Raw genomic sequence first — 142,817 nt, 5'->3', positions numbered from 1 at the left:
TCGTTCAAATCTTCTAATACAGGCTTCTGTTGAATAGCTTCCTCCACGAGACTTTTGCACCGGATCAAATCCTCCGGGGTTTTGTTCTCCTTTGACTGCTCGTCGTTCACCTTCTTCTGGAAATGATCTATCCATCTTTTCATACTGTCCAACGCAGCCGTAAATTGAGACCAGCTGGAAATACAATTGGACAGAGTCTTCTGGGACTCGTGACACTGCGCCTGCAAGGATTTCCAATTCGCTTGTAGCTGTTTCTCATCCTGTTTGATAGCTTCTTGACCTTCAGGACCCGTGCTGGCAATCACCGCGTCGCTTAATTGAATAACATTTGAGATCAAGGTCTCCCCTTTGGGCAACGAGGCGATAATTTGATTCACTTTGTTCTCTCGTTCGATGATACGTTCTTTCTCGCCGTGGGTGTCGCAGTTTTGCTGAAGCTCCAATTTCGTGCGACGTACCCAGTCCGCGGCTTCGTTGTAAGCTTGTTGGAACTTCTCGTGATCGTTCACTTGCTCCTCCAAATTCTAGACGTGGAAATTTTTTAAAATATTAAAATATATATAGATACAGAGGTAATTCTTTCACATCGATTCAAGATAATTTTGTCTTCTTATAGAGGAAAGAAAAATATTACTTCTTACTCGGAAACAAAATAATAATAATAAAAGAAAACATTTTTCCTAGAATGTTAGAAATATTTGGTCCTAAAATAATTAATTAAAAGAATGATAGTAAAATACGTACTCGAATTTTTTCAGCAATCAGCTTGGTCAATTCATCGTATTTTGCAATGGTAGATTGATAAGGGCCGACGGGTATACTAGAATCCTCGGCTAGGCGAGCCTTCAATCGATCAACAGTCTCACCGTGGCCTTGGATATCCCTCTGAACCGTCCTGTACTTTTCCAACACCGCTCGTTTTTCACTGAGATCGTTCTTATACATTTCACCCGGCTGAATTTTGCCCTCGATCTCCTCGATCCAGTCTGTAGTGAGTCGATGAATTTTGTTCAATTCCTCCAACGCGCTTGCTCTCGCGGAAAGCTTCTGCCTTATGTCTTCGACATTGACCAACAATTTCTCGAATTCCGTCTTGAGGTTCTCCGTGTCCTCTTGAATTTTCGCGGCGCCATTCTGCTCCGTGTTCATAATTACCTTCTCCTTCAGCTCGAGAGCGTAGCGTAGCTTGTTTTGGCCTTGTTCCAAGGTTTGTCTAATAGCTTTGCAAGTATGCAGCTTGTTGTTCACCTCGGTCAGAGTGCTTGGGATCTCCTTGCACTCGCTCAGTTTGTCACGTGTTCGTTCTATCCAGTCCTGACACTCTTGATACAACGTATTGTGCTGCTGGTGTTCCTGAAGATGAATTTAAGTACTCGAGTTTCGTTTTTTATTAAAAAAAGTGAAATATTTTATTGATTAGCTTAAAAATCTATTGGATATCGAGGAATAAATGTCGATAAGTAATCCTGAATTTTTTCAGAATTTTTTAAACTCTGAAGAAAAAATTTTATTTTTATTTTATGTTCCCAAGCACGCTATGGGATCTGATATTAAAAATGATTTTTAAATACACAGTTCAAGACAAACTAGTATAATGTACCTGATAATGTAGTTCCAGACGTCTCATTATTTCTTTGGCCAGAGATAGAAGCGCGTTATACTTGGTTGTCAATTGGGTAATGGCGTTTGAGATTCTAGTGTCTGCACAAGTTTCCAACAGCATCTGAGCCTTCATGTTCAGTCGGTCGAGTTCTTTTTGCCAGTCGAACAACGTCTGCAAGTGGATTTGGAATTGTTCAAGAACATTCTTCTTTTCTTCTAAACTGTCTTGAAGTTTGTTGAATGATTGTACAAGCTGCTCGGTCTGTGTAAGCCATTCAGTAGCTTCTGAAAATTGGTCCTCGTACTCTGTCCATTTTACTATTCCTACTTCTAATAAACTCTTCGTATTGTTCAGTGAGTCCCTGTTAAAACATGCAGATTATCAGTATCTACTTCCAAATAATTAATCCTGCACTGAAGATATAATTAATAAAAATTTTCTATCTTTAATTTTTAATTATTATGCTTGTGTAAAACGCAATAAAAAATATACTAAGAAAACTAACAAAAAACAGTTAAAACGTACTGTTATAAAATTAAATATTATTCGAATTTTTGCGGCTCACTTCGAAAGTACAATATTTTATAAAAAAAAAAAAGAAAACTTACACATAGCTGTCGTACTCTTCCTGCAATAACGCCACTTCTTCCTCGATTATCTCCTTATCTTCCTCGTCGGCGATCTGACACGCAGCGTTCCCTTGTTCCAAAGCGTGTTGCAACTTCTTCTGCCCCTCTGGTAGCTCACTTTGCAGTACCTTCAACTGTGTAATCTTATTCGCCAGTGACTCCTTATCCCCAGTAGGCTCTGAACATTTTCCGAGTCTCTCCTTGGCTGCTCTTATCCACTGAATAAACTCATTGCCACTATCAATAAACGCTTGATGTTGCTCAACGGTCTCCTTTTGTTTCGCGTACAACTCCTGGGCCTGTTTGCTCAATGTTTCGTATTTTATCGAGATTTCGGTGGCCGGTGTGGCCTGTCGAAGATCCTCAGCCTTCGTGGTGACCGACTGAATCATCGGTTCGAACGCCACTATGTCTTGAACAATACTGTTCGTCTGTCTGAGGTTCGCCTTTCTTTCTCCGATAGCTAAAGAACTCAGGCCGGCCAGACCTTTCCTAGCTTTCGACACTTTCTGCTCGCAGACCTGTTGCAATTTAGCTTCTCTGTCGTTGATCCACTGTTGCAGTTGCAAGTAGGACGAACTGTAATCCGCCCATTGAAGGAGACTCGTCTCTAAATGGACTTTGGTCGTTGATATCTTCTTCACGAGTCGCTCCCAATCGTTCTGAATCTCCTTCAACTGAGCATTGATCTCTTCGCGGCCGTCTGATCGAGTATTTCTCATTACTTTCTCTCCACAGTTCACCGTCAGGTGTACCAGATTCTGACCTTCTTCGCGTTTTCTTAATAACTCTTGAATGTTGTCCAATCTGCTCTGTAACTCTTCTCGGCTGCTAGTGGACGCTGCTTCAGTCCCCTTGCGGATAATTTGCTTCGCGTTTTCGATCCAAGCACGGGTCTTGGCCAAGTTAGCTTCATACTCTTTGTGCTGAGCTAGATTAGTTTCAACTTTGTTCAAGACATCCTTGGCAAGGTTCACCTGTACCTGGTAACGCGAATTTAAGTGACGAAGTTGGTTGTTAATGTAAGTGTCCAGATGAGATGAAAGGAGGCCGGAGGCTGTTTTGTTGAATCTATCGATTTGTTCTTGTCCTTTTAGCAGGTTCTCCAGTATTTCTTTTACTTCTTGCACTTGTTTCTCTTTCTCCGCCACGTTCGGCAGAAGAGAATTCTTCTGTGCTTTTATCAGGATGTCGAACTGTTGTAACCAATCGCTCAGTCGTTCGTACTCATCCTTATAGTCACGCCATTGGCTCACCGTTTGCTCCAATTGATCTTTTTGTTGTTTAATTTCTGAAAATGAAATGAAAAAAAAATAAAGCAACAAATTACCTACGGTGAGAAAAACAGGTGTTTTCAGAATTCGGAATTCAGATATACGATAACTTTTTATACCTTGATCTCGCTTTATTTTCAATCAGACTTTATTTAATTTACAAGAAATTAATTTAATCAAATTAACTGAAAAGATTGTTACTTACCTCTAAACAGTTCCTCAAAGCTTTGTGTTAAAGCTTTCACCTCGTTCCTTATAATTTCCTGACCCTGAGGACTCGTGCTCGCGCAGACGACTTTCCCAGTATGCTGAAGATGTTCTACCAACAGTTCACCCTGAGCCTTCTTATTCAACAAACTCTCCAATGGGGCCACTGCATTTTCAATAGCCAATTTATCGCTCAGCGGTCTCTGTTTCATCGACGGGATCTTCTCGCGAGCTCGACTCAACCAATTAATAATATCATCATGCGCTTCTTTGTACAATCTATGATCTTTGTACTGTTCTTCGCGTTCGGTTAACAACGATTTAATCTTTTCGAACAACGTGTCGAATCTGTTCAAGATACTCTGTGCCTGCGATGCGGCCAAACCTTGAGGACCACTGGCGATCATTTCGGCGACCTTGATCTTCAGACTGTCAACTTCAATGTTCTCGCATCGAACCTTCTCTTCCAGGGCTTTGATACGTTCCAACTGGCATCTCTTCTCAGACATTGTCGTCCGGAATGGCAAGAACTCGTTCAAAGCCGACCGCATGTAATCAACAGTTTTATTTATCGATTGTATCTGTTCTAAAAGACCGGCCCATTTATTGATAGAATCGTCCAAATTGGTTTTAGTCTCCAACATCTTTGATGCCAGAGCGCTCCACTGTTCCTGTAGCTTACCAACAGCGTCGTTGATAGCCTTGTGTCCAGTGGGTGCTGTGTTTGCTAAGACAGCTTGGGCTAATTCTACGATTCCTTGAACCTTGGCGAATCCATCTTCCTTGTACAGTAATAGATCTTGAACTATCTCCATCTTGTTCTCCAGATCTTTCTGCGAAGACGCGCCTAGGTCAGAGCAATATGCCAGCTTCTTTCTAATGTCGTCCAACCATCTGGTACACTCTGCTACTTGATTGTCGAATTCTTGATGAGTGGTCACGTATTGATGCCAACGACCGTTAAGATCTTTCACTTTGTTCGATATCTGTTGATACTTGATGCTCAATTCCGATATATGCGTGGTGCGGGACGTGATGTTCTTGTGAAGCTGTTGAGCCTTCTCAGTCACAGCGTCGATTTCCAATTCTTTCGCGCGGACTTGCCCCTGGAGAGTTCGCAGAAGCTCCAACTGGTTTTTCTTCTCTTGCAACGTAGCCTTCAAGTCCACCGCGTGAAGCTTGGTATCGGTCTCTCTCATCCAGGCGAGGCACCGTTCCTTCGATGTTTCGAACTCGTTCCACTGTTGCAGCTTGTTCTCCAGAGTCTCGATGGTTGACTTGACCGCGGCGACCAAGCCTTCCCATTCTTGCTGAGACGAATCTATCTGGGAACGAATGTTAACCTGACCGGATTCCAAAGTTCCTGGAATCACCTTCTCTCCCAGAATCCTTATCTGCTGAACTCTTGGCTTGTCCTCTGGCAAACTCTGTAATAAATTCCTCAGTCGGTCCAGATTAGTGTGAAGGGACACTCGTTCCAATTCCGTGTCACCCCAAAGGATAACCGCATTGTGCGTCGCGTCTAACCACTCGTGAGTGTCGAGAACAGCCTTGCTGTACTGCTGATGGTCGCTGACTATACCCTCGTATCTCTCGACAAACGCGGCAGCACGTTTCAACACTGTAGCGTGTCTTTCGTTTAATCTCTTCAACGTCTGATGCACCTTGTCAGTGGAATCTGGCAAATTGTCAGCCTTGTCACGAAGATCGAGCAAATCTTGCTGATGAGATTGTATGTCGTGCAAGAACGAACGGTAGATCTGTAACTGAGCTCGTTTCTCATCCAATGTCGTTTTCAATTCAATTTCCGGCTTCAATTGACTCTCGACGGTCTTTAACCATCTGTCGAACAATTCGTTCGACTCGTCGAATCCGGACCAACGTGAAATCTTCGATTGTAACTCTCGTTCGGTCGATGCGATGCTATCGTAGAGTTCCTCGAAGGCTTGTTGAAGATCTAACAACTGTTGACGGACGATCTCTCTGCCCTCCGTGCCTGTGGTGGGGTACAAACGTTCTCCAGCTTCTACGGTGTTGTTTATTAAAAGGGTTGCCGAAGACTGACGAGCAAGAAGGTCTTTCAATGTTGCAACGTTCGAAGTTAACTCTTGACGAGTGCCACTGAGATCGTCTTTGATGGATTGGTAGGTAGTTCGGGTGTTTGCTAGCCATTCTGAGCACTGTTTGTAGCGCTCCAGATAGGCTACATGGTCTGCTACTGCTTGTTCGCATTTCTTTACCAATTCCTGTAATTGAATAAAAAAAAATGGCTAGCTTTAGTTTTAAATAATACACAATGTAGTAGATAACATAATTAAACAAATAATGATATTTTAAACTGTTGTAAGTTCGTGAAAGAAAAGATCATGTGACTCTAGAAAAGTTTTTTGATAGATTTTTAGAGACGTTTGAATTTTTGCAATTTTCGAAAATAAAAATATCCTCACTTTCCCACGTGCTGTATTATATAAAAATATTTTTAAAGAAAAACTATCATAGTAATTTTTTACACGGTTATAACGGTTTAAAATCGCTTTAAAGTCTTCGTTGTGATTGTCGTAGAAGTACCAAAATATTGATAAAAAGGTGAGAAGTTTGCAAACTTGTAATAAAATATTTTTGAAAAAAACTTATAAGAGACTTGGATTATTACGTTTAATATAATTTTCGATACTCACCTTAGCAGTCGCTTGAATAGATTGGAAACGCGAGGTGATCTGCTGAACATTGGCCGAAAACCTCGTTTCTCCGCTAATTTGCATCAACTCGGAAGATTCGTCGCTCATTTTATCGAACTCTGTCTCGTTTTGTCGAAGATTCACGATCAGCATCTACGAAACAGAAATCTCATTGAAGTACCAAGATATTTCGTATAGAAAGCTTTTGTATCTTTAAGTCTCGTTTATTTTATCATACGAAACTGAGATCAGAAGTACTGATTAAGTAGCTTTCCGTCGTTCTGAAGCTACCATAAATTCACAGACGTAACACGCATGTTCGTTTGTGTGTTTCGCGTGTGTTCTTGTACAAATGGTTAATGTGAATTCAATCAACTTGTCATGGATTTTTTCGCGTGCCATGACAACGCGACGTACGGGCTTGGTAACATGATTCTTCGATCAAGCGTGCTCGAAACAACACGTTCATGCATCGAAGTAAAACAAAAAGTAAAAAAAAAAAAAAAGAAAACAGAAGACACTCATACAAAATCTGTGTGTGTTAAAGTATTCGTAAAATGTTCAAGAAAGGACAAGTGTAAGTATCATAGTGTGAGCGGGTAGTGTATTGAGTTTTTCCAAACTTACCCCGACAATCTTAAAACAATTACTTTTCAATATGCACATACATATATGTATATATCATCGATCTAAATCACACTAAATCGTTGAGGAAAGAAGAGAAGAGAAGGAAAGAGAGAAAAAGAGCAGAAAAAAAGAACAAGTAGAATATAGAGACAAAGAAAAGAAAGTGAAGGAGATAGTAATGAGAGATCAATTGACAGAAAAGCGTTCACAACCCTGGTTGAACAAATTTTTTCGATGTTTCTCTTACTTGGTCCAGGTGGTCTCCTAGGGCCACCAGTTCCGTCACTTCCGTGTCCCACGATAAGGCGGTTTTTTGTAGTGCCTAAGAAAGTTTTCCAAAATACAATGCCTGATCTTGTATATACCACTTCTTATCTCTCTCGTATCTTTTCCTCTTCTTGATTAAAAATTAAAAAAAAAAAAAAGGAAAGTACTTCGCGTCGTTCGCGTCGTTACTCGTAAAAAAGAAAATAATCACGTTAGTAGCGTGACTTTGTTACGACAAGTTAATTTTTCAACGAAACGTCGAATTAATTTACCAATTAAAGGAACGTAACCTACACAGGTGTACACATAAATTGCAACGTTATGTCACGTTAGTCCTTTTTTTAAATAAATATTACCTGATACTTCTCCAGTTGTTCTTGTTTCTCTTCGAGAGTGTTCTTTAGGGAGTAATTTTTCAGAGATGACTCCGCATCAGCCAACCAAGCTAATAAACGTTCCAAAGAATTCTCGTACTCGCTCCATTGTTGGATTCTCTCCTCGATGCATCGAATAATATCATTTACTGCAGTGGCGAATTTCTTGTGCTCGAATCTGTAACATAAATCGAGTTTATTAAGAGAAAGTTTATCTAAGCTGGAATTCGAATAAAAGAAGTCTTACCTCAACGTAGCCAGGTCTCTTTCCATAGATTCTAGCGATCTGGGTGATAAATTATGTGCACTCTGAGCTACGTGTTCACTGAGGATATCTAATTTTAATTCTCCTTCTCTTTGGCCATCTTGAAGTTCCATAATCTTGGCCAACTGGGCTTGAAGGGCAGCTTTATTGCCCGTGTAGTCGCTGTAATTGGTCAATTGCTCCCATTGTTGCTTCTGGTAATCTTGATAGGATTTTTGAAGATCGTGAAACTGTTGGAACGTGTCGAGAAGTGTCTCCAAGTTGGCTATATTCTTCTGTGACATTTCGACCAAGTCCTCGTATCTTCCAGAAACCGAAGCAGCTTTCTGTCGAGCGTCCGATGGCGCTTGGACTGCATATGTTAATGCATTTGCCTTCTCTGAGACGCCCTCGATGATACGTTTGTATGCCAGAATTTCTTGGTGCATTCCCTATGAAAGACAGTAATATGTATTTTGATAAAAGATTTCCCATACTTTATAAAAAAATATAACATTTCCATTCAATTCCAAAATTAAGAAAAAAAATAAATAAATAAGAAAGAACTAAAACAAACAAAATAAATAAAATATGATAATGGAATAAATAAAAATAGAAAAGAACATTTCGTTATTAACAACAAAGTTTCTATTTCTCACTTCGACGAAAGAAGAAAATGTCTAAAAATACCTTGCTCTTCAGCAATTTGGACTTAATTTCCTGAAGAGAAGACCACGTGATCGTCGAATCCTGCTTTATAGATCTCTCCATAGTGTCCAACCAGGCCAAAATTTGTTGTAAAGTTTCCTGATAGTTGGTCCATTGCAAAGACTGAGCGTCTTGTTTCTTTTGCTGTTCGGCTATGCTTTCCACAAGTTTGTCCCATCGTTCTCGAGCCTGTCGTAACTCGTGACGAATCAGTTCCCTTCCTTGGGCAGATGTGTCAGCTAGAATTCTCTCTCCAAACGATATCAGACTTCCCAGTCGATGTTCACCCTGCTCTTTCTCAGCCAATAGTATCTGTAGACGAGAAACTTTTTCTTCCAAATTTCCACCAGTCTCGTCTTTCTTCAGACCGGCTAAACTTTGTTCCAACTGAGTCAACCAAGCGTCGATGACCTTTAGTTTCTCTTCATAAGCTCGATGGTCGTCTACGATACTCTGACACCTAGTCACTACTTCTTTGCTGAGCACGTGCAACAGTTGGTACCTGAGATTTTCATTTAAAGAATTTTATTTAAAACAAATGTAATATTTATATAGAGCAGACTCTTGTTTGAATTGATTTTACCTGTTGCTAATTTGAGAGATCATGGGTTTGATACGTTCAACACCACTCGCGTGAAGCAGACTATGAGACTTGTCAATGAACTCGTCTACATTCGATTCTTCCTTCAATATAGCGTCACGCTTCTCTTTCAACGCTTTCAAACGAGCCTCCTTATCCTGCAAAGTAGGCTGTAATTGTTGGTCCCTGAATGCGGCTTCCATCGTGGAGAACCATTTCGTGTGTGCTTCCAATTTGTCCTCGAAGTCTTGCCATTTCTGAAGAGCTGCCTTCTGCTTTTCTTCGACTGACTCTGCATGACGAGAAAAAGGACATAAAAAAAATTTCAATATTACATAAATTATAAAACTATATATGTTATAAATACAGGAAACGTAAGTTACACTTTTCGATGAAGCAATTTTTTTCTAAATATAGTAAAGTGAAACAATTAATTTTTTGTTGAATTTGTAAATACCTATTTCGGCTAAATATTGACGAAGATTGCCTTCCAAAACGGTGATCTCTTTATTAATGGCGTCCCATCCTTTCGGCGCGGTTCTTTTAATAACCGTGTCGCTAAGTTCCTTCAACTTTCCAAGCTGTTCCGCTCCCTGCATCTGATCGTCCCTCAACATCGCCAGAGTGGCTAATCTTCTGCAAATATCTGTTCTTTCTCCGGTAACGTCGTTACATTCCGCAAGCTTGTCTCTTTCACCGTTCAACCAGTCAGAGAAGCTCTTCACTTGCAAATTAAATCTATGATGTTTCTCTACGCAGTCTTCCAGATTTTCCAACAAATCTTTCGATTTTGCCACGATATTGTGGAACAGTTGTTTGATAGAGGGCAGGAAGACGTTCAGGGAAGTGTCCTTGGTCTGGTCCACCAATTGCTGAGCTTTGTCACAAACAGATTCTACCAAAGACTGATGAGACATGATCTCCTGATGCATGATCTTATGATTCTGCAATTGTGCTCGTTTCTCTTCCAATGTACACTTCAATTCCGTATGCTGATGCATAGCACGTTCCACGTCCCGAAGCCAGGCAGTCAGTTGCTCGTGGGACAAGGAGAATTCGGCGAATTGCATCAGACATTGGTCCAGCTTCTGCGTGGTATTCTGCAAATCTTCAGTAAATCCATCCCACAGAGTTCTCAAGTTTCTCAACTGTTGCCTGATAATCTCTCTACCGTCGGGAGATGTGTGAACGTATAATTTCTCTCCAAGATCTACGACCGACTCAAATCTAGCGTTCTCTTTCGTTCTAGTGTCAGCAAGATCGCGGATCAACTTCTGTCTGCTTTGCAGCACAGACAAATCGCCCACGATCTCGCTGTGCTTCTTCAGTTCCGACTGAATGTCCGTTATCCATTGCAGTAACTGATTATACTTCACATTGAAGGTGTTATGCTCCTTCACGAACTGCTCGTACCGCATCACGGCCTCCTTTATTTGATTTCTGATAGCTTGATACTTGGTGGTTTGTCTAGAAACTCTCGTAGCTAAGTCTGCTTCAGCCTCAATACTTTGACTCCTCTCGATGGTAGCGTTGAATTCCGCTCCTTTCGCGATGATGCTCTCTTCCAAGGACTTGAGCTTTTGTAAATGAGCCCTCTTCACTTCCTCGGTACTCTTCAAACTTTGATCTTTCAGTTGTGCCTCCATCTGTTTGATCCAGGCCTCCAACCCTTCCACGATCTTCTCGAACTCGGACCACTGATCGAACATGCGTTTCAACTTGTTTCTGGCAGCCTCGCATCGCTTCAGGAAGTCCTCCCATATCTTTTTCTGCTGTCCGAAGCTTGATACCAAAGCCGGATGGCCTTGCAGCGAGGTTTGTTCAAGAACGATGTTCAATTGCTCGTTACAGTCAGCCAGAGTTCGATCCCCTTCCGCCCTCTGTTGAAGAAGATTCTCGATAGCAGTGATTTTCGTCTGTGCGGTGTCACGTTCCACGGAAAAGTCTTCGATTATCGGTGTACCTTCGTTGATCACCGTGTTGATCCAGTCTCGAGTCTTCTCGAACGTCTGAAGATACGCTTCGTGGTTAGAGACGTGTTTCTCTGCTATGTTAATTCGCCCTTCGACCTCGTTAGACAGCTTCTCGTAAGCTTCGATCACGTTCGCCAGCATTTCGCTAGCATCGTCGTCCGGCGTTGTGCTTAGCCGATCTTGAAGCTGTTGAAGGATATTCTTGTGCACGCTGACGTCTTGCGCCACGGCCCTGTAGAGATGAAGAGTTAGCTTCTTCTCCTGTAACGTTGGCAACAACTCCTGTTTCTCTCCCAATTTATTCTGCGCGTCCACCAGCCACTGTTTCACTTGAGAGAACTTGTCTTCGAACGAGGATCTGTGCATCATGTCGCTCTCTATCCTCTTGTAAATCACGTTGGCATGGTCGGCCATCGCGTCCACGCGGTTACGGAAGTTTCTCAACTCGGTTCTGATTATCTCTCTCTGATCCGGTGTAATCCTGGCGAACAAAGCTTCGCCAGCCTCTGCAGTTTTGTTCAATATAGCCTGTCCGGTCTCTCGTTCCTCGGCAAAGGCCTTCAATTCCTTCAAACGCGACTGATAAAAGGTTATAGGCTTCGGTCCGGTGATCTCGTCGAACGCTTTCAACACTTTCTCAGCATTTTCGATCCAAGCTTCCAATTTCTTCTTATTAGCCACGTATTGATCCCTGTTCTCCTTTAATCCTTTCAGCCTGTCCAAATGCTGAGCAAGGAACTTCAACACGTAATCGTAACGCGTGTTCAGATGACCGATGTACTGGTTCACGCGTGATTCAGAGCTAACTCTGGTGATGTCTTCGGCGAGTGCGGTCAGCTCTTTCAATTCACCGTGATACTCCATCACTGTCTTCTGCACCTGACTCATCTCCGCGATTTTCTGCTCGATGTCGTTCGGATTAAGCAACGCGGACGCTTCAGCTCTGATTTTGTTCTCGTTTTCCTTCAACCAGGACAAAACATTCTCGGACGTAAGCTCGTAACGTTGCCACAGAGCGATATTTCTTTCGAGGTCGTTCTTGATCTTGTTGTAACTGTTTTTCAGGGATTCCAGGTCAACGTCGACCCTCTCGCACTCGGTTTTCAAAGCAGCCATCGTTTCGGCGCTTTCAACGGATGCCAGAAGCTTCAACGAGCTGTCTGTGTCTTCTTTCCTAGCGATGCAATCAGCGATTCCAGCCTCCACGTCCATCAAGGACGCCATTTTCACTTCTAGGTTGTAACGATCGCTGCTCTGCTCAGGTTCGCACCAAGCCACCTTCTCTTTGAGCGTCGCTACCATACGTTGAAGAGCTCCGAACTTCTCGTGGTACGATTTAGTCAAGAAGGCTATCAACGTCGCTATCACTTTGTTGGCGTGGCTGGCCACGCCGTCTCTTCGAAGCTGAAGAGCTTGCAATTCTTTTGGCAAACTGGACCTGGAGATGCTAGGATACTCCGTCGACATCTTCGTCAACGTCTCTTCGACTTTAGACAGAGCGTAGTCGCACTGTTCCAACTCTGTTTTCAATCCCTGACATTTATTGATCCGGCCAAGGATTTTGCTGTTCTCCCCGGTTAAATCGTCGCATTTAATAATGTCCTCGCGGATCTTCGATATCGCGTCGCCGCATCTCTTCATCTCCTGCCTGATTGTTCTTTCTCTCTCGTTCAACGTCGACGTTAGTGACTCTAATTTGTCCGCTGAACTTTTCACCACCGTGAATTGATCATCCAACAGCTTACGCAGAGAATTCAGCGTCGGGATGCTGGTGTCGCTGTTCAGTTTCGACAACTGCTCGATCTTCGTGACGATGTTCTGATACAATTGTTGATGACCAGGTAGCTCCTCTCTGTACCTAATTAATCTCGCTTGGCAATTCTCCGCGTCCATTAGACGCTCAAACGCACTGGTCAGAGCTTCGTTGGTGTTAGTCAGCCACTTGATAAGTTCAGATTTGGATTCTTCGATCTGTTTCCAAATGATTACTTGAGTCTCGTAAGCCTGCAGTTTTTCGCTGATGTCGTTGTAAGTGTCTTGATATCGTTGTTGAACTTCGATCAAATCGTTTTCAATCAGTTCGGAGTTGAATCTCGGCATTAAGGACGCTTCTTTCGTCAACTGTTGCGCCTTGGAGTCCATTTTCTCTAAGAAATGCCTACCCTTCTTCAGCACGTCCAGAGCTTTCTTATGTTTCTCCAGTGTGATATTCGCTTGAGTAACGTCGTAAGAAACTCCTTTCACCGACTGATACAAATCGGTCGCCTCTTTGATGGATTTCTCCACCTTTTGTCTAGCTTCTTCGTAACTTTTCCAATCAGTGTTCATGTCAGCGTATTTCTTCCTTTGCTCTCGAAGAAGCTCGTTAACCTTCTCCCAATTGGCGTCAACGGAAGATAGGACAACCTGAATGTTAGTCGTCGATCTTTGGTCCTCCTTCATCAGGGAACTTCCTTCGAAGTGAAGAATCTCTTTCTCCTGTTCCCTCTTCTGATGTTCCTCGATTAATTGGTCGATCTTGTCCACAGCGGGAGCCAACCGTTTACAAGAGTCAACGTTGTAAACTGTCTCCTGAAGAGCCGTTTGAGTGTTCAATATTTTCTCCGTGATGGTTTGCTGAAGCGTTCTGAAATTGTTCCATCTGGCCCCCAAACTTTCTAATCTGTCGCGTTTCGCGGATATTTCATTCTGCAGAGCTAAAGCCTTGTTCTCCAAATCGTTCAACAAACCCGACGCGGAGAGAGGTTTCCCCTGTTTGTCTCTAATCTGAATCCCAACCGCAGTATCGGGTAGGACGTGTTTCTTCCAGGTGTCTATCTTCTCATATATAGCCTGCAATTCCGAGGAGAATCTCTCCAAATCAGCGATAGTAGGTTTCCTAGCTTCAGCTTCGTATTTACAGTGACTCAACTGAGCATTGGCGTCGTTCAACCAGCTCAACATCTCTATCCATTTCTCTAATGCCTTCTTCTTCTGTTGCAGATCGTCGCCTAAAGCTTTGTACTTCTTCTCCAGACCAACGTAAGTGTCAACCAAGGCAACTTTGGCTGTCATCGAACCCTTGGGACATATGTTCTTCACCTCCTCGCAGATAGCTTCCAGACTGGGCTGTTTCTCGGAGTGTTCCTGAATGTACGCGTGCACAGCCTGAAGATTGGTGTCGACGCTGTCCACGCTCGCGTCGCTGATCTCAGCGATGTTCGATCTGAGTCGCGACATCCAGTTTTCCAAATCGGTGATCTTCATCTGGAATTCCTGGCGAGCTAACAGAGCATCGGAAACACGATTGATCTGTAATCTAACCGTATCAGCCAGCTTGCTGACTCTGGATTTAATGTCTGACACTCGAGCTTTCAAGTTAGTCGCCCCTTCCAACGACAACCCGTGACTGATATGATCAGACACTTGCGTCAGCGATATCAATTGAGCCTGATGGTCAGATATGGTTTTATTAAAGTCCTTCAATCGAGACTGCTCCTTTTCTAGGACCGATACTTCCGGTGTTTCAGTATTCGGTTCCACGAGAACAGTCCTCTCGGATTTCTCCAACCATTCGTGAAATTCTTTGATCTCAGATTCGAAGCTATTCCACGAAGTGACCAGTTTGTCCAATTTTGTAGTTGTTTGAACTGCTATGTCGTGCACCGCGTTCCAACGAGTGTGAACAGCGTCCACTTCGTCGGAGGCTGACGTCCTCCCTGATATTCGCTGACTGACCAGAGACAGATCTTGAATTTGCGGGAAGTGCTGTTGACATCGTACTTCGAACGCTTTGGCGGTTTCTAACATTTGAGCTGCCTGAGGTAGAGTGGTAGGTTTGCTGCCTATGGTGGCTGATTTCAACTCAGCTTCTTCGATCCAAGGTTTCAACTCTTGAATTCCTTTCTCGTACTCTTTCCAAGTTTGGAGGTTCTGTACAGCAGTTTGACGTTGAGTTACAATGCTCTTTTGAAGGGTTTCGATATTCTTCTCGAGATTGATGATGTCAGTGCGCAGCTGCTTTCCTGGAAGACTGTCAATTCCACCTGGAATTATGAATAAATTATTAATGATGACATCAAATAATTCTAGAAAGAAAATGTAGATAAAACGTTCCAGAAAATAATGATACAGATTTTGTTACTTTTATTCAATATATTTTATGAAGATTAACACTTTTACAAAATAGTTTGAAAGAAAAATTCATTCATACCTTTCACAAGTTTCTGCGACTCCTCTTCGAGGAACTTCAACGTTTTGTTTCTCTCCTGAATATCCTTTTGTAAGCTCTCAGTTCTGTAAACCATCTCTTCAGGAGTGGTTGCTAAATTTTCTGCATCTGCAATTGATTGAGGCGCACTCTGCTGAGTCCACAATTGCAGCTCGTTCAATTTCGCCTGGAACTTGTTCCATCTAGTACTATGCTCCTGTAGATACACGACCTTCTCTTGAACAGTCTTCAGAGTAGTCTCCATTCGTTTTTCAGTTTGAATGATCTCTTTCTTCAGTACTTCCTTCCTTTCAGGTGGTGCAACCTCCGTCAAATTACTGTAGGTCTCTTGCAGCTTTTTCAGTAGCTCCTCCGCAGATTTTCTCAATGTTGAACTAAAGTCCTGTTTACTCTGAAGATCGGATGACACCTGCGAAGCTTCATAATAGGTAGTCGATTCGATTCTCCTCAATTCCTCCTCAGCTTGTTCGATCAACTTTAAGATTTCTTCCTTTTGCTCCAAGTAAGTGTTCCACAGCTTTTGTGAGCTCTTCAGAGACTTCAGGGTCTCGACGCTTTGTCCATAAGTGTCGTTCCAGCTTGATTCTAATTGCTGAACCTCCGAAGATACGAATGGAGGCGCGTGTTGGTCTTTCAGAAGATCTTTACCACGTTGAAGCATGCTCACGATATTTGGTCTCTGTTGTTCCAACTGATTCAAACGGCTTTCCTGATGAGTAACCGCTGTCTGCAAGGTCTCCGGGGTTTCAGACACCACATCGACTTTCGACTGATCTTTAACTTTACGCAGAAGAGTGCACACTTCGCGAACTTCTTTCCTATAGGTGTAGCTTTTTGAGTAAATATCGGTTTTTGTCATAGTGATTTCTATCGTTGGTATGAGGTTCTTATAACGAGTGATCAACTGTTCTAGACGGTTTTGTTCTGAGAGAGCTTCGTGGTCTGAACGATTAGATGTCAGACTGTCCAGCGTCTGGACCAACCATTTCATCTCCTCCCGCTTGTTATCTGCTTCTCTGCATATTTTCTGTTGAATAATTTATTTTGGATATATTATAACGTAAAATATTGAATTTCCATGGTGAAATGTATATGTGAGTATATTTACCGTTAAAACTTGAACCTATAGCCGGTGTAAGCAATACAAGAAGAGAATGAAAAGAAGATATTTATATGCAATGTGCGTGATGAAGAGATAATTACATGCTAATTAACAATAGCTCTTAATGAACTCATTTAAATTTCTATTGTTATTCAAGGACTAAGAACAGGAATAGTCTATACCTGGAATATCGTTTTCTCCGCTTCGAATTCCTCCAACGTGTTCACCTCGTGCAGAATGGTCCTCAAGTTACCGTCCACATGGTCCATCCAACGTACCATCTCGTCAAATCTGAATTGACAATTCGTGTGAATTAACGAAGATATCGAAGAAGATATGTTCAAAGGGTGGAAATTCGTGAAAAAAGAATTCAGAAATTTAAAATTTGTCAAACGTGCTAGATCTCGACAACAGATAAAATATCAGATGGCCCAAAGTTATCGCAACTTTTTGCAATACTCACTTCTTCTTATAAGCAGCCCACTGCTCAGGCACTTGCTTCAATTGTTCCCTCAAACGTTCCACTTTCTGGGTGGAATCTTCCCATAGGCGTTCGGCGTGTTGTACAGATTCGGCCAAGCTATTGTCATTGGGTTTCAGTTGAGTATAAGCGTGGCTAATTTTCTTCAGAGTCTGCAGGGATTTCTCCACTTCCAGAACAGTGCCACGGTTCACGAAGAACTCTTTATTTCTTTGCAGTATACTCTCAACATTATCGTTTTTCATCAAAGCCTGCTGCTCCGAGTTCACCTCCACCTCGATCTCTTTCAGATACTGCAGGAACGTGGTTTCATCCAGACGGAACTCAAGTCTCATTAAATGAAGAGGAGCAAAGGTCAAGACCTCTTTCCAGCGTTTCTGAAGTGACTCAACTGCTTCTAAGATAGCAGCTTGCTTCTCCAGAGGTAGTATATTCTTCAAGTCCTGTCCAGCGTTCACAAAGTCTTGAATCCACTTCTCGTTCACATTGCTGAAGAAGTTCTTGTGATATTCTATGGATCGTCTATTATCGGTGTGTTTGTCATTCATCATGGTCTCAGCAACTGACAGCCATTCCCAGACTTGTCGTTCGCACTCTTTGAACTTGGTCCAACATCTAACAGCTTCCTGAAGTCGTTGCTCCAATGCCTGCGCCGCTTGAGACACTCTATTGAACCGCTCGTTCAATTCTCTCAACGTTCTGCCACCTTCTGCAGTAGCTACATCCGCGTGGCTGTCCACAGACTTCACTATACTAGTGAACACTTTGTTCTTCGATTCTAGCATGGATTTATAGTAAAGGGTTCTCGAAAAGAAGGCCTTGTGGCGCTCTAATTGGCCTAAAACGTACTCCCTACCACCTGACAAATCAACGTTAGTCAACATTCTCTCTGCTTCGTCCAGCCACGTGGCAATTTCCTTTTGGCCAGCTTCTAGAGACTCCTGCTGAACCAGGAGTTGATGGTACAGATGCAGCTGCATCGGTATCAAAGCTCGTACTTTAACCAAAGCTTCCTTCTCTTTCTTCAGGGTGTTCATCATTTTGTCCACTTCGTCCCGAGAGAGATCTTGAATCAACGACTGGAATTTCTTGCTGATAGTTTTGAACAGTTCTTCGATCTCTTCTACTTCAGTGTGGAAGACTTGCAACTTTTCACCGTAAGCCTGGATCTTCTCAGTTGTGGTTAGATCAGTGGCTGACAAGGCCGACTCGACTTTTCTCAGCCAGTTTTGTAAAGTTTCTACGCCCTGTCTGTAGTCCTTTCTATTTCGTATCACGTCACCGGCGTGCATGTACTGTTTAGCTTCCTGAAACAGAGCCTCCCATCTAGAAGTGAGATTCGTGTAACGTTGCTTCAGTTGTATAGCGACTGGTTCGTCAGAGGTGGCGATCAAGAACGTCACCGTGTCCGAAAGTTGTTGGTGTTTGTCTTTCCACACGCTTATATCTTGGAAGAATTCCATCTTGTCTTCCTCGGGAAGATGCAAGGCAGGCTCAGCACGATTCAACCAGGTCACAAATTCATCAGAGATGACGTTCCAGCGACGCCAATAGGCCACCACCTCCTCGAGCATGCTTTGCACGCAACGAAGGTCCATGGACACGCTCTTCCACTTGTCGCTGGTCTCTCGCATGAAACGATCGATGTTCGCGCTTTCTTCTGAGTCTGTGATATAGAAAAGCAGATATTTATACACAATAATGTTTATTTTTATTTCACTAAAAGTTAAATTAAGAATCCGTAAAATCTAAAATTTTATCATCCACAGCCTTGATAATGACGCTAAGTTTTCCAGCAATCGATCAAACCATTTTTCAAACCAGATTTCAAATACAAAAATTCAAAAAAAGGTAAATTTAAGAAAATTCCTAAATTTAAACATCCTACACTTTCCTCGACTAAGTCAAAGAAATTGCAGAAATTATTATACTCACCAACATCACCCTCACGTTTATAATCCTCGACAACTTGTTGCATGTCCAAATAGGCTTTTTGGAACTCCTGAAAGATTCTGTTTCGCGACACAAAGTTTCTATATTGCTCCAGCATCTGGTGCACGCTTTCCTCAGTGTCGTATTTCACGCTCCAACCCTTCAACTTCGTTTCAACCAGGAACAAGAAAGCAATAAGACAGCACTTGTGCTCCAGGAACTTTAATCGGATTCTGCGTTTGGCGACGCGATCTGGCAGGCTGTCCAATCGGGCCGCTATTTCGTTTAATTGTTGAGGATGCACTTTCAACGCGGCCTCGCTAGCTCTCGCCGCTTGAAATAGCTCCGTCATGGACGGAAGATCGAGGAAGAATTTTTTATGCTCCTCGAGCTTATTCGAGATTATGTTGGCTGTTTCGTCTGTCATTTCTTCCGGGATGTCGTTGTCGGATAGTAGAAGATCCTCCGCGCGATGCAACCATCTGCCTACCACTCCTAATTCTCCTGGCAGATAGGAATCTAGGAGCCAGAGCCAGCGTAACATCTAAAATATTGAAAGAAAAGTACTTTTATATATAAAATATTATTGCTTGATCGCTTACTACAGGCAAATATATTTTTAACAAGCGAATAATTTACGTTCAAATTTTATTGCTCACGTTATTTGACACCTAACTCTATGCATAATATTACTGTTCTAGATTCTCAGGAGAGTTTAAAAACGTTGTTCTGAAACATTTGGTTCATCGTAATATCACAATCTAAGATATCCATCAATTCTAGTATTATATTACACGATCATGCATCACACGCCAAATATTAAAATTCATTTCAAATATTAACAAATTCTTTCGAAGAATAGAAATCCAAGAGTGAAACTTTGCAAGTTCCGTCTACCGAGCAATAAATATTCATAGACGCATAAATTAAATTGACAATTTGCCAAAGAACATTAAACACGAACTTTGATAATCAAACACGCACTTCACAAAATTCATTATTCCATAAATTTTCAACTCACGAGCTTCTCCATAATTTTCCACAGATTCTGCACGTGCCTCCAAGACTCCCGCGTGATGCCGATCATGCTAGGCGTCTCGACGAAACGTTGCAGCTTATTGTACACGATCCTCTGCGGCTCGATTTCCGCTTTCAACGCGGCGTACTCCTTCAAATACAAAGTTCAAACAAAAAAAAAAAAAATGAATATCATTAAAACTACCGTTCACCTATTATTAAAACAATCGTACGGAACGTACATCGTAAAATGGTGAGCTGCCGACTTGTTTCAAATACTTCAGCCTCTCGTAGAGCCAACTGAGGAAGCTATCGTATTCCTGTTGGACAGCCGCGAAGGAATCGACAGCAGCGGATCCTGGCTCCGGGTATTTGTGCAAGAACTGAGCCACGTATGTCATGATAGATTTTTCATCGGGTTGGGGAACGTCGACGTCCTCGGGATCGAGAAGTCTGGCGATACCCAGCTCCGATTCCGCCACGTCGAACGCCGTTGCTAGACGGACTCTGTTCGTTGCTTCTCTCATTGCCGCGATGTTCACCAGGTTCGCCTTGATTGCGTCGATGATGGCCAGGAACGCGTTGCCGTCGCGCCAGCTTTCGCCAAAATCGCGTACCTGAATGTCCCTGTACGAAGAACAAATGAAAATTTAAGTGGACACTCGTGAATTAAGAAATTACTAGTAACGGTGGTTTCGAACGAGTATTATATATAAAATGATACTGACTTTGGCAGAGCATTGGTGACCCACTGGAGCAGAGTCTTCCTCGCTCCCTGCTTCCATTTCTCGCTGCTGATGCGTTTCCTCTCGCTGGTCGCGGACCCCTGAGTACTGAGACTCTCCAAGCTACTCTGACTACCCCACGTGTGTCCAAGATACTCCAAAGCTCTGGTGTTTTCCTCGATCTAGAAAAACGCGCGATTAGCGGACCGCGGTACACGGAGCACGAACAGCGATCTCAACAAGGTTGAGGGTCGGGGTTGGAGAACAGAAAAATTCACAAAGGGAAGGACTAGCGTGCGTAATTAGGGTGATGCATAAGATCAATGCGTGCTAACTTAACACATCCTCCTCTATAGCTCTTTACTGATCTTATTAACATCGTATTCAGATTATTCAATCTTTTATATCTTTTTTTTTTTAAGATTCATTCTTTTTTTCTTAAATAGCTACTCACCTTCCTTCGATCCTTCGATCGTAGCTTGTTTTTATGGAATAAATACGGTTAGCAGAATGGATTGTAATTTCTTACTTCGCTCTTAACGAGGATTAATTTCTTTTCATGAGACAACATAATCAAAATTTAAAACGAGAGAAACTTGTTAAATAAATGGGATGACTCGTTCAGAAAATTATTCATACGAGATTTCGCAAGGAGATTCTAGGAAGAAAAAAAAAAAGAAATAAGTGATCGAACAACTTCGTGACACGAGCAAATTAATCCCCGCTGCAAACGATCGTCGTAGTGCACGGATATCGTAACGCGTTTATATAATTCGATGTTACATGTGGAACGAGCGTTTTATTTAAGCAACTACCGCATTCTAGTAATAGTGTGCGATATTTCTTTACGTTAGCTTCGATTATATTCGACCGTGCGAACGGAAGAACGTCTACCTGGAAGTAAAGGATGATAGTCCATATCAGGCCTAACACTACAGGCGGTCGTCCGTCAACCAAGTCGGACGAATTGATGTTCACTAGTTTGATCTGCAACAATCGCAAACGTTACAAAGCTATCGTCTGTCAATTTTAAAATTGAATCTTCGAATCTTTAACCCTATAGAGTTTCAAACCTGGATTTGAAACTGGCTTAGACTTCGAGCGAAATTTTTATTCTTCCTCGAAAGTCTTCCAGAAGTTCGATCTGAAAACTGCGATCGTACGATAGAATAGAGAATTTATCAAGTAATCAAGTAAAATTTTTTCACATTTTTCGAAAGTCTAGACGAATAAAAAGAACACGAAGTTCTTGCGAGCAATGCGATGATACACTCGCTTGCCGGAGGGTTAAATCCGAATTTTTGAAATTTTAATTTCGAATGTTCTCAAGTGGTTACTCACTTTTTTGCTTTGCAGGAATTGAAGCGCGGTGTTTGCGTTACTAAGAAAATGCGGTCTCTTCAGGTTACGGCCTCTTTCCACCGGCTGCGAACAGAGAAACGCGTTTCGTACGGGTGTGTTCTATCGATCGAGAGTTAACGATACAACAGCTATTGTAACTTACCAGCTTCTCGCCGGAAAGAACTTCGAGCAACGCGAGTAGACGGGTGCCATCTTTAAGGTCCTCGATCAAATCCTCCACTCGAAGCGGAGGACTCCTCTGAAAGTGATTTCGATCATCGATACTCTCCTTTCTTTTATCTCAATACTGACAACGAAACTGATATAGATACTATCATCGTAATACATATTAAAGTGATTGATACTATGATTTCTAATACAATTTTTTAAATCGAGATCATATTTCTGAACTAACTTTCAAATTGTAATTAATAAAATTTTGTAATTAATATCAGATTATTGAATTTTTGTATTAAGTTACTAAAAATCAAGAGTAATAAAGTTATATTAATTTATAGTAAAATTGCTGAAAGTTTATTTTGTACTTTTCCTTCTTAGTTGAATTAAGTTAAAAATTCGAAAATTAAATAATTTAAAGTCCTAAATTATTACGACCTCCATACTGAACAATTAACCAGTTAAGAGTTAATTAAATTTAATTCCAAGTGAATCTTCCCTAAAATTTCTGGAATTGAGATCACGTTTCTGGATGAATTAAACGTAGTAGAAACATCGTGACGGGTGAATCTTCGGTAAAATTTCGAGCAGAGGACAGGATCGAACGCAATGTCGTGCCGGTTCTAGGGCATGCACATCCTCGGGTTCCGGGATTTCTAATTCAAGTTTCAAAGTATCCGGAAGTGCGGAAGTAGGGGAGCGGTATCGAGACTCGCGAGCCAGGTACGAGTTATTCCACCAAACTTCTGATATTCGTGATGAAGAGTAATTTCAACGATGCCTTATTACATAGAAGGGACGATGAAAAAAAAAAAAGGGAAAAACGCAAGAAGAGTTTGCGTAACATTCCGTGTATGGGAATTATCAAACAGGAAAAGGGAATATTCACGGAAGAGAAATCTCTGAAGGTTATTCACCCTGTCACTTGGTACCAGAAAATCGTTTTCACGAATTTCATATAAATTTTTATACGGTTTTTTTTTTTTTGTTCTGTCATTTTTACGAATTTCATCTAAATTTTCACATGTCCTTTCCATCCTATCAATTGGTACTAGAAAATTTTTTCTACGAATTTAATCTGAATTTTTACGTGTCGTTTTCATGTTCGAAAATTGTCTCCCCTAGTTTTGCCAAAAATCGTTTCTCCTTACCTTAGATAGATAAGAATTTATCCAGTTGACGAAGGTCTTCTTCTGTACGCGTTCTTGTTCATCTGAAAAAGAAACGAGCAAATTTTTAATAAATTGATGACATAATTATATAACTAGTTAAATTTGCGCTGTGTCAAAACGATTTTGAAATTTGTGTAACAGTCATCTGTGAAATACGATAAATTCAAAAAAATATATTTCGTGTATCAGTTTATTATTTGCCAGCAATGCTGATGATCTCGTATCTAAACGTACAGAAACTTTTCTGAACATTTTCTGAATAAAATTGACTTTTCATTCAATACGCGAGTTTATCACCAAGATACAAATTAAATTAGAACCATGATAAACGAGAATTAAGTTCAATGTTTTCAACTGTTATTTTACAAACTCGATCGATCAACTCTGTTCAATTGCAGGTACAAGCAAATCATGGAAAATGCTTTCGAAAAAATCATTAATCTTTCAATCTTTTGAAAAAAAATAGACTAAAAAATCGTCGTACAGTTGCGTCATTGATCTTTAAAACGAGTGCCAATATTCAAGATTCTTATTATCGTTCCACGAGATTTAACCTCCCGGTATCTTCCAAGATAAATAGAAATTCTTCGCACGATTACGTAAACGAATCGCATTTATTCTCGCAATAAGCGAGGACGTACATACTGATTTCATCGGCTTTGAAAAATAACTTTTTTTTACATCATTTCGAATCGCAAATCGAAACCGAGGAACGAACGATGTCGTTTCGAATATTTCGAAAAGAGTAGAGCCTCGTAAATAATATCGTGTCGCTAATTAATCGGCATCGACGTCCCGAGTTCAAGAATAATTATGACATATAACGTTTGACGAGATTGATCATGGATACGGCGAGAAAACGTCCGTAGAATATAATATTCGTACGTAGCGTTCGTGTAAATGGTACAGTCTTGAGTGTCATTACGTCATCGACAATTGCGCTGCCTCGTGATAGTTGCGCTGTGTGAACTCTAAATCGAGTTAGAGACCACGCTCTCGACGACTTGAAAATCGGGATCGACACATCGGGCATAAACTGATCGAATTAGCCGTCAACAGGCTAAGCGGCGAAGAAAAATTTGGCGAATCGAGTCGCACAGAGAAACGAAATAGCTGAAACCGGTTTCCCGCGTAGTAAATTTAGACAAACGCGCACGTAACGTCGAATCGACTGCTTTTACTATCAGCAAACGTTTCACGCTCTTACGTGAACCTCTAAAATATCACTTCGTGTGCCCAGAGTCATACACACCGGTAGAGTTTCATTCATTTCTTGCTGAAAGAGTCCACGTACCGTTCTATTTTTCGCCAACCGTTTACGTATACCTTTTTCCGTCGAATCTTTTTGCTATCAACAGAATGTACGTTCACTCTCAATCACGTTGATTTTCACGTTGTTGCATTCGTATTACTTTCATCGCGTGACTCGATTTCACTGATCCACGTCACTTTGACGATACAATGTTCTTACTGAAATTTACTTGTAAGTATCGCGTGATTGATTTCGTTGCTCTTTGGAATTACTATCGCAATATTGAAATTGAAGTGGAAATAAAAATAGAGAGTAGTAAGATCCAGATTAAAGAACAGACATCCGTATCTGCGTGACAATTCTCAATTCGCAAGAACGCATTTTCTTCCGCGAAACGTATGAAAAATTAAAGATCGAATAATTTCGTGTTACCTGGTGAAATTAAAACTTTTAAAGAATACTTTTAAAGAATAGCCGAAAAACAATTGGCCAGGCAATGATTAACAGGCAATATCTGATCCATTAAAATCCACGTGAATCATACGTGTAACTCTGCTCGAGCCGCTTGGAACGAGCAAAATTCGCGAATTCCCAGGGCTTCTAATTTTATGCACCCTTCGTCTCCGCACGAAAAATGTCCAACCAAGTCTAATTACGCTGTTCCCGCGAAAACACGAAAGAAGAAACACCGTAATCTCCACCGTGAATCGCAATATAAATCACGTTTTAAGGGGTGTACGCGTCTTATTTTGGGAACGATCATGCCGGACGATGGATCGTGGTCGTCGATAAGCCGAGGCAAGAGGGAAAAGTCGGTTGGGACCGAGCGTCAATTAAAAGGTGTGCACGTTGCACGATGCGTGCAAGAGACGAAGATGCTCGTGTGTAGCCCGCTGTCGGCAAGCATACGTGATCTGCATACACAGTGCGTTCTGTCACTTCTCGCGACAGACTTGCTTATTACAAGCTGCATTGTCCCCCTTTCACGTGGCTCAACCTGGTATAGTCTGGAGAAAAGATTTTTGACGCTCGAGCTCGTGGAAATATTCCCTTCTACGTTTCTACGTTAACAAAAATCTATTATCACGCTGTCGTCAAAAGCTTGTTCGCCAGCGTGTTAACACATTTGCAACGCGGATTCGTGCCGGCATACGCGTATGTTTAGATTTTACGTACACTCGGTACGTTTTATGTCCTTGCGAGAAGTCTGAAGATTCCAAACAAATGCACAGAACGCGCGTAGTAGAGAAAAATATATAAAATATTCAAAGTACGATATTTCTAAATTTCGATTTTATCGATTTCGAAACTCCTACTTTTTTTACTCTTCTGTGATAGGTGCTTCAGGCAAGAAGAGATTAAGATAAGATATTTCAGATCTTGGCGATAAGATATTTCAGAATAATTCGTATCAAGTGTAACATACTCTTGCGCGAAAGTGTTTTCAAATAAGTTTACTTTTTCAAATAATATATCATAGATAATAAAACTTTTTAATTGCATTTTGTCTATTAGACAATATAGTTTATACAAAATTACTTAAATTTCTCAATTTATAAGAGTCTTAAGTCTCAAGAGTACAGACAAATATTGTACGAAAATTATTTGTTGACATATGCACAAAGCATTGAAGATAACGAAATCCAGACTCAACGTGCTAATGCGATATTTTAACAGGTAAACGATATCTCTGTATATTCATATTATATAAATATTCAAAATCCATACTTTTGTATTTTGCTTTAATAAGTTTCGAGGGAACTAACCTCGAGCGTTAAACACTTCGCTCGAGGCTATAGAAATGTAGATCATGGGAAGCTATCACATTATTCGCTAATAGGTGTTTCTTCTATCTTAACTCGATAGATGAATCAACGATTCTAAATAGAGCTGAAAGCATTCGCATATAATTCGATGCTCGAATATTCCACTCGTATACTTGCTGCTATATCCTATTATTATCGCACGTATATTTTATTTTCATTGATGACACGTATAGAGAAAGATCTAACAGGGATCAGATGAAAGCTGCTCTAACCTTTGCAACGGTGCAATGTATTCAACGATAATTTAAGAAGACAACTCGATTGTTCTAATTTTTCTGACACCGTAGAGACCTATTGGGTCATGGAATCCTATTATAAATAGAACTATAATACAAGCTTACTACTTAGGAGTTATTAAACGATTAAACTACACTAATTAAAAATCAATAAATTATATTTTTTCAAACTTTAATTTACTTAAAGGAGAGACAGGTTATTAGTTACTTATATTTATTGAAATCTGGGAATTATTATAAATAAATAATTTGGTATTTTTGTAATGCTTAATTGATAAATTACACTAATGGAAATAATAGACAAAATAAAATTCTCAAAATACGGATACACGAATAAGTAATTTTCGGGTTATATGATATTATAGAGAATTAACAAAACTATGAAATTTCAAATATATTTCGTAGCAAATCCAAATTAAAAATCTGTTCTAACTTCAGCGGGTTTATTAATTCACACAGTGGATATGAAGATTATGGGCACGTGAGATTGATGCACACGTGTAATGCACCGTAAAATTACACGTTTCGCGGGAACGATGTAATTTAACTGTTCACTCTGACGGCTGGTTGATTGAAGACAAGAACAAAAACTGAAGAGGAAGAACCGAAACGAGACATTTGCCCAGTGAAAAGAAGCTGAAAGTAAAGAAGAAGAAACGGAGAACGAGTTCTAAGATCGAGTGTGAACAAGGAATTACGTTATTAGTTGTAAATTAACAGGGTCTGACGTTTTATTAGCGGCTTAATGGAACGATAATAAGAGTCACAGACATTAGAGGACATGCGATAAATTTTAAAGAAATACGATTCGTATTAATTTTAAAGAAATACGACCGATTAATGTTCCTGGAGGAAATAAAAAAGAATCGGAGCTCTGTTCGCGTACATACATACGTCGTAAAATGGCAGTATTTCGGAACGACGAAAGGACGATTAATTTCCTCGCATTTTCAGGTCAACTGTGATTTTTACTTTACTCTTTTATTTCTATTTTTCTTTTTTTTTAGGGGGGGGGTGTCGTTTTAAAGGTGCGGTCACTTTATGCGAAAAATTATGGTTGAGTATACGCTGCATCCGTCTGTCAGGTCACGATACTTATCTACTGCGCGTCAAATGTACTGTGTATGCTGGTAATATATGTTGCTACACAAGTGGGCTGTATTAAAAATTGTATATACGTATAAACCAATACATCTCATCTTTAACCTTTTCACATCCAGATTATTTCATAGTGATATTTGTAATGTTTCTACTTGCTATGAATAAGCATGCTGCAGAAGATGATTCATTTTATAATTCGAAGTATACGGCACTACAAAATTCGTAGTAAATTTGTGAAATTTATAAAATTTTATTAACAATTCAGTTGTGTGCAAAATAATTCAAATTTTATTAATAATTCAGTTGTGTGCAAAATAATTCAAGTTATGTACGTTGTATAAAATGAACAAATGGGTCGAGTATTTATACCCGACTTATATTTAGCAAAGGAGATAACGAAAATATTCCAGAATATTTAGATTTGATTGTATATGTTCAATTTGCAATAAAAAGTTCTTCCTCCAGAAGATTTTTCTATCTTTCACGAATTCTCCCGTCTTTCTTTCTCTTTCCATCAACAGATCACCTGATATTTTAAAATTATCCCCCTCCCTCTCTCTCTCTTTTCCTTGGAAAAAGGCACACACATAACGCGAGTCGTGTATATAAATTCGTATTTTTAGCACTTTCGTCCAGCTTCGTACGAACACAGAGATGTCGAAAGCAGAAGGCGAGAAGGGGGAGGCGCAAGATTGGTGAAATGGGACAAATTCTCGTGGATGAGCTCATATGTTTGATAACTTCTGTGTCTTTCGTATAAGAGAGAAAGAGAGGGAGAATCGATCGAGGAGAGTTTCTTTTCCTCTTCACGAGAATCACCTTGTTCCTCTTCTCTACTTCGATGTCGTAAATTTATCTCATTGTCAGTGGAGATTGAGGTAAATTGAGTCGGTAACAAACCAATTCGTATGCTGAATAAATGTCCTTCAAAGATGATTGATGTCCTTTTTCTCTTGATTATATTAATCTTCTTCGATCTCTTTCTCTCTCTTTTTTTTCTACTCGAGTTCAGTTCTTTTAATTCGAAGATTCTCTTCTTCTCTCTAGTAATTCTTTACTCAAATTTTTTTATCAATTTAGTATCCAAATTCTTCAGCAATTTAGTTACACAGATGGGACTTCGTAACAGAGTAACAATCCTATCTTGTGTACCAAATTATGTTTCTCATCCTGAGAGGAAAATAATTTCTCTCGATAGTTCTCTTTCCTTCTCGATTGCGTTTTCGATTGCGACCTCGATTCTCTTTATTCGATTCCAATCCCGCGAAATTGACGAAGGCTCTCCACAATCCTGAACGTCCGGTAATCTTGGTCGCGTGTTGGAAAGGCGCTTTTTGAAAAAAGGAAAATCGAACGAGGCTGCTTTTCCCCTTGTCATCTCACCTTGTTCTCGTTTACTGGATTCTACTTAACAAGGTTGGAGCTTCTCGTCACTCCGACCGACAGTGATCTTGCCCGATTTCTTGATCCTTCTGGAAAGGGATGTCTACATCGATCACTTTGTCCCATCTTGTTTCTCTATAATTTCTATTCTGCTGGCTCTGGAATCTTTGAAATTTTCTACGACACAGACTGCTCCAATCTACTCTGTGCCGATTTATGTCGTTTCGAAAAATTTTTGTTGCCTTGTTAATTTTATTTATTTGACGTACAAGATGGCATTATGAATTCAATTTATTCCGTTTTCATTCAGGAACTTAATTAATACTAGAACTATCAAAATGACCAAAATGGGCAAATAGTAATTATTCATAGAAACTTTGCAGATTTATAATAATTCATTTTTAGAGCTTTCGATTATTACAAATACATTATTACGACATACACGAATAAAAGTTTGCGTTCCTGTAATCCCATGTTCTTGCACTTTAATTTCTGTTGCGTAAGTTTTATAAATTTAGTTTCTTTCTTTATCTGAAACTTAACGTGAAATTACAAAAATCATTATAGATTTGATAATATACATTAACTTACGCTCTATCGTTTTGTATCATCTCTTCCACATAATTAAATACTAACGAAGAGAACAATATAATTTTGATAGAAGTTCTCAGATTTTACACATTCTAAATAAAGACCAATATGTTAGATTTCGCGCAGTAGCCTACTATTAAGAAATCATATAACCACCCTGTGTTTTCTGTTTGCAAAGGATATTGAATTCATTGCGGTGTGCAAATACGATACCCGTGACGAATCTACGATTTCCTTTAGTTCATCAACCGTGTATTTCTGCGTTTTTTATTAAACCATGTTACCTTATATTTATGCGACACTGTGTTCAATCTGACTGTGAGGAATAAAACGTAGTATACAACAATCAAGAGAAATATTTCGAGTTCGTCTTTTTCATTTTATCTCTTTTGCTTCATCAGCCTCGTTTCTCTGTGACAAATAATTTTCATTTGAATCGAAGTAAAATTAATTTTGATTTATATATTTTGAAAGATTATTGATATACAACTCTTGATCAAAAACTTGATACAACTAGGTCATTCACCAAACTCAAAGTTTTATCGTTTCTGACAATTCTGAAGATTCAAAATTTCTTTTCTCCACTGTTTCATTTTCATTTGAACAAAGTTTCGAGTATCTGGCTCAACGAAATATAATACGGTATAATACGATAGAAATATTAAGGAATATTAAAATTTATTCCGATTTTTTGGCTGTTTAAGAAGGTAAAGAAATCAGATTTCGATATAAGAAACTGAATTTGCCTAGGGAATGTTACCCCTATAGAGAAAAATCTTCCTTTAAATTTAGAAATTCCAATAAAAAGAGAAAAAAATATAATTGATCGCGGAGGAGAGTACATACCATTATTTTTGTTCAATGAACAAAACAAGTTCACAATGAAGAAGCGTGATTACACGGTACACAAAAGCATTGATGATTGACGGTAATTGAGATAACGAAACACGGCCTTGACATTCGTAGCGCGATAAGAAGATTGATTTATTATATAACCGAATGTAAATGCAACGTGTGAAATGTAAGCTCCGTGTTCGATGCACGTTCATCGATACCGAAACCTCGAACATTTCTGAAACATTACGAGAAGGTAAATATCAAGGTGAGGTACGCCTGGCGATTTTTTTTTAACATCTGTTTTTAGCCGACGATCATCGAGGAAAATGGCTCGCGAGCTCGTTTCAGCAACAAGTTTACACAACGAGATAATAATGTTCTCTGAAACGACTTTCCTGCACATTCGTAAGAACGCGAAAGCTCAACCTCCAATTATCGAATGCAACTGCACGCCATTTACTATGCATGCAGTTGTACGTACACCATGTCAGGTGGTTCCGAGGGTCAAAGTTTCGAGAGTTTCAGCCAATAACTCTTTCGATCAATTGGTTCGAACACTCATGACACTGTGATATTAAAAAGGTTTCAGTCACTAGCGAAAGATTTCGAAATTTATTTTCGGAGATTTTCTATTTTTCTAATTTAACTCTTTAATAACTTCCGTTCGATAAAAAAAAAGCTCTACTTTCAAAAACGTTGCATCGCCGTTTTCAAAAGCATTTCAAAAGCATTTCATCGCTGTTAAAGTCCCGATAATTAACCGATTAAGTAAAAACATGCAAAATCCTATTAAAATAGAAAAAAGTCGAATATAAAATTTAAATAGATCTCCGATAATTCGAAAATTTGATTCATTGCTATACTCATTGCCAACAGATCCTTCTAAAGTTATCGATATTCCTTAATTTCAATATCCAATGAAATGCTTTCCCGCGCCATGATCTACCGAAAGCAAGCAAAGTATTGGTCATCAATGCTTACATGAAAAATTGGAAAGAAACAAAAGGTCCGGAATTCCTGCCAAATCATCGCGATCACTCTCCATTAAAAACGGGCGCTGTGTTTGTACGCGTGATTGTTTGTTAATTACTTCCTAATGAGAGTGCAGAAGGAGGATGAGGTAAGATCGCATGCCACGAACCGACCGTGGCTGCTCGTCAGGCAAATTGGAGAAAATCGTGGCGTGCGTGCCGGCGCCGTGCCTCGAAATCCTTGCCGAAGTCGTCTTCCCGCGATTAATCCTCGTATGAAATCGACGCTCGTCCTCGAATATGCAGTAAAAACTGCGAGTCCGTTGAGGTCGAGTGGCAACATTCGTTTTTTCTAACATGAGACTCTCAAGGTTGAGACGAGAGATGAAAAAGAAGAGGCAAACCATGAATCGTGTGACCCTTCTTCTCGAAACGGGAAACGAGCGTGGATTAAAACTGTCACGACTATAAATAGAAAGCACAAGACTGGCTGCGCGCAGCTCTTCTGTTGTAATGTTGTTACCGCGTTGGTAACTTGTTCAAATCCCCGAGTAAACTTCCGAGAGTTCGAATAATGTCACATCGGCGTCATCGATCGGTTCCTTGGGATCGCTAAACCTTCGCAGTAGATCCGATCCGTTACTGTCCAGACACTGAGAGTTTAGATTGCTCGCTAATCATTTACGGAGCTTGGCTCGGGTGTGAGTTTAATTACTAACTGCTGTTACGGCTGATTTTCCAATATCCCAAAACGCTTCGAACTTTATTCTCAAGTATCACGCGTTTCAATGCACAACGTGAGCTATTTGCAATGATGCTTTTATAATTATATCATTTACACGTTTCGATTTAGATTTCCTATCAATAAAAGAACATTTGAACCATTCATCGATGGTTAATATATTTCCATTTTGTTTCTATTAACTGCTAAGACTGCAAACTATTTTATCTCTTCACAATGCACATACTCCAATACTTTGTTCATAAAAAGCACGGAATATAAATTGTATTGAATATATAAGTGCCACGTATTTAAAAACAACATTTATTGAAATACAACATTATATAACATTCATTTCCGACGAGAGCAGTAGGATTAAATTACTAAGATTTCATGGAACAAATAAAATGGAAATGATCAATGATGATTATTGACATTACTTTCCAATTATTTCAGTGAACTTTACTCAGAGAATCGTGTTTCTACTTTTTGGAAAGTATATGCATCCTTAGCATGGTATTTTCAATAATCGAATGTCAAATACAGAATGTAGTGGTTGCTGGCTGTCATAGGGGGGTTAAACCTGTCCATCACGTGTCTCAAGCATAGGTAATCGCTTAACTGGAGGTACTTAGTTTACGTCTGGTCTAGTAACGAGTACTCCATTCAATTTCCAAGACGTTGCGAGCGCCCATCGACGATAATTGCCAGGCGTTTCTCAATGAGAACGCACCTGCACGCCATGTGCGCGCAAAAATGGCGCATCGCGCGTGCTACACCCAAAGTATAATATTATGTTCTAAATACAGTCCCGTCGAAACAGCTACTGTCGGATATACGACGCCATTTTAAATTGCAGAAATGGAACTTCCGCGGAATTTCAAGCGATCACGCTCACATCGTCACTCGCACAGATGAGCCGAGATTTTAAATTAATAAATATCAATTCGTTAACTCCTTATCATATCTATATCATTGAACATTGGAAACTACAACTTGGATACAGAGATAAATTATATTAACAATATTACGAAATTATATCAATAGTACTCATCTCAATCCAACGATATCATTCAAGGGTTAATTTTTATTCTCACCAGTTTCAAAATCTATCTATTCGACGTTAGATCGAATAAGAAAAAAATCACGCCATTTCGAATTTCTAATTTCTCTGCTATTTTCGATTAAAAACCATCCATGAATTTCCAGATCGTTAGCGAATCATTGGGTCACCCAGGACAGTATCTAAAGTATCACTTGCACGACCTTGAAAGAAAAAAAAAAAAGAAAGAAGAAAGAAATTAAATCCGATTATCACGAGAAGCCTGGAGAGGCGCGTCGCCCGTTGCATCTCGGATCGAATTTGTCTTTCATTCGCGATTAAAGCCCGTAATATGAACGCCGGCTCGCTGGCAGATTATCGATCGACCCAATTGGATTGGCAGGCTGCGCCGATTCCTCATCAGGAAGTCCTTCTCCTTCGTTAATTCGCGCGCTCTGCAATTTCGCGCTTCTGGTTCGGCCGGTTTAGCCGGTCAACCGGCTTGTCTAGACGAAGATGAAGTTAGGGGTGGTAACTCGACAGAGAACGAGATAGTCAGAGACTGTGACAAGGTACGCGAAATGGGACCAGGTATCGAGAGACACTGCCAGACACGATGAAAAGCAAAATAACGTGTTACAATCTGCTTTCTTTACTCGAAGCGTGAATTGGTAAATTGGTTATTGGCAATCCTTATAATTTGACGGTTATAATTGCCAGTTCAAGTTACCATTCTGACAGAGTAATAAATGCGAATATGCGAAATAAAACGCGAAATATTATTTTCTGATCTATTTTCTTGCGCGATTTTGCAGATGCTGTAGATTTGTTGTGCGTAATCGTAATACGAAGAAAGGAAGAACTCTTGGGATCATTGTTTAAAATTGCTGCAGTAGATTTGAATACGACGAGAAATAGAATAATCTGAATTACGTTCCATTGTTCAGAGCGTGATTGATGCAATTTCTATGTGATGACAATAATTTCTGTAATTTAGATAGAGAAAGAATATTCTGCTCGCTGGAGTTATTGGTTCGACCTGCCACGAGCTCGAAGAAATAAATAAATTTGAAAAACATATTGCCAAATTGAGTTTGCTCGAAGGTACTCGAAGCAGGATGATTTCATTGAAGAAAATACAAAGGTGACTTTGACTGTCGAAAAAAAATTTCGAGACAAGTGTGTGACGAAACACGCGATGACTGCTCGATTAACTAATAGATTTTCGATTGTGTCGATTACGTCGGTCGAAAGTTCTATATAAATACTGCCGACGTCACTGTTTAATCATCATCTCCGCAACATCGCGATAATTTGAATAATAACTACGGACAATCAAGCAAATACGAAAGTGGCAGACGCGTGGAAACGTTTCCACTGAGCGAACGAAAGAACGAGAGAAAGAGTCGTAAAGGCAAAACATACAGTCGTAAGAAAGAAAAAAAAACCAGACGTATAACAAACACGGCAAAAATATGACCGACGGAAAGAAGAAAAAAAGATACAGGACTGGAGAAGTTTGAAGGAAAGACGGAGTAAAAGATTTCAGACAGAGCGAGTACGCTCGGAGCATAGCCTTGAACTGACGCCCAATAACGTCATCGTTTACTATTAGTACGAGTTACCACATTACGCTTTATAACACGACACAATGCTACATGTTCGATCGTGTTAGATTCCGAAGCATTCTCGCGCGCCGCAAGAACTCTTGACTATCGTTCATTTTTCATCGCAGGTGACAAACGATGGTTTGTTCTTCGATGATAAATCTCGTGACCTTTGCGCCCAACTTGATTGCACCCAATTTAGAGCGTCTATCGTTAAACGTTACCTCCTTCGTAATTTGCTACATCGATTTTGTCCTTTCCGAGAATCGAGCGTTTAATTTTCTTTTTTTTTTTTTGTTCTTTCTTTTAATCACTGAATTCAATTGGATGATTAGACTCTCTTCAGTCCCAAGTCCACAGTAATCTTAATGTTTCGCAGATAATTCTATAACCCAGCGATTATCTCGTAAAATACCGTTCCACTGTGCTCACTTTTTCGCTCCTTAGCTTCAGTTCAAGTTTAAGTATATTTAATTCTATGTGTTTCTACGTATTCAAAAATAAATTCTGTTTATGTGAACTGTACTTGAAAGTTTTAGCTAACGCTCGATTGACCGATTGATACGTCTGACTTTCGGCTGAATCTACTCATCTGTACATAACGAACGGTGAATTTCCACTTTATTAGTTTCATTGTACACGTTGTTTATTCACAAGTAAATAAAACTGTGTCGTAATTACGTTTCAAAATTGGCTCGCGAGATTAAAATATCTTAAACTGAGATACAAACGTAAATTGATGTTTTCATGAATCTGAACCTGAACAGAAATTTATTTTATCTACGAGATATTATAACAAGCGAAAGAATATATTTTATACATTCTTGCATATTACTAAGCTTCTGTAAATATTTCCCATAGATACATAAGCAATTTAACTGTACGTTGGATCTCCGCCGAATCCAAAAAATTTTCAAAAGCCAACATCTTGATTTCCCTCAAATATTCCTACAATTTTTTTATTCGCGTGTCGCGTAACAACAATCACTTATCATCAACAAAGTGGCAAAATATTGTAGGCGCTGATGTAACATTTCCCCCTTGAAAAATACTTAGCTCAGCAAAGAATGCCAAGCGACACCTATGAATTTCAATCGGGAACGAAGGTTACGCCGATTCGACGATTGTGCGATTCGTACGTTGGCCAGCGTGTCGTGACGTAACGATTTAATAAGTTAGGGGACCGAAGAACCGAAAGAGACCTTGACCTCGCTCTCGCCTTCGTTCTTTCTTTAATGTGGCCGTTGTTCGCGTTATCTATCCGATTCGGTTCCGTTCTCCCGACCCGGTCAAGTCCAATTAAATCGAACAGTGAAACGCTGTTTTGCAAGCGCTCGAACCCCGTGTTATCACCGAACATATTTACACTAAAGAGTATAACTGTGCCAATAACCAATAAGAGCGAAGAATTGTCGATACTTTGAACCGTTGTAGCTTCGTAAAAAAAAAAAATCATGTGACAATCCGCTTGGTCTCACTTTAAAGCTACTACTTTGACGATCTTGAGTTTGCCCTTTTCACTCTAATAATTGGTGTTTGATTGGTATTTGATTTGTTTACAGTAAAAATAAAAAAATAGATATTTTCCATATCTTATAATTATATATTCTGTAATTATACATGCACAGTGAGCATTCTTCATCTACGAAGACTTTTATGAGTAACTATACGTCACAAGAAATATTCAAAGCTGTTCCAATATTCAACCCTCTCTAACCCTTTTTTTATTTGAAACATTTCCTCTCAAGTAAAAGATGATCCAAAAAATGATTGCACAAATTATGACATTGTCGCTAGAAAGTGATTAGAAGTCAAATCGGCGAGGCCTAAGTGAAAATTTCGCCGAGTAGAGAGCCAAGAAAGTGGTAGAAAGGCAATTTAAAACTAGTTTGAAAGAAAAGAGAAAAAAAAAGTGGATCAAAGCTGTCAGGAAAGTTCTGACGAAACGCGTTTCGACTCGAGCGACAAGTGAATGAGATGTTCAAAGCAAAATCGCCGCAAATTTGAAGAAACACGGATACATTTTGGCACAGGTACTAGCATGCGTTCGTTGGTCACGGTAGTCGCCGTGTGTGAATCGTTTGCTGGTCGATCGAGAAACAGGGCAACGAACTGTTCGCTACGAATAAATAAAACAAAGCCTGTTAGGTCAAGATAACGAGTAGCGCTTCGTAAACGGAGTGCAACCAGTCAATGGCTACTCGATACCGCGACCGCAAACGTCGACTTTTTAATATCCAATCTCTGTATCATTGAACACTATCTCTGCATCTCAGTTTCTTAATTTGGACCGTGTTAACAGAATTCGTAATTCTTCGTGGAAATTTCATAGATTTACATTTTCGGAGATTTTGTCAAACGACAGCGAGAGTTTCGTAAAACTGCAAAATTTTTATTTCGATACATTCTCATTTTAATTTCTTTGGCAAAAGTTTTATATATATACTCGTTTATTATTGTGACGTTTAATTTGACGATTTCCTTATTTTTAAGTGTCTACGTTTAAATATTTTTAAATATTTTTTTTATAAGTGCGAATATATAGCGTGAGAAAGTTTGTAGATAAGTGTATTCTTCGCATACAACGTGTTATGTATTTTTGATATCAATGGTGCCGACCGTGGCCATGAAAGCAATGTTGGTAACCGATCTTTCCAGTTTGTCCCACGTAATGCAAAGTGTCGAGTGTAGGCAATGCGATTATAAAGCGCGAACCGCAAATTAACACTATCGATCAACGATGACAATTAGACAGAAAAACAGAAAAGAACGTTTACGCACGCAGTAAGCCCAGTGTAATTTTGTATCTGTGACACAATGTAATTTGATACACTTTATGTTTTGGAATTAGCGACACGAAATGACCATAATGCAGAACTTGTATCAAAGACATAGAAATGAAAAAAAAAATGCAAATCTCTTACGAAAAAAAAGGACATCAAGAAACTTTTCAAAATTCGTAAGAAAATTCGTAACAAAATGCATCTAAAAATTTTTTCACACGCATGTAAATCTACAAATTTTCACGAAGAATCAGAATTATTTTATTGAAGTTAAAAACATAAATTTGCCAAGTTGCAAACGACCTGCAAAATTTGTAAAATTTTAATAACGTAGATCTATTCAAATTTTCATGCATTGGTCACTTCGATAATTTTCCAATAACTCCAACTGTTAAAAATTATAAATAAATCTGTCAAATTGCACAAAATCATGGTCCTAAAAATATCACAAGGATATTTTGTCGAATTTCAAACGACTGATTCAATCAGTTTCCGGACATTGTGAATTGTTGCCGCATTTCGCATTTTCTGTTCCAGACGTGGAACCAGCTAACAACTTCTTCCCTTTATCTAATCGACGATTATTTCACGTTCTCGTTACGTCGGGGACACGCTTTCGTTCCGTGTCCGCCATGGTTTCGTAGGAGACAATCCGGTTGCTCGTGAACGCGTATCGTCGCCAAGAAAAGTTCCGCGAGTTCCCTCTAAGGGAATTGCTAATATGCTACTTAACAACGGCGAATAACTATTGATCGCCGTGGTTCTTCGTCCGCGTTCCATCGTATCTGCCAAGCGAGAAGCTTCGACGCGATTTAAAAATAGGGGAGAAAACGAAATTAGAACTCGGGTTATCGATATCGCGCTTGATTTGGAATTATATTCGCGCGTTAGTAATTAAAATAAGAAATAAGAAGCAATAAAGCCTATTTTCATTGAAACTATATTTGAGTTAAGTTCGGATTCACTTCGGTTGCGTACACATACGTAGAAGATTAGGTTAATGTAAATTTAGGTTACGTAAAATTTGACTTAGATTAGCTTTGAATTATTGGCTTACATTGATCACAATGATAGAGACACGTGTCTCAATGATGAAAAATTGGTTCGAGCAAGATTTGCCATTAGACTGATTTCTTGCATACGGAGATGCATCCGGTAGATAAAGATTCAGTCAAATCGATTTTTATTGGCACACGTTTCGTGGCTGTCGACTGTCAACATGGAAAAGAGCAAAAAGGACCTAGACACACAGCGTTCGTCCTTTCAGGCGGATGAGTAATGAATCGCCATCGTGTGTCGCCGCGTGGATCTAGGTCACCGCGTAATTTTATTTTAATTTCCACGAGCGATCGATCATCGTCGCCGGAAGATATCAACCGTCGCGTCGCGTTCAACTATTGGGGAACCGACTAAACCCGTTTAAGTGCAAATAGATCGATCGTCCAACTGGAAGACACCATTGAAGATCAATTAAATCAACTATCATCGCCAAGCAATGAAGGATAACTCATCGAGTAACAAGATGGAACAATGAACGAACAATCGATAATTAATTACGTAATTTCTAGAAATATCTAGGAAAATATCTAAGATCATCGAAATATTTCTAATTCTATTTTTTTTCTTTCTCCGCGATTGTTGCTACCTTGTTCCTATTGTTATTATTACTGTTATCTGATGCAAGGTTCCCAGTATTGACCGGTGCTAAACAAAGTCAGGGATCTTTCTAGTCGCGACACAGTGGCTCGCGGAGTTCGTGAAGGGGAGTGGAAGTTGTTATTTCTCATCGAACCGAAGAAACTGGGTGAGAGATTTCGCGAAGAAATTCGAAAAGAGATCTGGCGTGAGTTCTATTATTACAACAATATATAATGCGTAAATCACGATGACAAGTCGTGTTCGAGGGAACAAAGGATCCCAGAGTTACATAAATTCAACAAGAATGTTTTCTTCATTTTCTTAAGCAACTGCGAGTCACCATACTCTCAAATAGCAGCTTGGCCATCCTTCAATTAACATTGACCTAACGTCCGCTTATCGTCAAATGAATGATCATCGCGCGATCTCACGAACTTATCAGGTTAAGTGTTTCTCTCATGCCCCTTGGGACATGTTAGCTTGTACATCTATTTGTAGCATGAAATTAACGTTCGAAATTAATTCAAATGGAAATCTAGTCTTTAGAATAAATTTAGTAAATGTTAAGTATAAGTCAGGAATTTTGTAAAAATTCAGTAAATCCATCCAATGATATATCGCGGTTATTCACAATTCTCCGAAAATTCTTTCTACTATAAAAAATCCAATTAAAACACACATTGAAGGTGCAGCCCATCTCGCAACAGCAACCCCCTCTATCCTAACTGAACCCCCTCTATCACAACGAAATGTTCGCCAAGGAAACAAAAGAAGATACCTTTAATCTCGGCGATGTGTGCATCGTACTCGCTCTTACTGCGTACGTATTCGATCCTGGTGGCGACATTCTGGAAGCTTTGAGTGCGATATTCCGCGTACCATTCGGAAGGTGTTCGATCGTCGAAACCCAGATGCTGCTGAGGGCTACCGCTGCCCCTCCTATGCGACAAACTCTCCTCCGATGGAAATCTCGTGAACGACGTGACCGAGCTCGATTTACTTCCGTAGTTCGGTGCACCGTGGCTGTGACTCTGATAAGCCGAGTCCTCGAGGGCGTGTTCCTCGCTCGGTGTTCTGCTCGTTTCCGCAAGTAAACCTCGTTGCTGAGAGCCAGGCACGCCGCCACCTGTACCGATCTCTCTCACGCTCTTTCGCACCGTGATCTTCTCGAACTTCACCACCTTCGAACCGTTCAATTCACCCTCTTCTACCAGTCGTTCGAAACTTTCCTCGAACGACGAATCGCTGGCCCTGGAGGATGGTCGAGAGGATGGCCGCGAAGAAGATCTAGGATTCGTCGGTGATCGAAATTGTCCGCCAGCATTTCGCCTAGCCTCCTTGTCCTCGAACAGCTCGACGAAGAAGTTGACTCTGTCCCGAAGTCGACCTCCACGTGGCGTGCTCGGGCTGCCGGAACTGGCCCGGCTGCCGGCAGGACTCGTGCTCTTCGGTGGTGTCTCTGACATGATACGCCACCACGCCAGCTACCACCAAGCTGTATGACCAAGGTTTCTCGCCGATGATGTTCACGCGAGGATTCTCTGCGGGCTAGCCAGCCCGAAAATTCATCCTGGCGAACGCGCACCGGCCCCGTACGTTTCCGGCTTCTGCTCGTTTCACGGTCGAGCTGCGCTCGTGGACACCTGTTCTCCGCACACCACACCCTGCTTCGCTCACTACCACGTATGTACATCGGCAGCAACCGCTGCGCCTCCCGTCTTTCGTCGTCTCGCCGATCAAAGCGAAAAAACGTCGCCTTCTCTCCTTCTTTTCGCTTTCTTTTAGCGGCGCGTGTCTCCGCGCTCGCGTCTCTCACACGATTTCTTCCGTATGTATGTACGGTATGTACGAACGTATGTATGTATGTACTTGGTTACTCGTTACCTAGCCGTGGTTACCTCGTATACACGAAAAACGACACACGAATGCATATTGTTCGCCTGTTGGTGGCGACTGTCTGATGTGCGATACGCGTCTACTGTTCACGGAATGCACTCCGACCGCGCACCACGGCCGCCGGTTCGATATTGGTGCCTCTCTTCCCGACCTCTCGCCAGGTCCCCACCTCGTTCCGTCGTGCTCTGTGCCCTCCGTGCCCTCCTATACCCCCAGCCATTCCATTCTCCCTGCCTACGATCCGCATTGCACGCTCACGAGGACGTCTGCCACCGGCCAGCAGACTCTACCGATACCACGCGACATCCACCAGAACAGGAGGACGCGCGCGATGACGAAGTCAGTGACGATGACGCCCCGAACCTATGCACCGCAAAGCCGACGTACGAATCGTCGTCGTCGTCGTCGTCGTCGTCGTCGTCGTCGCCGTCGTTGACGCCCTGCCGTCGACTCTGTGTGTTCCTCTTTTCCTCTCTCACGCTCTCCGCCTTTTCTGGTCTAACCTTCCTGATGCCGACATCGATCGGTGCTTTTATCCTGCGTCCTTCTCCTCCACAGCCGGCTAAATGTCACTTCTCGCGCCACCGTTTGAACGTATTCCTTGCCAAAAAAAAAAAAAATCCTGGCATCCTCGGTGTGACACAGATTTAGATGCATTTTTCGATTCGTGTACTGAGAATGAGACAAGTTCGTTGAGAAAATTAGGAATCGTTGGAACTGCAATAGGAGTCTCAGAAAACGGAAAGAAGTCGAGCGGTTTCGAAGTGCGAAGAGGAAGTTTCTGCGTGAATGATTGGACTTACGTAAATCGTATAAATATAGTAAGTGGTTGTAAAAAAATAGATAATCTTCTTAGTTGGAGAAATTGGAAGAAAATAAAGACATTGTTTTATACGTATTTTTATACGCTATTAATAGTGTTCAATTGTAACAACATGTTTTAATAAGAAGTTTCTTTTGAAATAAAATTATATAGATAATAAATTTGCCTAGAGAAACGACATAATTTGCTTTCACACCTTACTGTTAAGATCAGGCTAACTGTTTTCAAACAATTCAAGTGTTTCGAAACAATTGTCATTCGATAGCTTTTCTTTCTCTTAGAAAACACCTAATATTTTATAACAGAATTTACAGCAAGTAGGTGTACGTTTGCACTTGAACTAATTGACGAACAAGGGAAAAGAAGGGTAAGTGACGTAACTATGGGAAATTATGGGAGAGAGTCCTTGTGCCTCAAGGTACAACAAGATTTCAATTACGCGTAATATATAAAAACGTAGCTATATTTTTATTGGAAAGAGATCCCTTATAATACAGTTACACGAATTTTATTTCTTTGCACGATATCCATAGTATAGAAATTCATTTTTTAAATATTGATTTACAAAACATTCACAGACTAGCTATCAGACAATGCGTAAAGATCTTCCTACTCGTAGAAAGTCATTAATTCATAACTATGATTTTCCAAACAGTCCGCAACAAAGCTCCAGAGGCAAACTCAGCAGAACAGTTACAAATACTGCTCTTGCTCGTTAACCTTATATGCTTAAGGTAATTATATAATTTTGCATTTATTACACGTACGTGAAATCATTTTAAAAAAATTTATTACATTCGTTATATAAGATCCTAATCTCCATTACTAAGTAATCCACATTATTTAGATGTGTTGGACGATTAGATTAACGTTAATCGATAATGAACGGATGTTTCATACGTGCTATCACTTGCCAAAAATGTTGTTGGCGCTTTTGCAAGTGACGTTGCTGTTTGACGGTCGTTCGTGAAACATTAAAGCTATTAACGAATCGCAACGATTCTATTTCCTTCGATGACGAGGCGTGCGACAATTTACGTTGACTCCTTTCTTTTTGATTTCCAGATAAACGAACGAAAATAAATCGCTAACAACGAGAGAAAAGGCGTTTCCAACAACGAGAGGAAATCGAAGAAGACGCAGGATTAATTATCTCAAGGATATTATTAATCAGCGATAAACAAACTTACAAAGAAGCACGAACGTGCAAATATTTGACGATGGCACATGTACCATAACCTGGCTTAACACTGATACATCGATAACCTGATATGAACCGGTTTTTTGTTCCATTACAGGTATCCACCAACGAAAAACCAAACCGTGCCGTAATATTTAAAAATAGAGAACGACGTAAGAGTTTATAGGATTTCGAAGAATTCGCGCTTAGCTAGCTGTGACAAAGTTGAGAAAAAAAAAGAATGAATAACATCGTTAGTGAAACGTCGCGTCGTAAGAAATGGTACGCGTTTTATCAGTAGTACTTGCCGTTCTACGAAACAGTGACGCATTATCCATATACATACATATTGTCATTGCGTAACGCACATGATAATCGTTTCTAGTAAACAAAATAGGGAGAATCGCGAGCTCCGTTTGTCGAATGATTTTCGAATCTGTCGTGTCGTTTTGATTAGTTTTACGTGACACGCATGTTTGCACAATGCTTCAGTGTTTTTTTTTTTTTATCTTAATTTTCCTCGTTCGATAAAACTTGAAATATAAAAAATCAAATTCCCTCACGTACCATTAAACTTTTTAAATATTTTTATTTTTATTTTTATTATATTTTATTTTATTTTATTATATTTATATTTCATTATATTTTATATTTAAATATGATTAACTCTTTTCTTCGTGCTTAAATTCCTTTTTGTGTGAAATAATTGATTCTTACGTAAAATACGTGTAATACTTTACATCAAGTTGTCTACTATATTAAATTCGATCTGAACGAAACATTTCTTCCAGGAACATGTTTGCAATTATCAGAATCGTATGTACCTAAGATTACGTTTAATTGTGTATTGAGCACTTGATTAAGCACGTATCAGCGAATTGTATCGCTCTATCAGCAACAAACAAACAAATGTTTGATACGAGAATCGTATACGCTGATAAACTTTCTCCAATCAACAGATTGTTTCAGGAATAGTTACGGTGACTAATCGACGAACTAGACACAACTCGGAATACAAATTAAAAGAACACGCATATGGTTCATTTAAATACGCAGCACAATCTAACATAGTCTGTAGTATCATAAGTCGTTTCGAAAGAAACTGCTGTAACAAATTCTGAATTACTACAGAAACTTTTCCACAGAAACTAGCAAAGTTTTGATAAAAGAAATTAAGGTAGAACAGTTTAATCTATGCTTCTACACAGTGATTATAAATAAAAAAATGAGTAAAATCTACTTTTGAACTGAACCGTAGATTAAACAAACAGAAAAGAATTCAAACCTATTAATACAAATTAAATCACTACTATCTATTGAATTGCTCTGAAATAAAATAAGTTAATAAACACTCCGATATAATACATTATTACCTAATGTCACCTAAACATCGCATGCCAGCACGACGAGAAAGTACAAATTTCATTCATAAATCGTCAAAGTGCATTTTAAACAAAATCACAAACAATACATCTCAAACAAAAACATCGACAGTATTCCTCGATTATTTACAATTTATTGCAAAATCGACCAATTTTTTCCTGAATTCTGTGGTTGGTTTGAATTTTGAGAAAAGAAGACAGAGAAATGTCAGTAGGCAGTGACAATCATGAACGGACCACGGCAGGTGCCTCGTCACGCTTATAAATAGGGGCTAGCCATCGCTGTCTATTTCTCCTGCACGGTTCAACAGAGAAGTATGCGAATCACATGCATACAGGGGCACAAATACGCGAATATCGATTGATCCTTGATTTTTCAAGAATTTTATGAATTTAATCCAAGCTGACGATCCGCAGATCGATTCATATGCAAATTGCATTCTTTTCCAATTTTTTGCGATAGTTCCGGTACGAAATAAGCCTAATGTGCCAGAGGATTAAGACTGAGTTTTAAATCGTTCAGATGTAATTTCGTCACGGTTAAATGCAATTTATTCTTAGTTCGTGATAATTCTGAAACTTCAGTTCAATTAAATGTCTAATATTTTAGTATTTGAGGTTAATAGTTTGTCATACTTTGGTATTAAGATTTCATCGAGATTTTCTTACTAGCGGGATTTAATTCGATAATATCTTGATGATTTTGTATTTCCGATGCTTTCTATTGGATATACAGAACATTTCTCGAAAATCCATTCGTCTTGCATTCAACGTGTGCATAAATTTTGCAAATGTTGGCCAAAATATTTATCGTTTTTCGAGTTCAAAATCGTTTTAGGGACAGGTGAAAAACGATAACACGTGTAAATGAATATCTTTGAATTAATAAAACAAATAACTAACTATTCTATCCATTTGTCCAATAAAAAAGAAGATTGTGAAGAGACGGTGAATCATACTGTGCAATACATAACTCCATTTACAAAAGATAGAATATATACTAGATACTAAAATTACCTGAATAAATTAGCAATTTCCTCGCTATTATTTTATTTACGGGAAACAACAAGTTTTTAACGTCAACCGCAGAAAACATGGATCATTAATAGTTCTTAATCAACTTTATGGATTTGGCTTCATCTCTAAATAGAGCATTTCTTCAACAGAGTTTCTAAATTGGCAAACAGACGTTCATTGATTTCATCGTTGCCAGAAGTATCATATAAACGTATTGGTAACGTCGATTTTTAGTTAAATCACTGTTAAAATTGCAACATTGCACAAAAATAACATTTCTTGGCGATAGAAACGAATAAATAGCTAATAAAAATGAACGAATTTTCATCGAGGTATTCTGTGTTCTAATTCTAATTTAAGACTAAATCCACTGAAATATTTTGTAGTGAGGTAAACTCGTTGGTATGATATTTACAAAAACTGATTTTGGCAATTTCGAACGTTATAATCTTTTTTAAAACTCGTTATTTATAAATTATATTTTCTTTATATTCTTAAATTATAAATTATATTCTATATTAATTATATAGTCCTATGGTGTTAATATTTAATTACACACTTATTTTAATTACACATCACTGATTTTACGCGTTACAGTTTTGTTAATTTAGTAATTCCTAATAGTTGTTAAATCATGAATTTTTGTTAAAAGCAGTACAAGAACATGCAAATGTGTACACTTTCTGAGATGAGATACTCACTCTGAAGCTGCTGTATCGTAGCCTGATACTCAGCAAGCTTCTCATCTACGTAATCCTGACTTTGGTTAGCTATTATTTCCGCGGTACTGGGTCCGCTGGATTCCTCTTCCGTTTGCGAGTGATCCAGTGGCACTCCAACATATTCGTATTCGCCAGGTTTATATGTTCCAATCAAATATTCCGGTGGACCACCGAGCAAGGGCGATGATGTGCCACTTTCCACCGAACTCTATCAAAACGCACCAAAAAAAAACGAAAATATACATACTGACAGTAAAAGCTAGAAAAATTGATATGAAAGAAGTAATTGAGAAAGGCTCCTGAGAGAGATTATTTCTTAATCGTTAAGAAAATGATAAAACAATTCGCAGAAAATCATTTTCTATCTATCTAATAAATGATATGATGACCACATGATCATTTCACAACCAATACATCTACTATATTCTGACGTGTTTAATAGCAGAACAAGCGGACTGATCAAAATGATCAATTTGGAACTTGTCATAGAAATTTTGTGGATTTACTGTGACACAATTTTAGAGATTTGCTTGACTTTTCGTGTATGAATAAAAGCTTGCATTCGTTATTGTATTATAAACTTTTTTGTACTTTCTTCATATCCATTTCTCTGATATAAGTTTTGTATCTTGCACGTTAATAATTTTGGAATTAAACGATCATTTTTCCATAGCCACATCTGACTATACAATCCGTAATTATTTTTCCTAGTCACTTTTAGAGTCTAACTTTTCTTTTCGATCACGGCGAACAACAAGATACTAAATAATTTGTTGTTTTTCATTTGTTGAAAGGATATACATGGATTCGATCACATCAGCAGTGCATTCACACCTGGCACGCGTCTGGGAAAACCGGTCGTTAAAACTTGTCGCGGCCTACATTTTATTTAGGCGCCCCTATTTTATACCGTTGTCTCGGCCAGTCGGACACGAGACCACGTGGGCGTGAAAAACGAACAGTCCACGTGGCGAATTTTCTTTGAACGTTTGTTTCACAATCCTAAAGCCCTATTTAAACAACCAGTCAATTGAAAATTAAATCTACGCTCGAAACTACGCAGAACCAGTAGATAAATTTTAATTAAATAATGTCGAAGAGTTGTAAAACCGCTAGAAAGCTAAAAAGCCAATACTCTGTGATAGTATCGAGAAGCTAAAGCCTAATTTAGAACTGTGCAGATTAGGACAAGCTTTTGAGTGAAATAATTGAGTAATGAATAGAAAACGAGAAACTATAAATCAAAGCCTCGCTTAGTTGAGACCAGTGAACTCGCGTAATTTTAATTAAATAATTTCATAGAATCGAGAAATCGAACGTTGGATGAAGAGCAACTAAAAATCGAAATCTTATCTACCAAGAACATAAGATCATTAAGTTAAGACAAGTGAGTATGTGAAATTTGAGTTGAATGATTTATAAAGATTCACGGAATTCTAAAATCGAATGTTAAATGGAAAATAAACGTTTGGTGATTTTTCACGTGTTAAGATTGAGAGGAATATTGAATCTTTTACTGCCACGTGAACTTCTCTTCTTCGAGGGAGTTGACGCGTGTTCTGTGCCACAAGTATAATTTAACATGCAACGTTTCCTGTTTCATCAGCAATTTCGTACGGTGGTCCGTGTTAAACTAGCCGGCTAGCAGCTAACTATATGTTCGCTGATTGCTACTACTGTCTATACCAATGACTAATGAGTCCAAAAATAAAGTATATCTCACTGCTTCTACAGAATCTCACGTTTCGACGATTATTCTCTATTGCACATTATCTGTTATTATCTCGAAGCATACTATTAGCTAAAATACTGCTGGAAGTACCGAAAATACTATGGACATTGCATTCTCTGTTACTTTCAAATTCAAGATCAATACGAGACCCTCTACGATGCGAGGGAATTACATTTTGATGCCTTTAACTCTTAATGGTAGATATTAGGCAATAAATCAATAGCTTTCAAAGTTTTCATCAGACTCAGACAAATTTTATTCTAATAAATCTACTAAGAAGAGTCCAGCCTTTGCTACATCACTAATTTTTCCAAAAATCGATATGTCCTGTTAGTCAGTTCTGTATTCATTAAGTTTCCTAAAAATCTCTACCCTTCGTAATTTACAACCGTCTCGATATCTGCTTATCCCATCATTTTAAAAGTCACATACCTGCGTCGGTATAAAGGGCCTAGGTGCTTGACTTGCTACTGGAATCGGTGACGGCCATCTGGGCCTTGGACACTGTATATATCCAGTGGGCGATCCGAAAACAGGCGATATTCCAGGAGAAATCGGCATTCCAATCGGTACTGGGCTCATCGGGTGCCTCATTCCAGTATACGTCAACGGGGACGCAGGATGAGCATGATGAACCGGAGTTGGCGGTCCTCGAGCTCGTTGAGGATGAGGCGAGCTCGTAGGACTGAAAGGGGAAGGAGACCTATACTGGCCAGACGTGTTCGGCCTGGTTGTCCAGCTGCCTCCTGGCCCTGGTTTTCCATGAGGTTTCGACGGCGGCTGCGACATCTTTAGCTATTTCGAAGCTCCACGTGTCGCGCTTCGATCACCTAGCATCGCTGTGAAAGGGCACATTACATACATTTCATTGAAACTCCCTTCTTTCTCTATTTCAATTCATATTAGAATTTACCATAAATTACCGAGAAGAACTGATTCGTAAAAGAGGAGTCGCTATTTTGTTTGAAATCAAAAGGAAATTGCACACGATGGAACGCAGCATCTTGTACACGATGTAAAGTATGTTAAAATTCATCGAGAGGGTATATATAACTTTTCAGAAGTGTATAAAGTCACGTCGATTAAAACTGAAGAGATACCGTGTAGAAGTTGAAGTGTCTTGGATATATAACGAGCTCTGGGTCGCGTAGTGGCAGTGAGTAGGCAGATTAGAATGGGCAATTGTCCAAAAGTCTCTCGAAATAGGCAGTTCGATTGTCTGACTTCCCGCTGACTTCTGCACGTTAGCGCGTGAAAAACGTGTAACAGACAAATCGCCATGCATGACATTACACAATGCTGAAAAGGCGCGAAGTGTACACAATGTGAATTTAAACGAGGCTATTCCCATCTTTTGTCTTCCTGTTGATAAAATTCTGTGTTTATTCAACAACGAATGATCCTTTTCTTATTAAAATGAAGCACCGTTAAGATCACAGTCTTTCTTTACGAAAAGTCTTTATCAAATTGATTTGTCTAAATATTTATATATCAGTTATTCTAATTACTACATGAATAATTCTTAAAAATTGTCCAAATAGTTCTTGAACGATATATATAAAATTGAGCAGATATCAAAGATGAATTATCGAAATATAAGGAAGTTAGAGTAACGTGGTTCCACAGGTCGAAGGTCTAAAGGTTTTTGGCTGGATCGAGTGTAGGCCGACTAAATATAACGACAAATCTATTTTAAAGCGATTAGAGCACTGCCCACAGACGTGTCCGACAACACAGATGTATTTGCAACGACTACGTCAGATATTTCAGAAAATGACGTGAATATTAACGCTTGCTAATTAGCATTGTCGTGACACGCGTACGTACATAATGCATGGCGCCATCGTTGAGCGTAACAAACTTTTCGTTTATCAGGAGACATATAATTGATTAGACATCGATTGATTTAGACATCGTTTCATCAGTGAAAGAAGGAAATAAAAAAATCTGGCTACACGCGTTTTAATTTTTAGGAACTTTTTGGAAATTTTCGACTTAAAAAAATCATGATCACGACCCAATTTCGAAAACTCCGGCTATTTCCTTTTGACGCGACATTCGTTTTACGTTAGATCACGTATTACTTTAAACGCGGATCCATTTCCGGCGTTGTAAAAATAAATGTGCAAACGAGAAGCGAAGGAAATTGATCCAACCCGCCGAGCCCCCCTTCAAAAGAAACAAACGCGCCTGGTCAAAGACATGCATCCATTTTGTTCTTGTTAAAGTTCACGAACGCCATTACAATGAAGATGTTCGACGCGGCGTTCAAACAAGCATACGTTCGAGTTCGTTCCACCGATTTTAATAAAGCATTGAATGACGATAGAGGGATCGACTGACGCTCTATTTATACGACGTACCACTCGACGACTCGATTAGATATGACGTGCACACGGATCTTTTCTTTGAGACTGGATAAAAATACATATCGAAGTTATGATGTCAAAGAAAGATGAGACCCTGATATTTTATCTGGGATTTATGTAAAATACATAAAAGAATGTACTTGACGTAACGACAAAGCTAATAAATATTGGCAAGGAAGACACGTCGAAAGAAATTCAAGCTAAAATATTGAAAAAAATGAATGAAAGTGCTAGGAGAGAAAGAGGCACCGCGGTTATGTACAATGTTAGCTTGCTGGATCCTGGACCTCAGATGCTGCGTCCAAAAATAAAATTACTGCCGAATTAACGAACAGAAATAGTCTTCGTTCTGAACGGATGCTCCTGACACAGGTTGCTCGTATCGGTTAACCCCGATGAGCAATTATGTTTGAAAGTTTCGATCGAATCAGGTACAAAGTAGGATTAATGCAAAGCTCTAGACGTCGTGAGGTGACACGACGGTGATTTCAAAAGAATTCGTTGGAACTTTTCGGAATGTTTGCAGTTGCGTCACACTTCCTGCTTTCACTAATCAATTCTTTCCTTTAGATCGGCAGTCTAAGAACCTACTTCAACCACTACAGAATTTTTTTATTTTTATTAAAGGAGAATTGATGCGATAACATTTTACAATCTTTACTACAACATTAAAATGGTAGTATTTTTTAAATAGTTACTAAATTATTAGATAAATTAGATCATTATCTAAAGGATTCTTTAAGCTTCTCAACAAGAAAATTAATAAATCCAAATTATTGAATATCCAAATAATAATTAATTAAATCCAAAATTCCAGCGAAACCTTTCAAACGTTCGAACCAATTAATAAAGTATTAATAAAAGTGAAAACGATACCGAAAAGACGTCGCACCGCAGACAGGAGCGATCAACGAAATCCAGTATAAAGATTGTAGATCTCCCAAGTGGGGAAAAAGCACAGGATAATCGCGATGGTTCCAATATTATCAGAGCGTGTATTCGATCGATTTTCGTTCAAAGCACGATTTCCTCGAACTCTTATTCAGCATATGTCTCGCGTCCCACAATCTCGACTCTTGAAACCGCACCGAGCTGAACCGCGACGATCGAGGAGGATCGTGCTGGAAAATGTGGCGTGCGATCGATGGAGATCGATCAGATTCGATTTTTCGTAGTTCGGTCCACGACGAAGATCACGAAGAGACTAGTCGACCCGCTGCTTCGCCGGTCCAGGAGCCGCTTACCGCGACATTTATATTTAACTTTGGCGTCGTTCGAGCTTTCGACTTGGGATTACCACTCGCGCGATTCCGCCTAGCGTTCCCATTCTACATTTCCTTATCCCTTCGCCTCGCTTTATGCCCACGATTCAGATCATCCCTCTTGCTCCCTCCTCTATCCATCTATCGCTTTTCTTCAAGCTTCCATTTTATTATCGGCGCTGAGGTAAGATCGCGAGGATGGTTCTCCGTCTTTCTCTTTTACTCTTCTCTCCCTCTGCAAAAAGATTTTTACTTAAAAGATTTCACCGGAATTTCAAATTTCGTACATTTTCGACAATTTCAGGAGATTATTAAAATATTGGAAAGTCGATGTCGATGTAAATCGAAGATTTACAAAAATGAAAAATACAATCTGGAATATTTGATTTTTTATTTGAGTTTTGATTTTACTGAATGAAGCTGAATTTTGATGAAGGATAAAGTAAATCTATCATCACAGCTGTCACTCACCTTATGAAATTACGTATACCTACAAACGAGGTATGTGTCACGTTCTGAAATACCGATCATGTAAAGAGTTGAATCGTCATGCCATCTATGGCGGCAAACGCACGAATTACATTGAATCATAGACATATATGAATAGACCTAGCACCTTACGGATTTTCGTCGCCGGGGATCTGAAATATCGACATGGTAAAAAATCACTGGTTTTTTAGCGCACTCTACGTTTAAACAACGGTGAATTGGGGAACTACATCACGTAAAACGCTCGAATTTGATCTAGTGAACGCGCCAGAAATAAGATTTATAAAATTACAGTGCTGTCAAATTTTCAATACCGAAACATGAAACTAGTAACTAACTGGAAATCATTCTATTATATATCAAAAGAGCTCTATCTATGATTTACGGTATTACGATGGCTACTTTTCACATAGTAAATTAAAATTCTAAAGTTATTAATAAAATATTAAAGAACCTATCAGCTTACATAAATTTTATAATATGCGAAAAATTAAAGAGAAGAAGAAAAACAACCCTCTTATTTACAGATATTATCATTGTAGAAGAAATAATTAATCCTAAACTTTCTAAAATATTTCTGTACGAAAAATACAAATTCTTATGAAATATTCATTTAATTCAATAAGCGTATCCATACTGTTACAAATTAGTTATCCAGATACCAAAACTATGTATCATTTATTTTTCGTTAATCTAATGGATATGTACACACAATAAATTTACACAAACACCTAGATCGCAGCCAATCAACTCGCATTACTTCAATCATTAACTTTTATAACGAGCATTCTGTTTTAGATATTTCATAGAATTTTCTATATTTAACGTATTCTACGTGCAATCTTCTTTTGTTGATGTCAAAAAGATTTGTGAAATAAATTTAACAAGATATGTTTAATTACCATTCGACAGGATCCAGGCATCATTCCCTCTAAATTCCATAGTCCATGTTATTCTATCTTCCATCCATGCATTTGGAAGTTGATAAATCTGTAACAAACTTATTTGTTGGATTAGTAGTTTAAGGAAACTTAAAACAAAAATTCCACACCACTAAAACAGTCCCGACATTTAGAAAAAAAAAAGTAGATGAATAACCAGAAGGGTTACTGTACAATTATGTTACGAACCCGAGCAACAAACCCGAGTATCTTGTTTCGCAACACTAATTCGCTAGCACTAATTGTGAAATAGAAAATTTTCAAAATCCAACGCGAAGAGTGCTTCGTCATGTCTAAAATTCCCGAAAATATGTACGTGACGTTATTAATCTATGCACTCATGTTTAAAAATGCGCAACACTAATTGCGACGCGTTCAGTGCAATCATGCTGGAGGTTGCTGATGAATGACTACTTCTGTACAACTTTTGTAACTGCATCAGGTGATCCAGGACCAGGAACAGCTTTCCACGAATTCAGTGGAAGAATTTGGGCATTTTGTAAACGCAACGCTACGTCAAGAAACGCGATTATTCATTATCGCAACACTAAGAGTAAAAGTAAAACTGGAAATCGCGATGAAATAATGTCGCAACACTAACTTTAAAGCTAAATTCAATGAAAATTATTATTAGCAATACGAAACTGTACGAACGAAAAGCTACTTCAGATACTCTAAAATTAATTAAAAACAACTCTACAATTTAATTCTGAAAATAGGAAGCAAGATAAATTTTATTATATATAACTCTAAGACAACTTTAAAAATTCACAATCGCGAAATCATAATTCGCAACTCTAAAACAAACACGATTAGCATTTTTTCGCAACTCTAATTTAAACCGTAATCAGTTTCTCGCAGCACTAATAAACTATCTCGTAACTCTAATTCAACTCGTAATCGATCTCTCGCAACACTAACAAGAAAACTCGCGATTTTCCCAAAACTATGATGAACGATGATGGAGAAAGAAAAAATACAACTACAAATACTAAAAGAGCATAGTGACAAAGTAGTAACGAGAATGGCTTCCCGTGCTCTGGAATCATTTATTTAAATGATCCAGAGGATGAGAAGCCATTTGTTGTGACCCTCTTCATGGCAGTTTGCCGGGCCTCTTCGGCTTCTAGCCTTTTCTTTCTTCGAGCACAATGCCCGCTGAAACATACATCTAGCTCGAGTCTTTCTAATCGCAAACCAAAAAATAACTTATAAAGGTGAAATGAAAAGATAAATCGCGAAAGCTGACTTCAATACACATGGACGACCATCTATCATAGTGATCGTTGTCCGTCGCATGTGCGTGCTCGAGCATACCTACATGAACGTTCGTTTCGGGATCTAATCGCGACCTATCCACGACCGCGACCGCGGTAATAAATTCGAAAAATCGAAGAGTAAAATCAGAAACAAGTGGCATGCTCCATTTGTACCAATTTCACTGTCGAGTTTTCAAATTAGATTTCCTGAAACAGGTTGGACACGCGAAAGGGGGACACGCGATCAGAGACTGTGCCAACCTGCCCGGCCCTACCTACTTATAATTAAACACATTCACACCAGAAAGTATGCTACCTATCCTAACAGTCGCTCTATATTTAAAAAAATGGCAAAACAGACACACCAACACACTCATTCCACGGTTCTCACACATACTACTCGGGCGCAGAAAGACCTACACTAGAGAGGACGTCCCGGGACGCCTCCGACATCCGAGCTTAACACACAACTTTCACACTCTAATTTACGTACCATTTTCCTGAAATCGACTGACAATAGCTAGCGACCATTGCGTAAAACGTGATTAAAACACGTTTATATTTACAGCTATATATTAATAATATTAATTACAGCGAGATATTAATAACTAAGGAAAGATGCATATAATTACTATAGACATTACATGTACAAGTTGACTTGGAATCATAATTGTAATTGATAATATAGTTGTAATAATAATAATATAATTATAGTTTATAGTGTATTATGTGTTATGTGTTATGTGTTATGACAATATAGTCATAATTCTTTGAATTAGTGCAAAATATTTCAAATTATAATGAATGGAACAATAGAAACGACGCAATTCCACATCCTAACCACACACACATATGAGGAAAATACGTCGTGCACGATACGCTAACACATTGTCAGTCGCTAAGAAATTTTTTATAAAATTATAAACTATGATCATCATACCCAATGTCTTTCACCCACCCAAGTAGCACCTGGGCACGTGAGTGAGATCCTGACAATGAGCACGGAAGGGGTTAAATCTGAAAATCCTGACTAAAAAAATAATTACTTTATATCATTTGTATCTAACGGACTATTGTGTTATTTTATTTCAAACTTTAATGACTCTACTCTTTCAAACATTATTGAAATTGCAAGAGTAATAGAATAAAGACAATCAATAAGAATGGAATTTATTAAAAAAGATATTGTGAAATCTAATAACTGACTCAAACAATCAAAATAAAACAACTGACTTTAAATTAAATATTAATAGAAATAACCTCAGGCGACTTCTTCATCAAAACACATTTTCGAAAATGCGGAGACAGTATTCAAACTTATTGCTTTGATTCAAAAATCTGCCTGTCACGAAATATCTTCATGCACATAATATTTCATACATTTTTCTGCGGAAAAAATTCTAATCTATTATATTTCAAATTCTACTGAAGTTCATAATTAAAATTCATTCAATACCATTATAAAAGATAAAATGAAGTTGGAAAATATTAATTATTAAAAAAGTTATTAATTGTCAATTATTATAACAAAGCGTATTACCAATATCAATAAGTGATAACTGTATCTTTCATAGCAATGAAGTCGGAGGGTATCCGTCTTCTCTACTATGAAATACTCAAACGAAATCATTTCAATAATTATTCATAATTTATCTATTCATATGGATATTTTACTTTTGCAAACATTTATATTGAATATACTTTGATTTTATAAGTAATTGTTAATACTATATTATATAGTATTATTATATGTATATATTCACACTAATTGTTAAAATCACGATGTGCAAGAAGCCCTGTCCTGATCTAATACATAATAAATAAATCTGAAAATGTTACTACTCACGGGTATAAAAAATACCCGTGGTCACTATGCTCATCAAAAATTCTACGTATACAACCAGTCACCCGTGCCGATTCGGACCTTTCGTCCTATGACATGATTGAGTGACCGGAGGAACATAAATGCATGCGACTCACGCGATAGATGATGAAGAACATTATCATCGATGCTGCACTGGAACTGCACAGGGAAAGTTATCATGAAGACTCTCATCAAGTAGATGATACCACTGAGACTCCCATGGTGGAAGTGAACGCCATGAAAAATTTCTTAAGAAACATAAAATATTTTATTTTTAAAAACACAGTGTTATTTATGAAAATTCAAATTTTATTACTGATAAAAATTGGGACTAATAATTTAGTGTTTTTATTTTATAATTATAATTTTACATTCGACTAGAGAATAAAATTTAAATACTAAAGTACTTACATTTTTAGCTTTTGAAGCATCATAAGATTGTTGGAGAATTAGGGAAAATGGAAACTGCAGAAGATCTGTGGCAAAATATTAAACATTATACTTTATTGTTAAATTTGAAAAATTTAATAAATTGAGGTACAGTATATAAAAATACTTACGATCTTGATCTCCTGAAGAGGCCTTATCCTCTTGAGCACTGACTCTAATGTCGAAAACGAATATTCACCACAAAGAAATATAAAAAAAGAAAAATAAAAGACTATCAACGCGCGCGTTTAAATATCAATCGACGAACTCACTGATTCTAATTTCGCGAATTATAATTTGAATGAATTGGTTATTTAATTTAATGAGAGCCATTTCGCTCAGGAAAATATAAAAATATTTCGCAACAAACACTGACTCTACCAACTGCATTGCACGCGGTCACAAAAATTTTCTGAAAAATTGAAATAAAGCTGATTAGTAGGAGAAGGACAAAGGAAACGTTGTGTGAATGAAAATAACTAGTATTATATCTAGAATAATAAGTATTAAAGAATGGAAGTAAAAGAGTATGCCAAAACGACGCTAGCATACGAGACAAGGTACATGTGACCGTAAGAGTGAAATCAATGATCAAAGAAAAATCAACACAAAAATCTCCAAAATCTTACTCGATTTCGTTATCTTGATGCTCAATGAATCGTCAAACACACAGGTATTAATTAAATGATACTATTAATGAGGTATAAATCGAAATAAAAGAGTATCGAAGAAGCGACGCCACGGAACTTAATGCGATGTAACACGTGTTATATTCTCGAAATCTGGTAACTGAATGATTCGTCTCGACTTGTCTCGACAAAGTGATAACAAAAAGTCGGAAAGGTGTCACGCGAATAAACAAGTGTAACAGAAGAGCCTTACACACACACGTAAGCGTTGTGTTTATGTTGTTTTGAACCTCGGATTTCGAACCTCAAGGCCTTCTACGTCTTATTTTGCTTGAAAAATAAGAACTTCAATTATATTACGTAGTAAAATTGTTATTTTAACTATTAAATACGTACATTCTTAATAAATTATTGTTGAATTTAATATAAGAATTACACATGAAGTTACAAATAAGTTACAAATAAGTAGAAAATGTTTTAATAGAAGTGTGTGTAAGCATATAATAAAATGTATATATATATATATATATATATATATATATACATATATCAATGAGTTAATCAATTACAAGGTTACAATATTTCGACATAGAATTGAAATTAAATTTTGGTCTAAAATTATAAATAATTTTTAACATAATACGGTCTGTTTAAATGTATGCTATTATTTCTTTAATTGCTGAAAATTATATGTAATAATTATTTGGTTAAATTTTATCTTGAGTTAGAGCCAAAAACGTTTTATCTTAAAAATACAAAACACAAACACAAATTTAACAATTATTAATTTAAATTTTTACCTGAGAATTTCTGGATATTTCTTTTTGAATGATTTTTCTGAATATTACTTTCGTCATTATAGATAAGGTGTGCTTCTTTCCGCCATTTTTAACCGCCACTTCCCGGTTAAAAATCGATCATGAGAAATATCGATTTCGAGTTCGAGAATCGTAGGTGTATTGCGTATTTCGCCATTGGCGCTATAATCATTAATCCAATGCGCGCGCATTTCAAAATGTTAACTTGAAATAAAAAATAAAAAAACTCTATTCTAAATCAAATACACAAAAATTCATGGGAAATACTTAAAAAGGAAAATATTCATTCACTAAATGAAAAATTGTCAATACTTTAAACTGTTATAATTTCGTGAAAAAAAAAAAGTTGTAGAACAGTTAACTTGAGTTTATTTTAAAGAATAAAGTCTCTACTTCAACAATCTTGAGTTTGTTTCCTTCAAAGATATTTATTCAAAGATATCATTCAGCAAGTGTAAAAATACTTTACTTTTCGAAAATTGTAAAAATTCAAACATCTCACCGAAGGGAAGTTTTTCCACCACTGAACAATTTTTTTTCATGATCAAATCAATTATGATCTTGAAAATTGAAATCTCCCCTTTATAAGTGGGGGAAATAGGAATTCTTCTAATTATTCCATGATACTATTTGCAATCCAGTCCATAAAGGAGAATTTTGATATCTAGATTGGCTTACAGGTTATGTAGTTTTTGGTTTGGTATTGTTCCGAACTAGTAACATTTGGAAATATTAAAATTCATATATTAATAGGATAGAATAGGTAAAAAGTTTTCATACCTCTGTTAAAGGATTGAAAATGAATATGGATGGATGGAGAGAAAGATATAGGTGGAGAAGTATATTGCAGTTGTTAATGACAATACATTTCTACAGCTCATCATATTTACTTCTTTCTTCAAAGGTAATTACAATAATACTATAGCACGAATCTAACTAATGTAAAAATAGCGCAACGTTTTAAATCACAATAATGAAATTTAAAATGCTCACAAAAATTATGAACATGCCGTTAACCTTAACTCCTCTATTTGAGTCGATCTTTTTCAAACTCGTGGCCTCTTTATAAAGATTTCCCAAAGACTAATCAAAATTGTTCGTCGCCGAATGGTGGCGATGCCATACGACTGTGACCAATCAGAAGACAGCATAAAAAAGTCACGTGGTTCGACATTCCCAATTAATGCTTTCCTACTGCCATCTATGAGCAATATTCAAAAGTTTAGAGAATAAATAGTTGAAACGTATTCAACTCCGATAATAGTGTAAATTGAATTGTAAAATACATACATGTAAACGTTGTTATAATTTTGTTATAATGTGTTCCTAAATTAGATAAAATTGAATTTCGAGATTATAGCAAATGAAGATAGTGTCAAGTTCATAGTTCCTAACCTTCATGAAAATCCCGCGTTGATATTTTCAAAGTCACATTACCTCTGGGTATGTAACAAAGAAAATTCATAAAAGGCATAAATTCATAAATAAACTTTACTTTTTATATATAAATATATTTTTAAAAAATTTTGTTTGAATATAATCATATAATTTAATATAATTTATTATAATTATTTAGTCATTATATCATTATATTTATTATAATTATTAGTCATAATATCAACATTTTGCATGTAAAATATATCATGTAACATGTATTCTGTTATATAGTGTAAACCCAGCTTAATATTAACTCTGACTCTATTTATGAGCAGAATTTAACTACAAGACAAAGTTCAGACAGTTTGATATCTTTACAAATAAAACGACCTACATACTTCGTCGATCAATTGTGCCTGATGTACTGATTTGTAAATAATCATGCTTGATCAAACAGCGTTTATCAAAGTTACTTAAAAGAATTATTCCATAGCAAATATATTTATACTTAACAGTAATTGAAATATAATTATTTATTTCTTAGAGAAAAATTAATATAAGTAAAAGGTAACTTGTAATTATTAATTTATATAATTATTTTATATTTAAAAGTATTTGATTTTTGAAGTGATTTACACAAAAAACTGCAAAATTAACACAATCCTTCAACTGGCTCATTAGCTCAGTTGGTTAGAGCGTCGTGCTAATAACGCGAAGGTCGCGGGTTCGATCCCCCCATGAGCCAAGTTTTTTTTCTATATATTTTATACAAAAAAATTGATATTATTGCTTCGTCTTTTTTATCATTTTTTTTAACAGAACTATTTAACGAATGCATTGTCAGTATTGAACTTTACATGAATTTATTATCCACTTCATTAAGCAATAGTTATCAGCCACATTAAAAACACACTTAAAAGCGATTAAACTATTATATCATCCTTATTAGACTGATAAGACGACCATAATCTTGATGTCAATATTTATATCAAATCTACACGTATTCGGGAAAGGTCAACAATATTGATCAAAAGCTATCAAACATTTGTCTAATTCTTATCTCAGACCCACGAAACCCATTAAAAAAAAAAAAAATTTATTACGACGTTTACAACAAAAGTAAAATCGATAAGTGAATTGTTATAAATTTTCCATCTAGAAAATTCATGCGACGTAACATGTCGATCATTATTCGAGAATATGCTCTTGGAGGATGCTCTTCCATTGTTATTTGTCGTCGAATCGAATATAGTTAGCTGCATTGCTAATTGATGAAAAAAATTGCAGCGTATGCGGCAAAATAAATCTCTATGATGAGCTGTGGTAATTTCCAATGGTGCAGGCTTGCATGATATCGCGACACGTAACCCTTCTTCATTGAAAAGGTGCCGACCGTAATGCGTCTGCTCTAAACCGATGCATATATATTGTATATCTGTGTGCAACTGGGAGCAAGTTATACAAGTACGTTCCTGGAACTTATCGATCAGGTCGCAAGCTGAGCTTCCTTTGGTCAAATCTGACGTCGCAGACGACAGCTGATACGCAGAATTCAACTGTGGACGATCCCTATTGGTCGACGAGCCGGTATAAACGATGCTTTCACGGTAACCTGTTCCAGTTGTGTTGTTATCCACTCACTGTACACTTGGTAAGTACATTCTGTTCGAAATACCATTGTTTTCTATTATTCAAACGATATTTATTTTTTCGGGCTATTAGTTATATATTTTGGTAATTATATATAGCAAATTTTTCCAATTTCCAGCTATTTCACCATAGTTTTCTTTTTTTTTTTTTTTTCGTGAAAGCTTTATTTTATTACTAAGCTGTAGTGAAATAGCAAAATTGGAAAAAGTCGCTAAACTACATATTTGCCTATTTTTCTCAAATATCCCTGAGAATTTTCGTGAATCTTTTGAAATTATCAAATGTTCGTATATCAGGTGATATGACCTATTGTCATTCTAATTTTCATCGTAAATATTTAATATTCATATTTGATGCTATCTTCGTCATGTTAGTATTATGCAGATCATAAAATTCAAATTATTCGCGTCAGTAAGATAATTACGTATAATAACGTACTGAAAGGTTTTGTCATTTGTAAATATTCTATACAGTAATCACGAGATCGATATTCGCTTTGACGCAAACTCGTCGAAAACGCTTACTTTTGTTAAACCAATTGCAACCATTGAACACTAGATAATCCTTACGTTTAAATTTGAGGGATAATAAATTTGAGCGTTTTGAATTTTATACGTTTTGAGTTTTATTCGTTTCGATGTTAACAACGAATAAAAATTTGAGTAAAATTGACAAAACGGACATGGCCGATTCATTTTTCTTGCAACTGCAATGCATATGCGCGAATAGTGAAAGGTCGGCAACATCGATTTATCAAACACCCACGCGACCACCTGGTACAAATTAATGGATTTCCACGAAAATTCGCTATTCACAAATAGCTCGCGAAACAGAAACTATACAATCGTCAACGAATTCTACAACATTCGAACGTGAAAGTGTGTAACAGCTAATTACAGTTATTTGGGTCATTTTTCCTAGAACAGTTAAAACATTTCGCTATCTATTGATTTTCCTTATATTTATTTGTGTAACTTTGAAAAAGTATATAATTAACGATCCTCCGGGTTTTCTCTTACGACTTTGAAACATAAAAATGCAAACGTGTCAATTGTAATTTATACCTTTTTAAGATATTTTTCATGAAAGGAAGTTGCATTAATATAATATAACTGAAAATTAAAATGGTCACAATTAAGTAATATTTCACAATTTGTTATTCACATTTGCCCTGTGAAATTATTGTCAACAAGATATTATGATATTGAGGGTATAAACTATATTCCTTTCGAACGCTTTTGTCGTTTGTATTGATTTCGTAACATTGAAAAAGTACAGTGACTGGATTGACTCAATTGTTTACCAACGATTGCTATGCCTCTACTACATTCGTATCGAGGATAATCAATATACCCAGACCTTTTCAGTAGCTGTATTCCCTTGTACGCAAGGATATCTCAGAACGCCGCCTCTTCAAGGCTCGAGATCGTTAGAAAGCAAGAGATAACATACCCAAGATAGATCCTATTTGCATTCTTCTTTCACGAGCTGCAATCTTTTTAAAACCTACGCGAAAAACGTTTAATTGTTGGATTTCACAAATTAAAACTATTCAATGTTTTAACCTTACTTCATATTTTTTTACGATTACTTCATAATTTTACATTTCCCAATGAACATGTATCGAAATTCTTAAAAACATGATTTAACATGGGAAATGTTAAGTTTCTAAAAAAATACGACTGCCTAGCTGGATTCTATGGTTTAGGGAGGTATGTTAGTTGCTTCCAGATGTGAGAACGTAGTATCTGCACATCCTAACGGTCCCAGGATGTGTCTGTCCCTCGCAATATGGATTTCTGAGTTTGTATTTATGGCTGTCGTAACAAAACTTGCGATAAAGTCCTTCATCGAGCCTTAAAATTGAGTGTCGAGCATGACGAATCTTGGAATTGGTAGTCCGGTGTGACTACAATAGAAGCATGGTCACGGGAGATCCCTGCCGTCGAGAAATTAGAAATTGTAAAATTGCTTTCCCTGGCTCGATGAGTTTGTCCTTCCCGCCTCCTTTGTGTTCGGTAAGGCCGAACACTGCCATCGAACAGAAAAAAAGTCCAAAATTTATAGCAGGATTAAATTTAAATGTGATTCATAATTAAAATAATTGTCTAGACGTGTTATTTGAGAATTTATATATATATATATATTCATATAAGTATGATACGGTATGTGAAAAATATGGATGCAGCAATGGGTGCAGCAATGGGTGCAGGCGCATGGCCGAAGTTTATTATCGATCGTATTGTTTGCAAGCGCTTTCTTCCATAGTCTTTCGACACAATGGAGCGTACCGATACCACGCATTCGCAATGGAGAAATCGTTGAATAGTGTGTGGAAAGCGTTTCTAATAGAAATCAAATCAAATCAGAAGGTTATGACAACGTTTACGATTTTGAAGTTTAAATTGTAAAAAGCGTTGAAATTGTTTCAACATCAAACCGTCATTTTCCTCGTGTAAAGTTCATCTCTGATAAAATTTAGATTCGATCCAGACCTTTTTTTCGATGGTTTAAAGTTCAAAAATTGTCAACTATGTGAAACGTTGATTAGATAAATAGAGACAGAAACGGAATAATACTAGTGACTAACAAAGAGCAAACGGAACCTGACTTAACTTACGTTTCGGACTTTACCCCAGCCGTCTTAGTCAACAATACTATTTTCGTTTTACTGGCGCGTAAGTTTTTACTTCGTCTGTGCGCAAAAAATCGGCGAAACAAAAAACTATCGTTACAATTGTATAAGAACGTTACTTATCTGCAGCAACATTTCACAAGCAAAAATAGCCTCATAATGGCCGCAATAGTGTGTTACAAACATATTTGGGATGGGCAAATTCTGGGAAAGGGCCCAGAACTCTCTCCCGACGACTGTAGATGTCCCAAGTGGTGTAGCATAAATAGTAGAGAAAGTTAGGCCTGGGACTTGAGATTACGAGCTTTAGGGCTAGCCCTTCAGGCCTAGCGTTTAAGATACCAAGGGTATGGATGCGTTTGTGTGTATGTGTGTATGTGTGTGTGTGAATGACGAATTTTGTACAGATGAGGAAAAAAGGGCAGTGAGTGTCGAGAAGTCAAAGAGAACAGAGTGAGTGTCAGAGAGAACAGAATGAGCGAATGAAAGAGAGAAGACAGTGAGTTGAGAGTTGCGCGAGAGAGAGAAGAGAGTGAATTGAGAGTTGCGAGTTTAGCAATTAAGAAAATAGTGAAAATTTCCTTTATTTAATCTACAATAAACAACCATTCTTTTATCAAAATTCCTACAAATTGGGATCTCAAGCCGGGATTCCTTCATATATAACTAGTTTTAACATTGAAAACCACGCTCAAATAGAATTCGAGGAAAACGACAAAATGACAAAACAAAATACCGCTTATTCTTGATGTATCATATTTTTATTCTGAATGAAACGGAAGATTCGTGAGACACGTTCTCGCGCTGGCCCTCTTCCAATAGTGCTCTAACTAGCGATCTATTTTCGCGTTACTCGCTCGAAGTCACATTTCGATTATTCACACGTGAGAACAGTGTCACCGAGTGCGAATTAGCGTTGTGTCATTGCATAAAGTCGAGGCATAAAAAAGTAAAAAAAGAGTTGACGTCCTCCGAACAATTATGACGTGGACAACGCGATAAGCTTCGTTTACGGACAAAGTAATCAGTCGTTCCGATTACAATATCGTGGCACGCGCGTCTTTACAGTGTTCCGCGATAATCTGCTGTGTTTATGTTCCGATAACAGCGAACTGTGTGTATTTTCTTCGATACGTCGGTCTCTATCTTACGATCGATCGTAATACGTTGCTCGACCAGTTTGTCAGTCGTTAAACTTTGATTATTTTCGTAGATAAGTCGAACGTCGATTGATCGTCAAGACGATTTAGATCGATGATCGTGTTTTTGTGAACGTCGAATTTAATGGTCATTTTCTCTTTAATCTCTGTTGCAGAAGAATAGTATGTATAAAGTACTTCACAATCAAGACATAAAACACGAGTGCTCGCGGTCAGGGGGACTGCACGCGTATCCTGATCATTTCAGGGAACCTAAAAAGCTCTGTCTTTAAACCACAGCCGTCTGCTAAATGATCATTTAAAGGTTCCTGTCCTCTGGTAGGACTTTGTATATAGTGTACATACCGCTTTTCTAACAGAGGATCTCGCTCAGATAAGCCGAGCAAGCTCGAAGAATCGAACACAGAGAACACGCGGCGATTTCAACGAGTCGAAGTTTTTACTATTCAAATCCCATTCAAATCCGACGCATGCATCAACCTAGAAAAAGCACCGATCAGGCTAAATAGCTGCGAGAAAAGAAAAGAGAGGAACATCGGTGGAGAGACAGAGAACGAGAGGAAGAAGAACGAGCACAAGATGAAGCAACAAGCTTCGTCGGACGAGTTCCCCATATGGATGAAATTACTTTCTGCAGGCACGGCAGCCTGCATCGCTGATTTAGCAACGTTTCCTTTGGACACCGCCAAAGTCAGAATGCAGGTAAATACATACATACGTATTTCAAATTCGACCTTTTCTCGATTGAGTCTATTCTTACAGACAGGCAGTCGTCGAATTTTGGAAGTATTCCGAATGTAAATGTGTTTGTCCTATCGTTGAAGAGGTACGATAACGTGCGTACGATTTTTTGTAGATTGCTGGAGAAAGTCGTCCTCTCCTGCTGGCATCAGCGGACGGCTCCATGCTCGCGGTTCGAAACGCGCATCCAGGATTATTGAGGACAGTAGGGAACATCATCAGACTCGAAGGAGCAAGGTAGGTTGTTCACGATCCTATCCGTAATTTAAGACGAACAAGGGGTAGGTAAAAAACAAAGAACCGATTACGATTACCGATATCGATATATTAAATATCAAATCGTGTATACGATTCTTCCAAAGTATTTGTACACGCCGGGCAATCTTTTCTACGTCCGTTCGAGAATGAACTTACTTGAACTTGAAAAAAAAAAAAGGAAAAAGAAGAGAAAAAAAAATTTCCGTATAACGACTGATGAGTAGGGCTATTCGTTCCAAGTAACTTTACAAGTTATCGTTAACTTAACAGACGGCACATTAACTCTCTCTTTAAAATAGCTTCTTGGCATTCCATGTCTTGAGAATTTCGTCAATTCTCTGCACATGACCCCGCGAAATCGATTGCTCCTTCGATCTCGTTGTTTGCTAACTGCTGGGTCGATCGACTCCGTTCATCGTTGTCGCGCACTTTGAGCCAGGTCTAAATATAATTAAATGCATCGTACGATCGTACAGCTTTCGTTTCGCTGTGCTTAATAAGGCAATCGATCGAAAAGGATACATTGTACAATGTTGAATTTTATATATATATGAGTTATACACCATCGAGCACGTCGACAACGACGAACGAAGATCGAGATAACGAAAATGGAAGTAACGAAAATCGCGATTATGCAAGTTTAATTAACCGCTGACGCACTGGCATTTCGTTTCAGTTACCTTCTCTCATTTCCAATGCTAAATGAGTTAGTCTTATTCTTTTTTTTTCTTTTTCTACGTAGATTCAATTCAATCTTATCGAGTGCTATCGACCCGTGTTCATCGAATTGATACTTGATTGCACAACCTCGATCACTAAACAATGTACTTAATTTTTTATTTATTAGACGAGAAAAACGCGTCCATAGCACTCGCTTCCGTTACCCCATTTAGTTTCTTTCTCGAGCACGAGATGTTTTTCTGACTTTGTACGAAAATCGCAATAAAGAACAATTTTCCATTTATTTGTACAAATAATAAAAACTTTGGTTTTACTTTAATCCAAATATATGATAACCACAGTTGCTTCGTTTTATTCCAAATGGTTCCAAATAATGCTAGCAATTGTTCTTTAATGACGAAAGTTCGACAGAAAGAAAGACACCACGTGACTGCATCAAATCCCCTATTCGTGCGAATATTTTTCTTTTCTTATTTCGATTCTTATTTTTCTCTGCTTTTTGTTTATTTTGCCTCTGCTCAGCCGCAGTTTCCCTTTTTGAACGATTTTTGAGAAAAGTAAAAAAAAAAAAAAAAGAAAAAAAGAAAGCAGATCGGCGCCTCGCATGGTTGCGCTTCCACCGCGAATACGATTTGTCATAACCGTGTCCAGCTCTCTCAGCGCAAGCTCTCTTCCGATTCTTTTAGCTGATCTTTTCTCTCGTGCTCTTCAAATGTTTTTGATGAGAGACTCTATTGGCTTCCCTTCATGTCTTTCTAACACACTAGGAAGACCAGTCTGGTTATCTATTGAACGAATCAGCATAAACTATCATTTAATTATAGTACAAACTCAAAAAGCATGTTTCCGCGAATTCTTGCTCAAGGTTAGTCATTTCCTCTACGAATTGTTCCATTCAAAATGATAATTCCTCTCTCAAGTACTAAACGGAAAAAGTCTGGTATTTCTAGTGTGCAACGCGATGCAAAAATCAAAGTTCTTTTCGCCAACTGAGAAGAAACAAGGAAGAGAGAAAGAGAGAGACGAGCCGAGGTACTTGCCGGAGTACCTTCATTTTGAAGTCAATTTGAACGAAGGGGAGCAAATTAGAGAAAGAGAGAGCGAAAGAGAGGAAAAAAAGAAATCGAAAAGAAAAATAAATATATTTAAAAAAAAAAAAAAAAACTTGTACGAACAAACCAAAAATCAAAAAAATAAAAAATATTACCCTGGGCTACATTTGAGGGTAAATTGTGAGGGCGGTGAGCTTGAGCGAGGGTGGTTACAGGAGCCTGTACGGAGGTCTGTCCGCGGGACTCCAGAGACAGATGTGTTTCGCCAGCATACGGTTGGGCCTCTACGACGGGGTGAAGTCACGCTACGCTGGAATCATCGACGGTACATCCAACAAACTCCTAACTTTTTGATTACGTAATCCTCCTATTACGATATAACAGACTAGACGCGCGAGCGCGTGCGAACATACGCCGCGCACGTGCTCCATCTCTCTGTTACACGAATGAGTAACACACGCGTAAGTAATGGCTGGTTGGTTGGTTGATAATCGGCCACCATTGGCTACCGCGTGCTTTTTCTAAGAGATTATAAAACAATATATACACACACATAAATATAAATATATCTATATAAGATAATAAACTCTAGCAAACTACCCATTGACTTATCGAGACTTTGATCGCTGATCGTGAATCAAAACGTGTAGAGCGTTCCGGACGTGGCGCTGTTTCATTTTACTCGTCGTATTCTCCTTTTTTTAATTTTTTTTTTTTTTTCATATTTCATTCGATGGAAAATTGAGTCTCGTTTCGTCGTCGATCGTCGTCATAAACGAAAAGGAATTACTTGCAAGAGAAGGAAGAAAGAAGAATAGATTATAAATAATGGCGAGAAAAATCATCGTCACGCATATATATCATATTTTTCTCCCGTAAATTGAAATAATTGTAACTAACGCATGCTCGAAAACGATCGATTATTGTATCGAGAATGCTTTAGAGTTATCGAACGGTATATTTTCTTTCATATATATATATCTTTTTTTTTTTTTTTTTTTTGTTTCTCAAGACCGAGGATTTGGAAAGAAATATCTAAGAAAAATGCACAGTTTGATCTCGTTATTATTACACGATTTCCGAGTGTATTTTTTGAGCTCTTCTTTGAATCTATTGCGTGTAAACGAATATATATTTATCTAAATAAAAGAAGTAACATGTATGTTTTGAATATTTTTCATGCGTGTGTGCGTTAATACTCGTGGAATTTTAATCGTGGCTACTGTTTCTATCGGTCGTTTGTGGCACTAATCTTTCGTAAACGATAAGACATTTTAATCAGAAGTGACGCGAGTTTTCGAATTTCGTCTTCATTCCTCATTGTCGCATGTTGTAAACGTTTCCTTGCGTAACTTGCCGACGTGATCACTCTGAACGGATCACTTTTTTCGCATCAAGAAAGAGATTGCTAGAATCGTGTAAACCGACGGCACAAAAGTACGCGCGATCAACAACAGCAATATGTTGTATAATCTTGTTCTATTTAACAAACGAACTTAAGCTACAATTTTCCTCAGATTTCCTTCAAAGTTGATCTCGAGTACATCTGCCATCGAACATCTCGCATCAATTAATTGACCCAATTCTTGTCGTAAACATATTGTTAACTCTCGTTAACAAACGAATTCGTGATACCCTCGTGACGTTTGAAAAATGATCACTTAGAACAGTCGTTCTTATCTGTAACGTGGATATAATCAGTGAGCTAATAAAACGTGCTGTACCGCGCAGAGCGCGATCTGTCCCCCACCCTGCATCCTACTTTTTTTCGATCTAAAAACCGTGACACAGAGACGTAAATAATGTTATTTCGAAGCAATTCAGACACCGACACCGAACCCGGGCCGCCTTTTCACCGTATTCTTTTGTCTTGGCAGGTAATAACAGGAGCGGATCGAAGAGCATTTCTGTGCGAATAGCCGCTGGAATCACGACAGGCGCCCTGGCGGTGCTTTTCGCTCAGCCGACTGATGTCGTCAAGGTTCGCCTACAGGCTGGAAGTATTGGACGATCGTCGGTGAGATACAGCTCCACCCTACAAGCGTACAAGAATATCGCTGCTGAAGAAGGGACGCGGGGCCTTTGGAAAGGTATCACGCAATCACTATACTACAACTCCTCTGGCATTTACATACACGCGAAGAAATACGATACTCCCTCGCTTCGAACGATTGCAAACTGCTGAGCTCCTGCAGAATGACAATTCAGTGTTTATAAATCTCCTCCAACCCTTTAGGTCGCTTTGTAGCTTGTAATATTGTATGACACTCGTGGCATGAATTATGATTCCCAGTGCAAAGACAGATTGTAGCAGTAAGCGGGATCAGCTCCTATTCAGCTGACTAGCAGATTTAATCAGTATGGACAGCGAGCTGATCAGTTTGCTGACTCTGTCTGACATCGCGTTTGTTTTAGCTGCTTCATTCTCTCAGTCAGTTGAATTCGTCAGTTATATCGTGGCATAAATTTGTTCTCGTCCTAACGAAATTGATCTTCAGTTCTCTAGAAGCACGAATTATGCGACAGTTATGAAGAGCTATGAGAGTGCCGAGTGTTCTTTCATATTATACGACAATAATCTATATACAATATATACAAGTATTATAGTTGGCTGATTGCAGTATATCTATAATAATATTTTTATATTTTGCATACAGCTACTAAAAGCCAAAGAATTGAATCGTTGCCAGTGATCTTACATTACTCGCCAAATCTCTGTCTGAGCCTCTAATTCGTATTCAGTAAAACAAGTACTTTGTACCAACCAAACGTAATCGAAACGAAATTCGTTTGGAATCAAGAGAGGATTATCAAACGATAATCCTTTGATATAACCCAACGATCTCGTAGCCTGTAGTGTAATATCGCTACGAGAGTATTAAGATTCGAATGGGGTTTTTAGATTTAACGACGTTCTTGTATTCAGGAACCATGCCCAACATCTCGAGAAACGCGATCGTAAACGTGGCGGAGATCGTCTGCTATGACATCATCAAGGATTTCATTTTGGAGCGCGACTACCTGCGCGATGGGATCCCTTGCCATATAACGGCCGCTGTGGCGGCAGGACTGTGTACCACCCTGGCTGCTAGTCCTGTAGATGTGGTGAAGACTCGTTACATGAACAGCGCTCCCGGCGAGTACAAAGGCGTGAAGGATTGCGCCGTTCGTATGATGATGAAGGAAGGGCCGTCCGCGTTCTACAAAGGCTTCGTGCCCAGCTTCACGCGTCTGGTATCCTGGAACATCGTTATGTGGATCACCTACGAACAGTTCAAGGTCTACGCGAAGAAGATGAACGGCGACCAGTAAAACATCCATCCCTGTCGCGTTCCGCATCGTTCTCGATCGACTGCAGTACTCGTCGATTCACAAGATGTGCACACACGAGCCGTGTTTTAATTAAACTGCAGCTTCATAATCTGTATTTCGATCGTGTAGCTTAGAAGATGGGAGAATGTATTGTCGAATGTATTGTCGGTTAGATTTGGTCGTTTATCGAATAGAGAGCCTCTTGCCTGCTGTCGTTTGCAGTCGTTGTTCCTCCGCAAAATTTTGACGCGTATATACACATACATTTACATACATAGTTTTTCCCTTGAGTACTTAGATAGTGCATGTTGTATTGATTAATTGTACACTTATTTACTTTCCATTGATTGTCAAAGTTATTGTGCGGATTTCAAACTTGACGACAGTTTCAGGATCCTGTCTGTAGGTAACGGTATCTATCGCTGGCTTTTCTACCTGATACGTATTCGTATGTAATAATTACTCGCAAAGATTTTTACCTATTCGTACGTAGAGGGTGTGTATGGCATATGATAGAAAAGTTGTTAACGTTACGCTGCTTCATAGGATGTGTGTAATTGTTCGCACGAGGATAGATATTAGACTTTCTTTCTCCTTAATAAAGGACCTTAAGTATAAGAGTGTTTAAGCATAATTTCGTTGATCTTACTTGCTTAGTTTGCAAACGATGGCAGCCCAATTCTCCCATCTATCGTTGTATTTTCAATTTTTTGTTTTCGTAGATATTTCGACCGCGCGTGCACTCATGATTGGGAGTCGATCAAATTAAAATGATTTGACAAGACGGAGGAAACCTGTCCGTCCAAAATTACATTATGAAACAAGCCGAATACTATATGTGACTACGTAATTGGCCTGTTTTAATATAGTCCATTTCGAAAAAGAAAAAAATACTCGTTTTTCAATAAGTCTTTCTCATCTTTCAACGGAGTGCACGTACGATCAAGGAGATCTTAGAAAATTCTCAATAATCCCATAATGAAACATTTTTGACTACGTAAGCTTTAGAGACATTAGTTGGACAATAGAGAGAAAAAAATTTCCCCTCTCTCCCTAATGAATACTAATCTAGTATAAAATCGCGCGCATTACGGTACGCCATACAGACAATAACATTTCAAAAATTTTCTTTCAACGTGTTTGCAATATCTGTTGACAAAAATTAACACACACGCACACATATACATATACACACATGGATACACACAACGATTATTCGACTGATTTCCCTTTCTACGCTCTGATTAATTCTTCGAGGCATTCTAGCCATGGGCTAAACAAAGATCCTTCGCTATATCTATCTGTATAATTGTAATGTTCTTTCTTCTAATATTTACGTTACGCGGAATGATTTGTCGCAATTGTTAATGAAAAAAAAAAAAGAAAAAGTACGGACGTATTTCGAATCTCATTTCGGGTCAATTAATATTATACAGGGCACAATTTTTATCGAACTTCGATCGACAACTCGTAGTCTGTTTTAAAGGCTATGTTATCATCTATTGATGTAAATTTCACATTAAAAAGCAATTCCTATTGATTCCGACTGTGTCATCCATTTACTCTATTTTTTTTTATCTTATTTTTCTCCTATTCTCTATCATTTTCAATTCTCATTTTCACATTTAAGTAACCTCTGTGAAATCCGTATCTGTAGCTCGAATACCATACAGTATTAGTTGTTGTTACCACATTTGAACGTTAATCGGTATCGATTAAATTAGTTTGTTATAAGGGAAAAAAAATTGCTTAATGGAATTCTCGATTGATTGATACTTCTTTTTGAACTACGTAACGAGAAACTTTACTGCCTTTACATTGCATAAATGAAGCTGCAGAGTATTTTCAACCGACGAAACGTATTTACTCATTTCAAGACGAACGTATTATATATATATGCATATACGTGTATACTTTATTGAGTCTACGTGTCATGGTGAATACAACAAGCTTCGTAAAGTTTTTTGCGTGTGAAATATTCATAGCAAGGCTTCGTTACGAGTAATACTGTTTTTGTAAAAATAAAAAGTTGTTTCGAAGAGGTGAGATGTTTTAGAACTTAGAGCCTGGATGCCCGATTAACGTGAATTGTAATGGTTGTGCATTCGATGTGGTAAACTTCAGCCTAAACGATCTTTTTATCACGAGAAGAAAATTAACGTTAAGATAGATCGACTGAGCGTTTTTATCGTGCACTTGAATTTTACACATTTCTAGAATTAAAAAAAAACTGGATAGAGAAGAAGAAGCTCTCTCTCTATCTCTATCTCAATTATTCGTTATGATCTGACGAATTTCTGTTCTCTTTTTATCTGTCTGTTTTACACTGCAAAAACGATTCACAGCTTTTCCTCTTGATTTCACCTTCCTCGGTTTCATTCAAACTTTACTTATTACTATTCGTTTCGATCCTACTCGATTCGATTCGTTGTACGCACGTCCCATCGATCGAGCTTCGATTTCGCACAAAACACCGTAGAAAAAAAAAATCTGTGCCACCCTCTTTTTAATTCTCTGCTTTCCGTGAGATTTGTTACTTCTGAATTGTAGTATGTTCTCAAAGCACCGGCATCACACTGTGTAACGCATCGTTTATAAGCAGCTTGTATTAAAGATTGAGCAATACGATCTCTAGAAGCCTGAATTTGTTAAACTTCGTGCGAAAAACTCGTGCTGATTAACGACCTCGTAGAAGAGTGACTCAATTTAACTAAGGATTAGCATAAAATGCGAGTGAGAATGAGAGGAAATTTTTACACAACACTTGAGTTTTGGGTGAAAATCTTTTCTTAGCGAGACCTTTGCCGTGTTACAAGTAAGCTTTATTTTATATGATCACAAATCGAGAAAATATCACATACAATGAATGTAAACAGCGAGGTGTAGCGTAAAAGGAGAACTTTGTTTCTTCGACGCTCGCTTGATTTCGTAACTAAATCCGTTTCGTAGATTTCTTTTTTCTTTGGTAAGAAATAGGACAATTCGCATTGATGATTTTTAATCTTTAAAATCGCTTCGAGTCGCTTCTTCTATAAAATATCGCTTTCCGTTTTCGAGTCTTCTACCATATTGGTTGTTCGTAACGTTGATTCTTTCAAATTTCGATTTGATTTCTGGCGATTTTTACGATCGTCTTTTCTTTCCCTTTCTTTTTCTCTTCCGGCGAACGAAGTTCTCAAATTCTGATTCAAGCGGGCATACGCTCCGTCATCGGTGATGTCTAAGGTGCTCAAATTTAATAGAAGTTTCAATTCACAAACGGCGGCAAACGTTCGTATTCGAAATTGTATTTCAATGAAACTGGGCTTCAGTTTCCACGTAGGATCTCCGTAGAGATAGCTTGATATTTGTTACGAGTTTTAAATAAAAATTCCTCAAAGTGTACAGAACTCTTCCCTCTTCGGTGTTCTTACTTCCTTCCGTTCGGCAACCAAAAGAATCTTTGACGATCATTGACGTTCGATGTACGAAGGAACGCCGATATTCACCTTGATCGATTCTACGAGATTCGAAATTATTTTTAAGTTTCAAAATCGGACTCATCCGACTCGCAACTGGACGAAATGTCATCCTCCATGCATCCTGATTCCTCCGGAATACCCTCTCCCATGGGGATTCTAAAAGAATAAAAGTAAATAAATATATTAACATTTGCTTAAACATTTTACTGCATTTACGCATTGGCGCGTTAGTTAATGTTAGTAAATCGATCGGGCAAGATTTAATTCGTTAAGCAGAGATATTAGTAACATGGTGAACAGACATTTCAAAACAACGATCAATCGACATTAATCATACGATCGCGTGGAAAATCTTGCCTTGAATCGTCTACTTAATCGTTCGTTATGGGATCGCAGCGATATGATGCACCGCCGATTTATCCTGAATACATTTAGGCGGAACCTTCTTCGACGCCCGCAAAATGCATTTTCGCGGGCAACAGTCTTCCATCAATGTCCTGCGTTCATAAAATCTCTCGCATTATTCTTATCCTATCTACCAGTCCTCTGCAAATTTCCTGCCATCATTCGACTTCAACTTACTTCTCCACGCTCCAATCTTCGCCGCAGTCCTTCATCATCGACAGAGCCTGGCAAAAATCTTGACCGATCGCTTTCAGGTGTTTCGTGTCCAGATGCAAGCCAGCCAACGTTCCTTGGTCACATCCGCAGAAACTGCTCTCCATGGTGTAACTTCTACGGTTTTCAAATGAAAGAAATCGTGCGTCAGTGAAGAGTTGACAAAGATCAAATGGATATTACGCGCGAAGGTAGATCGGCAACTATGTGGACGTGTACCTCGAGACACCTAACTGCCGCCATATGGCTACCCTAGCCGTGGACTCCTTGTTCCTCTCGACCTTGAACGAGCACAGTGGCAACGCGAACGCCGGAGATATTCTTTGCATGAGGTGCGGCAACATCTGAAACGCGTATCTCGCGTGGAATCCTCAGAATTACCCGCCGACAGCCGCTCGGTTATCCAGTTCTTTGTAATTTCGCGCGTCCCGATTAAAAATCAACTGGGCCGCGCGGTCGCGGTAAATTGTAACCGAAATCGGTAGAAAATTTTAATGGAAGACTAGCCGTAGAAGTCGAACGAGATCGACGAAACGAGAATAAAAAAAAAACGATAACGCTCATACGAACTATTATAGTTCGAGTGCCCGTATTCTCGCGGAGAGCGTGTAAAATTGGAGCACACGGAATCGATGTACCCGATCCTTGTCCGCCGTAAATTACATCGGGCGAAACTCGTTTTCCCCTCTCTCCCTCTTCCTCTCTCACTCTCTCTCTCTCTCTCTCTCTCTCTCGCGTCAGAACCGCTCCGCTCGTAAATTGACTTCGATAGATCGCGCTAGATTAGCCGTTCGTAGGTTCTCGTTGCCCGGTGCAGTGTAACCCCGGCACAGTGTCTAAAAATAATACCCCAGTCTTCGTTCCTCTTTCGTCCCCTTACCAAATACTGCGCCGGCTGGTCCGGTTTCGCCCTGTCCGCGGCGCTCCAAGAACCCGACCTTGAGCAACCGAACAGAAACACGTTCTTCCTCCGTGAATGGCCATGATAGTCGACGAAAACGTAGGGAGGTCTCTGCAGCACCCTCGTGCAATACTCCATCAGGCCCTTCGTGTGATAAATCACCGGATGGAGTACCTGATTCGGGTTACTCCATCGTCTGTTCAGGTCTTCGTTCGTCAATCCGTATCGATTGCTGTAACGCAATAAACCATTTGACGCGCCTCCCTCACATAGAACTTTGTTAAATAAATATTGTTAAATTAATAATGAAACTTTGTCAAATAAATATTGTTAAATAAATAATGAAACTTTGTGAAATAAATATTGTTAAATAAATAATGAAACTTTGTCAAATAAATATTGTTAAATTAATAATGAAACTTTGTCAAATAAATATTGTTAAATTAATAATAAAACTTTATCAAATAAATATTGTTAAATAAATAATGAAACTTTGTCAAATAAATATTGTTAAATAAATAATGAAACTTTGTCAAATAAATATTGTTAAATAAATAATGAAACTTTGTCAAATAAATATTGTTAAATAAATAATGAAACTTTGTCAAATAAATATTGTTAAATAAATAATGAAACTTTGTCAAATAAATATTGTTAAATAAATAATGAAACTTTGTCAAATAAATATTGTTAAATTAATAATAAAACTTTATCAAATAAATATTGTTAATAATAAAACTTTGTCAAATAAATATTGTTAAATAAATACAGACTCTCGTAGAGTTCTAGTAAGTGTTTTAGATATTATTATTATCATTATCATTAGCATTGCTTATGCTAACAAACAGGCACCGATGAACAAACAGTTGATTAACGTGAAATTAATTATGGTGTATTTTTATCGCTGAATGAACGTTCTGAGAAGCACGATTTCAGAATTTCTTAGCAGTTTGCACGTCGGTGGCGCACGTCGGCCGAGCCGAGAAGGAGAAGGGCTCTCTCGTCAGAGAGAGCGTCTTCATTTAAGGATTCAATCGTGGTTAGAGGGACGTTTCCGGCGGCCGGAAGTCGGACCGGAGGAAGTGACGCCTCCGCGTCGCGCATAGCTAATAGTGGGGACCATCGCACCGTGGACCCGTGGACTTTACACAACTACGAGGCCGCCATTTCGCTTTTACCTATTATCCTGAGATTCTTTCAAGATATACACGATGCCGGATACCCGGTAATATCAAATACACTTCGGGTCGAGAGATCCAATATATCGAGACATGCTCCAATCTTCCTCGTCTAAGACTTCAACTCATTAGAAACTCAAACATTTAACTTGTTTGAATAATGATTTGCTGAAATTCATCGACGCGAAACCAGTTCGAATAGTACTGGAAGTGTAAGGTTCTTCTAACGTTTGCCAATTATTTGTTTCACGTTCGCGCGGTTAACCAACCGTTCCTTCCAAGAACCTGAACGCCTCCGTAAGAAGCGTAACACCATCATCATCGAGGGGAGCATTGACTGGCTGGGATAGGAATAATAATCGTCGGGTACCGGTCGTGGTTACAAAAAGTCGCTCACCGTGGGATTTAACAATCGCTACACGCGTAACCCGTGGACAAGAATCTTCGATCGTTCTTCCGATCAGGCAGACACGCCGGGCCACGTAACACGAACATTAGCAATTTGACGCCTCGTAATCGCTTCCGGTCTTTAAGGCGCTGTACAGAGTGCACGTGACAAGGAGGCCCAAGATAGCAACGTAACGATCGATATCTCTGCGTCGAGGCAGATGGCGAGGAATAATAAGAATAATGGGCAAACGATGACGATGCACCTGCGGATGATGTGTTACGCGAAGAAATGTTGTTCCGTCGCGCTCGTCCTCAGCCCCTGTTGTCCTCGTCGTCGCCGCGAGACAACGTTCAGGACATTCACACCGGCGGACATTCGCAGAAATCGTAGAAAAACAACAGTCATCGGGGATAATAGATTTCGTCCGGCGTGCGGGGACGAAAGAGCGGAGAGAAAAAGAGGCACGTCGGACGAAAAGAAAAAAAGAAAGAAAGAACCGACGCGTGTTAAAATGAAATCATCGCCAGGCGAACAGCGTCGGCTCGTCCGACGTTAAAAAAACCACGGAACTCTAATGGTTCTCGATCTCCTTGATTCCGTTATACTCGATCCTATTTCGAGGAATTCGAATTAGCGGAGGAAGAAGAAGAAGAAGAAGAAGAAGAAGCGCGGCCATTATCCCAGGTAGACTTCTTTCTTCTGGCTCTTTAATCGCTCTCTAATCATTATAAACACGTCGTTTCTTTGTCGATGGTAAATCGACCGTGCACCGGTTCCAGATTTAATTTCTCGTAATCGTAAACAGTGACTTCCTTCTGCAATCGCGTCTTTACTCCGTCCGAGGGAACAATGAGCGAATTAAGTACCTATGCATGAACAATTCGACGACAGGGACGAAACGAACAGAACGGAATGGCGCAACACGCGAGCGACAATGAAGCAATTGTACAACAAAACTTCGTCGCGGTTTTATTAGCCGGCCCGATGTAATGGGCAACGTCAGTTTGCTCGTGCTAGCGGCCGATGTCAATGACTTGAACGAAAGAGCCTTGACCGCGAACTTCTCTCGTCTTCTCAGAGATCCTGTACAAATTACACTTAACCGGCCGCTCGTCTCGGACCGGCTACGCGCGCGAGACTTTTCAAAGGCACCGCCGTCCACTCCGTACACCCGGTTTCGCAAAAATCCCGGGACGGATCACCAACGGCTCGTTGGATTACGATTAACGAGCACCGATCGCGCCATTTATCGTCATCGTTTGATCGATCGTAAATCAACGTCGTTTCGACTCAATTGTCGTGTTTCCGTTCGATCTCGCTGAGTCTTTGCTCTTCGCGCTCAAAAGTCTCGAAACACACTCGCGCGTTCCTCCCTCGAATCTCACGAGAAATCGGCGAACCGATATCGGCAATGATGTTACTGAATCGCATTGCCGATGCGGCACCGTGCAGCTGCGGGGTCTCGGGGATTACATCGAGAGTGGTTGTACGTGTTCTCTTTGGTTTCACTCTCGACCGAGCGAAACCGATTGCATATCGCGCTACCAACGGCGCAACGTCCAAGTGCGCGCGAATCGAGAGATTCGCAGGTGGTTAAAAAAGTATCCAGTTCTACGGGTTCTCATTTCTCTTTTTCTTCGTCGAACACAGGAGGAAATAATTTTTAACAGAACGATTCCCGTTGCGAATAATTTTTGCCTAGTCTATCGGTGAACGATCTGCGAACGATCTCGTTTATCGTAAAATACAGCCAGGACGATCACACTCGAGTGGCCCGAGAGTTGAGAGAGAAGCGAGACGAACGCGGGGGAAAGGAAAAGAAAAATTGGCGAATCGTTCTTGCAATCGTAAAGCGAAATCCTTGGGCACCTTGGGAACGGTCATTTCTTCGCCAGGTCGTCTTCCACGTATCACGCGTTTCTTCCGTGAACTTTACCACCACCAGCCTGTGCTGCCCGGCCATCCCCTCTATCTTTGTTCCATCGCTTCTCGCCCCGCGGTATTTTCTTCCCGAGGTTATCCCGGGGTTCGATCGTGTAACCGCGCGTTCCGAACTCCTTCTATCCCTCGCGAGAAATCTATTTCCTGCGTCGTTGAAACACAGCGTAGCCGTGAAACTGAAGCTCGAACGCAATTTCAAATCGCATACGCGATTTTTCTACAAATCGGCCGACGATCGAGCGACGAAACTTCTCCTTCGGTCGTTTACCCCCGGAGGAAAGAGTCGGCGATGAACACTCGTGTAACGAGATGAAGAGAGATTTGTGAACGAAAATGATAAGAATGTAGTAGCATAGAGAGAAGTCGACGTGTCAGCGGCGAATGTTAAATTTGTCGCGATGCATCGTCATTTAAACGTGCAAATTACCACCTGGTGCACGCACCTTGCCGCAGCTGCCGCTCGATTATCTCGAAACGCTTATCTCGGTACGTCGTTTCGCGCACGGCGTTTCGAGAGGAATACACGCAGGCAAACGATAGGAGCCAGCCAGTATCTTTATAGCGTCGCTGATACGAAAGGGACGTATGACGTTCGTTTCAGGATCCTCGCCGGCCGAAGCGAAGAGCCGAAGCGATCGCGCATTAGAATACTCGTGACCAGTCCCCGATTTGCATTCCTTCGCGAAACCAAGGCCTCTATCTCTCTTTCTCTATTCCTCTCTTGAATCTTCTTTTTTCTTTTTCTTTTTTGTTTCCTTTGCACACACGAGAGTCGAGAAAAGGGTGCGAGCATTCGCTGATGAATTCTCAGACTCGCTGACGGTTTCTTCTACGACCTGGCCGATCGTTTCTTCGAAGCTGATGCGGCAAAAGTAACCCTTTACGTTGGCGTCGGTTCCAACGTCCACGGGGAGGGGAACGAAACGGAGGAATGTCCGTGCAGCTTTTTACTACAGTCGCGATTCGTCGCGGTATGATGCTCGGCTGCGTGGGCCTCGTGAAATTCGCGTTTTCACAACGCATCGCGGATGAGTAGCCGCGTAAATATATTACGTATATTTAGCCTAAATGACGGGACTTGGACGTGGATTAATAAAATACCTGGATCGTGCTAGGTTATCGACACGTAGGGTCATCGTACGTAGAAAATGCGACTGGTTCTTAAGCACTTTCAGTTCCAGAAGAATCGCCACGATTTTCCCAGATATCGCGCAAAGAATTTCTCTGTTTCGATACCGATTTTTCGATTCGAAAACGTTTCAAACACCAAGGACGCGTGATCAGGAAATCACTCTCGACAGACAGATAGCCACGTCATCAACTCCCTCACTCCTGAATACGACGATACCACGACGAATATAATAAGAAATATTCGCCGTACGAGCTCGCGCGGCTAGTCCAATAAATTCCGAGATTTAATTTCGCCATTCCGCCGCCACGTGGAACGAATGTCTCTGCCCGCGAGACTCTGGGAATAGAATTCTCGCCTATCCGAATCGAGATTTAATTTAGAGGCCTGGCCGGCTGGTCCACAGGCATAATTCCCTGGAATCCTTCTCGGTAACTGCACGCAATACTGAGAAACTATATAACAGCCGGCTAAGTGGGACCGACGAGCGCCTCGAAATCGGTTAGAAAATAAGACGAGAGCTAACGGGCCACTAATGAAGCGAATCTTTGACAGGTGCCATCGAAGATGGGCCGTATACAATAACTGTCGTCGCTTTCTTTTTCTTTTGAACTCGTCGGTGTGATGTCACTGGATAGAGATTATTGACAAGTAACAAACTTGGCATTTGTTTGCCTGGATTACATTTAAATATATTTGTACTTAAATATACTTAACATTTATATTTATATATATTTTGAAACTGAGAAAATGTTGCAATTTGGGACAAAAAATTCTCGACATAGATGGCACGTCATTCCAGCGCAAGAGCTTAAACATCAGAACGAGAAATAATTTTAAAATAATCATCGTAAAGAGAACGTAAATTGAACTCGGCAGATCAATTATTGAACCATTCGAATTAAAACACCTGAAATTTTAACCTTGCGAGAAATCGTAAATCTATCCGCGAAACAGTTTGGTCAGTTATATTAAAACGACGGCGGCCAGGCTTGTTTCGAGAGCCGTTTGTAACCGCAAGCAGAAACAGAGTTCACGGTTTCAGGTTCTAGGTCAGGCCCGTGGTGCCCGGGGCACGTAACAACGGCAAGAACAGGGGACCAAGTAAAACGGTGGATAGCAAGAGGCGCGTTTAATGATCGTACGGTTGCCACGGCTGTTATTATCGTCCATTTCTCCGTTCTATCGGCGATCACATGCGCCGCGGGTCGTGATTCGCGATGGTGGTTTCATCGTGTAGGACCAACTGCGGGGACAGTTGTAGAGAGAGAAAGAGAGAGAAGGAGAAGACAGGAGGACAGACTGAAAGACCGCTGGTCCCGATACCGGAGATGATTTAGGAAACGCGACGGGGTTACGTGTCCCCAACGACGAGTTTCGCCGTTTCTTACGGCGATCCGCCGCACCGTGTAATCGCATTATATCCCGAGGAGCAACACCGTCTAAATATATATACACGCGACATTGTGCGCATAACAAGGCGTGGGTACGTAATCGATGAGCCGTGTACCAAAGATATCCTCGATAATCCGTAGCTCTCTCGCTGCGTTCTCAACCCTCTCTCGCTTGACGATGATCGAACTTCGTCTAATTCGTGAATAAAGGAAATTCTTTCGTTGCTATTTTAAACGAGAATTTTAACAATTCTCTCTCTCTCTCTCTCTCTCTCTCTCTCTGTCTTTCTCTCTGTGTATGAGAAAAATTGACAGAGCTTAAAGGGACAATTTAAGATAATGATTTTATTTACGACCAACTCTTGCTAACGTAAACGTTGAGAATACGAGATAGAAGGAACGATGCGCAGATTAGCTACGGTCTGATTCGACACGGCTCTAAAGGCACGAATCGAGAAAAAAGCGTGCAAGGACGCTCGACCTTTTCGCAACCAACCGAGTTGCCTAACCGCTTCGCGCGGATTTAATTGGATTCTCCAGGAAACGGAGAGAATCCTGGATATTAGGATTATCGTTCCGACTAATATTGCGCGCAAATCCACGCACGAAATTCGTAAAATAGACGCAAGAAAAAACCGTGGGTTTTTCTAATCGAAAACTTAGACAACTAGAAGAATATTCGCGAAACGAGCGTCTCACGTCGAACGACTTTGTACGTTTCAAGACGTCAGACACACGTCGATACCTCGACTAGCGGTAAGAGACAGGATGATGAGGATCACTGTCCTAGAAGTATCAAAAATGGAAGAATCGACGCCGTCGATGCCTTCAGGGCAGTATAGCTCCTGCGCGATCGTCTCGGACGTCGAGGCTATTCGCGGGCTAAAGCGGAGTTCGTTCCATGTCCGTGGAACGAACGAAGGAACGAAGGAACGAAAGAACGAAAGAACGAAGGAGAAAGGAAACCTCGGTAGAAAAGGGACGAGGGCCTGAGTAGAGGAAAAGAGAAGAGCTACTCTTCAGAGAGTGGAGAGAAAGATAGAAGGAACGAAGGGGCCTTACATAGCGATTGCTGGCAGGGCCTGAAATAGACCTCGAGAATCCCCTGTAGCATCTTCACCTCTCTTTCTTTGCCTCCTCCTTCACCACCACCACCGGCGCCTCTTTCTTATTCTCCTCCTGCTCATTCTCTTTCTATACTTCTTCTTCTTCTTCTCGTTCTTCTTCTCCCTCTTCTTCGTTCAACGTTAAGCGTCGCCTGCAGCTCTCGAGAGCCTCCCTTTTCTTTTGTTTTCGCAAAAAAGAAGAAAAAAGAAAAAGAAAAGAGAGAAAGACCAAGAGAAGTCCCTCGGCCTGGCTGTGAAAAGTTGTTCCTAGCGTCTCGTTCACGCAGATAGGGCGAACGCGACGGAGGAACGAAGACAAACGGGACGAAGAAGGTGGTGGAGGATCGCTTGTTTATCCAGGATCGAGCTTCTGCTTTCGTTTCACCCACCGATATATGGCCACAAACGGAGACCCCCGTAGGCATTTGCCGGACCTAAGTGCACTCCGCTGCGCTCTGCCGACTGCATTCCCATGGGAATACGTCGCTGCGAGTCCGACCTGTTAAACTGACCTGCGCCAATGTACCAGCGAAACGTGACCCACGCAAAGCTACGTGGTCCCCGGCATACTAGATTCGACTTCAGCCGCCTGTTTAGTCACAATCGCAGTCACACCAGCTCTTTTCCTCTTCCTTCGCGTGCCTTCCTTCACGAATACAGATATAAGCTCGCTCGCTAACAAACCACGTCATCGCAGTAAATTCGATTACCATCGAGAATTTAATTAAACGCGCCACGATCGGGAAACACCTCGTCATAATGAGAATCTATAATGAGAATAGCACGAGAGAGCTGAAAATAACCATCCCTGGATAATTTCTAATAATAAAGTATATTCTAAAGATAGAGAGCGTATAGAGGGGAATAGTTGCAGAAGGGATCTAAGAGTGAACGAGAGATATTTTAAGGGCCGGTTCAAGTCCTAACTACTCCCTCGCTTCAATTACGATCCGCTCCTATTTACGATCGACCTGACGTTACGGCCTCCGCTGTAATAAAGCACATACCACTTCGGCAATTTCGTTCCAAACGACGCTCTTCTACCTGACACGACCGTGTCGAATCTTTAAATAGATTATGCCCGGCTCGTTATGGAACGAACTGAAATCGACTCGCGTATCGGCGAACAACGCGCGAGATCGCGGGCGCTTTCGTGCGAGTGGAGGAAACGAGGAGAGAAGAACTCGACGACCGAAAGGGACTGAGGCGGGATACGCTTCGGATGTCACGCGAGTCCCTTTTTGCGGCGACTGGTCGCGCACCAGCCGTAACACCAAGAAATAACACGTCGCGTGTAATGATCATCGATCCGGCGATACCGCGGGATATCGAATTGATTGGACACGGCCTGAACAAAGACGAGGCGCGCGGAGCAGAAGCGCGAGAAGAGGAAAGGAGCCAAGAGCGAAAGGGGAAAGGAAGCAAGAGAAGAAAGAAAGAAATTCCGGGATAAAGTGAAGTGAATCTCGTCTCTCTCCGGTACCGATTGCATATCGTAATCGAAGTATAACTGGGTACCCTGGGTAGTACATCCAGTACGTTCGCAACGCGGGCGAAGCACGCGATACGTGCATGCAGAAGCGTGTGATCTCTCGTGCGAGAGAAGACGCGGTCAGAAATGAAGCCTACCTTGAGAGCCAAGAGACTTTTTGCCGAAGCGGTTGGTGGAACCGACGGTCGGGCAGTTGTGGATCCACAACGAAAGCAACGCCGGCAAGAAATTTCTCGACCAGACGAGATACTTCGAGAGGCTTCGCCTCGTGTTAAAGGGTTAATATCGGGTCCGGTGCATTAAGATGGGGCATCATTCTCGTAAAAGTGTCTCGAATGTCTCGTTCCTCGAACGTACCTACCGTGGCCATGGTATCGTAATGGTGAGAGAACGCGTAGATCGAAATAATTAACGTGTGGCGTTTGCGAAACGCGTGCGGACGCTTTTAAACTGGAACCCTCTATCTCCAGCACTGACCGTAGGTGCGCATTAAACTGGCGTAAAAATACTGGCAGCTGGATGTATTTAAACGATTGTAAAGCGATTATGCGTTTTTCAGACGTCGAAGATACCTCCCTTAATGGGAGGGGGAGAGGAGGAGAGAGACCGGTCAATGCCAGCGGTGAAAAAACTAAGCACGGAAAGATCCGAATAAGAATAAGAATAGACGGCGCCAAAGGCTTACAACAAGGGAACCGGTTCAAAACCTCCTGCGCCGATGTACACCGACTTTCATGGAGATTCTACCGAGTCATTTCGACCGTCGTGCGCGTACAATATATTGAACTCGTAATACCTGGCTCTGTGACTGCAACCAACGGTGTACCGACTCGATCGCGCAATTAGTATACTACGTCACACCGAATGTCGTTGACACGTATAGCTTACGATATGACAACTCGTGATAAACGTCGAGTCGAACGTTTCACGCTTCCCTGCGCAGCATCCGAGAGAGAAGAGCCAAGAGCACTTTCAACGAGAAGACGAAGTTGGTAATCGATTTCCAACGTTCTTGTCGCGAGTCGCGATTTACGTCCACCGATGCGATCGTCAACGTCGGCTCACGACAGATGGAAAACGGTGATTTTGAGGGATGGTATGCGCCGCGTTCTCGCGAGGCACGCTCAGAAATGAAGTCTACCTTGAGGCCTGCCACGATCGCTGTCTTTTTTTGCGCCAGTCCGCGTCGATACGATTCCATTCAGGACGATGAAGACCGTGAAGGGACGGCGAAGCGAAATTCCATCCACCGCGACCACCAACGTAAAACAAACTAAACGATGGAACAACGTTATTAATAGCGTGTACCGTGCACTCCAAATAGATCGGAGAGCGGAGTTCGACGACGAACCATCTTCTCGCCGACAACTTCGAGCCTCGCTCTCTGTTCCATTAGCAATTGGGCTCCACCGATTCTTGGAGGCTCTTCGATCTCGTTCGGATTCGTTCTTTGGCGTTTCGCGTACGCGTTAAAAGAAAGAAAAAAGAAGGAGAACAGTCGATAATCTTCAAGTCAAACAATATTCACCTACGATGAATCTTCGTTGTACAGAGAAAGAACGAAAGAGCGAGAGACGTTTCACCTTTGACACGTTGGTACGCTGTAAAGTTCGGCCGAGAGAGGAAAATTGGCGAAAGAACGAGCAAAGGAGAATAGGAGAACGCGACGATGCCGTGTCAACGAACGCACTGTATCATCCTCTCTAGCCTAACCATCCAGGCACCGACAATCCATTGTGACTCCTCACCTTTTCTTTTCTTTTTTTTCTTTTTTTTCTTTTTTCTGACCTCGTCACCTTGCAGATTTTTTGCGTGGCCAAGTCGATTACATTTCAGAGATCGTTTCGTATCCCCCGTCGACGTCTCAAGCTGTCCCGCTCCCTCTCGTGCCCGCTCGTTCCTTCGTGGACTCCGCTCGTCCTGCTCTAGGTTAGCCAGTGAATCATCTTCAACGACCCCCTCCTCTGGGATCCGGGCAGAAGACTCTTAAGGGGGCCCACAGCGCAGCGCGAGGCCAGTCCGAGAACGCGACCCTAACACTAACATCCGGTGTATTCCGAGAGTCGGAAACGGAAACGGCTGCTTGATCGATTAATCGACACACGCCACCATGAAGATCGCTCTGCTGCTGCTGCTCGTCGCGGCCTTCGCCTCAGGTTCGTACACATACACACACTCACACACACACACTCTCTCTCTCTCTCTTTCTTTCTCTCTTTCGATCTAATTTCCAGAGAATTTACTCTCTCGCGAGTCTGAAAGAATTTCGAATTCGAATTCGAGAGATAAGAGTGGCAATCATCCGGAAACTCCGGTTGGAATTCGTTCGGTACACGACGGATTGGCACGAAATTCGCGCCAAGTTGAAAACTTAAGTTCAAGATTTAGATTTCGAATATACCGAGCAATCCCAAGGATGATTCGTATCGGTTGGAACAACGCCAGCGATCTCGGCGGCCCGATCCGCGTCTCGATTCGTTTTACAAGTTTCTCTTTGTTCGTCCCTCGCTCTCCTCGGTCCTCGTATTCTCGTTTCCCCTCGGCGAAGACGTCGACTGACTCCGACACGTCCGGTGCATTCAAACGGCTGAAGAGGAAACTCGCGGTCGCTGATCACGCACCCGACGTTCAAGATCACTCGTCCGTCATTCTGACTCGTTTCCTCCGCGGCTCGTTATTCACGCTACGTTCGCGCGACGACTCTCTTGTGTTCAACGGATGGACAGCCAGTGCGTCCGGATTTTCATTAACGAGAAACTCTCCTTCCAATGGCTACGTCTGCTTACAGACGTCTGGTTACACTTTCAAGAATCTCTTTGTTTTTTAAACTGTTTGTTTCTTTCTTTTTCTCTCTGTCTCTCTCTCTCTCTCTCTCTCTCTCTCTCTCTCTCTCTCTCTTTTCTTCGATCGTTCTATTTCGAAATTTTGTTTCGTTCCAACAGTTTGGCCAGACACCAGCGTCGCGCAATATCGTTGTAATTCACGTTCGCGTTAATTGCGATACAAGCGGCGTTTAATTCGTGAATGAAATTGCGGCTTGCAGACGTCTAGCGGGCGTCTTCTTTCTAGAGAACACTCGGCGGCAGACATCTCAAGGTCTTCGGGTCGTTTACCACCACCTGTGCCGCCGGCTTCGCAGAGCATTTTTACGCGCAACTTACGCGCCATTTCCACTATTCTCGTCTAGAGTATCGTAACATTTCTCCGCGAAAGGTCACATTTTTTTCTTTTTCCCATCGAATATCGAATACGATCACGAATTACGACGTAGAATTTTATATTCTAGCAAGTACATTGAAAAAAATTATCAAGCTCTACGTTTGTCAGAGAATTTCAGTATATAACTCGAAGGCCATTTTTTGCGCGCAAAGGAAAAAGAGAACGAAGAGAGAATAGCTCGGACAGAGTTATTCGAGCGAAATTTCCAGTAACTTCGCGCCAGCCCCGCGGAAATTATTCGGTTGCCTAAACGAAACCGGTCATAATTTGTAAGTAAGTACAGTTAACCAAATAGACGTAGAAGGTCGATGAACTCGCACGGTACGTATCGTGTGAACACGCCACTTCTCACAAAGTACAGAGTCACTCGGTGAAGCTGGCTAAAACGAACAGCGTCGCTAATGTATATATATATATATATATACATCACGCACGCACGCACACGCGCGCACACACACACGCCAGAGAGGTAATAAATTAAAATCGCGATGGAAAATGATTTATAACGAGCGGCAGCGAACTGAGCTGAACCGAACACAATCGACCCGTTCGACGTGATGCTGCAAACTGATGCTGCAGTTTCTTTCTTTTTTTTTTTTTTAGCACGATCCGTATCGTAACGAACCTCACGAGGCTTAATTAACGGGAAGAGAAAGAAAGAAAGCGGGACACAATGGGAAACGGTGGATCTAGATTTCAATTTGAAATTCTGATAGGCTATAGAATTCGATGCGAATGGGAATGGGAATTCGTGAACATCGATCCATCGCGTAACTCAACGAATAAGAAAAATATTCATAGTTGTTGCCAGACGTAACGGTCCGAGCGACGACGCTAAAACGGAACACCCGGTAGATTAGAATTCACGGGATGATTTTTCCCGCGTCTTGGGGCTGCCATTTGTGGCCTGGTCGGAAGTCAATGGCGGCGACGTGCCTCGATGAGATAATACGAGGGCAAGAAAGGAGTTTCGTTTTTTATTTTCGTCAGATCGCTTTTGAAGCCGTTGAATTGATTCTTAAATAAACAGCGTAACATCGACACATAATTTTGAATTCATTTCAATAAATTCAATTCCATATAGGAATGCCGCGTGGAAACAATTGCTTTAACACATTGACAATCTGAATTATAATATTCTCGAACGATCGAGGTAAGAATAGTATCATCGACAAAGAAAATTTTGAGTAACACAGTATAAATTCTATGACACAGTATTCAACATTCCACGAATGAAAATGTAAGACATCTATAGATGTACATGTCTAGAAATGCCTTTATTTTATTAAACATAATATATACCAAAATAAAAATTCTGTTGTAGTGGGCATTTGAACGAATGAAAATATAAGACATCTGTAGATGTACATGTTTAGAAATGCCTTTATTTCAAACATAATTAAATTTTCCATTCCACAGGCAAAGCGTATAAATTTCGATAATAAACATATTAAGAATATAAATTGTAAAAGATTCTATCTGCATTTAGTAAGCAGAAATTTTCATATTTCTTCTTCGATATTGACCGGAGCACGGATCATAATTTAATGACGAATTGAACGAAACGAATTTACAGCTCAAAGAATCACGACGATTCAGCTAGACGGCGTGCAATACTTCGTGTCAAGGATGAATCCCTACAGTCCGGAGCTGAACTACTTCCTGGCCTATCAGTACTGTCGTTCGCTTGGCTTGCAGTTGGCCTCTTTCGAGACCAAGGAAAAAGCCGACACGATGACGCAGTACTTGAAAAACGCCGGCTACGTTAAATACGACTTCTGGACATCCGGTAACAAGTTGGGCACGGACATGTTCCTGTGGATGAGCACCGGTCTTCCGTTCAATGCCACCTTCGACTACATGCTGAGGCGACCTGGCAACAGACCTGCCGACGTTCCACCCGGTACCGAACCTCAACGAGTGGCACGCGAAAGGTAATCGCTAACCTGCACCAGTTAAAACTTCCACCAAAATCAATCCATAGATTACTTTGTAACAACCTTTGGAATTAAGAACCTTATCCTGCAACCTTTCGCGATAATAGATTGGAACGGTGTAATATAATTCTTTGTTTGGGGAAGAATTCCACGGACAGAGAGAAGCAGACGTCGCTATGAAATTAAGGACTCTGTAACCTGTCGGGATAATACCAAACTGGATCTTCCATCTTTATAACAATTATAATATAAACAAAAAAAAAAAACACATACACAGAAATTTCATTAAGACAAAATATGAAAATTACCACGCTCTGTAAAACTCTAATAATTTCCGAGGTAATGTAAAAACGGATCGAAGCAAAATCGACTTGCGATGATTCTTCGTTTAAAAAGTACCATCAGAACCGGAAATCCTTCGCGTTTACAAAAGAAAGGAAACACGTAGCGTCACGTATTTAATATACCATAAGTAAAAGAACCAGGCAAGTAGAAGCGCATGTAACGAAGGCTTCTTTTCCTTTTCTCTCGTCAACGAAGACAATAGGTCGAAGATCGTTCCGCCGTCACGAACGATAATTATCGACCGCGTCCCTTCCGTGGCGTGCGTGTGCCTCTACCCGGAAACGCGTGCACCGAATCGGTAAACGGCCGGCAACGGGGATGATTTAAATTCTAATCCGGAACTTGCTCGGTTTCAGCGGCGACAGCGGCAGCGCGGACGGATGCGTGGCGATGGCGGCACCGACGTTAGCCTGGGAGGCTCAGGATTGCACCTTGGTTAAGGACTTCATCTGCGAGCAAACGAGATGCTACTACTACAACTACGGCAGCATTCCAGTCTCTGCGACTCAGGGGTAAGAGGTGAGATAATACTTGTCACAAAAACATACACGAAACCGCCGGGAATGACAGAGAAAGAGAGAGAGAGAGAGAGAGAGAGAGAGAGAGAGAGAGAATGAGACAGGCTATCACTTGTGTAGTTAAAGGTGAATCTTGATGGCGCACGGACAAAAAAATAAGTGGGAGGTGGGACAGAGATAAGATAACAAGAACGCTGGAAGAGATAATTGGCGACATGATTCTCGTAGCCGTGTATTTACGCCGGGGGGTTGATGGTGGTTTTCCAAGCGACTCGCGAACAATTTTACGACCACGACGAGGTCCCTTCGTATGCAAATTAATCGGGCGAACGCGGCCTCCGATGCGAATGCGTTTAACGTTAATTGCAGACAAGACTTCTTTGTCTCGTGCGTTAATTAAATTGGTGGTCGTAGCAAGCCACGATGGCTTAACGAGTCGATGAAGTTTTTTTCTCCGTGCAGAATAATGCAAACTGATGAAAAACGCTTTGGTGGATAATGTAGAACTGAGTAATTGATAAGATATGGTACTTGGGAAACTGTTCGACATTCTTTGCTGTCGTTCGAACGTAAACTGCTTATCGAAAACACGAGAACACAGCTTCTTTATAATTAATAACACAGTCTCTCGCTTCTCGCAAACGTCAAATACACGACACACACATACATACATATATTTCAAATGTGAAAAAGCGTGGACACTACTGACTAGATATCGACACCATTGAAATTTATGAATCTCAAACTATCTGCTCTGAATATTATTCTTAGCCAGCAGTAGTAGTGTCAGACGTTTTTCACATACTTCTCATGACTTTAACGCCATAACGAAATAATATGTACTAACATAACTGTACACAACTGTCACAGTTGTTTCTATTTTAAATAACAATCCTCTCTAAATCTCTTCGCTTTGTCGAGACGACAACGCTCCCCTGAAAGCAGATCTGCGCGATTTCCAGAAATCGCAGACCGTACATAACAACCACATCGGCGCCAGCCAGCGACGACCAAATCGACGAGCACGAGGAAAGCAACACCGGCAAGAACGACGAGCAGAATCAGGGCAGCATCGACGAGAAATTAACACCGGAGGAAGAGGAGAGCTCTGTCGATGGAAAATCACCTGAAGACCCGGTCGTCAGCAGGCTGATTACCACGGCCGTTCCCGCATCTGACAAGCAACCGTCCACGTCCTCGCCAGTCGTCATCGAGGATCACGAACAACCTGCCAACGTCGAACTCGACAACGCAAGGCCCGATCATCTTCCTGACATCACGAGCCTCTTCACCGACCCACCAGGCCCACAGGCGCGAAAAGACAACGTGTTCGAGGGCCTTCAGACTCGCGAGGTTCATCGTTCCTCTCTACGCTCCGCCTCCGACATGAAGGTCGAGCATCGAGAGTCACCGGACTATTTCGAGGTCCACGGCGAAACCGAGTCGCCGAACAACGGTCTGGAAGACGCTCACACGATCGGACCGTACGACAGCGTGCAAGATTACTACGTGAACGACCAGCCGGAGGCGGGCGAGTCGTCGATGATGAAGGACCAGGACGACGACAGCAGCACGATCCTGCCAGAAGCGGAACCGGCCTACAGGTACAACATCAAAGTGCGCACCAACGGCAAAGTATTAGACCCTCCGTCCAAGTAACGCTTTACAATTTAGGCATCGCGTTTGTTCGTTTTGATAAGTGAAAGAGAGAGCATGGGAGATACTCGAGGAACTAGATGTATTTTTTAATACGTTATTGTACGTTATTGTTTAATGTGTAAAACGCCGCGGAGACATCGGACTGCGTCGCGAGCGATCCCATCGCGGCCACGCGATCGGGCCGCTCGTCGCCATTTCATCGCTCATCCATTCGTTTCGATATCAAATGAAAGAAATTCCCAAGTCAGTGCTCGTCGGACTCTTTCCACGCCGTTCACGATCGTCGGGGCTCTTTAGATCGACAGAAGGAAGACATTTTTTCTTTTCCTTTTTTTTTAGATCGAGTCTCTCGTTTCACACGGAGACGTCGATGTGTCTTTATATTTCGGACGAGGTTTCGAAAACGTTCGGTCTGCAACGTTCAAAGTTCCAATTTAACTTTATTAGAAATTATCAAAACGATTTGCTCAAAACACACTTGGAAGTGAGTCTTTTCCTTCTGGCGTCGATCCTCGACGATAGCCGACGTCGTTCTCGCAAGGGCATTCACTCCACCGATCGCATCGACAGTGGCACCGGCGGACATGTCGCATCCGCGCGACCTGATCGGGTCTCGATTCTTCTCTATCTCTTCAGCAGTCTCTTTTTTCTTTTTTTTTTTTTTGTATCAGAGCACGTATCCAGTTAAGCGCTATTTGTCTCTCTTAGATAGTAGATGATAATAAACGCGAACGTGAGGACTCATCTGCGTGGGATCTCAGGCATTAAGCTAGTACAGGAGGAAACGCACGGTGAAGCTGCATTATCGTTGTTCTTATGGCTAACCGAATCATCATTGGTGTAGGGTTGGGAGTCTGCCAGTGCCACGAATCTTCATGCATACCGATGTATCTTTAGCTAACGTTATTCGTACGTCTGCAAGATGAAACGTTTCGTAGAGACCGGCCGATTTCGCCCAGATTTTCACCTCGATGTCGTTTCACATCGTCAACCTTAATTTTTACATTTCACGGGGAAGTTAAAGCAGAGAGTTCGAGCAATCTCCAGGAATGCTAAAAATGTTACTCGAGGTCTACCATACGCGCGAATCGCAACGTTTCCGTCATCCAGACGTATGACAATCGGCATACGCGTAGATCCAACATTCACGAAATAATTTCTCCAACTGCCACGATGATAAATCATCGACGCATGGATCATGAATATCACTGCATAAACACGGCGCGAATGTGCAAAACTTTGTGTAATTGAATATTTTAATAAAGGTACGAAACACATTCATTCAGGTATCGAGTCCGATCTTTTCTGTCATCCTTTAAGAACAAGTATCGTCGTGGAGGATCACTTACCAACCGTTTACCACACCCTCGATGTTCAGCATTGGCACTATTTTGAATACATAATCGTCTCGTAAACCGGCTACGTAAGGGTTGCTGCTCAACAGCGCCTCCAATGTACCATCCATCACCCACGAAGCATTGCTCTCACCCGGATGAACCCTCGATGTCAGAAATATCACTTTACGGTTCTGAAAAAGAAGAGAAACCTATTAAATTTAGTTCCATCGATTGAGGAATAATTTATTCTCCATCGTTCTGAATTCTGTCAAAAGGTTAACATTCCCACGTAATAAAATCAACTCCGTTTATTTTCCGCCATCCCAAAAGAAACCTTCTTCTCAGTTATCAACACGTTGCATGCACACATTTTTTTTTTTTTCTCTTGGGAACTCTCTCACCTGTATAGGATTGCTCTTCGAATCTAAGGACGTAATAGTCAACAGAGGATTGTTATTCCCATTCAACGTTTCGCAAAGTGTCTCCGCTCTGAAGTATGTGTTCGGGGGGACCCTCCTGGTCCACTTCCAGATGTTCGTCATTAACAGGCTGTACGTGTAAGGGAAGTGATACGCCAGGTAGCAAACGTCGTGCGCGTGAGGAAACGTGACAGTGAACGAAGTGGTCAGATAATTCTTCCCTTTGGTCGGCCGTTGATAACAATTTCGATAGTAGCAGATGTCAGCGCCCGTTCTCACCCAGCCGGGCCTGCCCAAATGAGCCTCCATCACGCTGAAGAGAATCGGTTTCATACCAAAGTTGAACTGCGAGTTTGCCTTCTCGCAGTTGATGATGTTGAACGTGTACGGCAGGTTTGCCTCCATGTTCGACACCTCGAAATAGAACCACTGGTGCCTGGAACCGCTGTTCACGTCCGGCGTCAAGATCAGATCGTACTCTCTCAGGCCTATCTGCAAGGAAGCGGATTGGAAAGAAACGATGCGGATTCGCCGCGAAGGAAAAACCGACGGAAGCATCGCTTTTCTTGGTAAATTAACCCTCATGTGGATCATTGCATTTTAAACTAACGATATCCATATCAATTTTTCATCGTTATTCGAAAACTTGCCTTTCATTATGTTTTTTTCTGTTCACCGATTTAGTATAGATTAAATACAAGCTGCAATTATTAGATATTAGAAATTAGCATTAGAAATCCACTTAAGGATTTAAATATACACACCCTCGGCCATACCACATGTTAGGATATCCATTCGTTATATTTATTGGAAAATTTCAAAATTTTATCGCAAGATATAAATACTTGTGTTTGAAAGTTTATCTTAGGATAGGTTCTATTTTTTAATTATAATTCCCATGAGAATCTCCGGTCTAGTAATCAATTCGAAAAATTATTTCGTATAAATGAATGTGTTCAAAAGACGAAAGAAGGTGGTTCAGAAAACGAATTTGTATCAAACGCAACAAGTATTCTAATGTCCCACCGATGGCCACACACAGCGTTACGTGAATTGTCGCTATATATTATGAAATATTCATAGAGTTTACCTGAATAACTTTCCTCAGGTTCCCGCTCTCGAATCGAGACTCGAAGTGCAGCTGTTTCGTGTCGGAGCAACGTTTGCCTATTCTGTTCTCATCCCTGTTGCACAAATGATCATCAACCGAGGTTTGCTCGTCACCGTTACCGGAGGCCACAGCGTCGAGATCGTAGACCACTTCTTGAACCAGGGTGCTACCATGAAGACCTCGTTCCACGCATGTGAGAAGCTTCGATCGACAGATCTTCCTGTCCTTGTTGTTCAAAGGCTCGTCCTTACCAAGGCCATCGCCACCGATCAAATCCGGGTAAGCCACCTTCACGAAACCGATCACGCTTTTCACTCTGCTCGCTATCACGCAGTATGCCTGTTGATCCGTCAAGCTCGAACACATGTTGCCAAAGATTTTGATCGCCGTGTCGTTATTCGTTGTTTGACTCCTTGCCGGCCCATCTTTTATTGGATCCTTCGCGAACGTTTTCGTCTTGTTACCGGACACTTTCGTGTCCGTCGTATCGGTTAACTTTTCAGTCGAACACTTTGCCGTGGATACTTGGCTCTGTTGGTTGAACTCTTTGAAGAAAACGTTGTATCTGGACGCAGTGAGAGGCAGAGAAATTCATTAAGCTTCTTTCTTAATTTCTCTCGCGAACGAATACTTTCGTACTAGTTGACAATTTATCCAGTATAATTAAAAATAAGTGAAACGTATGGAAATATAGCGAGATATACAGAAAGGACGTTTCAAAAGAAAGTTTTTGACTGAGTTATATAACTGGCAAGAGAAACGAAGAGAATAGACCAGTGGCTTTGGTATTCACATTAGTATCAACTTTCTTTTGTCCGTCACTGTATACATGAGAAACAATGTCACGATGCCGCCGTGGCAAAGATTTAATCTCTAAAAGTAGGTTCTCTGTGAAAAATACACCGTTGACGTACTCGGTTAAGTCCTCCTCCGATCGTTGCGAAGTGAACACACCAGCAAAGAACTTGCTCTCGTCCACTTCGTCGGCTGCGTTCATAGTTTTCACATTTGTCCTTGAATTCTGGCTTTCTTCTTCGTCCCCGGAATCAAGGTCGCTGTACAGTCTTCCAAGAGAAGCCACGCTACAGGCCTGCATAGAGACGTTTTCATTCGTCGAAGATTACTGACTGCTCGTTAACGTTTTTTGGTACTTAACACGTTTGACCTGAGAAAGTCCTCAAAAACAATTCCCATGTCAACTCGCGTTACAAAATGTTTTATGATCCCATTACGTTTCACCATTCATTGCATCACTCTGCCCGACAAAAATACACACCTGACTGTCGATGTCGCTGCCGCTCTCGGCGCTGTTCGGCCTCACATTCGCTTCAGGCAGCACGAATCTACAAAAGATACCGTGATTTAAGTGATTGTTTATTTAATGTAATCAAAGGTAACTACACTGGAGGATACCATAATGGAGGCAAAAATACAGAACGTTATCAGAAATATTCAAATTAAGTATAAAATATAAGTATACATTGATAAAGTATGGTAAAGAGACAAAAAAATTGAGAAAATAGATGCTTAATCTTAGCAATTTTTTTCAGAAAACTCCAATTATTATTCTAATATTATATATTCTTGAACACGCCCGATTGTTGAGACAGACAACAGACTTCGCAAGCAACATTACATAATACTTCAACAAGTAAGAAAATGTGTCTCAAGGACTTGAAGGAATTAATTAATTAACATTTCGAAATTCGAATCAACTGAAGATTACAATCCCTGTTTCTTGTTCTATTAATCGTTGGCCCAAGTGGAAAAGATAAACTACCGTTGCTAAAAATCGATTCAATTCGATCGATTTCTAGCGACCTCGAGCGTTTCGTTCACCTTGCCGGCGACATTTCGGGCACTGGCAGCTCCTTTTTCTCCAGACATTGATTGATTATCCCGCATATACGCGACAGCAACGAATCGTATGCCTTATCCTCTGGACAGTAGTTGCAGAACCGGTACAGTAGTTGCAGACCATTGTTCGTCTTGATAGCCTTCCGGCCGGCTTCTGAAACGAAGAAAAAGAAGTCCTAGCGTGTAATGGCGACGTAAAACTGCCGCCGGTGGATATAGTCGCGGATATAAATTTGCATGCACCATCCTCCAGCAACAAATGGCAATAGGTCGTCAAAAAAGATAACTAGAGTTGCTCGATCCTCTGAGCAATCAGGCAACTAACCGATTCAAAAAAAAATAATTGCGCAAGAAAAGTCTATGCATGGTGAAAATCCATTACTATGAGCTCTCGATTTCTACAAACTTTTAGTTAATAATTGACTGGGGGGATAAAACTTCAGTACAATGCATTCGTAAGAAAAACAAGTATCGTTCCTATTAATCCTTAGACGTATCGTTGTCTAATTTTTTAATTTTATTACCAATATATCAAGGAGAATAATTAAAATTTTAATAGCACAAATTAGAGTTTACAGTCAATTTTATTGTTCATTAATTATAGTTAATTTTGTATTAGAGCCCATAAAGGCAAGTATCCATGGCAATATCACTAATTATCTGAACTACTATCATATGAATATAAATTATACGATCTACTTTGTCATGCAATGAATTCCATAATAAATCAAAATCAATTTCTCGATTTTATTCAGGAGTAATCGAAAAGCGCGACATCAACGAGCAAAGGTGAATCGTGAATCGGAAACAACACGCAAGTTTTACACCCTCGCAGAGTCAACTTCCGGCCGGGTGTTATCGCAATTTGCAACGCTGAAAGGTCGACGCTGAATAAACTCACTTATGACGCATAAGTGCTGCAACGTGATCAAAGCGCAGTTGCAAATCTTCAGTCGCATCGGGCCGTCGAATCGTTCCCATCTTTCGAAGATCCTCATCAACAGATGCACCAGGCCCACTTTCACGAATTTCGTGCAACAAAGTTCTGCAAAACGAAAACGCACACGCACGCTCGTGTAAGTAAGTTGTATACTCGTTTAATTTACCCGGCTAATTGCTAAAGTTCGATTCGCTGATGGGATCGGCTCGCGCGTCGCTAACGATAAACGAAAATAGGCCTACGTACTGCTCGTTGTGAAATATTTAAAACACTCTAGCAGCAGTCGGAGTTTCAGGTGTGGCATGTAACCGACGCACACGAACGTAATCTCCAGCGTGCTGGCGATCCCGTCCTTCACCAATACTTGAAGAGAGAATGCTGAAAACGCGGCGGACTTAAACAGCTATAAAACATGAAACGAGGTTTGCGAGGTTGTAGGTATTTCTCTATAGTAACAGGCGTTTCTATATTTTTTTTTTATGCTTCCTGCGTACGTGTATTTTCAAATATTATAATATCAAACATTTAAAATAGATGTTTTTAGAGTTTCGGTGTAGGAAATTAACATTACCAGATGCAAAATATATTTAACGTCTACGTGAGTTTAATAAAAAAAAAAAAAAAGAAATAGTTAATTACATAGAAATATCTATAACCTCTTGGCTATAAAAAAAATATCTCGAGACGATGTAGTACTCACAGTTTCTGGCGAGACACTTGATGATCAACAACAACGGCAAGAGAGTCTTGCTGTTGTTGTAATGTTGTTTCAACAGCGTATGGAACACTTTTATGGTATTAAGCATCTTCATTTTTGACACGAATTTCTGGTCCCTTTGGGCTATCTGCGATGTTTGGTGATAAATTGGCAAAATTTATGTCAAACGGAATTGTAAGGGAAACGACCGATTGTCTCACCTGTCCCAAAAGCCAAAGCACCTCCTGCGTGAGGACTTCGCTCGAAATACTGTCCGCGTGCTGCAGGTTCACTAAGAGCTTAACTAAAACTTGCGTGATTCCTAGATTGATCAGCTGCATCACCGCCATTCGGCTGCTGGATCCTGCAAAAGACAGCCAATTATCATTTCGATCGATCATGTACACCTTCGACAGCAACGACGATTTCGATTCTTCTCGAACTCGGTAGAAATCTCTACGATTCTGCGGAAGCAACTGACTTGACCAACTTGTAACTCGGCAGGTTAGAAATTTGCAATTACTTGTGGCACTTTTGTTCTTGTTCCCTTTGGTCTTCCCCCTCGCGACACGGGGTGATATGCATTCGTGTAGTATGCTGGCGATACTGCAGTTTATCACGTGATCCTTGCAATTCTGCGAACAAACGAACCTCACAGTTCCTCCTCGTATGCATTTAATGCATCTCGGGTCGCCGTAATTGTCAAAAGGGAACGCGATCGAGAGATATCCAACGCGCGGGAAAGGCCACGGAGATAATTAACCGCGCGAATGCGTGCGTGCAACACTTAACAGAAAATAGAACGAACGGATTTCCAGTTTTGCATGCAGCAGGAAGCTCTGTCGACAAGTCAGACAATGGGGGACCCACGAGCGTGGCTGATGCGACCTAGCCACGCCATTTCGTGCAAAATGTTAATCGTGACATGGTTATCCGCGCGGTTAATTGGATTCGCCAAGTGTCGATTGAACGTCGTGAACGGGCTTCGTGAAAACGTTCAGCGGCAGTTCAGTCACACCTCTCGAAAATCACAAGCGCGATTTCAAGAAATCGTTAACACCTGTACGTCTCTGACCTAAATCGTCGACTCCGACGATTAGAGTTGACAAAGTTGATTTTAAGCGAAATAGAAAGTTCGATGTGGAGGTTCAATTGATTGCCTATATCTCGAAAATTCGGCGACATCATAAATTTCGTTTACTCATAAAATTTACGTAAATAATCTTTTGGAACAATCTTCTGAACGCTTGGCGTAAAAATTGATTTTGTAACGTTAAAAAAGTAAAAATAGATACGAGTAAATAGTTTAACAAGCATCTTAGAGTCTTTCGTCAAATTTTCCAAAAGATTGGAACATTGAAATAACGAATTTGTCGATAAAAATTGTGTGAAATATGCTTGGACAGAAAAAATCAAGAAACTACCCACCTCCAGCGTTGTGATGAATATTTCCATCGCGCCGGAATTCTTGCGCCATAATTTCTCCAGCGTTCGTTCGCGCACTCTTCGATCTGAAAAGTTAGTAAGTCTGTTAAATACCTGATGCCATAAATTGTAATTAAAAATTCGACAAAAGAAGGAAAATTTCCACAAGGAAAGTCGAGCGATTCGTACACTGAGAAACAATCGTTTCTTAGTACTAATGCGGCAACAAAGTACGATTGAATCATAAATAAATCAATGTAACTTCCTGATACCAAAGCACGCGATAAATGACTCTGTCATAATAAATAATCAATAGAACAGGTGCTAGTAACACTGTCTTCAATGCAGTATCGAGCACATTGGACATTGGCAAAATACGTGGCCTCCGATTTCGGACTTGATGCAAAGCCAATCGTGAGCAATGCCACGAATACTATTATAAAAATTAAAAAAATTGGACATTGTGACATTCCACGCCCAACTGTTGGACCAAGAAAATGTTCAACCATATTATTATTCAAAGGATCATTACATAATGCCTTACGTCGTTACGTTTTCGATGTCTCCTCGAAACTTTTATTTGAACAAGTACGTAAAGTTGGCGCAGCGGACTTACCAGCCTCGTAAGAATGTACGTGTAACATATGCATGAGTGTTCGAACGAAAAAAAAAGGGTCAATTGAACGCGAGCCAGCTGAAAGAGTCTAAGCAAACCAAGCTTGCAACCAGGTTCCAAAAGTCAGGCTCTCGGTGGCATTTACTTTCTCGAGAAACGGCCATTGCTGCAATTCGTGATCCGCGCGACGTAACTAACATATTGAAACTAATCATCGTGAGATGACGATGCAGTATATGTCGCAGTAACGAGCGAAACGTTGTCCAACGAAAGTGAGTGTCTCGTTAGCCAAACGATGACTCACGACACTGCGTCCGCGAGCTTCCGAACGTAAAGAACTATCGATCAACTAGACAAAGAGTCCTTATCAAGTTGGCACGATTGCGATTCACTCGCAGACAGTCGAACTGTCGAGTTGTATCGCAAGCCTCCGTTTTGGACCGTGTCCAAAACTTCTGTCAGCATTAAAGAAAATCTCTTGTGTAATCGAAAGCCGGCTTTTCGAAAATAACAAATGACAGCCAATGTGCGCTCAGACTCTGCTGGCACACCTGTTCGCCAATCCCCAGAACCACTGTCGTCACTTGCCGACGCAATCATAAGCGTCTAAAAAAATAGAAAAAAAGAAGGAAGAGGTAGAACATTATATCGATCGACGTCGATCGCTCGTGATCGAAACCCAGACGTGTGGAACTGGGTCTAAATTCATACGCTAATGAAACGCAATGTCGATCATTTGATAATACACGTGGCGTGCATGGGAATATAATTGCGAACACAGAGTGTTTATCTGGCGTTATTTATGGATTTTCACGACTACGTTATTTATTCGGTGGTATGTTTTGATAAAGGGAAGAAAATGTGTAATATAATATAACTCCGATTACTTAATATAATATAATTAAGACTGAGAAATAGAATTAAAGGCTAAGAAAAATTTTTATACTTTACTTTCATTTAATATTGCTGTTCATAATGTTAAGAAGAAACGAATGAAACGAATTTTAGTTGCGATAACCGAGGCTCTACTATACCTGCATTTGAATTATGTACAGTAGAACCTCAACTGCTTAATATAATTAAGTAGGAAAACAAGACTAAAGACTGAGGGAAATTCTAACGATAAGAACTTATACTCTCGTTCAATATATCGCTGTTTACGCTTTTCGATTTATAAAAAATCATTGTAAATGAAAATTTAACAAAATAATATTTTAAATCAGAATGTAGCATATCAAAGAACAGATGAATTATAAAAAATTTAATTTCTGGATAATTGATTTTAAAATTAATCAAAAAGGAGATTTAATGGTAAATTGATTAAATTGTTTTAATTGAACGAAGTATTAATTGCCCGTCAATTTCTAATAGATATACAAGTCGTAACATGGTTTTAACGTTGATGATAGTAAACGAATGAATTGATATTTAATGTTGCAGATAAACGAATGAACGAATTTTAGTTGATATAATCAACTCTGTCGTACATACGAAAGCGACCTGGATTTAAATTCGAAATTTTTCTTTCCTCGTCGACGACGGAACGTTCCTCGGCGCGTTCTTTGATTTTTCTCGCTTGACGTTTCAACACGAAAGCCGGTCGTTTTACACGAAGGGAGTTCGTGCGTAATGGGAATGAACGGCGAGTCGTTCGATCGAGCGACGTACATAAAACGAAAATTGAGAACGAAAATTCGTAGGTCGGGGAACGAGTGTCGAGTGTTGCCGACGAAAGGGCGGCCCCGTGCAAGCACCCCGACGCGGTACGAATAATAAATTGTGCAAGTTTCTGGTGATTAGCCCGATGAAACAGAAGCCAACGTACGCGATAAAAATAGCAATTTAGCGGCACGAGCCGTCTTAGAGTGTTCAATCTGTTTCGAGTCGTTTAAAACTTTGTTGCCGCATTCGAAACTCGTTTGACGGCGATTCGTTCGCGTTTCCGAAACGAATAACGAATAAAGCGGGGAAACTGGTTCACTGGAGAAAACGTGCAGATATCAAAATTCTACTTTAGAAAAAAAAAAAAAAAAGAGAAAAGAAAATACGGAGAAAGAGCTGTCCTATTTGTAGGATATACTTTAAATCGGCATGAGATTTGATCGTGAAAGTCATACGACGAGATGTGCGAGGTACAACGCAGCTCAAAATGCTCTTGAAATCGTCAGAAATGGAAAAATTTGAAAGAACGATCTTTTCAACAATCTGTAAAGCGTTAATATATTAACTGTATTACAAAGTATACGTGCAATCGAAATGTTTCATCGTTTACGTGTAAAATTATGTAAAGACCGATTGTTAAGGACAAAAAGTGTCCTAATACTTTTAGGCGGGAGTGTACTACGCGCGTAGCATGCGTATATATATTTATGTGTATGCATGGTTACCTGAAGACGTGACGCGAGCATGAATCTTAGCTGCGATGTGCCTGAACGTTTCGGCCTCCTGCGGCTTGGACACGCAAGTTCGTAGCTTCTCCAACAGCGCATCGTTTATAGCCTCGTCCGTGCTTTTGTTGCTCGGTGACATCACACTAGACCGCAAACAACCGGCAATCAAAGCACAATTATCGGCCAGAGTAAGAGCGAAGATACGGGCGTGAAAGGATTGCAAGTCAAACAGCACGCTTTATCTTGGCAAACCGGTGTCGAACATGCAACCTCGTGTGCTACGAAAATGATACGCATACAGCAGGCAAGGTGGGATCGCATACAAGGAACAGCTTGCAAGCAGAACGACGCGGATCGCGCCGCATCGTTTCGTTAGAACTCGTCGAGCTTAAACGAATTTCTCTTTTTCCTGTCTTTCTGTCTTTCTTCTCTCGCGGTCGACAATCGATCGACAAAGATGCTTTGATGGGTCTGTCGTCTATGTATTCTCATTCACACGAAACAAAACGGGTGGTGAGTCTCTATCGCACGACAAAAAAAAAGGATCAAAGCTCACTATTACTTGTCGTACTTAACCAATGGAACGTGGCAGCTCGTCCTATCGGTCCCCTATACAATGTCCTTCGTGCACATCTGCGATGTAAAAATTACTTACTTATTTCACTAGGAGGGAAAAATAGAAGGAATAGAAGAGGTGGGGGGGACGGAGGCGAAGAACGTGGTATCGTTCGCGGTATCATCAATCGACAAGTCCATTGGCGCCGCGCCAATTTCGCGCGCATTAACGCGCATTAATCTCCTTTCACGTACCGTTGGTACGCGACACGCCGGTTAGCCAATGTCGTAGAAATGAAAATCGTACGTCGCCTCGAATTCAAGGTTAATTAACACGGCCAAATAACAAACTCGACTCGATGCTCGAAATAAACCGCCATGCGGTCACGGTGAAAAGCAGAAGAAACGCGCGAACCACCGAACGATGTCGTTTCGTTATCGGCTTTGTCGCTAGTGACAATTAACCGCAATAGCCGATTCTATTTCCTCGACGGAGATTACCAACGATACCTTCGACGGCACGAACTCTATTCTCCCTTTCTCCTGGAGAAGGCGTTGATCGCGATAGCAGACGCTGCAAGTTTCTCGGATCAATTGCCGGCGGTTTCGAAAGCGTCGGCCACGTACGATGGTAAACTTTAGTTGGTGATCAATAGAATCGATATAGTAAGATACGCTTGGAATCGTGAACGTTCGAATCAAAGCGAAATATCGTCGAAGATATCGCGGGATTATTATAGTGGCAACGGAATCTAATGTAATTCTAGAAGCGGGAGTTTGTTTAAACGAAGCTACTATGAAAATGCAGGCAACGAAATGCGCTGATAGTTGACACGTTCACTGCGAATTTCATGTATGTTTTGTCTTAGATTGAGATGTACTACATCGTTTAATTTTTTGTAAAACACCATGTTGTGTTTGAACATGGTACAACATAGTATTTTCATTTACATCGTTGAAAGTCCCGACGTGTTAATTAATTGAAAATTCGGCAACACTTTTCAACCACCTGCATCTTCTTATGGCAATTGTCCGCGTTCAAAAGGCACATTCCAGAGAGCAATTCATTTTCTATAACACAAGTAGATCGATTAAATTATCATCCAACTAATTTTATTAGATATCCTGCGGTAACATTTATTTGGCCGGAATCGTAGTTGTTTGGCTGTGCATGCCAATGTGAATTTTGCAATTAACCTTGCGAGTTCAGCCAAACAACAATGACTAGTCGCAGTCTGCCGGAACGTTTCTCTATTGTTTCTGTCAGTCGTTCTCTCCTCTTTGAGTAAGAGGGCATTTCTCAAGAAAGGCTGGAAATTGAACGTCTAGTAAAGTAGCGTACAATAGCTTATATGCAAGCATACGGTGAATGCAAAAACATTTGTCATTCGTGAAATTTTGGTTTCTGGATAAATTTCTGATTTCATACGTTCTCTGAGATTTGAATCTCATTCCACGACGATTATTTTAAAGAATTCTAGAATTCGAATATAATTTCGATGCTTATCACCTCACGCAAATTAATCGAAAACAGCCACAATTTCAAGAAACTGAATTTCCAACTGGTGTACCAATCATTGAATTATTGAGAATTTCGAATTTAATTTAATTCAGCATTTACTAATGTTAAATTAATTAAATTAACAATTACTGATCTCTGTCTCAGAGAATATAAAATACAAATTAAAATCAAAAACTCGTAAGTCGTCAACTGTGATACTATTTGAGAGATAAAATTGCTCGACAGGCAGTATTTTCTGCATCCACCGCACACAAACGAAAAGAAGCGTGCATCGAAGCGTTCTCCAAATGTGCGTTCGGAACCGGAACCGGAAAACCTGACGCAGAGCGACGAGCACACGCACGAAACGCGGGAGCAGGCGTTTTTGCTAGTGTGGTGGCGATTTTTACTCTTCGTCCTGGGCATCCTCGTCTCCGTCAGCCTCGTGACACGTCTCCATCGGCCGCTGGTTCTCCTTGTCACATTTCTCCGACGCACTTTTCATTTCCTATTCCCCTCAACGAAACTTCCTACGCTTTTACTTCCCTTTAATCGAATGAAAAAAGAAAGAAGAAAGAAATCAGAAACGACGAATAAAACGAAACGTTCAAAATGTTATTCTTTCCGTGAACGACTTGAATATTCTTTCGAAACGCGTCTTCGCGTCGTTGCAATTGCAACTGAACGAGTTTTGCTTTGATTCTACACGTCGCCAACAAATCTTCTATTTTCTCGTTTCCTTTCTCTTTTTTTATTCTCGTTAAGGACGGACAATGGGACGAATGATTTCTCTTTGTTTAATCCGATCACACGGAAACACATTTCATTCTCGAGTACGCGAGTATGTCCGGCGTCGCGCAATTATCACACGAATTACACGAAACGAAACAAGGATCTCGGCCAATGTTTTCCCGTAAAATTCGCGGAACGATCCACGCACTTTGCCACTCCGAGGCGGTTTGACGTTTCGCGCTGCCAAAACTATGTTTAAAAGCATAGCACGCACGCACGAGGCGTCTCTATTTATAGTGACGGCCGCTTTCCGAAAACCGCGCCCCTTTCCTCATATTTTCGATCGCACCCTCCTCGATCGCACCCCTCGATCATTAACCGACGCATCGCTGAGTCTCGTCTCTCGAAAACTGGAAGAAACGGCCGTTTTAGCGTTTACGCCAGTCATCAGAGACGATTTAACCAAAGTTCTATTAAATATTGTTCCTTCCTCACTGGTACACATCGACACGTTCCATCACTTTCTTCACTTCACTTTCGTTCTATTTAATTGACGGAAAAATGCAAGGGAACGTAAAATTCACTAAATCTACTTCGTCACGCGAATTACAAGAAAAGAGAATTTTCGTTTCTGAATTTTTGTTTTTTCAAGGAGGGATTGCAAACGATTTTATAGCGAGAGTTTGTTTCGAAACCGGCGGATTTTAGCGCGCACGCGGAAGCATCGTTTGCGGACGGCGATGAGAGATGGCAGGAGCAAAATTCGCTTGCCAAAAAGATGAGAAACATGTCCAACATTTCCATTGGTGCTTCGCGAAAGATCATTAGTTTATTAAAACGTGGGACAGTAAATTATGACGAACAGGTGAGTTCCCATCTCGAGGTGCGAAGTGTTCAACAGCGTAAACACACTGGAATGATACAAGAAAAGAAAGGCGATTGAAGATCCTGAAATAAATCGGTGTACAGTACACGTTCAGACCCAGTCACCGAAAATAATTATGATGGAATTTCGTGCGATTCCGTCCAAAAGTTCGTGGCCCGGCGAAAACAACGGTAGAATTTCGTATCGAAACAAAATCCGTCGAAATCGGTATACGATATCACTTGGCATTCAACTGGTAAACATCGTCAAAACGAACATGCAATGGCACAAGTGCAATTCGACGATTGCCTGACCTAACCCTTGATCCGCTCGGAAACAACCTCCATATTCCTCGAGAACAAACCAACTCTTATCTTACTACAGTATTTTCACAGTGTCGGGTCTAACAGAAACACAAGAAGACCGGTACGAAAATTCTCAAAACCGAGCGTCACTGTTCGCCCTGGAGAGGAAAAATCCTGTGGAGAAACAGCTGATCAAGGGCAGCGTCGTGCAACGACACCGCCACGTTATTAATAGTAATGTAACTCCGCGTGGAAACACGCTCGACGAGAGAGAACCAAGGAAAATCGAGGAAACGGAGACGGAAAGCAAGAAGAAGCGACGAGGCAAGGAGGCAAGAGGAAAATAAGAACGAAAATAAGAACCGGCAAAGGATAACCTTCGTTCGACGAGTGAACACCCGCGACAGCACGCACGATTTGTCAGGCAGCAAGGTGGTGGCTGCTGGAGGACACGACACGGTGCTTTCACCTCGTCCTCGAACACGATTCGAAGGAACCACCGGCGACGAAGGGGTTGCCACGGAACGTGGTGGCTCCCCGAACGATCGTCACGGAAGCTGACGCGAAGGCAGGTGTATGCGGCACTTGTTGATAAACACGAAAGCTCCCGCGGATTGATTAGTGGCCGTGCGAACTTCCACGAGCACAGTCGACGCCTCACGAACATCTCTGGCTATCGATTTCCGAAAAGGCGCTTTCGTTCAAACTGGTCCACCGGGCTCTGGCTCTTCCTCGTCGTTACATGACCAACTTTTCACGCGATTAATATTTTTACATCACTGTTGATGTAAAATCTCAGTCGTGTATTTTAACAGATTTTACTATCACAGTTGAGTAAATTCGATGAAATGAAAATTTCTAGAAACAACGAATGAAATTATTCTTCGTCGTGGTTTTGATTTGATTTTTTAGTATACGCTTTTTAACAAAATTTTTATGCCCACTGAAGTGCATAAAAAATATGCATTAGAGTTAAATGATACATTGCTCGAAACGATTGTATCTATATATTTTGTCATATTTTGTGTTAATGATTATCTTCAAGTCAAATTTTATAACTATACTGTAGAACTTGCGGTTCGTTTATTAACTATTATTATTTATTAACTAATGAATACTGCTTGAATATTTTATATATTTCAACGGATTATATCTCTCGAATTTTTCATGCATTATCATGTCAATCAATCAAGTCTACAAGACTCTTTTATTTCTATTTAATTGGCGCAATAAAACCATTCATATCGATCACCAAATTTCTTCGAGCAATGTATCATTAATGTTTTTATAATACACTGTCGTATTTTAATAATACAATGTTTTTATGATTCTAATTAAGAAACGCACAGTATAAGAAATATATATTATCATCATCGTTTGAAATCGCCGGTTCAAGTTATTCAAAGAAATAGAACGAGCACTGGAAAAGACGTCCAACAAATCGTTATTTAACGATTTCGAATAAATATTCTGATCGATTGAAACGCATGAAACGCCAATATATTGTCAACAGTAATCAATTTTGGATGGACAACACGTACCTCGAAACATCAGCGTGACATCTGTCCTCATCGTTTTTACTCCCTTGGTTGTCAACGTTGCACTTCTCGCCCCTGGGCCTCACCATCGGAAGTTGTGTTTTGCATTTTCGGCTAACCACTCTTGAGGGCCATCCTTCGGGAGCCATGCTAGAAGCCGAGTCACGGTGAAGATAAGCACTTCCGATTTCGCGAGTTTCGTCGAACGACCATGATTAGGCGATGATGAATGTCAGCCAACTCCACGATTTTTCTACCGAAATTTTAACGCGCGATTACGAAACGGTTAGGTTACTCGCGAACTTCAATGCGAAATGTCATAAATCTCTTTTGACACGAGTGGCGTGAAGTGAACCACGAATTTCACGTCGACGGGTAATTACAGCTTTCTCGCTTTAATTACGTGCCGCAGTTTTCTTTCGCAAACATTTTTTTAATTACACGCCGTGATTAGTTCGAATCGCGTGTCGCTGGATAACCTTGAGAAGAAACGTAGAACGGCCTGAGAGGAGTTAAAAAAAAGAAAACACTTCGAAACTACGTGGAACAATCGATGGAAATCGGCGAAATGGAACACGGTGACGCCAACAGGGGGACATTAGAAATGTAGATTGGGGTGTCGTCGGGCCACACCTTTTATTCATATTCTAGACAACAATTTGCCAACCGTGAACCGGTTCGTGTGCACCTATATCTCTCCACGATCTCGTCTCAGTTATTCTGGTCGAATCAATAAACAAACCTCGCGTTGTAACTCGTCCGAAAATAATATAAAGCCCTGCTGTTATCAATCGCGACACGTTCGAGTAACGTTTCGCAGTATCGTAGCTTCGGTCGAGTTCGATAAAGTATACACACATTTCGTCAAAGGCGACATTTTGTCGAAGCTCGCTCGCTCTAACTTATTCGACGGATTAATAAAAATCGTTTATAGTTTATAGTTTATAGTTTATAGCGAATCCTCGAGAGCCAGAGTCGAAAGCATTTCGATCGTCATGAACGTCGAGAAAAAGAATCACGAGCAAGAATATCCCGTTGATCGTGACGGAGGACCGAGAGGAAACGGCAGAAGAACTACGCGTAGGAGCAAAAGAAAAAAACAATCACGGATAATATTCGACAGGGTGGGGGAGTTTGCTCTCTGGCAAGAATATATAAATCGCGGGTAGGGCTGAAATTCAGGTTAGTAGAGATTGTTTGCGAGCCTATCGCCGAAGCTGTGATCACATCATGCAGGTGAGTCCACTTGTGGATCCGTATCGTTTCTTCAATCTCATGAGGATTTCTATCGCCAACAGCTTTTTATAAACTTTTTATTTTTAATAAACTTGACAAATTTCTACAATGAGACAGAGACATTTGGTTCGATATATATATATATACTTCTTCCTTTTTGATCAGATAGAAAATAAATTTTAAAACGCTGACAAGGAAGAAAAGATCGACAGTTTTTCTAAATAATTCACGAGACGCGAGCATTGTTCATCGAACAACCGTTATGCCTCCATAAAAAAAATCTGTTTCCGCGAATCAGTGCCATTGATATGCGAGCCACGCGATACTGCGCATCGAGCCAGAGCTTGGTATTATCAAAAACATCGGTCGAAAACTGCTTCTTTATTCGACGCAGGCAATCGACCATCAATCCGCGGCTAGCTACCGCATTGTTTCTCGCGTCACATCAACAGACGTATCCTTCTAAATTACTATGAGACTAACGATCGTTTTAATTAAACTCGTTAATTTTCTGTAATTACTGTTCAAGGTCTGTGCCACGTTGCTTGCCTTTGCTGTGATCCAGGTCGTATCGATAGAGTCGAAACCGATCGGGCTGAACTTGTACGTGAGCGGTCATCAGAATCCTTCTGAATTAATCAATGTGCATCCGCAACTTCTTCAGTACCAGAACTCTCCGTTTTACTCGCACAATGTAACGTGTCTATCGAAACATTACGAATAGAATCCTTATTTTTACGAATGCATTGCAGAAACTGAACATACATAGATGATCAAGTCTTTACTTTAAGAGTAGATAGAATTCGCAGATGATTATTTACATTTATGGAAAATCTGAAATACAGAGGACAACCACTCATTGTGGTATTTAACACGTTAATTACCATAAATGTCTTCGAATGATCAAATTAAGATAAATATCATCGATACAAAGATTTTAGATGACATAGATAACTAGATAATATTGTGAAAATTGAAAATTATAAAGAATTATATATTCTTCCTTATAAGGGATATCTTTAAATTTCGCATAAAAGTAAACTGAATGGAACAAATTGTCGTTTAGGTTCAGTTTCTTCATGTATTCTATTCTCCTCCGTTCTTTTTTTTTATTCTATAGGTGGCCGTAAACGCGATTCCAGCTGTCATCGGCTATGGAAAACCTTCGATCTCTCATCTGCCTGCCTATAACATCTACTATGGCACTCCTGTATATGATTTCCGGATTCCACTGAACACGGTGAGAAATTATTTCGCTGTTCGAGATTTCAGTCTCGCCAATATTTAGAGAATACCAATGTTTTCAGCAACGACGATATATTTTTCACTATGAAAGAGTTACTATTTAATACTACAAAGAAAAATGGTAATTTTATTCTTTATAGTACTATCCACTGTTAAAACCGATTCAACCGGGAGAACCACCAAAATCAAGACCGCCATCGACGACCACTGTAAAACCAGCCGATGAAAGCGACGAGGATGCTATCGAAAAGTTGGACACGAAGGTCGAACCAGAAAAGAAAACGAAAAACTCGAACGGGAACGAGGAAAATACCGGCGATGACAGCATTACCATTGAAACGATATAAACTGCCTCACATTTGTCACGAATCAATGCTAATTATTGAATAAAACATTTACATCGTTTCCTTTCCCGTCCATACACGTTCATTTGAAACTTTAGTGTACTTCGATGGGAGTTCTGAGCTATTCGCATCAGTCCAATTAAAAATTTCGAATCCTAAATATATCGAATATTCTAATAACTTTGTTATTAATCTGAAATTAAACGCTACCAATCTTCGCTCATAATATCCTTCATTTCCAGGAAATCTTTGCCAAATAATTTTCCAAAAGTGTGTTTAAACTCGTTTAGATAATAAAATGCTGAGATAACTGTTCTTTAGCATTTTACAATCCGTCGTCAGCGTGATCCCGTTAGCTATTTCGCAATATCGATTGTCGTTTGACTGTCTGAAAAAATAAGGAACACACGTTCGAAAGTTCCATCTCACGACATTTATTTAGTAGAGAAAACTATAAACTTTACGATGGTAAATATCCTTAACCGTTTGAGTACCAAGTGTCATTGAAATGAACGCACCGTCATTTGCATATCGCGGCTCGACACCGTGACATTTTCCAACGGTCCGTATAAATTGAGAGCGTGTTTTTATCAATGCGAATGAAATAAACGAGCGAAACACAGAGTGAATCACAAAGTGAAATTCTTTCATTCTGTGGAATACGTCACGCGTAGCATAATTTTAAATATAATTGTTAAATTTATAATTTAAACATAATTGTTGACCGATAGCATATATATGTATTTATTAAAATAGCTATCTGGACGTCGAGAGCTCCAATTGTGTCGATACGACGAGACAATGCAACAAGAGATAACATTTTCCAGTATTGGCGCCTCGATCGTAGGGCACTCTATTCAGAAGACGAGCAATTAGTCTGTTTTCTTCGCGATAAATCTTATAAATACACGCTGCTATAATTTAGCGTAATTTTTAAACTAGCGAAACAATCGCACGTCCAATAACGAGGTCTCTCACCCCGCGAACGATAGATAATCCGAGGTCAAAGATGCGGTTATGCTCTTTGAATTCCTTCATTTGCTCCGCCGACACTGGGACCGTGCGCATCGATCGTGAACATGACTGTGAAATTTGTTTGGCTGGTCGGTGTTCTGACGCTGACGCTCCTCGTGCTAATCGAGACGTCCGCGTTGAACGAAACGAGGATCAAGAAGGAAGATTATCAGAGATTAAAGACGTACGACGTTAAGGAAAAGGGGAAGAAAGTGAAAGAAACGAAGATCAAGCTAATATTCAAGAAGTGTCACGACGGAGACCGTTGCTCGATCGTGGACAAAAGCGACGAAACGCGCAAGGACAGAATCAAAAGAAACGCGAGCACGGTGAACGAGCTGGAGGACACGAAGAAAAACTACAAAAAGCTGAAGCTGATTCGAACTCTCAGTGGTTTCAAGAAGTGGGCGAACAAAGAACACTCGAGCGACTCTAACGGTGACGAGTTCGCGAATAGGAAGATCAATCCGCGTCACGTGAGCTATTTCGCGAACAACGAGGAACGAACCAGTAGATCGGAACGTTACGCGGTGACCAGGAATTTCAAGGATGACAAATCGGAGTATTATGCGCAGCGGAAAGCGGTTATGGACAGATTTTACGCTCGCCAGAGAGAAATAGCCGAAAAGTACGCGAAGAAAGTATCCACCACTCCTAGATACATCTACAGATACGATTTGGATAAGGAGGCGGACAAGAACAATTTATTCGTGAAGATCAAGACGGATAACACTGATCAAAACGAAACTAGCAACGCGGTGAACGGCACGAGTTACGATCCCGAGACGACTACTTTCGCGACTTCCACGACGACGACGACGACGACGCAAGAACAGGTCACAGAAATGACGACTGTGGCCAATCGTATTAGTCGTTCGAACCAAGATCAAGCCGACGAAGATTCGTATGACGAAGAAAGGGACGACGTGGAATATCGAGAAGATAACAATGACAATCAGAATATCGAAGACTGGGAAGCAGTAAGTAATAAAAGACGTATTCAACAGAATTGTACACATATATTACGCTACAAAGACTTAACAGATTAAACTTAACAGGCTTAATATTCTCTATAAATAAGCTACGAAATCATACAATAGAACTCCATTTACCTGAACTCGTTTAAAAGCAAACGACACAGTAGAAACTTTAGGAATTTTTTTTTTAGCAATTGGATGAAATGAATAAACTTGAATAAAAAAAAGTTACTTTTAATCAATTGTGTTTGGTTCCTACTAATGAAAAATTCAATATACTTTGACCAAATGTAAAAACGACACCTAAAAAGGATGTGACGTTCCAAGTGAAGAAATTATTACGTCCGAGGGATCGAGAAACTCGATTAAAATTCTGCTCCAATAAATGGTATTCAAATGAAGGGAGTTCTACTGTAACATTTAGATATTCCTAATTAAACGATAAATAAAAAATGTGTTCAGGACGACAGGAGGAGCGATACGTTGAAGTATGGTACTTGTTCTGGTAAATTAGTGTATCAGCATAATCTAATTATCGCTGTGCACAAATCGTTACTATCCGAGGTGGACTTGACGACATCGGTGGAGGGACCATATTGCGTCACGTGCATCAGAGTGGTGCCAATGAACAATAACCGTGGCGAGGTAACCTGGGAAGCGAATCGCAGACAAAACGGCAGCTTCAGCACCGTGAAGCTTAGAGTCAAAGGCATAGACGACGGTGAATTATCGTTGTCCGTGAAGGTCTGGGCCGTGAACAAAATATTTAACACTTGCGTCTGAACAAAACGTTGCGCGGTAATATTACATTATAAATAACCCATATAATATCCACCTACCACCCAATTCATAAGTTTCCTCTTAATCTTTTCACCGTCTCCTCAAAAGCCTAATTGACTCCACTTTTTATTAATTTACTGCAACGTAGTCACCAGACTACATTGAGACCGACTTTTTCTACTTCTAAATGATCAAAATAAGAATATCGAATATCGTCGATGAAGAAATGTCAAGTAACATAGAACAACGAAATAATACTACAAAATAAAAAGTTCGCTCTCATTGCGCCTTTATTGTGACATAACATTTTAGAGAAGTTAAATATCCTATCCCACAGGCAAAACGTATGAATTTCGCGCGGCAGTCAACTAGTCAATGTCCAATTACCAAGAACCAAATGACTTGTTCGTCACATCGCAAGAAGATAACACGAATGAATAGTAAATTCTAATAAAAGATAAATTTAAAAAAGTAGTATCCTCCCTTCTCTTTATACTTTCAAATTTATGGAGTTCTTCAATGCGATTTTCGATCGGTCGACAAGCGCGCGTTGTATTCTCCCTGCAAAATCACTGGCGAAAAATTTGTCTCTGTCGTCGATTCATAGTAAAAAAGAACAATTTTTCTCACGAGTTAAAAATTCAGTCACGAAAGGATTTAGTCTCGCTCGTCGTTCGTGAGACAGGCGGCTTCCTCCTCTATGACAGATGCTGTGAGATAATCAGTCTACGACGTAATAAACGTAACTCAAAGAAATTTCGCGCGGATCGGTTCCGGTTCTAGGAACTTTTCGGCACAGCTGTCGGAAGAGGTGGCGGCGGTACGTCTGGTATTTTCTCCTTCTGTTCGTTCGCGGCGAGTTTCTTCTCCTCTTGATAGGCCGGAAGCAGATGTTCGGACAGTCCGCTCTTCGGCGTGGTTGCTGCAATTGGTTCTAAAGTGCCGTATGGTTGGTAGTCAACGTAATAGGTTCCTGGTACTAGATGAGGATTGAATCCGTTGTACGTGTAGAAATAGGGATCGTAGTATAACGACTGATAGTTGGGATAGAAGCTCAGTGGTTCTTGCTCCCGGCTCTTGCTCTTAGATCCAGGCTTCGGGTCTTTATCCTCTTCCGGGCCTGGATTCGTCGCTTCTGGCTTGTCATTCGCGTCAGTTGGTTTCGATTGTTCGACACTGGCGGACGGCTCGGCTTGAATATCCGGCTGACCGTTCGATTTCAACGGGTTCTGCGGAACGCGCGGCACTTCCGGCGCTGCAGCGAGATGAGGCGCCACTTGAGGCGTGTAGTAAACCGGTGGCAAACCGTAACCAACCGCTGTTCGATGGATCACCGGTTGAATCACTGGAAACGCTCTGGACGGTGACAAGTTTTGATTACTCGTGACCACGGCGTTGTACACTTTAGGGACCCTGAGCAATCCTGGATCGCCAGAAGCTAAAGTTATCAACGCGACGACGACGAGTAGATTCATCTGAAAGTGATAAGGTAGAGTCAGAGTAATTGGAGGTAAATGTTTAGCGTGAGACAACGCGTCGGAACAGGAGCTTGTGGCGACGGTATAATCGAGACGGATACAAAGTCGCGTAAGCTGTCGTGTCACGAGGAAAATGATATAGTTCAAAGTCCCTGTTCGGGTACGGCACCGATAAATCTAGCGCAAACACGCGTATGTATGTACACGCAACCTGTAAGTGACGTACGAGACAGTTGCAATTATCAACCGTTGATGCAAGAACAAAGCTATGCGGGACTGTTGGATTACTGCGCGGTGCCGTTATTAATTTCTTCGCGATATCAGTACGATAATAATTCGTACTAACGCTAGTAAACGTAAAGGAACATTGTACACTTGTAAATTTCTAAAATTAGTTCGAACTGTTGGAAAGCAGCATGATTTTTTAACCGCACGATTTAACCAGATGGGCACTGTTTCTCGACGAATAGCCAACATCCACGGATAAAGATCTCGCGTGTGCTTACGCATATAAACGCATACAAAAGAGGCGAGTCACACGTGCGCAGAATAGAATCTCGACTGTTTTCTTCGTAGGTGTATAGCCACAATCGAGTTGTCGCGCCTATAGTGAAATTCTTGCGCCACGTAAGGTTCAGATAAATTCAACTTTGGAAAATTAATAACTGAATTCAACAATTTGCAGCTAGTAGAACGAGTGCATGAAAATTTCTTTAGAAATTGATTCTAACGAAATGCATAGAATATCGGTATCGTGACTTCGAAAGGATCGTAAGGAAAAAGGACGATCAAATTTTCGTATTTCACAGATCACGGCGTAGTCAAAGACGAGTTATCGATAAAATAAAATCAACGACTCAGCTCACCTTTCATTCGATCAGGCTCCCTCTTGGTCTATCTTCCCTGTAGAACAGCAAGGATCGTCGAGAAGCTGACACTAAGTAGCATGAGAGCTGCATGGAACCGTAGTATATATTGCCCATGGGGTCTCAGGGTTCAAGTCCTACCTCCCCCACTACACGCCATTTAGCGAAAGTATTCCACGATCGGTACTATAATGTTCAACATCAGGCCCGTCTCCATCAACCGGGGAACTGCAGACAGTCATTTACCGTGCCCAGGATAGCGATGCACGATCAATGGAGCTGCAGCGGTGGACGTGACGTGCATCGAAGGCGGAGCATTTTTAAACGCGCTCAAAAAATGAACAAATTCCTTACATATTCTTTCGAACGTTTGAATGTTTGAAAATTTGAAAATTTCTTGGTTTAAGGTTTCGCAATAAGAGTGAAAATTTGTGTAATTAAATATTCTTGAAAATTTGAAGAAATTTGGAAGTTTAGAAATTCAAATGTTCGAAAGCTCAGAAACTGTGAAAATCGGAATGTTAAAAATGTTTGAAACTTAGAGAATATTTTCAACATGTGAAAACTTAGAAATTTAAATGTTTAAAACACTTGAGAGCACATTCCTTAAACGTAAACGAACAATGGAAATATTACTATCAATATATTTGATTGTAGAAATCGTATTTAAGAAATGGTAGATATTGGTAACAAAAATGCCAGAAGTAATATACCTATATGACTTTTGTACTATTTGTACCACAGAAAGAACATTATATGCAATATAGTTTCTTGCAAGGAGTTATTACTAGCGGAATAATACAAAGTCTAAACGCGGCAAAGTAGTTATTACTAGCGGAATAATACAAAGTCTAAACGCGACCCATATAGAAAAGATGCGGTCAGTCTTTGCATCGAGCATCTACCAACTGAATCACTGATCGTGTTCGTGCAAACACTACAGCTTGAATTTTTCTTTTAACAAACGCAATAGTTAAAAATAACGTTGGCATTTCATGTGTCATTCGTCAGGGAACAACCCATAATTTATCCACAGATTAGAATGTTTCAAAAAACGAAAAAAAAGAAACGAACTTGAGGACCTCGAACATAGTTGAATATATATCAATTGCCGATTTAACACAACATAGATACCGATCGGTAACAGTAACCGTACACGTTCATGTGTGACGAAATCACTGTCGAATTGACACGCACTAATCATTCAATCTCGAATCAACCGGAAGTACCATTTATAACGAATAAAAAAAAAAAGTAATTCGTCCTCGATCGGCTCACGAAAGAAAAAAAGAAAAAAGCCAGGTAATTAGCAATATTAATGACGTATGTTCAATAACACATACTCTTGTTTACATAACAGTCTTATTGACGAAGGAAAAATTAAAGGACATCTGTTAAAAAAAGCTAACGCTTGCGGAAACCGAGTTAAATACTCTTATTAGTTAAAATATCCTTTTTTCACAATAATTTTAATAAAAATCGTGATCAAACAGTTCTCTATTAATCCTGGTAAAATCTATCAGCGAATATTCATAATCTACGCCTACGCTATGAACTCTTGAACACATTAATATTTGATGTTTTCTAAATTTTGGCACCTTACAGGTAAAGATTGCACAGAGAGAGTGGTACAAAAATAATGGCTGAATATTTTTAATCGAACGGGGAGAATTTTATAATTTAATACAAAGAAAATAATGAAATTATTAATTCAGTGTTCTAGAGCGTCTCACAACGTTTCAATTAAGAAAAATAGCATGCGTTTGAAGCTGCTTGATCCTCGCGTTGTCGGCCAGATGTTTGCGTACAAACATGCTCGGCTGTGCACACGAGACGAACGGATAAACCAGCTCACTGACGTAAGAATCAAACGACGCTACTGTTACCGGACTCGAAAACGCGCGGATCACTCGAAATTTTCGTGCAGCTCGCGCTTTGCGAAACACCGTTCCCGTTATATCGGTTTCACATGTCGGTGATGCCCGTTCCGCTCGCGACAGCCATGGCGAAATCTTGGCAACGGCAACAGCGAAAGAATCGAGACAGGAGAAGAACTGGCCGGACAAACGAATCGTGTGCAAACCTCGATTCGTAAATAAATAACGATAGATCACGGTTTCGATATAGAATTCTTTATAATTTCGGATTAATTGTGCATTGCTTCTTATAAAATTGGTATGAGCAATGACCTTTATAAACTGTATACCTAAATACAACACTAGAAAGTTAATTAAAATGCCTTACGTTAATTAAAATGCCTTACATGACAAATTATTAACCTTACTTTGAGTACTTTTGATTTGACCAAACAACGTGCAAGAAATACGTATTATAAACGAAGCCCCGGTAATTTTTTGTCCCAGGTAACACCTTCGCGTAGGTATCTATCAGGGATTTTATAACTTTTTTCAATCTACAATCTCAGTGTAAATACTCGAAACTTACAGTCGTAAAACTAAACTCTGTACTCGTACTTGAATTGTCAAAGACTCTCGTACATCTTTTCATGTTTGGAATTTTCGAATCCAACGATTCAACAATTCAAGCATCGACTTACCAAATCTTTTACACTGTAAAATTTCATAAAATTTTAACGTAAAAGTTAAAGAGATACGTTCTCTAAGAAACGAGCTGGTCGACGATTCAGCTTGTCAAATTGACTCGATGGGAATGTAGCACATTCTTCTTAGCAACAGTATCGGGAAATTCGGTAGGAATATGATGAAGAGCAGCACTAAGGGCGACAGCAGCAGCAAAATACAGGCATACACCACCAACCACCATACTGTCGATATTCCAAGAATTGGCTCCAGCATCATGACTCCTGATTGGCGATGTCAGTCACGCAGAAACTCTGAAGCATCCGTGGTTCGTTGAAACAATTCGGTTCCACGACGACGATACGTATTTGAAATCATGATCGATCGATATTCCTCCAAGTGCGATCGGGTTAACTGGAGAATTCCTTAAAAGAAAAAAAGAAAAATCGTAATTGTCGCGTTCATTCAGAGGTTCTATAACTTGACGCGAGTTATATATTCACGCATTTCCCAGTATTTTCTTTTCCAATTATGTAAGAGCGTGTTCCAGTGTTAAAAATTCGCTATTAAAATGTAAACGTTAGATAGTATTTCTTCCGCGTTAGTCATGCGCTAAAAAAGAATTGCCAGAATAATCATCATCGATACTTATAATGAATCGTGAAAGTATTTGAACATTTATTTTATAAATATGTTCCCTGCCATTTGAAATCTTTGGGAACTTCGTTCCGAGGATCCAATTGTTAATTGTGTTGGTTACAATATTTGAAATCAATCTGCAAACTTCTAAATTTGTAGAGAAGTTACAAGACGTTTACGTACTTATAACATTTACTTAGAGTAACAATCAAAGTATCAAAACTTACATTGGAAAAATGGAAGAAATGGAAAAAGATTTACGATATAATAGCAGATAAAAATCTACGAATACAAGCGTTCACTTGTATATTTTACGAGAAATCATCGCTGTTGTAAATTGAAAAATTTCTATGTGATTACTTTGATCATTCTGACAATTCCAGTGTCAAATACTTTCTCGCAAATATTACCATGTAACTTGCAGCAGCCAACCTTCAACAGAAAGTGACAAAATAATATCTACTCCATGTTTTTAAGAATTATAAATTCAACTTTCGCAATCGTTACACGAAAGACGATCAATTATACGTTCTAACGATTGGGACGGTAACATTCTAATTTTCTGTCGAAACACACCGTGTATTTCAAGGATACACTTCTTCACACGTTACATCACGACAACAACCAGTTTTACTGAAAAGGTGAGCCACTCTTCCGTACGAACAATGAACTACGCAGCAAACTATGAATGATAAAACGTTACATACTAATCATAATCGGTTATTTTTCTGCTCAACTATCGGGCATAAAGTTTGAGAAACGAAACATACAATTTGCATTCGAGCCTTGCCGCGTAATCGAGCCAGTTTAGCCGGTCGATGATTACGCAACTTCTAGTCTGCAATCATTGTGTAATTTCACCATTGTGATACCTTGAATTTCGTACATGGTGTTAATGAAACATAGAAAGTAGAGACGTATTTTAATTTGAAAAGTAACACCTTTTTTCTCATTAGAAAAAATTTATTTATTTAGAGATTTCCTGAACAAGAGAATTATTAAAATGACCAATTCGTAATTTTTTAAAGATTTTAAAGATGTATAGATATATTTTTAGAAATAAGATCTCGTAAAATACCTGTATGTTTTGCACTGTACTAAAACATTTTCTGAAAATATCGATTACGATTCTTCTTTTCTAATCAATGTCTAAACTGAATAACCAAATTTTTGTATTATTGCCTGTTTGTATTGTTGATTTTTCGTTTGAATAAAAGGAAAAGAGAAATCGTAAAATGCTCAAACAAATTTAAATAAAATAATAATAATAATATATTCGTCACTCAATTGATCATTTTCGCAACGAAGACATGGACAAGAGAGAAAGTTCAAAATTATATTTGTCTATAGATTTTATACCATAACAGACATTTCACACGTAATAATCATCTACTCTGGATGTATTTATTCCTTTTATCCTTAAATATAATTCCATTTTATAAAATTATGGATTACATCGTGCTATTTTTCCTTTTGAACTTTCTTCTGTCTGTACACACATTATTTGAATAAATGCCCAAGCCTGTATTGAACTCGAAAATAACGAAAACATAGGCACGTCCGTGGAAAAAAACACGCGTCGACGAGCTCGTCCTTGTACGGTTAAGTACATATGTACGTGTGCGTTTTCAGAGACCGGTTGGGCAAGCCTCGGCCAACCAAGTCAGACGCTTGGAAAAAAGTATCGAAAAGAGACGCAAGCGAGCACAAACAAACGATAAAAATTCGCGCCGATATCTAAAGGTAACATACTGAAGTAGCATACTGCAACGTGCAAAAGCGAGTTCGCTCTCTCAGGACTCTTGCGCGCGCGCGCGCGCGTGATCGTATCGTGGAAAGTGAAATTTTCGCGATTGCGTAACGCTAGCATAATACTATTATCCGGTGTAGATCGTGGTTACGTATTGCAATACCGCCAATAACGAAGCTACGATTAACCTCGTTGCGGTATTTGAACTTAATATCGAAACGTCTCTCCAGCTTTGCCTCCCTTTTATAAACTACGGCTTATGGCCATCGTTTTTCATAAAAGATATTCTATTTTTGCTTTTGTGATTTTACGCATGCGTCGTATAAATTGCTATTTTTGGACAGTGTTAATATCGAAACATCATCAAATTTGACGCAAATAATTTTTCTTACGATGTTTTTATAATTTTACGCACGTACGTACTTTTACGCATTACGTAATCGTTCGACGATTTATCGAATCACGAAACAAATTACGCAACGTATTAAATAAATTCCGAAATTGTATTATTGTTTGTAATTACAATTAGTTTTACAGTTAATGATAACATTAAGAGATTGATTATTGTTAAAAAAGAAATACATCAAACAATATAGATTATATCAAACGAAGGATCAAAGAGTAATCCGCGGATGTTCAAGGTCTTTCAGAATTTGCGCAATGTAACGTTGCGATAGTTGCTGCGTCAGCGAAATACAATTTGAACTTTTACTCGCTGTTCCCCGACGAATTTGTATTTTTTATATCGAGAGGAAAAAGTGCTTAATGTTTATTTAATTCAAGATGGTTATTGGGTCGAACGAGATGGATAATTTGTGAAGGACTTCCAGATTTTCGATCCCTTCTCCGATACACGTGTCCTTGCTCCGTAAAATTCCAATTCAACGAAACCCGTTTACCTCGTGCGTTCCACAAGAAACCTCGTTTCAATTTCGTATTGTACAGCTGTGCAAATAAAAATGTCTTCCGTTTAATTCTCCTCACGCAATAACCTTCGAGCCAAAAAAAAAAAAAAACAGACTAAAGAATATGGAAAAAGAAAGTTCATAACTAACCAATGGTAATAACAACCAATTCAAAATTAGTAGAAAATTTCAATACGAAAAACGTCTCAAATAATTGATCCATCAAGGACCAATGTTGCAACATCTTTTTTGTTACCGTATTTGTAGCGCAAATACGACGCTTGAAAATCACGTACAAAAAGACGTACTTCGTCAAGTCAACAAAATCTCTCTCGCAATAAAAATCGTTCGTTCTGTAAGAGTCGAAGATTTCCCGAACTACGTAGATACATTTGTCAATTATTTTTTAGTATGTCCTCTTTATTAATTGTCAGGCTAAGTCGCAGCGTATATTTGAAGCGACTTTAATGAAAATGAAAGACGGAAAAAGGCGAACAACAAATAGAAGAACGAGAACTTGTAATATTCCAATATAATCAGGGGGAATTCCAAAGAGATACTGTAAAAATACAGTACACTATATATTCTTAACAGATATAAAAATAAAGATCATTGCAGAACCCTAAAATGTAATCGATATAAAACATTTGAAATGTCTGTTTAATATTTAAAGATTGTATTAATAAATAGTGATGAAACAAGTATGTTTAAAGGAAGAAACATCTCTCACATTCCGATTTTAGCGACTACTTGGTCTCAATCAACGTGCTTAGTCGTCAGACTAAATTAAATAACAAATAGAATTTCATTCGTTGTCTGATCCAGCTATGTTCGATTTTCGACTTTTCGTCCCAGTTTCGAGGCCGAATTATTCAAACATCGACTCACTCGAAGGTTGTGACTCCACTGTATTATACAATCGTAACGGGTTATACAATACACGGTAAGCACGTTCTAAATATACATGGATCGCGGAAAAGAACATGTCAATCGCGCTGATAAGGCGGACGTCGACGAAGATGCACGCGGTTCGATCGTTCCTTACCATTCCTCGATCCAGTAGGATCCGCGTCACGGCAGAATCGTCACCGATCGGCACCGCGAAGGCTCCAGCGAACGATATTCCCAGCGGTTCACACTGTGTTCACCATACGTATGTATCTCGATCGCGGTTTCCACGAACGCTCGGCAAAAATTGATGCGCAGGATCGTTTCTCGTATGCGTTCAGTCGCTTTCCGCGGACTGAGAGCGGCACGTCAGGCTCCTATGCTTCGATGTCCCGGGTACTTTCCCTTTCTTTCGGCGCTTTGAAACCAACGTGCACGAGTCCAGTTGAGTCACCTTCTTGGTAACGCTTCGCCGGCATCCGATATCGAGACTCCTCCTGTCTTTCAGCATTCGACACGTAGGACATTGGACTGGATTCTTCTCTAAAATGTCACAAAAATGGGGGAAAAAGCGCGTACTTTCACTACGTAACTACGTATTCTTTTCAAAAATATGACAAAATATGAGTACTTTTATTGCGTAATTATGTTAGCTGCGTGAAACATGTATATACGTTTTCTGGATCTATAAGAGTTGGATTTAATTTCCTGTTCTACGGTAGTAGTGACAAGTACTGAATAGTATGCAACACGAAAAATTTCCTCTGAATGTATGTAATAAATTGTAAAATAAAAGATATGCTATTTTAAATTAAACGCTCAATGAGAATAATTTTTTCGTTATTTATAATCCTTTGACGCTATATTTCTATAAATTTTTTAATTATAATAATGTAAAGAATATACAATTATACACTCGTACAATTCTACATTTATTCAAAAGTGCTGCAATTCGTCCAACTCGGTCGATAGCTCGTATAGAATCCGTATTAACCGTACCTCTGTCTGTACATCTGAGTGTCATTCATAATTTTCAAGTAGCACCCTTATTCCTTCTAAGAATTTCACAGTTTCTAGAAGGTCCGAGAATTCTTTGTGTCTGTTTTATGTCTTTCTTTTACTGTGAATTTTATTGTACTACCGACGTTTTTTACAACATGTAACAATATAAAAATATTATATAATAGTTATTATATTAGTATATTATATTAGAATAATATTCATATATACATATATCTTCTACTCAGTAGTTATAAGTAAATTAAATTATCCGAAAATTTTTGTTTGAAAATTTTTTTTTTCTACCATTTTTGTCTTATTATATGAAAAGAATCATCCCATTATACGTCAAATCACTCGATGGCATTGAACAACTGATTTCCAAACGTCGACCTTGTCTTCTTTGATTCATGGACACCATAGATTCGAGAAAAATGAAGCCGAGTCAGTAGAGGGGTCGAACGACCTTCGAATTTTTTTTCTTTCATTATTTACACGTCAGAGGTACTCGAATATTTTCAATTCTGCTCCTTCAACTTTGATCGTTATATTCGAGAGTTAGCTCTATTAGTAAACAATCATCGAATATCGACTTTTTTTTTTAACTCCGCTATGTTTCTTCTGACTATTTTTCTAACTGTTATAATGTAAACATTTAAGGACTTACTTTGTATATATTATGTACAACGAAAAAAATTTGAATAAAGCTAAACAGTAAACAAGTGTCTATAAAATCAGAAATTCAATTCAAACGATATTAAAAGTAAAACCCTTAAGAACTAATATTCCATTGCCCCAAATTAATAAATTCCAACACTAACGTCAAAAAATATTTCTAGAAATTTTGACCAAAATCTGAAGAAATTTTTATAGTGAAATTTTATGTGAAACATCTCCTTAGAATAATATAAATTCTTTTCATTTTCTAGAACATTGAAATATAAAAATTTAAGGATCGTGGCAGTGTCAATAGAGAATCTTTAGAAAAGAAGAGGAATAATGATAGATTTCTTTTTCCACTTCAAATTTCTTTTTCAATGATGAAAGTTGAAGAAATGAATGAATTATAAAAATCAAGCTTTGTTCGAGATCACTATCTCGATTTTTAACACTAGAACGATCGGTGGCGTTATGTGATTTTCAATAATTAAAAATCGGTGACATTACCACGATGACGAGATTATGTGATTTTCAATAGTTAACAATCGATAACATTATTGTAATTTTAAGCTGTTAATACTGACTTAATTATTGTTAATTAATTTTCAGCTGTTAATGATTCATTACATTGTGGCGTCACGAGACTTTTAATAGACAAATCGCTTGAATTTATTCAATTAATTAACTTAAATGAGGTTTTGTGTAAAAGAAACATTAAGTAAGGATTAAAATTATTTGGTAATACGTATGATAAATGCGTGTACATTAAATATAAATTATACTTATAAAATACAATGATCTAGCATAAACACTTTGGACGGTTATTTCTGTAATTTGTATTTCGAATACGACTACATTCAATTTTGATTTAAGTTGTACATGTTTACGAGAAATTAAACGTCATTTGTACGAATGTCTCGATCTGTTATGTAGTTGGAATTTATAAATATCTTTATTTACGCATTTCACAAATTATACGGAAATATAGAAAAAAGGTGGGGTTTGATTTGGAAGATTCAATTATAAATTCATCCTTTTAATTAAACTTTTTTGGAAATTTCATCGATTTATGGACACTGGAGAGCCATCTAGCGATGAAAAGGTGGAACTACTCTCACTATAAAGAAATTTAAAGAACAAATATTTCGACGTAAAAGCCGAATTTCTTAACAGTTGACAAATGTTATTAAAGCCTCTGCTTTCAGAAACATTTTTGTTCAAGGATTTCTTGCATAATTAACTAATTATACATATTTGTTAGTGGAAAGTGCCTTATTTTGGTCATGGTAGCTCCATCTGTTGATAAATCTCTGGCAAGGGTCAATTAAATAAAATTACAAACAAGGTATTAATATAAATTAATAATTATCATTAATATTAAATGTAAATTTTTATACTGAAATTCGATATTTTATTCGATATTTTAAAATTAAGAGTCTTAATTAAGCGACGATTAAGAATCTCGCACACATACACGTAAGCGTTGTGTGTACATTCGTGTTCTGTTGAATTTCGAATTTCAAACTTCAAGGTCTTCTACGCTTTGCTTCATTTGAGAAATATTTTATTACGGTGCGCAGTAAAATTATTGTCCTAATTATAAAATACGTTGTAAGAAACTCAATTCACGTAAACGTCGATTCTCATGGGCCGTACCGTTAGGCCCATAGAATAAATTACTTTATGAAACTGACATTGCCTAACGGTTGCAATTCTGCGTTCTCAACCACGTGACCGGAAAGGGAACAGTTTATATAAGGGTCGACTACGACACGCTCGACAGTAGTGAACAAAGTGAAGACGTCTTGATGAGTCACTTCCTCAACGTACGCCTAAGACATCTCGTGCACCAGCTTCCGCTATACGTGCCGCGATCACTCGCAAATAAAGTTATATTGTAACATTCAACAAATCGCAGCTTGTTTCCTCGATAACCTAGTGCCTCATAAATTGATGATCACGGCGAGTAAACATGAAGAAAGAAAAAAAATCCATGAAGATACTGCCGAATTTTTCATCGCCACGTGACGAATATGGCGGACGACAAGATCGGCAATCTACCACCTTTCTCCGAACACGTGGCGGAAGCCGAATTCAGAATATTCAGAATAAATCGGCAAGAAGTGAAATACAACTACGTCGTCGCAGCAATTGATCTGGTGACTGCTTATGAGGTAATAGATATTATTAGAAATCCACCGAGAGATAGTCCCTACGACCACTTGAAAACGGAAATAATAAAGAGGGTGTCCATCGATTCCGATAGTAAGACTTCTACAACTACTCAGCCAGGAAGGGTTAGGTGACAAAAAACCGTCCCAATTCTTACGGAAACTCCAACTATTGTTAGAGTGAAATCTTTCGAGCTATTGCGAGAGCTATTTCTACAGAAGGGACAGTAAAAATCCCGGTGGAAAAGCAGGCGGAACTGGCCGATCATGGAAACTCTAGACGTAAGACACAAGAAACGCGAGAATTCACCAGAGGCTAAAGCGTTTGAAGGGGATCGTGGAGCGTTTGATGAGTACCGGAAAACCAATTCTATTTCCTTGAAGAAAAGCTACTCTCCAACTCCAGAGAAAGACAAGTTTTCGCACCTCTGCTTCTGCTACAACCGACTCCAAGATAAAGCAAAGAAATGCACGCAAAAGAAATTCAGTGCGAAACATGTAGGATTAACCGTTGCGATTAACCGTGCCCTTGGCTATTCCCAAACCAGCCGTATCTTCGTCACAAACTGCCTCAGCAATTTTTGATACCTGATGGATATCGACGCAAATCTGTGTGTGTTTCCGTGTTCGTATATAAAAGTGATTATATATTATATATTATATATTATATATTATATACCGTCATCGGTATAAATTTTTTATCTCACAAAAATCTACTGAAGAACTTACAAAATAATCTACTCGACACCATTACGTATCGGCAAAGGAGATGTTACATCCATCCAAACAATTGAGGCGATATTCCATAAGGTAGGTTTTTATAAAATTTTCCTACATACTAACGTTAGTTAAAATCAGTAGTTAACACTAACCGTACCGGCACCTCATATATCTGTTTTTACTATAACCGATCATTGATGAATTTTGATGAATTTTCCTCAATTAAAGAAGAAGCAAAAAAAAAAAAAGAAACAAAAATTGAGAAATTGATTTATCAGATAATATGAGAATTTATTTATAATTATATAATTATATAATTTTCCTACATACTAACGTTAGTTAAAATCAGTAGTTAACACTAACCGTACCGGCACTTCATATATCTGTTTTTACTATAACCGATCATTGATGAATTTTGATGAATTTTCCTCAATTAAAGAAGCAAAAAAAAAAAGAAACAAAAATTGAGAAATTGATTTATCAGATAATATAAGTATTTATTTATAATTATATAATTATTATAATTTTTGATAACGAAGTTAGGTGAACAAAAGAAATAACGATGTACGTACAATTTTAAAATTTATTAAATTATTAACCGATCATTTGACCTGGTACGGTTAGTGCTAATAACTGTAAATATATAAGACCATATTGTACATAATTGAACATAGGTATCTTCGCGTGCCTTATGTAAACAGTAGATTAAATTTAGAATAAACATTGCCATAAATTAGAATATATACCTACAGTATTAATAAAGTGTTGAAAACAATACACAGCAAACCCGGAAGACTGGTTCCTGATCGTTTCAAATCGGCGAAGGAGAAGATAACTTCGTACTCCGCCAGGGCATCATTCGTCCTTCGAAGAGTTCATGAACAACTATCTACAACTGTAAAAACAAACAAGAAGATTCATGCGGCGAGCGATGCTAGACAGGTATTTCCCGTCATACAGTGAAAATTTTGCGTTGTACAACAAACATATCTTTTCAAAGATAGAGTCAATACGCGTATATAATCAAATATCGATCGCGCCTAATAATCGTGAGAAAACGGCAATCACGTTCGGGCTATTTGAGTTTAATTTTATACTTTTTGCTCTACGTAACGCGGCGCAAACTTGCCTTTTCTCTACGTGTCCTTGTAAGTAGTTAATTGCATTTTTGGCCAGGAAATGATTTTCTTTGCAGTTTATAGAGATAAATGTTACGAGCAAATGATTACAGATAAATAAACCAGACTCAATCTATCTTCGCCAATTAACGCTATTTTTTTGTATTTACTCTGATTTATCTTATTGTTGGAAAAGAACGAACGAACCATTCTCACGGGAAATGGTGAAAGAAGAAAAGAGAAGGCTCTCTCTTTAAGTAGGCAACGTGTTATTTCGAATAAAACATAGCACTGTTTCTTAAACAGTTCATGCTAATAATTATAATAATTATAAATACTTAAAATTAATAATATTAACAATTATTAATTGTAATAATTATGCTCATAAAGAGATAAAAATATTTAGCGACTCGTTGATCAAACGCTACAACACGACTCGAGCATTTGTTCACTTTATACAAAGGCATAATTTTTGTGAGCCATGGTCCATTTCTTTTTTTTTTTTTTTTTCTCTTACTCCCTCGAATAGCGATGATTACATACTCGTGCCATAATTACGACGGAAATTTTCAATAATTAATTAAAATCTTTCTACTAAAACAAAATTGAACTGGATCTATATATATTGTAGTGTGTTTATGAAAGAAGTTTTTGGGGAGAGCCAGGTTTCAGTGATAATGGCCACGTCAATTTGGTGATCGTGGAGGAATTTTTGAAGTTCGAGTTTTTATTGGTAATGCTAGTAGCATTCCATAGCATAACTTTAATGAAGGAATTATCGTCCAGCTTCAAGCTCTTTGACGATTTGTATGGTCGCTTTAACTCTTTCGATATTATTTGTACAGTTAGTATAATATTTTTGTATATTATCAGTTCGATAATACGAAGAAATGTATCGAGATCAGAGTTTTTGAGTCGAGGGTGGATTCGATGGAATTTCCTGTCAAGTGTGGGGGGCAATGACTGGTAGGACGGCGATTTGACAGCGGAGACGTAAGAGTGTGAACCATTATGAAGTGGGTAGTGGGTCTGGGGTTTTGGAGGGTCGCTGAGGGTTGGGGTCAGTTTATTTGGAAGAGGTGGGAAGTCAGCTCCGACAGAGGGAGGGAGGAAGAGGGCGCTAGGGCGCTGCAGGGCCTTGTGTGCAGGTTCTTCTTGCTGAGGTAGGCCAAGAGAGCAGGGCATTTTGAGTAGTTGGCAGTGTGGGCGCCTTTGCAGTTGGCGCAGGTAGGAGGAATTTCCAGGGATTTCTTGCATTCCTTGGTGTTGTGTTGGCCAGCGCACTTCAAACAGATGGGATTTTTATTACAGTTAGTTGAGGAGTGTCCATGAGCTTGGCATCGAAAGCATTGTATGGATGGCTTTCTGGATTCATACTTCTCCCAATATATCTTGATACTTTCGATGACCCGGTAGATTGGGTACTTAGTGTGCGTAAGTAGTTCAGTGCAGGAGATTGGGTGCAGGCTTTATGAGTTTATGCTAGCCAAAATGAGTTTCTCGTCAAGTTTAATTAGTCCTTTGAGGACTACAGTAAATATTTTTTCTGTGGATACAGAGAAGGTGTGGAATTGTGCCCTCGTTACGGCAGACGTTCTTGAAGTCGTTGAAATCTGGGAGTTTTTGGATGGAATTTATCCTTGTAGCTAGCTTTAAGGGCTTCTAGGAGTTTAGGGTGGTCGATGTTGCCGTGAAGGTAGATTGGCGGAGGTTTGACGGTGCCCGAGGGGGGGGGGGGGGGTTGTATGGTAGGGTTAGGATTGTCAGTTATTCGTGCATTTTTGAGATTAGTTTGATCTGTGTCCGGGAGAAGGCAGTCGGAGAGAATATGGAATGTTGTATGTGGCAATGGGTGAGGAGGATTCCATACCTGTAGTGATTTTAACTGCTGGGCCGAAGTTTGATAAGGAGGCTTGTCTGCTCTTGACTCTTTGCGTTTGGTTGGGTGTACGTGGCCTTCCTCTTGGCCGTGGGCCAGGAGGTTGAGTCCTCCGTCTCCGTTTTTGAGGTTATGTTGGGGATTTTGCCAAGGTTTGTCGATTTTTAGGTTTTATCACAATGCACTAAGAACCACTTGTCTCGGATGTACTTCTTTTCACAGGGGATAACTGAGAATCGAATTCCTCCGAGAATCTTGTTCCTCCGTCTACCGCAGAAGCACTCTCAATGATCTGTCGTGACTCGACTGCAATGCAATGCCTTTTGACTGTGACTCTGAATGGATGTGGTTTTTTTTTTTCCCCTTATGTATTTGAATTGCAGTTCCCTGGGATTTGGATGTACCGATAACCTGCAGTTAACATAAATGAATCAGGTGTAGTTGGATTATTTGAGATTTTTCATTTGTTGTTTTTGTGTCTGATGGTGGTATTTTTGCAGGATAAAATTTTCCTGCGGGTGGTTTTCGGAATTGATGCTGCGGTTTACTGCTAAGAGGACTCCTCCTCGGTGGGGTTCATTGAGTTTTACGGGACGATCCTGTCTGTATATGTCGTAGTACTTTAAGTGGAAGGGTGACTTTGGGGAGAGCCAGGTTTCAGTGATGATGGCAACGTCAATTTGGTGATCTTGAAGGAATTTTTGGAGTTCTTGTTTTTTATTTGTAATGCTCGTGGCATTCCATAGCATGATTTTGATGAGGGAATTATCGCCCAGATTCGAGTTCTTTTATAATGAGGACGGTGGCTTTGACTTTGTCGATGTTGGTTGTGCATTTGGAATAGTATTTTTGGATTAATTCGAGGATTTTAAAGAAGGTATCTAGGTCTGTGTCTTTGAATTCGTCGACTTTGGAGTTGATGGTGTTACTGTTCGGGAAGGGGGGAGAGGGTTGGTAGTTTTGGGTTTTAACAGCGGAGGCGTATGTGTGCGAGTGATTCAGGGGAGTATGGGGAGTCGGAGTTTTAGGGGAGTTGCTGAGGGATGATGTGGGTCTGCTTGAGTATCGAGGGAATTCGGTTCCGACGGGGGAGGGGTGGGGGATGTTGGGACGTTGCAGGGCCTTGTGCACATTCTTTTTGTTGAGGTATGCGAGGAGGGCTGGACATTGAGAGTAGTTGGCGGTATGCGCTCCCTTGCAATTGGCACAGGTTGGTGGAATTTCCAGAGTTTTTGTGCATTCTCTGGTGTTGTGTTGTCCAGCACATTTTACGCAGATGGGATTTTTATTGCAGTTCGTAGAGGTGTGTCCGTGTGCTTGGCAACGGAAGCATTGAATGGATGGTTTCTTGGACTCGTATTTCTCCCAGTAGATTTTGACGTTTTCGATGAATCGAATTTGGTTGACCTTGGCTAGTGTGGTTCCTGGGGTGAATGTGACTCGATATATAGGGTATTTGGTGTCGTTCTTGTCTTCAAGTAGGCAGTTTGCAAATATACTAAAGCGGTTTTGTGTCGGTATATTGGGTTTTATGGAGTCCATACCTTCTTTTTTGTTGATTTTAGCGACTGGTAATGAGTCAGATAGTGATGCAGATCTTCTTCTAGTGGACACTATTTTTGGTGTTTCCTCGCGGGAGTCTTTCCTTTTGGGCACCGTGGCCCACTTTGGGGGCTCCACCTTCGATGGGGAGTTCAGATGTTTTTGGACTATTTTTTGTATTTGACTTGTGTTTAGAGGTTAGTTTTCACTTGTGCCTTTGCAGGCCACTGCCTTGTTTGGTTTTTGGTGCTGGATTTTGTCACTGGTAGTTGTCGTACGCGAACTGAATCACGTCCTTGCGAAGTCACTGATCACTTTAACTCGAATGAACTGAACTGTGAACTGTCACTGTCCATAACTCGTCCGAATGCAACTAACTGTGAATGAATGTGAACTGTCTATCGAATGAACTGTATGTCAACTCGTGAACTGTCTATAACTGTCGTCCTGCAACTGTAAAATATGAACTGAACTTCCGATGGATGTGGTTTTTTTTTTTTTTTTTTTTATTTTTATTCAGGATGTTGGTGCGCTCGCAGTTCCGTAGGCAGGTTGTGCCTTCTTACCTGCATGTAAATTGGATTGTTAGAGAGGTGATATTTGTGATGTTTGTGAGATTAGTGTAGTTTCATTAATTGTTGGGAGTGCAGGAAAAGTTTCAAAAAACCTGCGGTTCCTTGATTATTGATCCGTGACGTTTGTTGTCTTTTGTGGCCTCTTATTTTCTGGCGTGCTTTGGTAACCTGATCTTGATTTTGAATGGTAGATCTTCAATTTGGTAGTTTCCGGTAGTTCTGATGAGGGGGTTTGGATGGTCGTAGTTATATGCTCTGGAAAGTGAGTCTTGAATGAATTGACTTATTGTTGGTATATTAGCTAGTTTGTGAAGGAGTGTGATTGGAATGTCCCTGTTCCTGTTTAGGATTATTCTCAGGAATTTGTTTTGTGTCGTTTGCACCTTGTGTATGTAGGATTTGGCAGCGGCTGCCCAGATTTGATGTCCATAAGTGATGACAGGTCTGACACACATAATGTATAGTTGTATCTTGATGTCTTTTTTAAGGTTGCTATTTTTGAATATGAGAGGGTATAGTCTCTTGAGAGCCGGGTGTGCTAAGTTGACTCGCTTTTCTATGGCTTTCCGCCAGGTGAGTTTACTATCTAGGATGAGTCCTAGATATTTAACTGTGTTGGTCCATGGGATGGGTTGATTGTCTATGTGTACTGTTTTTGTGATCTGTAGTTGCTTCCTGGTGAATGTTATTGCCTGCGTCTTGGTTGTATTGATAGTGAGTTTCCATTGTTTCATGTATGTGCTTATGGCGTCTAGATGGGTCTGTAGATATTTTGTTGCTTGTGCTGGATTCCAGGAGGAGGCCTATATGGCGGTATCATCCGCGTACATGGCGAGTTGTGTGTTTGTGGTAGTGGGCATGTCGTTGATGTAGATGCAGAAAAGGGTTGGTCCAAGTATAGATCCTTGTGGGACTCCTGCGTTGATAGTGTGTGTGGATGATTTGGTGCCGTTGATGGTGGTATAGATTTTTCTGTTTTGCAGGTAGTTTTTGATTAGGTTTAATATAGGAGTTGGAGTGTGTATGAGTTGTAGCTTGTGTAGTAGTCTTTCGTGCCAGACAGTGTCGAAGCCTTTTTCTAGATCTAGTAGGATCAACTGTGTTATTCTATTTTTATTTATTTCCAGTGAGGCATATTCGGTGACCCTCTGTAGCTGGTTGACGCATGAGTGTTTCTCCCTGAATCCGAATTGTTGTGGGATGATTATATGATTGGAGTTGAGGTGGGAGAGTAGCTGTCGGTGTATAATTTTTTCAAAGACTTTGCTGAGTGTACTTAGAAGGCTGATTGGCCTGTAGCTGGTGAGTTTGTTGCTTGGTTTACCTGGTTTTTGTATTGGGTGTATGTTGGCTGTTTTCCATGGTTCTGGGAAGTATGAGAGTCGGAGGCAGGCCTTGAGTATATAGTAGATTTGAGCTATAGTTTTCTGTGGTAGGTTTTTTAGTTCTGCGGTGGTGATTTTGTCCGGACCTGGTGCTTTGTTGTTGGGGAGTTTTGCTATGATTTTGCGGATGGTGAGTGGCGAGAGGTAGGAGTGACTGTGTAGGGGGGAAGTAGGTTCTTTGGATTGGTTTGTTGGTTGGTTTAGATGTTCGTTGTGCGACAGGAGAGAGTTGTTGTGCGTGCCAAAGTGAGTGGCTAATGCTTCTGCTTTATCTGCGTCGGAATAGTTTATTGTGCTTGTGTCTGGGTCTATCAGTGGTGGTATTTGCGCTTTTTTCCCGCCGGTAATTTTGTATGTTTGCCAAAGCGTGTGATTTGCTTTGTTTATTTGCTGGAGTCTTCGCTGCCATGCGAGGTTTCTTTGTTCCTTTAAGGTCTTTTGTATTTGTGTTGTTAGGATGTTACGTTGAAGTCTGTAGAATTGGTGTCCTGTCTTTTGGTATTTCCGTCGGTATTTGTTTCGTTCCCTTATCAGTTGCTTAAGGAACAGGTCTGGGTTTGGTAGCCTGTGGTTTTCCTCTTGAAATTTAGTTGATTTCTTGTAGGCACTGTTGATGTTGTTTTTCAGTGAGTCGATGTGTGTATTGATTTCTTCTTTTGTCGTGATGTTTGGATTGATGGGGAAAGAGTTACATATTTTCCGGTAGAGGTTCCAGTCCGTGTGTTTGGTGTATCTATTTTTCCTTAGGGTCGTGTTAGTGTTGACGGATAGAATTACCGGCAGGTGGTTTGACGAGAGGTCGTCTATGGTTTGGATGGTGTGTTCGTATGGAATATTAGTTAGGAATATATCTAGGTTTGATGGGTGGCAGTTTGGATGTCTGTACGTATATGTTGGTGAATGGATTATATTGTACTGTCCATGTTCCATGTGTTTTTTGAGGGTTATCCCGTTTCGGTTATTTCTGAAGTTGTTCCATATTTGATGCTTGGCGTTGAAGTCTCCACCGGTGATGAATATGTTGTTGGTATTGTGGTGAGTTAGTTGATCCAGGTCTGAGTCGGTTATTTTGTGTGTGGGTGGTGAGTATGCTGCTGTGACGATGAGTGGGGGGGTGTGTTTGAGTTTTATTGTGAGGTTTTCGACTTCGGTAGAGGTGAGTTGCGCGTGGTCTTCGGTGTTTATACTATTCTGTATGGCAATCATTACTCCGCCACGGTTGGGTTCTCCAGGATTTATAGTTCGATCTCTTATGTGGATTTTATAGTTGTGTAGGTTGAGTGAGTTCTTGGTGGATAGCCAGGTTTCCGTTATGATGGCTATATCAATCTGGTGTTTGTGTAGGAAGTTTTGGAGCTCAATTTGCTTGTTTAGTATGCTAGTCGCATTCCATAACATTATATTGATTGGTTTTTTATGGTCCATTTTTTTCTATTTCCTTAACTATTAGTATGGTAGCCTTAACTTTGTCGTATGCTGTGGTGCAGTTGGCGAAGTGAATTTTTATCAGTTCGATTATTTTGAGGAAAGTGTCGAGGTCTATGTCTTTTAGTCCATTTAGGGGGTTCGTTGTGTGGCTGCCTTGTGTAGGTACGGTTACTGTTTGTGATTCCGAGTGGTGGTTTCTTGCATTTACCACCTCTGCGTAGGAGGGTGTGGAGGGGCGAGAACATTGAGTATGTGGGTGCTTTGTATGATTGAGTGGGTGTGTGGTTGAGTGTGGGGCAGGAGGCGTTTGTGCGGTTGTGTTTGGGTGTGCTTTTTGTGGGTTTGGTTGTGTCATGGTTTTGTAGGTGTTCTTTTTAGCGAGGTAGGAGAGAAGTGCGGGACATTGCGAGTAGTTGGCGGTGTGAGGTCCTTTACAGTTTGCACAGGTTGGAGTGATTTCTGGATTTTTTGTGCATTCCTTCGTGTTGTGGTCCCCTGCACATTTGACACATGCCGGGTTTTTGTTGCAATTTGTGGATGAGTGTCCGTGTGCCTGACATCTGTAGCATTGGATAGCCGGTTTTTTAGATTCGAATTTCTCCCAGTAGATTTTTACGTTTTCTACGAAACGGACTTGATTTACTCTGGCTAGGGTGGTGCCTGGAGTGAACGTGATTCTATATATGGGATACCGTGTATGTGTTGGTATGTGCGTACAATTTAGTGGGTTTAGTCCTTGTGTTTTCAGATTGTTTATTATCATTCTGCTGTCTAGTTGGATTAGCCCTTTTAAAACGACCGTGAGTGCTTTGTCGGTGGAGATGGTGAAGGTGTGATATTGGATGTTTTGTTCTTTGCAAACTTCTTTAAAATTATTGTAGTCTGTGATATTTTGAAACAAAACCTTGATTTTCTGGGATACATATTTGATGTGAAATCTGTTTGCATAGTTCATTTTCAGCCCTTCAAGCAGTTTGCTGTGGTTGATCACTCCGTGAATGTATATGGGGAGGGGGGTTTACGTTGCTAGTTAGTGTGACGTTTTCATTTGTGTCTGGGATTTCTGGGTAATTGTGGGAGGTGTTGGTAGCACTGGTGTCGGGTTTAAGACATTCAGCAAATATGCTGTATCTATTCTGAGTGGGTACGTTTGGGGTGACTTCCATACCTGTGTTAATTTTTGTTGCTGGTTTAGAATCTGCCAGGGAGGTGGATCTGGATCTCCGTCTAATTGTTAAGAGGGGTTGGGCATCCTCTGGTGCCTTTCTCTTGGCCGTGGGCCACGTGCTTGATGGCGGCGCTTCCGTTTTGAGGTCTGCTGGGAGCTTGTGTGGGTTTTCTTTCTTGTGCAGGGTTGTTCCTTTGACTTTTTCTTCTATTTTGTCTCGAGCGAGAGAGTGTTTTTTGGGTTCTGCCACTAGCACATTCACGTTCACTGTTGTGTTTTTCCACTATCGCGATTTGTTTACTTTTCACTATCCGATCGAAACGGCGGCAGTGTAGACGAATGCTCTATGAATGCAATGTGAATCAATTTTGTTTGGCGTTGAAGTCGCCGCCTGTGATATATGTGCAGTTTTTATTATGGTGGGTAAGAAGGTCCAGTTCAGCAGGGGTTATCTTGAGTTTTGGTGGGACGTATACTGCTGTGACTATGATGGAGGGAGTACCTTTGATTTTTACTGCTATGTTTTCTGTGATAGTAGTGGTTGGTTGTGCACAGTCCTCAGAGGTTATGTTGTTGTTGATGATTATCATGACTCCCCCACCGACGGGTTCTCCTGGGATGATGGTCCGATCTCTTCTGTGAATATGGTAGTTTTGGAGTTTAAGGGAGTTTTTGGAGGTTAGCCAAGTTTCCGTGACGATAGCTATGTCCACTTGATGTTTATGGATAAAGTTTTGGAATTCAATGGTTTTATTTTGTATGCTCGTGGCATTCCATAACATGATTCTTAGTGTTTTATTTCTGTCCATTATCAAATTCCTTTACTACCCGCATTGTGGCCATTACTTTGTCAAGAGTAGTGGTGCAGTTTACAAAGTGTATTTGTATTAGTTCAATAATTTTCATGAAGGTGTCGAAATCGGTGTCTTTTATTATGTCTATTGTACTGCCTAATCCTTTGATTCCAGAGGAATGATGAGTTTTTGGAGGTTCTGTATGAGGTGTCTTAGTGCTTAATGCTTCGGCGTAGGTGGGGGAACTTGTACGGGAGTGAGGTGTATGCTGATAGTATTCGTGTTCGAGGGTGCGTGGGAGTGGGGTGGGAGCTCTGGGTAGGGCAGGGAAGTTTTGTGTGATTGTTTTTGTCTGGGGGTATGATGTCTGAGTTTTTGTTTGTGCTTGCGTTTTGTAGGCGGTTTTCTTGGCAAGGTAGGAAATTAGGACTGGACATTTGGAGTAGTTTGCAGTGTGGGAGCCTTTACAGTTGGCGCAAGTTGGGGTAATCTCCGGCTTTTTAGTACATTCCTTTGTGTTGTGCGTTCCAGCACATTTCAGGCATACTGGATTTTTATTACAATTTGTCGATGAGTGACCATGTGCCTGACATCGGTAGCATTGTATGGCTGGTTTTTTAGTCTCGTATTTTTCCCAATAGATTTTTATGTTTTCAACGAATCGGATTTGATTAACCCTAGCAAGGGTGGTGCCTGGGGCGAAGGTGATTCGGTATATGGGGTATCTTGTATGTGTTGGTATCAGGGTGCAGTTAAGCGGTTGTAATCCTTGTGTTTTTAGGTTGTTTATGATTGTTTTTTCACTGATTTGCATTAAGCCTTTCAGTACTACCGTAAGTATTTTTTCGGATGCTATTGTGAAGGTATGATATTGTATGTTTTGTTCACGGCAGATTTCTTTAAAGTTGTTGTAGTCTATAATATTTTGGAACATTATCTTGATTTTTTGCGATACGTATTTGATGTGATATCTGTTTTCATAACTGGTTTTGAGGGCTTCTAGTAGTTTGCCGTGGTTTTGGATTCCATGTACGTATATAGGTGGTGGTTTTGAGTTGCTTGGATAGGTTATGTTTTCGTTGGTGTTATGGTTTTCTGTATTGGCGTGCGTGGAGTTGTGGTCATTTTTGTCTGGTATATGGCATTCGGCGAAAATGCTGTATCTGTTTTGAGTAGGTATGTTTGGTTGTGTATCCATACCTGAGTTTATTATAGTAGCTGGTCTGGAGTCGGCTAGCGAAGTGGATTTTGATCTCCTTCTTATTTGTAGGAGAGGCTGGGCATCCTCGGCTGCCTTCCTCTTGGCCGTGAGAGGCGTAGTTATAGTTGGTTTTTTCGTGTTGGTATGCTGTCTCTTGCTAGCTTGTGTTCGTGTATTTTGAAGTGCCTTCTTCTTTCTTCAGGTTCACTGTGTCTGGGTCCACTATGATGCGCGCACAGCTAGTTTTCGTGGACTGTCCTGTGTGTCAAATATCCTAACTGTCCGATGGATGTGGTTTTTTTTTTTTTTTTTTTTTTTTTTTCCCCTTTTCTGTGGGTCTGTTTGTTGCAGTTCCTAGGGTATTGGGTTGCTCCTAATACCTGCATTAAACAATGAGAAGCAGTTTTTGAGTGGTATGTTTAGTGGTTTGATCTTATTTAGTATTGATGGAGTTTAGTTTGTGCAGGAGAAAAATTTTCAAAAACCTGCAGTTTCTTGAGTGAGAATTCTTGTGTTTTGCGTTTTTAGTTTTGTTGTCATTGTATGGTGACATGTTTGGGCAGTTTAGTCCTTATTTTTAGTGGGATTTCTTCTATGTTGTAGTTACCTATAGCCTTGATTAAAGTGTTTTCATGTTCTGGATGGTATGCTTTTTGTATGGAGGTGCGTATATATTCCTCTATCATGTGAATGTTTGCTATGCGATGGAGTGATTTGATGGGAGTATCGTACGGTTTGTTTAGGATTATCCTTAGGAATTTATTTTGTATTTTTTGTATTTTATTTATGTGTGATTTGGCTGCGGCTGCCCAAACTTGGTATCCGTATGTTATGATTGGTCTTACACATATTTTGTATAGATTTAATTTTATAGCTGTTTTTAGTTTGCTGTTTTTGGCTATTAGTGGGTATAGTCTAATGAGTGCTGGGTAAGCGAGATTGGTACGTTTTTGAATAGCTGGAGCCCATGTAATGTTGGAGTCGAGTATGAGACCTAGGTATTTGGCAGTTTTTGTCCATGTAATACTTTTTCCTTCTATGGTTATCGGATGGAGTGCGCTTTTGTTTTTATTGTGGAAAGCAATTGCTTGGGTCTTTTCTGGGTTTATTTTCAGTTTCCATTTGTTAAGGTATTCGACTATTTTATCTATGTGTGTTTGTAGGTACTTTGTGGCCTGTTTGGGGTTCCAAGATGAGGCGTATATTGCTGTATCGTCAGCGTATATTGCTGTTTGTGTGTTTTGTGATGTTGGAAGATCGTTTATGTAGATAAGGAAGAGCAGTGGTCCTAGGATGGAGCCTTGCGGGACACCTGCTATTATGTTTCTTGGCGTGGATTTTGTGCCGTTTAGCGAGACATGGAATTTTCTGTTTGAGAGGTAGTCAGCTATTATGTTTGTGATTGTAGTTGGAGTGTGTAGGTCGGCGAGCTTGATGATTAGGGCATCATGCCAAACGGAGTCGAACGCTTTTTGTATGTCAAGAAGTAGAAGCTGGGTTGTTCGGTTTTTGTTTCTTTCAATTGTAATGTACTCTGTGACTCTTTGTAGTTGGTGAATTGATGAATGATTTCTCCTGAACCCGAACTGGTGAGGTGCTATTAGGTTGTTTTTGTGGAGATGAGAGGCAATGTGCTGATAGATAATTTTTTCCATTAATTTTCCTAGGGTGCTTAGTAAGCTGATGGGACGGTAACTTGAGAGTAGTGCGGTTGGTTTGCCTGACTTTTGTATGGGGATTATTTTTGCTATTTTCCAGGCTGTTGGGAAGTATGTGATTTTGAAGCAGGCTTTGAAGATGTAGTAGATTTGAACTATTGGTTTATTGGGCAAGTTTTTTAGTTTGGTGGCCGTGATTTTGTCCGGACCTGGAGCTTTTTTGTTTGGGAGTTCCTTGATGAGCTGTTTGATTTGGTTAGGTGAACACTTTATTCGTTCTTGGGATGTGCAGGACGTATTGTTTTCGATTTGTTTTCTTTTTTGTAAGACTTGCTCTTCAATGATTGAACAATTGTTGTAAGCTTTTACATGCACATTTTCAAACATTTCCGCTAGCCCCTCTGCTTTTTCTGAATCTGTGTATAATGCGGTATTGTGTGTGTCATCTTGTATTACTGGTATTTTGTCCTTTTTTCCTCCTGTGAGTTTATAGGTTTGCTATAGCGTTGGGTCAGTTCTGTTTATGTTAGACAATTTTTGTTGCCAGATCCTGTTTTTGTGAGTTTTGATTATTTTTTGAATTTGATTTGTGAGTGTGTTTCTTAGTAGTTTATAATATGGATTTGCTGTCTTTTGGTATTTTCTTCTGTAGTGGTTTCTTTTTTTGATTGTATCAGTAAGTATTGGATCCGTTATTTGATACTGTTTGGTTGTTGGTTCATATTTTGTGGCATTGCGGTATGCTAGGTTGATGTCTTTAGTTAGTGTCTCTATCTCTGTGTCGATGTCTGTTTTGCTTTTTATATGAGGATTTATCTCTATTTTGTTACATAAAGTTTTAAAGGTTTTCCAGTCTGTGTTTTCCTGGCTTATTTGGTTTCTTATTGCTTTATGCATGTGTATGCTTAGTTCTACTGGGAGGTGATTTGAGGATAGGTTGTCAATGGAGTGGCAGTTGTATAGGTACGGAATATTTGAGAGGAAAATATCAATGTTTGAGGGGGTGCAGTTGGGTCGTCTGTGTGTGTAGGTTGAGCTGTGTATGATCTGGTAATTGTGAAGTTCTTGATGGTTTTTGATTGTTGAACCGTTTTTGTTTCTTTGTGTATTGTTCCATAGTCTGTGTTTTGCGTTGAAGTCACCTCCAATATATAGTCCAGATCCTTGCGGGATGATCTCATCCAGGTCTTCATATGTTATTTTGTTGGTCGGGGGAGAGTATGCTGCACCGATGATGATTGCCGGTTTGGTTTCTATCTTGATAGTTAGGGTTTCTATGGCAGATGGATTTGGTTGTGGAATGTGTTCAGTGGGTATGTTGGATTTTGTGACAATAGCAACTCCTCCACAGGGCTTTTTTGTTTATGGATAGGGCGATCTAGTCTATGGATGTTGAATTGGGGTATTTTTAGCTTGTCTTTTGGTTGTAGCCACGTTTCGGTGATTATGGCTATGTCTATGTTTTCATCTATAAGAAATTTATGTAGTTCAGTGATTTTGTTTCTTACGCTGTTCGCGTTCCATAAGACTATTTTTAAATTGTCCTTATACATATTCATTTTCAAGTTCACTGATGATTTGTGCGGTTGCTTTGACTTTGTCGAAGATATTGTTGCAATTTACATAATATTTTTTCATTAACGTGATTATTTGAATGAATAGGTTAAGATCTGCTGATTTTACGCTGTTAATTTGGTCTGTTAGTTCCGATTTTTCGGTATCTTGAGGTTTTTGTTCTTGCTCGTTCTTGGCCGCTACTTGTGCGTAGGTTTTTCCTTGTGTGGGTTTGTTATGTTGTTGCGCCGTGGGAGTGTTTTGGTGTGTTTTGCCATTTGGGAGGTACAAGAATTTTTGGGGTTGGGGAGGGGAGTTTGTTTGTTTAGTTTGTGTGTGAGCTGTGTTTGAGTAATTTTCTTTTTTTGCTAAGTAGGATAACAGAGCAGGGCATTGGGAATAGTTGGCGGGATGTTGTCCTTTGCAGTTGGCACATGTGGGTGGGATATCGAGGGTCTTTGTACATGGAATCATGTCCTGGAATCATGTAGTCCTGCACATTTTACACAAATTGCTTTTTTGTTACAGTTTGTGGATGTGTGCCCATGAGCTTGACAACGGAAACACTGCACTACAGGTTTTCTGGATTCATATTTCTCCCAGTATACTTTAATGTTCTCAATGTATCTTATATGATTTATCTGATTTATTGAGGTTCCTGGGGCAAAAGTTATTCTGTATATTGGAAATTTGGTGTGTGTGGGGATTTCCGTACAATGGATAGGTTTTAGTCCTTGTT

The 142,817-nt window shown here is 39.8% G+C and overlaps 9 protein-coding genes, 2 long non-coding RNA genes and 1 other non-coding gene across 26 annotated transcripts in view; 7 read left to right on the top strand and 5 right to left on the bottom strand.

Annotated features, from left to right (window-relative positions):
• Positions 1 to 41,085, bottom strand: part of LOC122537454 (nesprin-1) — a 78,340-nt gene extending 37,255 nt beyond the window's left edge. For 3 of the 5 annotated variants that reach the window (XM_043670617.1, XM_043670618.1, XM_043670619.1), the window contains exons 1-25: positions 40,088 to 41,073; positions 23,301 to 23,362; positions 22,136 to 22,231; positions 21,973 to 22,056; positions 21,526 to 21,618; positions 21,086 to 21,109; positions 20,635 to 20,813; positions 20,149 to 20,533; positions 19,911 to 20,057; positions 18,893 to 19,433; positions 16,940 to 18,623; positions 16,659 to 16,767; positions 15,357 to 16,401; positions 9,649 to 15,189; positions 9,195 to 9,483; positions 8,594 to 9,113; positions 7,907 to 8,355; positions 7,642 to 7,837; positions 7,266 to 7,340; positions 6,392 to 6,544; positions 3,712 to 5,959; positions 2,212 to 3,523; positions 1,601 to 1,964; positions 745 to 1,353; positions 1 to 524 (exon numbers count right to left, since the gene is read on the bottom strand). The exon at positions 1 to 524 is cut by the window's left edge and continues 262 nt beyond it. In XM_043670617.1, coding sequence (XP_043526552.1) covers positions 1 to 524; positions 745 to 1,353; positions 1,601 to 1,964; positions 2,212 to 3,523; positions 3,712 to 5,959; positions 6,392 to 6,544; positions 7,266 to 7,340; positions 7,642 to 7,837; positions 7,907 to 8,355; positions 8,594 to 9,113; positions 9,195 to 9,483; positions 9,649 to 15,189; positions 15,357 to 16,401; positions 16,659 to 16,767; positions 16,940 to 18,623; positions 18,893 to 19,433; positions 19,911 to 20,057; positions 20,149 to 20,533; positions 20,635 to 20,813; positions 21,086 to 21,109; positions 21,526 to 21,618; positions 21,973 to 22,056; positions 22,136 to 22,231; positions 23,301 to 23,362; positions 40,088 to 40,775 — 17,417 coding nt within the window. In that variant the 5' untranslated portion in view covers positions 40,776 to 41,073. Of the gene's footprint in view, positions 525 to 744; positions 1,354 to 1,600; positions 1,965 to 2,211; positions 3,524 to 3,711; positions 5,960 to 6,391; positions 6,545 to 7,265; positions 7,341 to 7,641; positions 7,838 to 7,906; positions 8,356 to 8,593; positions 9,114 to 9,194; positions 9,484 to 9,648; positions 15,190 to 15,356; positions 16,402 to 16,658; positions 16,768 to 16,939; positions 18,624 to 18,892; positions 19,434 to 19,910; positions 20,058 to 20,148; positions 20,534 to 20,634; positions 20,814 to 21,085; positions 21,110 to 21,525; positions 21,619 to 21,972; positions 22,057 to 22,135; positions 22,232 to 23,300; positions 23,363 to 40,087 lie in introns of all 5 variants that reach the window. The other 2 variants (XR_006308628.1, XM_043670620.1) reach the window with 2 other exon arrangements.
• A 432-nt stretch (positions 41,086 to 41,517) lies between these two features.
• On the top strand, positions 41,518 to 43,437 carry LOC122537472. Its single transcript, XR_006308630.1, has 3 exons — positions 41,518 to 42,026; positions 42,684 to 42,762; positions 43,094 to 43,437. It is a non-coding gene; the product is annotated as an uncharacterized LOC122537472 (long non-coding RNA).
• A 2,761-nt stretch (positions 43,438 to 46,198) lies between these two features.
• Positions 46,199 to 48,850, bottom strand: LOC122537475 (translation initiation factor IF-2-like). Its single transcript, XM_043670656.1, has 3 exons — positions 48,494 to 48,850; positions 46,309 to 46,537; positions 46,199 to 46,224 (listed from the first exon to the last, which is right to left on the bottom strand). The coding sequence occupies exons 1-3, from the start codon at positions 48,848 to 48,850 to the stop codon at positions 46,199 to 46,201; spliced, it is 612 nt and encodes a 203-aa protein (XP_043526591.1).
• Positions 48,851 to 60,169: 11,319 nt separating this feature from the next.
• Positions 60,170 to 60,243, top strand: Trnai-aau. Its single transcript has one exon. It is a non-coding gene; the product is annotated as a tRNA-Ile (tRNA).
• Positions 60,244 to 61,019: 776 nt separating this feature from the next.
• LOC122537462 (mitochondrial uncoupling protein 2-like) lies at positions 61,020 to 74,376 on the top strand. Of its 3 annotated transcripts, none has more exons than XM_043670642.1 (6): positions 61,020 to 61,149; positions 65,099 to 65,645; positions 65,800 to 65,921; positions 67,891 to 68,000; positions 69,553 to 69,765; positions 70,602 to 74,376. In XM_043670642.1, exons 2-6 carry the CDS (start codon positions 65,523 to 65,525, stop codon positions 70,985 to 70,987), a joined length of 954 nt encoding a protein of 317 aa, XP_043526577.1. In that variant the 5' UTR covers positions 61,020 to 61,149; positions 65,099 to 65,522; the 3' UTR covers positions 70,988 to 74,376. The 3 variants fall into 3 exon arrangements, with proteins under 3 accessions (XP_043526577.1, XP_043526578.1, XP_043526579.1); XM_043670643.1 differs by lacking the exon at positions 61,020 to 61,149 and adding an exon at positions 64,655 to 64,803; XM_043670644.1 differs by lacking the exon at positions 61,020 to 61,149 and adding an exon at positions 64,877 to 64,897.
• On the bottom strand, positions 74,150 to 108,728 carry LOC122537457 (cytosolic carboxypeptidase 1-like). Of its 8 annotated transcripts, none has more exons than XM_043670626.1 (20): positions 105,462 to 106,475; positions 103,645 to 103,701; positions 103,066 to 103,211; positions 100,066 to 100,148; positions 99,161 to 99,272; positions 98,859 to 99,001; positions 98,641 to 98,785; positions 98,187 to 98,318; positions 97,902 to 98,045; positions 96,983 to 97,154; positions 96,420 to 96,486; positions 96,058 to 96,233; positions 95,123 to 95,708; positions 94,015 to 94,524; positions 93,626 to 93,804; positions 75,947 to 76,199; positions 75,286 to 75,410; positions 75,031 to 75,183; positions 74,806 to 74,945; positions 74,150 to 74,604 (listed from the first exon to the last, which is right to left on the bottom strand). In XM_043670626.1, the coding sequence occupies exons 1-19, from the start codon at positions 105,548 to 105,550 to the stop codon at positions 74,831 to 74,833; spliced, it is 3,387 nt and encodes a 1,128-aa protein (XP_043526561.1). In that variant the 5' UTR covers positions 105,551 to 106,475; the 3' UTR covers positions 74,150 to 74,604; positions 74,806 to 74,830. The 8 variants fall into 8 exon arrangements, with proteins under 8 accessions (XP_043526561.1, XP_043526563.1, XP_043526559.1 ...); XM_043670628.1 differs by having other exon boundaries at positions 105,489 to 106,475; XM_043670624.1 differs by lacking the exons at positions 103,645 to 103,701; positions 105,462 to 106,475 and adding an exon at positions 108,568 to 108,728.
• Positions 86,597 to 93,565, top strand: LOC122537460. Of its 2 annotated transcripts, none has more exons than XM_043670639.1 (4): positions 86,597 to 86,754; positions 89,394 to 89,751; positions 90,456 to 90,611; positions 91,580 to 93,565. In XM_043670639.1, the coding sequence occupies exons 1-4, from the start codon at positions 86,709 to 86,711 to the stop codon at positions 92,274 to 92,276; spliced, it is 1,257 nt and encodes a 418-aa protein (XP_043526574.1). In that variant the 5' UTR covers positions 86,597 to 86,708; the 3' UTR covers positions 92,277 to 93,565. The 2 variants fall into 2 exon arrangements, with proteins under 2 accessions (XP_043526574.1, XP_043526575.1); XM_043670640.1 differs by having other exon boundaries at positions 90,456 to 90,618; positions 91,580 to 91,713.
• An 817-nt stretch (positions 108,729 to 109,545) lies between the features above and the next one.
• Positions 109,546 to 111,461, top strand: LOC122537466. Its single transcript, XM_043670647.1, has 4 exons — positions 109,546 to 109,800; positions 110,330 to 110,494; positions 110,921 to 111,040; positions 111,186 to 111,461. Exons 1-4 carry the CDS (start codon positions 109,795 to 109,797, stop codon positions 111,390 to 111,392), a joined length of 498 nt encoding a protein of 165 aa, XP_043526582.1. The 5' UTR covers positions 109,546 to 109,794; the 3' UTR covers positions 111,393 to 111,461.
• A 789-nt stretch (positions 111,462 to 112,250) lies between these two features.
• LOC122537461 lies at positions 112,251 to 114,466 on the top strand. The gene is made up of 2 exons (XM_043670641.1): positions 112,251 to 113,383; positions 113,843 to 114,466. Exons 1-2 carry the CDS (start codon positions 112,469 to 112,471, stop codon positions 114,161 to 114,163), a joined length of 1,236 nt encoding a protein of 411 aa, XP_043526576.1. The 5' UTR covers positions 112,251 to 112,468; the 3' UTR covers positions 114,164 to 114,466.
• LOC122537465 lies at positions 114,416 to 116,639 on the bottom strand. The gene is made up of 2 exons (XM_043670646.1): positions 116,505 to 116,639; positions 114,416 to 115,635 (listed from the first exon to the last, which is right to left on the bottom strand). Exon 2 carries the CDS (start codon positions 115,633 to 115,635, stop codon positions 114,940 to 114,942), a length of 696 nt encoding a protein of 231 aa, XP_043526581.1. The 5' UTR covers positions 116,505 to 116,639; the 3' UTR covers positions 114,416 to 114,939.
• A 1,921-nt stretch (positions 116,640 to 118,560) lies between these two features.
• LOC122537471 lies at positions 118,561 to 118,775 on the top strand. Its single transcript, XR_006308629.1, has 2 exons — positions 118,561 to 118,679; positions 118,731 to 118,775. It is a non-coding gene; the product is annotated as an uncharacterized LOC122537471 (long non-coding RNA).
• Positions 118,776 to 129,252: 10,477 nt separating this feature from the next.
• LOC122537470 lies at positions 129,253 to 130,896 on the bottom strand. Its single transcript, XM_043670653.1, has 2 exons — positions 130,765 to 130,896; positions 129,253 to 130,177 (listed from the first exon to the last, which is right to left on the bottom strand). Exon 2 carries the CDS (start codon positions 130,149 to 130,151, stop codon positions 129,531 to 129,533), a length of 621 nt encoding a protein of 206 aa, XP_043526588.1. The 5' UTR covers positions 130,152 to 130,177; positions 130,765 to 130,896; the 3' UTR covers positions 129,253 to 129,530.
• Positions 130,897 to 142,817: the final 11,921 nt, after the last annotated feature.

The sequence above is a fragment of the Frieseomelitta varia genome, unplaced genomic scaffold, assembly GCF_011392965.1.
Source record: "Frieseomelitta varia isolate USP_RPSP 00005682 unplaced genomic scaffold, Fvar_1.2 scaffold_909, whole genome shotgun sequence".
Taxonomy (NCBI): Eukaryota; Metazoa; Arthropoda; class Insecta; order Hymenoptera; family Apidae; genus Frieseomelitta; species Frieseomelitta varia.
The sequence above is the reverse complement of the archived record's forward strand: the minus strand, read 5'-3'. Positions and strand labels throughout refer to the sequence as shown.

Excerpts from the sequence above, each read along its gene's own strand:
- LOC122537462 (XM_043670642.1), top strand. The coding sequence starts at position 65,523 with ATGAAGCAACAAGCTTCGTCGGACGAGTTCCCCATATGGATGAAATTA. Across the intron at positions 65,646-65,799 it reads CCGCCAAAGTCAGAATGCAG|ATTGCTGGAGAAAGTCGTCC; the intron begins GTAAATACATAC and ends GATTTTTTGTAG. Across the intron at positions 69,766-70,601 it reads GACGCGGGGCCTTTGGAAAG|GAACCATGCCCAACATCTCG; the intron begins GTATCACGCAAT and ends TCTTGTATTCAG.
- LOC122537475 (XM_043670656.1), bottom strand. The coding sequence starts at position 48,850 with ATGTCGCAGCCGCCGTCGAAACCTCATGGAAAACCAGGGCCAGGAGGC. Across the intron at positions 46,538-48,493 it reads GGCCCTTTATACCGACGCAG|AGTTCGGTGGAAAGTGGCAC; the intron begins GTATGTGACTTT and ends GCGTTTTGATAG. Across the intron at positions 46,225-46,308 it reads TACGATACAGCAGCTTCAGA|GAATTACTAAATTAACAAAA; the intron begins GTGAGTATCTCA and ends AACAACTATTAG.
- LOC122537466 (XM_043670647.1), top strand. Across the intron at positions 110,495-110,920 it reads CTCCGTTTTACTCGCACAAT|GTGGCCGTAAACGCGATTCC; the intron begins GTAACGTGTCTA and ends TTTATTCTATAG. Across the intron at positions 111,041-111,185 it reads TCCGGATTCCACTGAACACG|TACTATCCACTGTTAAAACC; the intron begins GTGAGAAATTAT and ends TATTCTTTATAG.
- LOC122537457 (XM_043670624.1), bottom strand. The coding sequence starts at position 108,713 with ATGGCTCCCGAAGGATGGCCCTCAAGAGTGGTTAGCCGAAAATGCAAA. Across the intron at positions 100,149-103,065 it reads TGCTCGCGTCACGTCTTCAG|ATCGAAGAGTGCGCGAACGA; the intron begins GTAACCATGCAT and ends CTAACTTTTCAG. Across the intron at positions 98,046-98,186 it reads TAAATATTTCACAACGAGCA|AACTTTGTTGCACGAAATTC; the intron begins GTACGTAGGCCT and ends TTCGTTTTGCAG.
- LOC122537470 (XM_043670653.1), bottom strand. The coding sequence starts at position 130,151 with ATGCAAGAAATCCCTGGAAATTCCTCCTACCTGCGCCAACTGCAAAGG.
- LOC122537465 (XM_043670646.1), bottom strand. The coding sequence starts at position 115,635 with ATGAATCTACTCGTCGTCGTCGCGTTGATAACTTTAGCTTCTGGCGAT.
- LOC122537461 (XM_043670641.1), top strand. The coding sequence starts at position 112,469 with ATGACTGTGAAATTTGTTTGGCTGGTCGGTGTTCTGACGCTGACGCTC. Across the intron at positions 113,384-113,842 it reads ATATCGAAGACTGGGAAGCA|GACGACAGGAGGAGCGATAC; the intron begins GTAAGTAATAAA and ends AAATGTGTTCAG.
- LOC122537460 (XM_043670639.1), top strand. The coding sequence starts at position 86,709 with ATGAAGATCGCTCTGCTGCTGCTGCTCGTCGCGGCCTTCGCCTCAG. Across the intron at positions 89,752-90,455 it reads CAACGAGTGGCACGCGAAAG|CGGCGACAGCGGCAGCGCGG; the intron begins GTAATCGCTAAC and ends GCTCGGTTTCAG. Across the intron at positions 90,612-91,579 it reads CCAGTCTCTGCGACTCAGGG|AAATCGCAGACCGTACATAA; the intron begins GTAAGAGGTGAG and ends CGCGATTTCCAG.